General features: G+C 34.2%; 9 protein-coding genes and 2 long non-coding RNA genes across 14 annotated transcripts; 3 read left to right on the plus strand and 8 right to left on the minus strand.

Moving 5' to 3' along the window:
* The first annotated feature begins 961 nt into the window (after positions 1–961).
* LOC135844645 (uncharacterized) lies at positions 962–33,298 on the plus strand. Its single transcript, XR_010558592.1, has 3 exons — positions 962–1,251; positions 31,179–31,336; positions 31,417–33,298. It is a non-coding gene; the product is annotated as an uncharacterized LOC135844645 (long non-coding RNA).
* A 3,216-nt stretch (positions 33,299–36,514) lies between these two features.
* Positions 36,515–39,413, minus strand: LOC135843843 (uncharacterized). Its single transcript, XM_065361874.1, has 7 exons — positions 39,067–39,413; positions 38,708–38,960; positions 38,349–38,638; positions 38,054–38,277; positions 37,730–37,965; positions 37,504–37,656; positions 36,515–37,418 (listed from the first exon to the last, which is right to left on the minus strand). The coding sequence occupies exons 1-3, from the start codon at positions 39,109–39,111 to the stop codon at positions 38,634–38,636; spliced, it is 303 nt and encodes a 100-aa protein (XP_065217946.1). The 5' UTR covers positions 39,112–39,413; the 3' UTR covers positions 36,515–37,418; positions 37,504–37,656; positions 37,730–37,965; positions 38,054–38,277; positions 38,349–38,633.
* Positions 39,414–41,611: 2,198 nt separating this feature from the next.
* LOC135842850 (neprilysin-11-like) lies at positions 41,612–48,077 on the minus strand. 3 transcript variants are annotated; one of them, XM_065360510.1, is made up of 13 exons: positions 47,853–48,077; positions 46,860–47,345; positions 46,555–46,767; positions 45,242–45,429; positions 44,947–45,111; positions 44,663–44,871; positions 44,427–44,579; positions 43,810–43,956; positions 43,493–43,589; positions 43,191–43,359; positions 42,852–42,970; positions 42,589–42,717; positions 41,612–42,245 (listed from the first exon to the last, which is right to left on the minus strand). In XM_065360510.1, exons 1-13 carry the CDS (start codon positions 47,938–47,940, stop codon positions 41,898–41,900), a joined length of 2,511 nt encoding a protein of 836 aa, XP_065216582.1. In that variant the 5' UTR covers positions 47,941–48,077; the 3' UTR covers positions 41,612–41,897. The 3 variants fall into 3 exon arrangements, with proteins under 3 accessions (XP_065216582.1, XP_065216583.1, XP_065216584.1); XM_065360511.1 differs by lacking the exon at positions 47,853–48,077 and adding an exon at positions 47,749–47,846; XM_065360512.1 differs by lacking the exon at positions 44,947–45,111.
* Positions 48,078–49,496: 1,419 nt separating this feature from the next.
* On the minus strand, positions 49,497–56,374 carry LOC135842849 (neprilysin-11-like). 2 transcript variants are annotated; one of them, XM_065360508.1, is made up of 13 exons: positions 56,175–56,374; positions 55,153–55,668; positions 54,848–55,060; positions 54,429–54,616; positions 54,112–54,276; positions 53,812–54,020; positions 53,583–53,735; positions 53,083–53,229; positions 52,783–52,879; positions 50,922–51,087; positions 50,405–50,523; positions 50,175–50,303; positions 49,497–50,060 (listed from the first exon to the last, which is right to left on the minus strand). In XM_065360508.1, the coding sequence occupies exons 1-13, from the start codon at positions 56,260–56,262 to the stop codon at positions 49,713–49,715; spliced, it is 2,538 nt and encodes an 845-aa protein (XP_065216580.1). In that variant the 5' UTR covers positions 56,263–56,374; the 3' UTR covers positions 49,497–49,712. The 2 variants fall into 2 exon arrangements, with proteins under 2 accessions (XP_065216580.1, XP_065216581.1); XM_065360509.1 differs by lacking the exon at positions 53,583–53,735.
* Positions 56,375–58,404: 2,030 nt separating this feature from the next.
* Positions 58,405–68,999, minus strand: LOC135845543 (neprilysin-1-like). Its single transcript, XM_065364165.1, has 13 exons — positions 68,708–68,999; positions 67,907–68,248; positions 67,555–67,809; positions 64,826–65,007; positions 64,501–64,671; positions 64,230–64,429; positions 63,998–64,150; positions 63,147–63,293; positions 60,093–60,189; positions 59,779–59,953; positions 59,446–59,564; positions 59,171–59,299; positions 58,405–59,088 (listed from the first exon to the last, which is right to left on the minus strand). Exons 1-13 carry the CDS (start codon positions 68,793–68,795, stop codon positions 58,702–58,704), a joined length of 2,445 nt encoding a protein of 814 aa, XP_065220237.1. The 5' UTR covers positions 68,796–68,999; the 3' UTR covers positions 58,405–58,701.
* Positions 69,000–74,518: 5,519 nt separating this feature from the next.
* Positions 74,519–81,841, minus strand: LOC135845544 (uncharacterized). Its single transcript, XM_065364166.1, has 13 exons — positions 81,511–81,841; positions 80,713–81,048; positions 80,381–80,617; positions 79,117–79,301; positions 78,796–78,966; positions 78,528–78,724; positions 78,292–78,444; positions 78,061–78,204; positions 76,262–76,358; positions 75,939–76,113; positions 75,574–75,692; positions 75,309–75,437; positions 74,519–75,213 (listed from the first exon to the last, which is right to left on the minus strand). The coding sequence occupies exons 1-13, from the start codon at positions 81,596–81,598 to the stop codon at positions 74,821–74,823; spliced, it is 2,424 nt and encodes an 807-aa protein (XP_065220238.1). The 5' UTR covers positions 81,599–81,841; the 3' UTR covers positions 74,519–74,820.
* A 49-nt stretch (positions 81,842–81,890) lies between these two features.
* On the plus strand, positions 81,891–91,445 carry LOC135845545 (uncharacterized). Its single transcript, XR_010558772.1, has 2 exons — positions 81,891–82,145; positions 90,946–91,445. It is a non-coding gene; the product is annotated as an uncharacterized LOC135845545 (long non-coding RNA).
* A 1,104-nt stretch (positions 91,446–92,549) lies between these two features.
* Positions 92,550–99,922, minus strand: LOC135842676 (neprilysin-11-like). Its single transcript, XM_065360245.1, has 13 exons — positions 99,668–99,922; positions 98,836–99,207; positions 98,506–98,739; positions 96,909–97,090; positions 96,597–96,761; positions 96,317–96,522; positions 96,083–96,235; positions 94,583–94,729; positions 94,365–94,464; positions 94,065–94,233; positions 93,734–93,852; positions 93,466–93,594; positions 92,550–93,342 (listed from the first exon to the last, which is right to left on the minus strand). Exons 1-13 carry the CDS (start codon positions 99,753–99,755, stop codon positions 92,947–92,949), a joined length of 2,460 nt encoding a protein of 819 aa, XP_065216317.1. The 5' UTR covers positions 99,756–99,922; the 3' UTR covers positions 92,550–92,946.
* A 1,900-nt stretch (positions 99,923–101,822) lies between these two features.
* Positions 101,823–105,340, minus strand: LOC135842675 (uncharacterized). Its single transcript, XM_065360244.1, has 3 exons — positions 102,753–105,340; positions 102,315–102,669; positions 101,823–102,210 (listed from the first exon to the last, which is right to left on the minus strand). Exons 1-3 carry the CDS (start codon positions 104,954–104,956, stop codon positions 101,890–101,892), a joined length of 2,880 nt encoding a protein of 959 aa, XP_065216316.1. The 5' UTR covers positions 104,957–105,340; the 3' UTR covers positions 101,823–101,889.
* Positions 105,341–105,381: 41 nt separating this feature from the next.
* On the minus strand, positions 105,382–109,159 carry LOC135842677 (venom serine carboxypeptidase-like). Its single transcript, XM_065360246.1, has 2 exons — positions 107,895–109,159; positions 105,382–105,784 (listed from the first exon to the last, which is right to left on the minus strand). Exons 1-2 carry the CDS (start codon positions 108,975–108,977, stop codon positions 105,479–105,481), a joined length of 1,389 nt encoding a protein of 462 aa, XP_065216318.1. The 5' UTR covers positions 108,978–109,159; the 3' UTR covers positions 105,382–105,478.
* A 20,028-nt stretch (positions 109,160–129,187) lies between these two features.
* Positions 129,188–130,666, plus strand: LOC135845176 (venom serine carboxypeptidase-like). Its single transcript, XM_065363641.1, has one exon. The coding sequence runs from the start codon at positions 129,188–129,190 to the stop codon at positions 130,664–130,666; it is 1,479 nt and encodes a 492-aa protein (XP_065219713.1).
* Positions 130,667–144,179: the final 13,513 nt, after the last annotated feature.

Consider the following 144,179-nt stretch of genomic DNA (forward strand, 5'->3'; position numbering starts at 1 on the left):
ATCTTCGTGTTTTTTTGGAAGGGAAGAAAAGAAAGAAGAAAAGAATGGGGTTCTTGAAAATTTGCCTACCTATAACTGTTCTAAGTTCGCTTTAAAAATGCTCAATGTATTATTCTTTTTAAAATAATGACGATAAGTAGGTACCTACCAATAATCTTCAAATAAATATTGAAGTACTCGATTAAGGATCACGAGATCCCTACATTTACTTCGTTTTTTAATTTTCTCATTTTTAAAGAGTTTCGGAAAAGGGAGTTTGAAAAAATGTTCATTCAAAAAAAAAAATTCAACCTATGCAGATTTTGCACAATTTTAAAATTCTAGATGATTAGGTAGAATGACATTTGAAAACAATAGGTTTTGAATTTTTTGATTCATAAATATTGGCAATGTTTCACCTTTAAATATAAAACTCGATTTGAAGGATTTTTCATGCTCTAAGAGATCCAAATCTAATGCAATGGTTAGCATAAGAGAATGAGAAATTCGAATTTTAAAAATTTAGAATGATTTTATCATTGTCGAGTGAAGGTGACTCACGAGGCAAACTGTTGGTACTTTTGAGGATGTCTTCATGTGTAGCATAATGCACATTATTGTGATCAGTATAATCTTTTCCACTTTCCCTTTTTCTTGCTCCTTGCCGTAACTTTTTTCTCCTACAAAATTCGATTCCTATTTCCTTTTTCTTTTTCAGGATAAAGATACTTAAAAAACCTGTCGATAATGATAATCAGATGGATGAAAATATACACTCTATATCTTTTTCGATAAAATATTCCCCGTCGAATCTACGAGTTCGTTTAACAATTGAATACGACCGAGAACATCTTGCTTTTTCCGGTCGAATAGTGCGATTGCGACTTAAAATAATTTATGGTGTCGGATGTACTGTATTTTGTATTCATCCTATCCATAAAATAGGGTTTATACTAGGCACATAATAACTGGTGAAAAAACCCGATGTGTTGTCAGTTTTTATTCTGGTACAATATAAGAACCATGTTTGATGGTTAAAAATATGAAGTACGCTCATGTAACTTATTGTGTTCGCGAGTGAAAAGATCGAATTAGATAACAAAATTTTAAGTTAATTTTTAAACAGATAAAAGCATAATTTTTAATCTCGCGAGTGATGCTTGGTGCGATATCGATAGATGGAACTGGAAAATGCTTCTGTATTACATGTGTACCTATTTACCTACCTGTCCAGTGCCCACGACGACAGAAGAATCCAACATACAACTATAGGTAATCTATAGAGAAAGAGTGAGGAGAGGGGAGACCATACATGGCATCTTTATCACCCAAATCGAAGTACAAGAGTATTAATTTTTCACGCTGTTTGAGAATACATCTTCTTAGGTGCTGGGCTATTCTGACTTCTAAAGTGCCGCGATGAATGGACCAAAGGGAGAAAAAGATAAAAAACATTTAGAGGGTTTGAAATGCTTTGTTGTTGGCTACTGTTGAACGTTTTGTAGGTTTGCATAGGCCGGAGATGGTTTAAACAGATGCCAGCCAAGATCCAGATCTGGGGTAAAATAATGTGTTTTTAAGGCTTTGACGCGTATACAAACGGCACAAAGGCGAATAAACGGTGTGTCGAATCGACCTTTTACATAACGATTGGTAAAATTAATTGACTTCTAGTTGTCGAGTAATAAGGGTCTGTGCCTCTGTGATAAAAAGTACCTACACGTACTCGTAATAGTGATCGTATATGACCTTTACATAGTATGTATAAGATTTTTTCCGCATTTACTCGTAGTGTACTTATTTTTAGCCCGCAACCCCGCTTATATTCGCGATATATAACTTAATCGCAGCGCAACGATCACAGATGTGTATTTGGGTTCGCGTAATATTACATACACAGCAGCCGCCGTGCTTCCCACGAAACTAATAAGCAGGTAATTTAGTAAATTATGTAATACGAGATTTATACCTCGTATATTCGATATTTTTGGAAATACTTCACCTTGCTGTATTCGTTCATCGTTTCAAAGAGAGAGAGAGAAGCCCACCTGTTTGAATGAATTCCCAAATACGAGACGATTCGGCGCGAACAATAGCTGAATTTTGATCTGTTTGTGTCAACCTTATACAGGGTTAGGCTAATACTTTCTTCCGCGCTCGATACATAGCATAGGTAGATGGTACAAGGTGCACGGGTCGTGTTCGTCATGTTGCGAAATTTTCAACCGTGAAGAAAAAAGGTAGGAGCTGTTCTTCTTTAAACGTGTCCGAAACTTGAACGAGATCAATGATCAATGAACATTGAACAGAGTAAAAAAGGATGCGGGATTAGTCTAGCTTGAAGATCGTCTATGTTTTCGAAGCATTTTTCGCTGATCTGATAGACTGATGGTGATGGGAATGTGAAAAAAAAATGTATCCTTGAAAGAACTACGAACTACGTGTCTACAGATTTTTATGAATGAGATTATCAAAATGTATGTTTTGTGTTGGGTGCGATGTTGTTTGAGATGGATTTTCAAATCGAGTAGGTACAACGGATGGAATGAAGGATCACTTCAACAGTCAAGAGAAAAGTCTCTCAAGAATAATTTATTGAGTTTTCGCAAGTAATTAATGGAGTATTTGGCAAATGTTGCATAATAAGTTCGAGAGTTTTTTTGTTTTTTTGTTTTTTTACAAAGGGATGAGATTTAAAAGGCAATATTTTGACTTTAGAATTATTCTTTTTCTAGTTTTATTTTATTTTTTTAAATATTTGAACGATTTTAAAAAACAAGGCTTTTATATTTTTTCAAATTTCTACACTTTTTTTTTTAAAAACGTGATTTTCAAAAATTTGTTATAAAATTTTGAACAGAAGTAAGTATCTAAATGTGCGATGAGTCAATGAATAATTTGGACCATCACAAAAAAACATGATTCATGCTTGATCATTAAGTACCTTTCAATGATAAGTACGTAATGTTCGTTCCATTTGAAATAAAAATAGGGATGGTAAATTTTTAGTCAAGTTTAGATAATAGATTATTTCAAAAATTTAACTATCTATCTGTTAAAAATATTTCAAATTTAAGTACCTACCTATTCGAATAAACGATGATGATTGATGAAATATTCAGGTAAATACTATGAAGGTATATTCGTATTCTAACTGATGGAAAAATTTTAGAACAGGCTGATGAAAAATTGAAACATAATTGTAAAAATACATCACCAGACTAATAATTTTAGATGCTATGAGTACCTATTTCATGTTTCAATTTTTGGGGTTGGGGAATTTTCCAGTTTTGAAAATTTGCTTATTTTTCATGAAAAAAAAAACAATATTTTGATCGAATGGACTTGCTTAGTTAGAGGCAGAAAGCTGCAAATTTGTCAATGCCCTATTTTTGATTTCCCCAATCATTTAGTGATAGTTTCGAGTCAATCCGTTAATCTTCCAATAGGTTCTTGGATTATCCAGTATTTTTTTTTTTTTTTTTTTTTTTCAGAAAATCTCAAAAAAGTATCCAAATAAAGTCATGGTGGCTTCTAAGTCTTTTAAAATCTGCACATTTTAAAATTTTTTCATCTTAAAAATACCTACAATCGAAATTGAGATTGAAACAGATTACAGGAATTGTGCCTGTATGAATCTAAGGGTAGAAAGAGTGACTAGAACTAAGCTTAAATCCAAAATTTTCTTCATGCGATTATATTTGAAAAAAATAAAATAAATTAAAAATTGGTCGTTGATCAGAACTTGGGACTCATCAGCGTGAAAAATTAAACAGGGATCCATACCCCAGTCCTCATCTTCGTCCTCTTGAATCGATTAGTGTTGGTTTCGAGCTACTATGAAATAATTCTGTCTATTTTTGAATTTTCTGGTTTTGAAAGAACTCTCATATTAAAAAAAGTCAAAATTAACTGAGAGCAACTGTTACTGGACCTTTTTCGATCAACTTAGTTGGGCTGTAAAAAATCTTCATTCAAATCCACATTTTGATAGTTTTTTTTTTTTTGAATTATCTTTATTTAATTTTTTTTAAAGATTCCAGAACTGCTCAAAAAGACCACCAATTGATTTAGTGGCTGAAAATTTGAACTGACAGAAATGAGTAGATAAGTATACTTATCTCGTACCTATAGGTACGAGTATCTGGTATATAAGGTGAAAAAATCCGAAGAATTAACTATTTCTTGTTCCTGGAGGAATTTTTGAAACTTGCGCAAATTATCGTATTATCATTCCTAAAACTAGGGCATTCTGGAGGCTTCATCGTAATTTTCGATTTTTCCAAGATTTTTGAGTTCTTTTATAGAAGCCAGAGAAACTAACTTAGGCAGCTAAAAATCGAGTTCTGGTTTGTTCTCGACTAGTTTAACGAGTTCATTCAGAATTCAGAATTGAGGCAAACCTTGAGTGTCTTTTATTGAACAGCAATATCTACATAGAAGTTTCTCGATTCTCGCACGTACATTTAAAGAAGATAAAAGATAATTTTAGAAAGTCAACATTTTGAATATTCAAGAACTTAAAAATTATTCTGGGCAGCTCAGATTTCGGTGGAGGGAGGGGGAATGTTTCAGGCCATTCCATTTTCAAAAATTGAATTCCCGTTTAAATCAGTGACAGAGCTCAACATTATCCTCCTGTCACCAAATTTCATTTTGGCTCAGATTTTTGTGAGAATTTTGAACTTGAAAATCCAAAAATTTTCAGAGGGCTCAGAAATGTCTCAAAATGACTTTAAAACGTCGAAAATAGGATATAAGCTAAGTACAAGTTTTCTGACTAACTTTATCAAAATTTTGATTTTTATCATGAGCCTTTGAATAACGAAATTGCACAAAAATCACCCCTTAGGTAAAGGCAAATAATTCAGTGATAGATTTCAAAAATTTTCAAACGAGAAGTTTGACTAAAATTAGGATTTGATTTAGTCATCTCGCACTATGAAAATAATTTAGAATTTCTATCAATTTCTACAGAACAATGAGTAGGTATACTTATGTTAATTTTCAAAGTCAAATGTAAAGATGCAAATGGAAACAAAAGGCCTATAATTTTCTATTGAACAATATTCTTCTCAATTTTTTTGAAGCCACAAAAGAAAAATTTAAACAAAGCATTTCATTTGATCGTTTTTTGTTTTTTTACAATTTTGATTATCGTACCTAGCTCCTAGCTCACAACGAGAAATTTTCACATTTTGTCAAAATCAAAATTGGCTTTCAATTTCAAAAAACAAAAAATCATTTTGGAATTTTGAGATTCAGATTGGTAAAAAACCAAAATTTTTAGCAATCAAAAGAAAATAAAATTCAATCTTCCTGAATTCAAAAAAATTCCTGTTTTGGAAAACTAAATAGGTAAGTATTTGAGTAGAGAGCAAAAGTGCAAACATTTTGAAAATTTGTGATGCGTATTTCATTTTGGAATTTGAAGTGGAAAATGAGATTTAAGGATCTCATTTTAGTGTAAAAACCTGCCAAATCAAAATGGAATCCCAAAATGAATCATGAAAACGATCAAAAATTTAAATTCATCTTACTTATTATAGGTAGGTACTGAGTTATTCCCCAGATAATTCCAGTTGTATTCCAAAATAATAATTTTTCTTGTTAGGAAATTTTTATGCTGTATGAGTACCTATAAGTGTAAGTTTTTATAGCTCGTACTTCAATTGAAATGCCAGAAATTCCAAAATTATTATTTTTTTACAATGAGAACTTTCGCGACATTTGACCCGGTTTCATTTCAATTTTGTCATTACCTCTAAGAAAAATTTTTTAAAATTCAATTTATTTATTTTCGTCGTTGGCGCAGTCATCGTTTTTTTAATGAAAATAAAAATGAGCAATAGTTATGCTGATCGATTACCTATAATTTGCTCGTGCAGATACCCGCAAAGTTTACATTTCATATGCAAAACCAAAGCGTGACTCGGACAGGTAAAAATTTCCTCACGTTATATCTATAGGATCTTACATAAAGCAGGCGCGACAATGTCGTGTACTTTGTATTATTCATCGCACCGAAAGGGAAACTCGATTTGTCAATTAAACACGAACCGTATCACGTGTATTCGAATTGTAAATCAAACGGTAAGAATTTTAAAATACACGTCTAACGGATATGTTACGTAAAAGTAACAATATCCGGAATCAGACTATTTCATCAGTGCGAATATTTCTCATAGAGCACCTGCCAATCGGGTCATTTTATGACTCGTCGACGCGAGTAGGTACCTACATATAACCTCACGTAGGTATATAGGTAAATCAATCAACTACCTATATTGGATATGCTTAAAGGTAGCTTAAACAAATAAATAATATAAAATAAAAATATCTAAAGGTAAGGTACCTATACTACATACAAATATAAACTACCTATACCAGATATATATCTACTACATAAAGTTGTGCAATTGATATAACGATAACGCGTGTCGAAACGATGAAATATCGATTTCGATGACAAATGGAAGAAATTTGTTTATAACAGCTTTCTCTAGGCGACAACCCTCTCAAATCCCCTACACGTTCATTGTTTCAATAGGCAATTACCCGCAGTTAGTTTGTATTAGGATTATACCGGCAATGGGCCTAAGTCGGTCACGAACTGCATCCGAGTCCAGGATGTTGCAAATTAGCCTCTCTTTGTTATTCATGATACATTACATTCGGTCACTGCGTTTGTCAACTATTCAAGATCGTTGAAAAGGAAACGATCTTCTGAAAACTCTCTGTACGCTCTCGTACCCATTGAAATCCATTAAACCGCTCTTGTTCATCTCGTCGAAGGGGTTTCGCGGTTATTTCAATTCCAGTGGTGGCTAATACGAGCACCTAATACCTACATAGAGAGCCTTTAGCCTTATACCAATTCACTAACCCGGACGAATAAGCTCGAAACTCGTCTCCCTATTTTTACGTGAAAAGAGAAAAAGTTTTTCTATTGCGAAACTTTATATAGTATATTACGTTTAACTACGCGTTTACAAAGATTAAATCGTGTTTAGGGTAGCAATTTAATCCCGAGTTGTAAATTTTGGCGCGATATTTTATTCTTCGTGTTCTAGGGTTGTGATATACCATTACATACTAAAGAAAAAAAAATATAGAAAAAAAAAACGCATCGAGCATTGCGAAACGATAATGTTTAAAAATTCATAAATTTCAACTTCGCGTGTACATCTACGACCTGCCTTCCTTGACTTACCTATATCTACTGTGTGGTGTGTACCCTTGTTTCATCTACCCCCCTCCTCTTCCATCTTCTGACTCTATGCAAGTATATGCAATAAATCTACAAAATATGAATCTAATAAACAGCGTATAAAACGTCCGTCAATAGTTTACCACCCGAATGTTTTGCTAGCAAGATTAATGAGCTTTTTACGTATACGAGTATGTGTAAATGTATACCACATACAAAGCAACGCACATCGTATTATTTTTTTATGGGGGGCTTGTTTACATTTTACGAGATTTTATTGGATTTGATTTTTTGATGAATGGTTCTATTGGTGTGATTTATTGGTTGAAAAAATCACCAATATTGGCATAAATGACTCATTTTGATAGAAAAATTGCAATAAAATATTTTAAGAGTACATAGTAGGTAACTATTTCCAAGTTTTTCTTTCAATTCGACTAAAAATGAGTTTTCTTGGATGAATAAAATTATTCATTTTCACCTTGAGGTAGTGACCCCTAACAAAGCTACCCTACAAACTGATGCTTTGGTAATGGGCTGGGTTCGTTCAAAAAATAACCACAAGCCAAAAATTAAATTTTACAGAAGAATGAAATAACACACTTAAATTATTTTTGAGGGAGTTGGAGAAGGGGAAAATGAAAATTTGATTCGAATTTCAAAGAATGTTGTTTGTTCACCAAATTTTCTCAAAATTTTTTCAAAAATATTTTTTGAAAAAATGTGATTTATTATTGTTAAAAAAAAAGATAAAAACAAGAACAAAAAAAACTCTGAAATCTTCAATTATGTATGGTACTGAATAACAACAGAAGTGACCAAATTTTAACTACATTTGAAAATCTCGTAGGTAAATGATCAAACTCGTGTTCCTCAGTTCTTGACTTACAAAAATACGAGGGCTTGAAAGTATCAAAATCGTTCGAGAATTTTTATTTCGGTTTCAGTTCTCGGTATTTTGGCATTCGGGGAATTTTCATCCGAGGAACTGGATTCGGGGGAATCTCCATGTTACTTACCCCTTTTCTAAATGGAGCATAATAAGTATAGAATGATCCTCCGTCAAATTATCTTACAAATTCAAATATTAAGGGTTTCTAACACGTTTAAATTTTCGAAAATTTATTTTGAAAAATTGTGCATACAAACTTGAATGGTCGAAAAAATCAAACGATCATCAAATTCTCTCAAGAAAAATCTTATTTTTTTTTACCAACAATATTACATTTCGTGACATGATTTTGTTACTAATGGTGGGAAACTGACATTTTTTGAGCCACAAATTTTCCAAAATAAAAAAAGCGTGACGAAGAGTTAAAAAATGTAATTGGGCAGCTGCAGATCTGAGAATCTTCTATTTTGGTTATATTTTCACTATCGAGGCGTTTTCAATTTCAGGTACTCCAAGAATTTTTATAGCCAGGAATTTGTTTTTTTTATAAGGTCATGAAAGCTCTAAATCTAACATTAGGATTCTTCTATTTTGGTCATACCTATTATAAACTTATCTATCATCGAGTTTTGAGGTTCGCTTCTGACATGAGTAGGTAATGGAAATGTTTCTATTTGACTTACCTATTTTTTCTTCTAAAAAAATACACCTTTTCTCTCTCAGGTCAAAACTGTCAAAAGTACCTAGACCTAAAAAACACATTGGTAGTTAGAGCATGACCAAAACAGAAATGTCTTTCTTCTTCCCCCTTCCACTCCACTGAACTCTTAATTCTTATTCTCAGTGGATGAGCTCTTGATTACGAGTCATGATGATGGTATTTCATAAGAGTGAACAATCCTCAATGTTTTGAACTTATATTTTTATAGTTCTGCACAAATTTTCCGTTTTTTCAAAAATTCCGTCCTTAATAACTTTGTTAATGAATCACTTTTTTTTGAAAAAAACTTTCATCAACATTTTTAAAGGAAACGTATTTTGGTTGAAAATTTTTCAATATGAGTCAGCAGTGGAAAAGAGAAATTAATTTTGAATCGAAGTCTAATCAAAGAATTCCTCGAATGAGAGCATTTTTGCAAAAAGATGTTAAACTATGGAAAAGCGAAGCTCAAATTTTTCTAAAATTGTCTCAATGAATGTAGAAAAATATTTTTACAAGTTCTCGAGGATTCATTTCTAAAAGTTGAATCAGTTTTTGAAATGGATTGTTGACAGATGAATGGCAAAACTCTCAAATTTTTCAAACCTCACGTAATTCAACTGAGGACACTATTTTCATGCTCATTTCATTTTATAAATTCAACTGAATTCTGTTCAGATGGGAATATATGTGGGTGAGGGAGGGGGGTTATAAATGAATGAAAAAACTCAACATTTCTTATCTCGTGAAGATGTGCAGTCTTTGTCCCCTAGAACTTATGGCAAAGTTATATTCAAATGTACCCAATCATGTTTGAAAAATAGGTAGTATGTACCTACATTTTACTCGTAAATCTTTGTATTTTTCAATTTTTTCTTAAAAGGTAAAATTTCCTAAATTTTTCAGAGATTTTTTGATTTTTAAACTTTTCAACGATTCTGCTGAAATTATACAATTTAAAATGTTTTTTCTTAATTTTTCAATTTTAATGATTTTCAACAAAAGAAAAATGTACCTAGCTGGGTAATTTTTGAGAATTTTGCAATGATTTTGTTTATATTTAAAATAGGAGTGTATTTAAGAGATTCAGAGGGAAAGGAGCACTTGCTTGGTGAAAAATTATTTCCCATAAGTTAAGTTGATTTTGAAAGCACTTCTCAAATGAGCCTGAAGATCAAAAAAGAAAAGAATAATCATTTTTTGATGTAAATCTGCATCCAAAATTATCAATAAAATTAAGGTAGGTAATCAAAATTCTGACAAATATAAAAATTAAATGCAATATGAAACGTTCCACCAAGATCGGCCACTCTTGACAGCCTACATTCCAATCAACCAATTTTCTCAGTTTTTTGTTAGGAAGCCTCTTTCATCAACCAAAGGTTTCTACATCACTGTAAAATTGTTCGATTACAAATCACAGTACGTAATTTTTTGCCATACTCATCCACATGTGACTGATCCAAACAATCCTCTTCCTCTCACCCCACCTTACCTCATGACATTTGTAGCAAAATAAACACACAGAAAAAAGTCAAACAAAAATCTAATAAAAAATTTAATATCGTGATGATGTTTTCAACTTACCTACCCATTTATTTTTATTCCTTGTGCACATTTTATTCGTTAAAAAAATTACAAGGAGGAATGTACGATTGTACGTACTTATACGTTGGACGTTCGTTTACTGAGAATTCGAGCGTAAACTTTGAACAAGTAATTTGCAGTAGGTAGGATAGTAAATAATTTTCACTCGTCCAACTTTTCTACACGCTATTTACATTTTTTCGAGTATCTGCGTCATAAATTTGGCGAAATAAATTAACAAAACTTTGGCAAATATGCCTACAAAATCACCTCTAATATCGTGCCAACGCTTTGGTTTTCTTTTCCTCACATTATGTTCTAATTAATAATTCAACGTTGATCGGAAACCTTAAAATTTGGTTATTGACAAAAAAAAAAAAAAAAAAAAAAAAATGCCAGCAATGACAAACCACGATAGTCAAAATATTCCTGCCTACTTTTGTAATTTATGTAGGTATAGGTAGTTGAGAAAAGCCATGTGACATTATACTTATTAGTTGGATCACCGAGTAAGTATACCTAGAAGTGCATTCAACTTAGATGAGGAAAATTTCCCTGAAATGGTAAAAAGTAGGTAATGATATGGTTACACCTATTTATAATTTACATGTCAAGGTACCTCATGCAATTTTCATTTCGGTAAATTATTTACTTACTCGCGTTGAAGATCTACAAAATTTTCACATATCTCTTTCTCACCCTCTCTAAAAAAAAAAAAGTACAAGGTACCTGCAGAATTAAGAAGTAGGCACGATAATAATTGTAAGTCGGATCGATGTAAATACATTAGGCTACGGGCTGCTTGAAAGTTGAAAAATTACTCGATATAATTGCGATTTAAAATTTTCAACTGTATTGTTTATTTATAATGGCCGGTTTGACTCGGCGGTCGGCAGCGTGCAGTTTTCCAAGTTCTCGACTGCCTATATAGGTAGGTAATTGTTATTTCTCACGTGATACTGAAACATTGACGAAGTTGCAAGCCTTTTTGAATATTAATAAAGGCAACGAGTTGGAGTTTTTAATCCAATTCCAAGTCGAAGACTTTTGATTGGTTTACAGTCGCGGTGTATAGTTTGAGAACGCTTTAATTTTACACCGCCAGCGTGAACTCGTTGATATTTTCAAAGCAGACGTTACCCTAAGGGGGTATATTTCATAAGCCACGTGACCTGGCATGATTTCGACACCGTTTCGGTGCGCTTTTTCAATTCGAAACCAGAAAACGGGCGTTTTATTGATAGTAATTTAATTTTCTCGAATTCGCTAACCCCTTAGGTTTTGGTCATCGACGTCGTCATTGTCACAAATCGCATCGGTGCCCAAATTCAAAACTATATAGAATTCATAAAGCTCTCTAATTGCGCTTAATCCGCGAATTCAAACCGAACGTAGGTTTTTCTAATCGTAAATAAAAGCCCAGTCGAGATATGTGATGGTCAAATGGACCACTATGATTAAAAGATTTTTGAATGCAGGATGGATAAAAAAATTGTATGAGATAGGAGGTGATTAAAGTTACCTATTATCAAATAAAATGAGATGATGTTAGTACGCATTATCTAGGTATAAGAATACCTAATATTGAAATGTAAATTACTGATCGGTATACCTCGGTATAGAAACCGAATTTTAAAAAAATGGTGAGTAATCGGTCAAGTAGGTCACTAACAAGCATCAACTCTGTTTACAAGAGCTAAAGCCACCAAATTTGGACGGTTTTTATGAAACATTTTGAGAGTATTAAATTTCCAAATTTTGACTGCAGACTCCAGAAAAGTTAGAAACTACCTCCAGTCGACTCAGCGTGTCGAAATTGGGGTGAATCTGAGCTTTCAAACTTCAATGGGTAAAATTTTCTGAAAAATTCAACTTTCATAAATCAGCTGGAAGCTTCAGAACTACTCAAAATTGTTCGAAACCGTTACCAATTGATTGATTTCAGTTTTCTTTATTCAATTGGTTAAATTTTGATGTTTTCGAATTCTTGGCCAGAAAATTTTCAAAAATAGAGAATCAAGAAAAATTGTTGAATCGAAATAGGTGATTCCAATGTTGAGAATTGAAAATATGGCATTCAATTCAGCTTTTCTTCATTCAGATATATTCGGAGAAAATTCTTAAAAATACTGCAGAAAGTGTCAAAAAAAAAAAAATGAAAAATTGTAATTTTTGAAAGATTGGGAAATAAAACTACCTACTTGACATCGCAATCCTTTTTACTGAATATTGATCTTTGATTTTTTTTGTTTTGTTTACCTATTTGATAAAAAAAAAAACAAGTAAGTAAAGTACTCTCTAAATTTGATGATTTTTTTTTTACAGACCAAGTCAGTAAATTGTTTACTGCTTTGCAGTAAAAAAACTACTGCTTTTAAGAAGGCAAAATGTCGTGACTGCTAAGCAGTGACATTTGACTGTTTCAAATTTAGAGAGTAGGTAAGCACCTAACCTAAGAAAAACAAAAAATACTTCAAAAATATGTGAAGACTGGACACAATACTTAATGAAAGAAGTTGCAGCATTTTCGTAAATTTTCCGCGAGAAATTTAAAATTAGCTAAGTATGCAATTCTTAATATTTTGGTAATATGAGAGTAAAATGTCGCTGTCGAAGAAATTTAAGTTTTTAATGGCATTTGTTCCCTTGAAAGCCCAGGTGAATCCTGAAATGCGATATAAAAATGCTTTTGATTTCTTGAATTAGTTCAATACAAGTTCCAATGTCACTCTCAGTTCGCCCTTCAGCCTCTTGAAACCACTTCGGAAATGATGGGCTTATTAATTTGATTATACCCTAAATCCGAAAAGACAAAAAATCCTATTGGGTCAAATTTGAAACTATATGATAGATATGGTTTCACTCGATGTAATGATGAATGAGTGAAAGCATTTTGGATAAACACTTCACCCCTTTTTGGGGAACATTTTTTGACAAAAGTTGGGATAAAATACGGGGACTACAAATGCCCACACTTGGATGAACATATTGGTTGTTGAGCTTTCATGAAATTAAATCAGGAAAGGAGTGGTCAGGGCGGACCAGAGCGTTTTTTCATAAATTTGATAAATTCGTCTCGGAAAAATGTCGAAAAACAGAATGTCCAGTTAGTAATGTGTGAATATTCCAAAGTGGACCTCAAATGACGGAAACAAAAATTGAAAAATGCATAAATGCTCTAAAATATTAAATTGCTCTGAAGAGTGTGATAGGGTGCCTTGCCCAATTGGCCGAATCATAAAAAAGTCGAGCTTTCGAAAAAGAATCTTATTGGAAGATGAAAGTTTCAAAATAACTCAAAATGTGACATTTTCGACAAAAAATACGAATATTATGAGGATTTTTCTTTAATGGATCAGAAAGATTTATCAAAAGTACTTTTTCAAAAAAATAAAAAATGAATTTGAAAAAGCAATTTCAATTTTGTTTTTTAAATTCAAATGCCACATTTGAGTTTTTTTTGAAACTTTCATTTCACAATAAGATTTTTTTTCGAAGGAGCAGTCACCCATAAATATATTTATCCTCATTCACACTTTAAAATTGGTTCGACTCAAAACAAAATGCCTAAAGGTAAACATTTTTCCTAAAAATCGCTGTTTTTTGAAATATTTCCAGAAAAAATTAAAAATTCCAAATTTTATCAACAGTTTCCAATAAATTATGCCCCTAAAATTTGTCCTTTTCTCCTATCTTCGGTTGCCCAATCCCACATTTTGCGACATAGGACTGCAGTTTTGAATAAATTTTGGAGCTAAACTACTTACATTTTATTCTCACTTTTGGCAAAAATGACCCTTAAAATGCAATGGTACTGGGAATACGATTGTTATTGTTGGTGTTGTTGTTATTTCTTCAAATTCGAACTTTGAATAGATACATTTTTTCTCTTCTTCTTAGAAAGAATATTTCCTCAATTCTAGCTGCCCAATCGTACATTTTAAAATTTTAGAGCATTTTTTTGAGAAAAATTTGGGCTCAAAAATATACTTCTTCTCCACAAAACTGTCGAAATTGATCTTCGAAAGGTCGAAATGTTAGAATATTACAAAAAAGATGTCCTGTGATTCAAAAGCTCAGTCACACATTTCAAAATTACTTATATAAGGCATTTAATAAAAGGCTTCCAAAAATATGCACTTACCTATTAAGATACTTTAGTAAAAAAAAAAAAAGCAATAGGTAAGCAAAATTGGTGAGAAGGAGACTAAAAGGTTGCCCTCAGAAGATACCTGAGTATTATCTACTCTATTTATTTTGTTTTATTTTTTCCCCCGAAAATCAAAACATTTTGAAAGTTACTTCTTTAAAACTATGTATCAGATTTCCTCAACTTGACAAAATGGATTCAAGTATTATTCAAACAAAAAAATTATAAAATGAGGTTGAGGGATTCATTTTAATTTAATTTTGATCCATTTTCTACAGCATGATGGCATCACAATGAAACATAAAACTTTATTTCGACCACTATGACCTCCTCTTATTCGTCTAATCTGCCCTGAAAATCGCTGTTAATACCTTCTGTATGGTAGAAAATACGTATAATTGCGGTAGATTGAAGATTATTAACAAATGAAAACGTGTTACAAGACCGAATAAAAAACTAAAAAAAAACACCAACTTGGGAAAAAATAATCCATTATGTAAATGGAGTCATAAAAAGTAACGCCATAACAGCCATATTAATGTTATAAACGTAGGTACCTAAACAGCATATCGTACTTTGTACCTACGCAACACCCCTTAATAAATTTATTCGAGAAAAATTTTTCCCTCTCACGAATACTCACAGCTACCTATTAGGTACCAACACAGTATAGTATACACACACGCTCGAATTAAGTAGGTATTCCATGACCCTTGTCCAATGAAGGCCCTCTAAAAGTCATGTCGATGAGTCAATAAAACGTTCATTGACATAAGGTTCGAATTAAGATGTAATTACATTCGTGTGCTCATTATTTCGATGTTAATTAATTTACTGCTCTCCTCGAGTCGAGTGTATGTGTATTTGAATTCGACGACGTAAGCGTCGTCGCGCTTTTTTCGGTTAAAGTTGATTCGACGGTGTTAATATTTATTAGGTGGCCATATTTACACGAACCGGATTGGTCCGATTTGTGTACGCCTTGTTTTTTTTATTTTAATCAAAGTCACGAAAATACTGGTCAGGTTTGTATGTACTGCTCGTACCTACCTGGTTACATAGCATAGTCAGCAAGAGGGTATCGAAGAGAAGGCAAATTATAAATGCAATGCAGCATGGAGTTTTTTAAAAACTCGATAAACAGGTAATTCGATATTTTATAGAAGGAAATTCAAGTGTACGATGTACGTAGTATACGTACCTGGTGTTCAATGTACCGAGGAGCTTGCGCATTTAAGTAGGTGTTTCATTTATGTAATGAAAACTGGTACCTAGGTACGAGTAGATGCGAAAATTATTGAACTGGTTAAAATGGAGTTCTATACGGTTTGTCTGTAGTCTGAAGTTGGCTTCGATGATGTAATTTTGCATTTAGAAAAATTACCTAGGTACCAATTATTTATTTCTCGTTTCATGGATAAAAATTCTAGATTCGGATAATTGGTCATCCAATTAGATACGTAGGCCTACAGGATTTTCCCGGTGTTAAAAACAATTTCCCTATAATTATATTTTGACGATGTTAATGAAGCATATGACGTTGGAAATTCATTTTTTATTTTAAAAATTACCTAGTTCAAAATTTTTGCATTTTGACATTTTTTTTGAACTTTCTTTATTCAATTTTATTTTATTTTTTCTATACTTTTTTCTTTTCAAGGCTGCAAAAAGAGTTGAACTTGAATATTCAGAATGCAGAAAAAATGTTTAAAGTTTTAAAAAATACAATGAAAGAACTAAAAAGTGCATTCCTATGTTGCTGAGTAAATCGGTAAAAGTTTAGTAAATATTGACTGAAAAAAGTATACATACCCTCTATCACCTTGTGTATGATTTCGGGAAATCAAACCTACGTAAAAAGGTGGGGATGGGCCTCATTCGGGCATGCTTTTCTTTTATTTCAAAATTGAAAATTTCAACTATTCAATATTCGAGTTCTAAAGTTGTGGTGACAAAAAAATAGACTCATAAAAAAACACTAATTTTTATTTCTCAAAATATGAATTTTTGAAAGCTTTCGCCCTCCCTTCGTTTAGGCTCCTATATGTGTTTTTTTTTCAAATTAAACTTTTTAAAAAATATACAGGTAGGTACATATATTATCCAAATTTTAAGAAATGTTAAGCCAAAAAAGTCACAATTTTCTCCTGAAAAAACATTGTTTTTTTACTTTTCGAAACAAGTGTTTGACTCTCACTTCAGTTTTGTGTCCGTTTTTTTTTCATTTTCAAAATTAAAATTTTTAAAAACTCATCATTCAAATTGTAAAGTTTTGGATCAAAAGAAATAGGTAAACAAATTCTCAAAACATTGTTTTCACCTTTCGAAACCCCAATTTTTGGGTCAATTCTTATCTCTAAACTAAAAAAAATCCCAGTTTGAAACTTCCATAAATTCAAAAATAAAAATAACAATTTTTTTAATGAACCCAACTTGATGTGAGTTTTATAACTTACCTCTGAATTGGCAAAATTGTTATTTTCTATCTTTTGTTTTTATTTCATCATAAAAACTCGTCAATTTATTCGTCAAAATTTATATTTTTTCTCATACCTATACAAGTCGGAAAATTTTCAGTCACCCCCCCCCCACCCACTACCCTCCCAAAAAACTCCAGTTTTCTTATTGTCAGGCTACTTATTTTCGCAAAATCGAATAGAAAATTCAAAAAAAGCAATTGTACCTACAACTCGCATTCAAGTATCGGAACTTCAGGAAGAGGAAAAAATAGTAGCAGAAAGATTCGATGGAGGGGGGGGGGGTAACATTTCAAGGGCTTCATTTGGTGCATCCCTACAACAAATTTTAATTTAAAAAAATTGCAATAAAACGTCAAAAAATGAACTTTTGTTATGATCATTTTTTTTCTTACTCTAAAATTTAAGAAGCTTTTGAAGCTTAAAAATTGTAAATTTAATGAAATTTTGAAAATTTTTCAGCTTCAAAATTTTTTTAAATTTTAGAGTAAAAAAAATGATTAGAACAAAATTTGTTCATTTTTTGACCTATAGTAGGTAATAGGTATTCATTTCTGCATTTATTTTTTTCATCGCGATTTATTGAAATTAAAAATCATTTGTAGCCCCTTCAATTTACAAGATAGCTTAAAAGCCATAATATGCAGCTAATTTCGTTCATTTTTCAAAGTACATACTACCGACCCCCATGGTCAAAATTGTATTTTGCCTCTTGGATTTGAATACGTATTTTGTCCCTTCAATTTTGAAGATAAGCCACACCTTCACATAGGTAACATTCCCGGACACCCTGTATGCGGTATAGTGAACTAATCTACTGTTGAATTTGACTATGTTTTGAGGTGAAAAATACTAAAAACTAAGTATGTGAGGGAGGAGGGCAACTTTACCATGTTTTTTTTTTTAGTACTCTTTACAACAGAAATTTCTCTCTTCGAATAAAATTTCTGGCGAAATCATACGTGGTTAGGTATGTAGTTGTGGGTGTAGGTTTCTCATAATACGAGTATGATGGATATAATATGGACAGTCGAATAGCCGGGTCGGAGTGTTTGTTTACCGTTTAGTTCTTCGTGTTCTGTCGGAAATCGAGGACAACAAAATAAATGGGAAAGTCGTAATGTGAATGCAATTTTCTTTTCTTTTTTTTTTGTTAATTAAAATAAAACAAACAAAAAAGTTATAAAAAGATAGGAATTTCTGAGCTCTTTATGTAGTTATATTTTTTTATTTATATTCTGATATAGTTTTTTCTTGTAGGTATAATTAGTTTTTACGAGCATTTCGCAGGCCTCAATGGTACATTGTGATGTTAGCAAAGAAGGTACTTTGTATGTGTTGTAATTTGTATCAAGATACAGCGCCATTTTTCTTTTTATTTAGCTTAAGTAGGCTTACTTAACTATGTCATTATTGTCATAAATACCATGTGCCCTACAATCGATAGAAGTCTAGCTCCGAGAAAAAAAATTCTTTGCAAAACTGTATATTTCCTTGAAACGTAGGTACCGTAGGTACCTGATGTTGGAAAGAAAAATAATTCAGGGTCAGATTCGACCGTATAACATAATTTCTACGAATCGATTAAGTCAAGTTGAATGCATTCGATCTTTCGACTAGTTGATCATGACTTCATGACTCATGAATGATTGATCAACTTCCTGGATTTGAGATTTTCAAACATGTTTTGTGTTTAGAGACCGTTTCAAGTGATTTCGATATCGGACAAATTATTGTCCCCATTTCTAACATTTCCTGCCTAAATTATTCACGTAGTTAGGTACACTAGTAAGTACCTTGAATTTAGAATTCATTTTTGATTGTTTTTCTGAACCTATTTGTGAACAGTTGCAGTTATAGGTACCTATACATACTAAATGATGTGTACTTAGCTATACCAACTTAATTACTTATTAAAAAATTATAGTTACGTGTCCGCCATTAAGAACCAACTTAATGCATAATTTCAAGGTTTCAGGATATACTTCGTCAATTTGCTTTTTTTTTAAATTGAATAATTTGCAAATTTGAAATACCTATATGTAGGTACGTATACTTTAAGCTGGATCGTACGAAAAAAAGTGAAAAGATGTTGATAAAATTCAGCAAAGATCTTTATTTTTAGTTGAAAGTTACTCAAAGAAAATTTCAGTTCTGAAGGTGCGCCTGGAGAGGAGATATGGACCCTCAAAGAGGGCGTATTTTCGAGAAAATCATCGTTTTTTCGCTTCTATCGCTACTCAACCTGTTTTGGGAAAAATAGCTCAAATGAAGTGTTTGAGATTCTGCGTCGATCTACTCGTATTCTGTTACTATCAAAATTCAAAACACTCTTTAAGGGCTCCACGACTGAGCGATCAAAAAATTGCAAATTGTTTTACAAATCCAATGCAACGTAGTAGGTAGGTACATTTTTTCTGGTACCTGATTTACAAATCAAAAAATTTCAAAATTGCTTACTTATTTTTGTAGTGTACTTTGCTATAGGTATGTATAGTGTATACTTACCTAAGGTAGGGAAAGTTGTGAACAACGTTGCACAAAAAAGTATTAGGTATCTATGTACATATCTGATATGTATTGGATTTTTTTCTCAATTTAAGATTTTCAATTTTTTTTTAAAAATACCTACATTTTTCAACTTGTCATCTTAATGCGCGATTCACCTGCCCTACCCCATCCAAAATGAACAGGATTGAACTTTTACCTCTCAAATATGTAGTAAATTTTTGCTGGAGACCAGGCACAACCTGAGAGGAGGAAGAGGAGGAATTCCTCCCTGCTCACCTTGTTTCAAAGATCAGCATAATATTTGGTCCACTAAGAGAAAATTACAAACCCTCAATAAAAATAACAAAAAAAAAAAAAAAGAAAAGAAAAAAAATGAAATAAAATGGTGACTAAAAATTGGTGGGGCCTCTCTATATTTTCCGAAAGGTTAGATTTTCCGTGCACGGTCCCGTTGGCTCAAAACTGGTCACTTTAGCACACTTACAAACAAATTCTCATCCCCCTCAAGATTAACTACTTTTGTAGAAAATTAAATCATCTACATATTATGTACTTACCCACTACCCACGGGTTTCATCTCTTTTTCTTTTGCTCAAAAATTTGTCTAAAATTGAAAAATAAACTTCAATAACTCAAAATTTGGTTCGGAGGGGAAGATGACATGCTCTTTCTATGAGTTTTTCAGCTCAATAGGAGCTGACTTGTTAAAAAGGTTCCCCTATAATAACGTAGCTTATGCATTTCAAATTCGGGACATCAAGTACATTGTTGATAGAAAATGATTCCTTATAAGGATGAAAATATTTCATTGGGCACTGGGCAGTAAATTTTTGGACCTGTTGACGCTCAGAGAGAATACAGGCTAAATTTCAAGTAATCAATTTATATCGTTCAGAAGTTCAATTTTTGGTGAATTTTCATAAATAAAAATTTGACTGATTTTATGTTAAAAAACCATTGAACAAAAATTGAGATACCTATACCTAGACAGTTGAAATTGGAAGAGTGCCTTACTCTTAACATCTCAAATTAATCTGTGGTAGTTTAAACTGTTTTGGGCCCTTGAGCAGATTTTTTGGATTTTATTGTTTTTAAGAAGTCTTTATAAAGAAGCAAAATGAATTTCAGCATCCAATGAACTTGTAGCTACTTTCCGTCTTGGCGATCCTTTCGATTGATTTAGGCACAAATCTTTAAAATCCACTTGTGCCAGTTCTAATCCAAAAATTTTTCCAAAAATTTTCCTGAATATTTTGTGACTAAATCGATCAGGAAATCCAAATTTCATGACAGTTTCTCCACAATTGAATAACCCAAAAGGCTCCCAGACGTGCCGGAAAGGCTCAAAATTATTTCTGAATCAGTTTTTTTGGTCGAAAAATCCCAATTCAGGAAATCCCAGGAGTCTAGAGGGTCATCCATTCGTTAGATTGTACAAACAGATATCAAAATGTAGGTTAAATTTTAGCGAAAATTTTGTTTCCAGGCACGCGTTCGTCAAGCTATTACCCAGAGGGGGGCGGTTGAGGTGGCACTCCGCATGCGACAAAACAGTTAACTGTCAACATAACTCGGTAAAAACCACACCTACTTATCAAATCAGCACGAGACCGAGATTTGTCTGAATTAGGACCCGAAGAAAAACTCTTTGAAAATTATCGACGCTTGGAAATTACAAGCCCCTCCCACATGTCTATAATGATCACCTTGCGTACAACTGGCCTTTGGTGTTTTCTACTTCCATCCTAAAAACCCCCTCGATGCTGGGTCTAAGTAGAGCGTTATGGACTCGGGGGTACGACTTTTTCATCTCGTATACGTATAAAAAAAATCGCAGTCCGGCCCCCGGAAATGGGCACAAAAAAGGGTTTCGACAGCCGGAAGTTCTTTGAGGTAACTAAGCAAAGGCTTACATATATGTATGTTAACCGATTGCAACGTTTGCTCTGATGTGCGATGGCAAAGGTGCTGTACATACTTTTTTCATATTTTTTTTTTGTACTCGAGAGGTTTTAAATTACTGTTAGTTTCAAATTACTATCTATTGATACCGAGTAATGTGACAGGTTAGGGTTGGCCGAGCATTGTGCGACGAATTTAATAAGTTGTTTTTTACGGTAACCTCCTACTTCCTCTACAATTGCAGTGCAATGATACGAGCTGCTTCTCGTTGGGACAACGCGGACCCAGATTTTAAACCAATGGTGAATTCGGCCACAAAACGCACAACTCACGGTATGGTTTAATTAACCGACGACGAGCATAGCGAAATCATTTCCATAAAATATCCATGAAAAGTAACAAGAGCGCCGTGTTTCCTTCGATACAAATACCTACTCACAAAAGTATAATACATTCCTCTCTGTTCCTCTAATTGCCTATCTTATCACCACAGCGAGAACTTATTCTAAGTAAAACTTAGATGAAATAAAACAAACAAAAATTTACGTAAGGAGTAAGAGATATCTACAAAGCATGTAAATGTGCGAGTACACCTCCCAAACAAAGAATACTACAAGATAGACTTATTAAAAAAAAGAAAAATTCTCCGCATCTTTTGACCGCCGTTCTCGAATTAATTTACTTATTCATTGCCGGATATAACCGCCATTAACTATTTCAGATATTCATCACACCATCTTCTAGCATCCGTACGATGTTCTCGCCGCAGCACGGAGGACGCTCAGTTCGTTCTCTCAGTGGTTATTTTTCCGGAATCTGCATCAAAACTCGGCGCATAGTAAATTGCTAGGGTAATTATTCCCCAACATGACCGCCACGTACACCAATTATACATCGCCGGTGAGGTTGTGTAATTAATTATATTGACCGTGACTTTCGTGCGTATACGGCTGTGGATTAAAGCTACGACTATGATTCGGTGGCACTGCAGGCTGCTCCGTTTGATATTTGAATTTGGTTTGGGCGATGAAAATGTCTATCTGATGTGGTTTTTAAACGAGTCGATTTTTTTCAAATTTTGTTGAGAAATTTCAAGCAGATTTTGAAATCGTGAATTCATTGTTATCGATTTTATTTTTGATTATTTCTGATTCTGAATTAATAATGAGACTTCAGAACTTGAAAAATCACTGCAGTTTTTGAAGAAAAGTGACCAAGCTTTAGAAAAACCCATCACTAAAAATCATTGCATTCGTTTCGATGAAGTAAACTGACACGAGATATTTTTATTAATAAACCAACAAGTTTAACAGCTCTGGGTTGAGAGTCAATTTCAAGTTCTTTCCAAAGAATTATTTAGGTAGATGTGACTCAAATCTAATCTAACACTATACTCTAATCAAGGTGGGCCATGAAGTGATCAAGAAAATTGAAAGAGAAGGCAGAAGGTCAAGAACAAAATTTCTGAAGAAGAATTCAAAAATCAAAATACAAATAGGTACCAAAAAAATTTCTGTTTTGCACAAAAAAATTATAAACTTTTCAACTGGTGAAAGATTATTTGCATTTTTGGAATTTTTCAAGTCAGTAGGTAAGAACCTGAAGTTATCTTAATCTTGAATTAAAAAAAAAAATTAAGAAACTCAATAGAATTGAAATTGGCTCATAAGCTCAGTTGCTCCCAGCCGAATTCCATCATTTTCTGTCATTCCATACCCTCTTGCAGCCAATGCAATTTTTGATTTCTTCGAAATTAAAATTCCGGAGAAATCGAGAATTGCATTCCTGAAGACGTGAAGATCAATTTGAGCAAAAAGTGGAATAGTGGCTTGTATTATTGGCCTGTTTTATTTCTGGGCACCCTGTTGGTCTAGAGTAGGTAAGCCACAGCTCAATTTTTAGCTAGGTATCCAAATTAATTTCCACACACTCTGGAGAAATTTCAGAATGCTGGAAAAATCAAAAATAGCGCTGAAGGCTCCAGAATATCTTAAAATGGTGAAATTCAGATTTGAGAGTTTGGTTTCAGACAAGTGTAGGTATATTTACCTACTTAGCCATTTGTGCAAATTTAAAAGATTTTTCACGATACAAAATTTTTTTGATTTTTTGAAGCCTATACCTACCATGATACATGACAGATTCTGTGATCAAAAAACGCACAACTCGATCAGATAAACGCTTTAAATATGGCAAGAATGAACCACAACTCGACTTTTAGTTGCTTAAATTGATTTTCACCTCTTCAAGAATGCAATTTTGATTTTTCTAGAGTTTTAAATCCAGAGAAATAAAAAATTGCACCGGCTGGAAGCTCCGGAGTCCAAATTTATTCTCACGTCCCTGCAGAAACTTTACAATTTTGAGAAAAATCTGAAATTGCACTAAAGAGTCGAGAGTGGCGTTAAAATGGTGAAATTTGGGTTTGGGAGGTGGTTTAGGTCAGATACAGCCAATCTTGCAAAGTTCAAAAAATTTCCCAGTGAAAATGGTTTTTTGAATTTTTTCCTCCTAAAAATACCTACTTACTGTAATCAAATTGGCTCCAAAATAAAAACATTAAAAAAAACTTTAAACAGGTGTAGAGAGAGACACAATGTGAGAGCGTGAGAGTATGCCGAGTATCACCAACTCAAAACAAAGCCATATCACAACGAAATTAAAAGCGAAGAGGCAACAAGTAAGCATGTTGAATATTTACACAACAATACACCAAAGGAAAACCATTCAATGAAAAGCGAAAACATTAAGCAGCCAGAAAGATTTTGGAAAATTAATGGATGAAATTCAAAAGAAATTTCTTAGAGTGTCCTGGATTTACGAGCTACCAAAAGAAACAATCAAGCAAATAATCAACCATTTCCCAGAAGAAGGAGAAATCTCAGATGAGGAATTGCTAGAAACCCTCGGGATTACGGACTGTATTTGGATTTGTGTTTGTTTGAATCTTTCATTACTCAGGCCTCCTGTTTTGTCTTTCTCTACAGAGGTCTAGAATGAGTCACTGCTCGATTCTTAACTGCAGCCTTTTGATTTCCACACATTTTGTAAAAATTTCAAAATTCTGGAGAAATCAAAAATTGCGCTGGAGGCTCTAGAATGTTGACCAAAAATATTGTAATTCGGCTCTAGGGAGTTGATATTAGTTTCAGAACGTCTTTTTATTTTTTTACCAAACATACTTAGGTACCCATTTTTTTGTTTTTTTTTTTGTTTTTAAGAAAAGCATACGTCAATTAAACCGCCAAAAATGGTCAATTTTCAATTTTCGAGAATTCGCCAAAAATCTTTAAATTACCTAATTTGAGTACCTAATTAAAATTTTGGTTATGAGAATTTCAGAACGAGCTCTTTCCCAAAATTGCATTTCCGTTGCAATTGGAGGTGGACATTTGGAGAGGTTCCCACGTTAGCTCAAGTAGCTAGGCCAGTATTACCAGAAATCATAATTTTTTTCACCTGTCTGCCTATGAACCTATTTATTCAGGTAATGGATTCTGAAAATTCGTGCCTGAATCGATTGAAATAAGTTCATGAGCCTAGAATTTCATTTCAGCTTTTCTCATAGATCCTGGTTATTTTCATTAAAAAAATCCTATACTCACAAAAGAAGTTCTGGGTACCTACCTACACTTTTTGTTGCATACAAAATTTTAAAATTGAAATGTTGACGATATACTTACTATCGTGCAAAGTACTGAACATGCAGAAAGCGTTATTAATCAAGAATTCAACCGCACACAAAATCTATGGCTTTTGTTTCTCAATTTTCTTCAATTTTGCTCTTAAAATAGGTAATAATTACCTGGGTACCTACCCATATAAAATATCTAAAAAACTTAATTAAAACTTATCAACCTTTATCTTCAAAAATTGAGGCTGAATTCGCAAGCTGTGTTGACATTTTCACTTTACCGTTTGGTAGGTACCTTATAAACATTTCAATCTGTTTTGAAAGTAATCATTGATCGACACTCCTCTGCTTCCATTCATTGTTCATTTTTTCTGATTATGCAGCTCACTAAAGGACTTAATTCGATCATAGACGGAAAGTCAATAACCTCGACTTGTGTATATTTTCGAGCAATAAAGTCAATCGAATGAATACCATAAAAACAACAGAATAAAATAAGGGAGCCGCACCCTTATTTTGAACGAATCCACGAATCTCGTAAAAATTTCCACATCTGCGCTACGATTTTCGTATCGTTTCGATTTAAATTCATGACCATTTAAAAACCCAACTTTTGGCGACGAATTCGAACGATATAAAACCACGAGTAAATATTCCCGAAAAAAAAAAAAAGTTCGCCGGAGTAATATTAAACCATAAGAGTACGTTTATTGCGGTAGGATGGGAGATGCTGCGAGGTGTATAAAATAAAGAAAATGCGGACGCGTAGTGTATAGTTTAAATAAGACACAATAGAATATTTCGCGTATCGTTTAAGAAATCGTTTCAAGGGGTAAGTATGGGTGAAAGATGATATAAGAGGGTCGGGTGCGATCGACGGTGGCGTTTGTTTTAACGTGTAAGGGTGTTTGCAGGACGAAGGGACACGTTGGTGTCGATGATTTAAAGGGATTTCACACTGGATTGGACATAATGGACATCCCACGGGTACTATATAAGTCATTCAGTGCGTACTAACGCCCTAACCATAACGAAAAGGCCATGATTTATTCAAAATTGGTCTCATATTGCACGCTCTCTTATACTTATTGTGTACAAATACAAGTACAAGTACTTACAAACCGCAGATTCGATATTTTTCTTCGACTTGTGCCCCGTATAGTGTATACAGAGGGAAGGGCTGCAGTCGTTTAACGGGTGGCCGTCGACCTATGCGAGGTTTTTTTTCTCTCCTGATGAGGATATGTACTTATATATTTGAGATGGTCGATTGAAATTATATTCAAATTCGAACTATACCTTGGGGGCTACGAACGCTCATAGTCTGTACCGTGTAATCGAGTCGCGTCTACAATTTTTATCATTGAAAATGGTTTATCACTTCTGGGCAAAAACGTTTTTATATAATTTTGCTGCTCTTTGATCGTGCATATTTACATCGTCTGCGTTATTATTACGTACCTACCTACCTACCTACTACGATGCGGTCGTGAAGCTGTAGAAATTTTTATCCGCGTGGATGTGGATTGGAATTAGGTACTTATACGTATTTGTATTTAAATAGCGTACGGCGCTTCGGTCGTTTGAAAAACCAACCTACTCTTTGTAATAATCATTCGAGAGCTTTATAAGGGACTCATGGCTCAGTCCGAAGGTATACGAGTTGGCGTCGAGTAATTGCCGTTCGTACGAGAGAGTATTAGATTCATCTATATAGCCGCAATTATCGGTTATCATTTCAATACCTATAACGTGGTTGAATTTTCTGACTTGGGGCAACAAACAATTTAATATCGTCGGTCACGGTTTTTTTATTCAATCGATGTATTAATACGTGTTAGGATTAGGGAGATAGGTATAAGTAAACAGGTAGGCTACTCAGATGTATGAAAGAATTTGTGTGGCTATAGGTTTGCTGATCGAGTTATAAAGGTTCAGGCTGAACTTGTAATCGAAAATAGTTGCTAAATCCAGTAGACAGCACCTAAAGAAAATGGGGGAAAATGTGAAATTCAAATTTTTTTCTGCTACGTTTGGCTTTTTTCAAAAAAATTGTCCGATGAGCAGCTAAAAATTCCTAAATTTTGAGTTATCATCATTATTACCTATGGCGAATTGATGATGAAAAAATCACCAGAATGTCCTCATGAACTTTGAAAATTCTGTGGTGAATTCTGGTGACTTGGTGACAGATTCATCAAAAGTCACCAAGTGGGTTTTTTGTCTTTTTTATGGCGAATTACTGGTGGAAAAATCACCAGAATGTCCTCGTGACCCCAAAAATTTTTTTTGAATGTCTAGTGAGTCCTTGGTGAATTGTGGTGACTTCATGGTGACAGATTCACCAGAAGTTACCAAGTGAGTTTTTGACTTTTTTTTGGGTGAGTTTATGATGAAAAAATCACCAGAATGTCCTCATGGCCCTTGAAATTTTTTTTGAAAGTCTGGTGACTCCTCGGTGAATTCTTGTACTTCTTGGTGACAGATTCGCCATAAGTCGCCAACTGTGTTTTTTCTTTTTTATGGCGAATCGTAGGTGAAAAAATCACCATAATGTCCTCATGGCCCCTGAAAATTTTTTGACGGTCTGGTGACTCCTAGGTGAATTCTGGTGACTCCTTAGGGATTGATTCACCAGAAGTCATCAAGTGGGTTTTTTGTCTTTTAACTATGGTGGAAAAATCACCAGAATTTCGTCATGGCCATTGAAATTTTTTTGAATGTCTTGTCACTTTTTGGTGAATTCTGGTGATTTCTTGGTGACAGATTCACCAGAAGTAAGTAACCAAGTGAGTTTTTGACTTTTTTTGGTGAGTTTATGATAAAAAAATCTCCAGAATGTCCTCATGACCCTAGAAAATTTTTTTGAAAGTCTGGTGACTCTTTGGTGAGTTCTGGTGATTTCTTGGTGATGACAGATTCACCTGAAGTCATCAAGTGAGTTATCATCATTATTATGGCGAATTGATGATGAAAAAATCACCGTAATGTCTTCATGAACCTTGAAAATTTTTTTGAATGTCAAGTGAATCCTTGGTGAATTCAGGTGACTTCTTGTTGATATATTCACCAGAAGTCACCAAGTGAGTTTTCATCTTTTTTATGACGAATTGATGGTAAAGTTCTGCGATACAAAAATTGTCCAAGAGTCTTGCTTATCGCCAAAAATTCTAGTCTTTTTGCAATTGAAAAACCTCACTTTTTTACTAGAAAATGCCAAAAATTACAATAAAAAGGTACCACTTTTCGAAAAAAATTGTAAAAAATTTAATTTCTTTTCCAAGAATTGTGAAAAATTGTTAACTTTTGCTACAATCATCAAATTTTTGCTTTTTAAAGTTTTGTTTTCAGAAAATTAAAAATTATTCAAAAGCCTTATTAGGTAGGTATTTTTCAGAAATAAAATTATGAAAAAGTTCTCGCTATTTAACAAAATTTATGAAAAGGGCACTCTCTTGCAAAACATTTCAACGTTTTACTTGAAAAAAAAGTACCTATATTGTCAGAAACCCATTTCCTTCGTTAAAATTGTGCGTCTCGTTTTATTTTGCTGAAAATCGTAAACATTCTTACTTTTTTTTTTACCAAAAATTGTCAAAAAGTCTCGCTTTTTCAACCTTTCAAAATTAAAAACCAGAACATTTCAATTTGTAATATCTAGAGTGCGGATTTTTATTTTTTGCATATTTTGATATGTACGAGATAATTGCGCATATCTCATTGATCTTTGTGATTCGGAACATTTTGAGTAAAATGAGCCCAATTTGATTGTGCATATTTTGCATATTTTGGCTGTAAATGCATAAAACGTCATAATTCTAGCATTAAATGTGCATAAAACGACATATTTTGGCCATTTTTAGCATATTTCAAAAATTTTGACCAAAATTTTCATTTTCCACGTTTTTTTAAAAATCAAAATGACTGCCAAAACAAAAAAAAATAAAAATAAAATTTTTTACAACTGATTTTGTGATTTTTCAATTTATGACGATTTTCAATACATGCTGTTTGTATTTTTTTCCTTTTTTTGTGTGTTTTATAGAATTTAATTGAAAAATAACAAAAAATGAGTCCTAGGCCATTGTACTCAGATAGAAAAATGCTTTCCAACAACACCCATCTCAATTGTGCATATTTTGCATTTTTCAATATTTAAATGCATAAAAATGACATATTTCAGGCTTTTACAATGCATAAATTATGTGCATAATTTGAGATTTTTCGTGCATAAAAATCCGCACTGTAGTAATATCATATTTATTTTTTTGTGATTTTTTCCAAGGTTCCGGCGTTGCTAACTTTTTTTCATTACTTTTTAGTTACTCTTTCAAAACTTGTTTGGTTACAATTTTTTCCTGAAAAAATTGAGTACGAGCCCTGAATGTTCGATTCTCAGTAGGGCATTTGTCAGGTAAAATAATTCTGAAGAGAGAAAACAATTTACTTAAGCTAAATTATGAAAAGTCCCTTCAAAAAAATTGTTGCCATAAATTGCTTTGAAACTTGTCCAAAATTCGTTAAGCAGCAAAATACTTACGAATGGATAGAAAATTAAGGTACCTACTCCTAAAAGACGTTTTTTTTGGTTGAAATTTTAAAGAAAAATTTGAAACATAATCAACTTTTTGAACACGTTTTTTAAAAGATATTTTGTCTTGCATAATTCTTTGAGACAGATAGTGATACATAAAGGGTGTCTTGTGAGTGGATGTCAAAAGTTCAGATTTAGTCCTTTGGATATAACCGGGGAACGACTTGAAAAAAACGTTATGTGGACAAGTTGCCTATTTTTGAATTTAAGGGACAACCGAGCTTCGAAAATAATTGCTAAAAACGTAAGGTATTTTTGACCTTGGGAATCGGTAGTACTTTGAAAAATGAACACATTTTGCAATTATGAATTTTTACCCAACTTTGAAATTGAAGGGGCTAGAAATATTTTAAATAAAAAAATCAAGAAAAACGTGTTTTTGACCTTGGGAATGGGTAGTATTTTGGAAAATAAACAAATTTTGTCATTATCAATTTTTGCCCAACTTTGAAATTGAAGGGGCCAGAAATATTTGTCTCTTTTAAAATATTTTCTTTCAAAATATTTCTGACCTCCTCAATTTTAAAGTTAGGCAAAAATTCATAATGACAAAATTTGTTTATTTTCCAAAATACTACTCGACGTACCCACTCTCAAGGTTAAAAATATGTTATTCGCGATTTTTTTTCAAAGCTCGATTGCCCCTTAAATTTCAAAGATAGGCAACTTGTGCATATAACGTTTTTTTTTTAATGTCGTACCTGGTTATATCCAGAGGACCAACTCAGAAGTTTTGAAATCCACTCACCAGACAACCGATGGTACAATGATCAGCCTCATAGAAAAATTTTAGATGAAATTTGTTGTTTTTTTTTAAATCAAAATTTGGCAAAGTTGGCCCCTTCAACTTCGAAACCAGGCAAACATGCACACATGAACGCAGGAAGGTTTGTCAAGGTTACTGGTGAAAGAGAGTTATTTTTGTGGTGGGGCATTTTGTAGATATATTATATGTATGTATACTGTATACAGTAGGTATTTCACTTTTTTTTAAATGTAGGTAGGTGAGTATCCATTTCAACTCAAGCAACGTTCAAAGATAATGTTCTTTCGAAATATATGAGTAGGTACCTATATTGAAATTTATTTCAAAAAATTTCATCAAATAGTAACCAGAAGTTTGAAATTTGTGAAATGATTCGTTTCGGCTTTGGTACCTCTGGAATTTCCAGACATTTTTCCAGAACTTCTTTTTTTCTGATGATAAGTAAAATATTTCTGGCAACGAATAAATTTTTTTCACATGGCAATTTGCTCTTCTTCACTATATTCTCGTAGATACTTTGGGTTTTTCAAAAAAGTATATTTTTGGAAAAATTTAGTAATTATTGTATCCTACGAAAAAAATTGAAATGGATCAAAGTCGTGTAGAACTGTAAAGCATACCTATAGCAGTAAAATGTGATTCAATTTTTCTCTAGAAAAACTTTTCAAGCCTGCTTAGTGCTTCTAAATGGGGACCATCTTCCTGATGCAGAAAATAAAACAAAAAATTACCTACTTGATTCTTATTGATACCTATTATTGCAAAAAATGTTTCAGGTACCTACCTATGAAACATCATCTTGATTCGTAAAATGTTGGCACATACATATGAATTGATATAAGAAGAGAAGTTACAATCTCTCAATCCAGGAAAAAGTGGATCTCATCATGGAATCAAAACATCATGCCAAGTACGGATAGGTTGGTATACTTAGGTAGGTACATAATTATCGCGCAACTGTACAAATGAATATTTTTCAATTTTATCAGCAGATTTATCAGAATGATTTTCCAGGTCCCTCGCTGACATAAACTTCAGGTACCTATTCATGCATCAAAGAGGAAATAAATTTCTGGAAGTGAGGCTGCATTGCATTACTTTGCAGATCTAATACCTTCGATCCTTTCCTTTCTAAAACGTTACGATAATGTTACACCTAAAAAGCATATACGTACAAATGTAGTTTATCTTTCGAGATAGGAAAAAAAGATATCAAAATTCAAACGTCGTCTAGCCGGTTATTCACGTCGCTATATATAGGTAAATACCCGACGACAATGCGGAAATACATCACACGACACATAAGGTACCCAGCAGCATCCTCTCAGACAACACAGAAGGACATCGACAGGTACAAGAAGTAGTAGCCGCGACCGACAACAACAACGAACACACAAAATAGAATGCAGAAGAAGACTTGGAAAAAACCGCAAATTGTTAAAATTTACATGAAAGAGCAGCATCCCCGATAAAAGGTCGTCTTTCTTTGATCTGTTCTGTAGGTAAAGGTATGGTCTATATAGCAAAATTGTCCGCAACATCGTTACGATTATGTAACATCTTACTCAGCTAACACGGTAATCGTATTGTCACATTGTAAAAGCTGGGTGACATAAATGGTTCGAAAAATGCTAAAGGCCGGAAGTTGATTTGTCAAAATACAATGGACGTTCGAACGTACGTGTGTGATCGGTTTTTACGTAAAATAAAACCAGAGAAAAGTACCGCGAACAAGAACATTGTTAGCTTTGGGTCGCCGCCTACATTGTTAATACGTATAGGCCTTTTTACAAAAACCCCAGCCTAAGGGGCGGAAGTACGCTAAAAGGCACGTGGTGCATGTATGTATTTTTTTTCCAAAACATATGCCGCCTTATATTGTAAACCCCCTTTCTCATCTCGCGCCCCCCACGCACACCTTCCCATATAATTTATCCAAATTTTCATTCGTTAACGAATTTATTAAATTATTATCGTTTAAATATGGATACTTAATAGCTGACCACGCGTTTGTAGTGTGTACCCCCTTTTGTTTTCTTCCTCTTGTTGTTGGCGACTGCCGCTTACAGGTTAGGTTATCCCCTATCGACGACGATATTTTAATTTCACTTCATTTATTTCTTATTGGTTGGACTATCAGCCGTAATGAATACGTTAGTAACGTTCATAAGTACCACCTCTGTGTTTATGTTTACACGCGATCATATAATACCAGATTTTATACATTTATTAAGGCGTATACCGAAGTACCTACTTTTGTATATTTTTTTTCTTCACTATTTTTCTTATACTTATATATTGTAAATCGCCAACCAACTCACGATAATTATCGTAATGCAATTTTTTTCATGAATTTTTTAAAACTTTTTATATTGCTACATAAGACCACTCATTTACTCACCTTTTATTATTCCATTTTGTAAAATACCTAATCTAACTCTTTTTAATGATACCGAACGAAAACGAAATTTAAAATGGTAATGTAATGGATGTATTATTATCGTAGACGGTCAGCTATAAAATGCGATACATTTCAACTCGTACTTACGTATTTAAACATTTTTTTATCGGTACGAGATTTTCATCTTTGCTATGTAATCGTACTGCACGCCACACGAGTACCTACCTACACACATAGTATAGGTAGACTAGATGGATTTCACCTCTTGGGGGTTATTTTTTTCACATCTAAGGGAAGGGTAGGTACCTGTATGCATCATGAAAATATTATTATGGCGATGTAGACATTTTTTATTTCTTCGAAATCACGTATACCAACCTCTCAATAGTCAGCGAGTGACTGAGTATTTCTATACCTAATGAGCACCTATTTAAAATGTAAATTTTTCACGAAAAAAATGTTATTTAATGTAGAAAAATATACACTCGTTGAATTCTTGAGTACCTATAATTGTTGCAAACATGTACTTATCATCCAACTTATCTTTGCATACTTATTCTATAATATGTGTTTGTGTGCAGTGAGCTGTGGATATGTAGCGAAAAATTTGTATCCACAGGTGGTTCAAGTGTTTTTTTATTATTGGTCTGATGAAAATTGGGAGGGGACAGGGATGAAACTAAAGTTTTGTTTAAGGGGGGGGGGGGTGCAACCGAACATTTGCCAATTGATACTGGGAAAAAATACAAGCCGAGAAAGATGAGAAAAAAATAATTCTGCCACTTGTCTTCTTATAGCCTTTCACGACTATAAAACATTTTCGTTTTTCCTGTTCAATTTTTAGAAGCCTCAGACATGGAATTTTTTATTTTGTAAAAGAGAAATCGAATTAGCCCGAGCGTAGTGAGGGCAAAAGCTTTCAAAAATTCGTATTTCGATAGTGAAAGCACAATGTATTTCAAATGAAGAGTTTGATTTTCTCGGTTTCAAAATTTTAGAATTTGAATGATGATTTTTTAGAAATTCCAAATTTGAAAAAAGAAACAAACAGACCTGAACGAACTGAGGGCAAAAGTTTTTCAAAAATTTGTATTTTGATAGGTGAAAGAACTTCGTTTTTTCATGTGAGGAGTTTTTTTTTTTTGGTTTCAAATTTTTGGAATTTGAATGATGGTTTTTAGAAATTTCGACTTTGAAAAAGGAAAACAAATAGATTTCGAAAATTTTAGTTTTGAGAAGTAGAAAAATGTTTATTTTTTATGCGAGGAGTTTATTTTTTGAGAGTGAATAATATATTTTTTAGAAAGTTTGATTTTGAAAAAGAAAAACTTGCAGGTCTGAGCAAAGCGAGGGCCGAAGTTTTTAAAAATGTATTATTCGAGAAGTTGGATATTTTTTTACAAGAAGTCAATTTATGTGCAGAAATTTAGAAACAGACTGGCACAAACATTTTTGAACTGGACAGAGAGGAATACTCCAAAAAAATCACCAGTGAAAATTTCAGATTCTGAAATTGACTTCTTTGATTTTTGGAGAATTTTTAAAAATTCAAATTTATTGGTCCATTTCTTATGAAAAAAAGTACCTGATGAAAGGCTGGTTGCTTGGTTTGTTCTCTATTTTTGATCGCTGAGGTGATTGATGATGATTTCGAACCGTTTTGAAGTCTTCAGCAGAATTTTGAATGCTTCAGTTTTCGGGAAAAATCTCTATAAAGAGGATGGAAATGATATTCAGCACGTTTAAATTCCGATTTACCATCTTTGCGACACTTTTGATTGCTTAAAGAAGATATTTTCAAAATATTTTTAAGCGGGTCCAAGTCCAAAAATTTTCTTTGCCGATTATTTTGGAAAAAATTTTAATTCATGGTATCTCCAATCTACTTTGACGTTCAAAAGACGTAGTAGGTACAAACTAAAGTCTATTACGTCAATTGAATCAAATTTTGTTTTCATCTTTTGTTGTGCCTTTTATCAATAAAAGAGTGCCAAAAAAATATACCTACTAAGCCTTATTTCAAGTGTTGAATTTTTTAGTTTGTCAGGAAAGAAAATTTACCAGAGACTCTCTCATAAACGGCTCAAAACTATTTTCGGTCGATTTGGAGGGTCGAAAATGATGTAGATATAGTAAATATGAACCTTTCGATGTTCTATCTTGTTTACATCACATTTCAATTTTTCCATGAAAATTTGGATCGTATGTATTGTTAGGAGCGTACTTTTTCAAAGAAAATATCACTACGTCGGTCAAAAAATTTAAGGAGGCTTCGAAAAATACTGTTCTTCCGATTGAAGTTTTCCCAGCTCATCATTCGATTTTTTTACCGTCATTTTATGCATTTTTGGACTGATTTGAAACATTTTAAATCTCTATCGTCAATTTTACATTTGGGCAGCTGACATCTATCGTTAGTTTGGGAACTAAACATCAATGGGTCCCCAAACTCCATTAAAAAAATAATCCCAATTCCCAAATCGGTGACTAAGTAATTGAGGAAATTCTGTTTCATAGGTTTGCTTTTTTTCAGGTTTTTGCTCAAATTTCTTTTTTCCCCAATTTTTAGCAAATTTTTGATATTTTACACTAAAATGTCTTCCAAAAGTGGTAAAAAGCTCAAATCTGGTTTGAACTACACTTTCAAACTTTTAAACTTAATCCATTGGAAGTGGTTTTGAGCATTTCAGGAGCCTCCGGTGGATCTCATAACAAAGTCGGAAAAATAAATTCAGCTCTCATGAACTTGGGTTAAGCAATTATCTCTTCGAGCTGAAATTCGGTTTAGCACAACTTTCGACAAATTAATGACGTGCTGATTTTAAAACTTCAAACGAATTTTTGAATAATTTCTTTCGAAAATAACCGCTGGAGAAAAATTTTAATTTGAACTGACAGAAACGGATTTTGTAAATTCGGGCCCAAATCTGTCGCAAAGATCTCATAGAAACCGAATTTCATTTCGAACCTTTCAACAACTCATCTTTTTTCTTCCCTGATTTATATTAAAATTTATTATTCCATAAATATGTAAAATGACAAAAAAAAACAAGATCTACTTTGTTGCAGAAGAAAACTCTTCATCGACCTAGATTCTGAAGAAGTTTCTCAAAAGAAATAAATATGAAATCTTTACAACTCAATATAATATCGCTCCTTCAACATGAAAACTATGCAAACGTTTACACTTGAGTTCAAATCAAATACATGGGTTGCCTATGTTATTGCTGATGGAAGAAGGTAAACCCACGAGACTCATGACATATTTTCACAGGCAATTCCCAAACTATTTTGCCAAAAATTCACAAATTTCGTTCCCTAAAATCAAATGCAAACTTTAAGTGATTCATACGTTTGGAAATTCATTTGAAACTGCGATTCATCTCTTCCTCTCAACACGAATTTCAAGTAAGTACATTTTATGACCTCATAAAAATACCTAGTCCAGTTTTACCATAATTACAACGCTCAATAAGTATCGATCAATTACGAAACAAAATTACAATTTTTTAACAGTACTTGATCCGAGTATCAATCAAGGTAATCACTAATCAACAACGAGTTTACAATCCACAGGTCAAATCAAATTTTTAAACAAAAAAAGTGAATTTTACTAAAAATTCGTTACACTACCAAAGAATTTTTATTTTTTAAATTCGTCGTTCAACTGTCATCATTTTGATTCTTTCACGGTAAAAAAAAAAACAAAAAAACTGTAGGTATCGTACTTATTCATGCATTAAATGAAAAAAGTTTATTCTAAAGAATATTCTTAATCAAATTATACTAATCCATAATATGTATGCTTAAAAATACACATACACAAATAAACAAGCTACTCTAATCACCCTTACGTCCAATAATATAAAACATGATGAAAAATATTACTCGAAAACACAAATTAACCATTCGAATGAGGCGTTTTTTGATCTCTGACCATTCCAAAACATTGTAAATTACATCAAAATCGCGTTATCAACAAGTTTCAAGGGAAACAAATTATTTTTCACCCACCTCAAATCCCCCTCCCCTTTCCCAAGAAAAATAGAAACAAAACGTAATGGAATGTGGGATGAGTTAAGTAATAAAAAAAAGTGAATATTGAAATATTCATAAAAGAGGAGAAAATCAAGCGATCAGCTTTTGTACAAACGTGATACAATCAAAATAAAAATCTACCATTCGGTACTTCTCCTTATTTGATAAAACGAAGAAAGACGAGTTGAAGATGAATAAACATTAACTACGAGCGTAGTTGAAAGAAATTCACGATATTTAAAAATTCATCTTACCAAAAAAAAAACAAAACAGAGAATTTCCTACAAATCTGAAATAAAATTATATGACCTTTTTTCAGCATCTCAAACTCGCCCAGTACAGGACACATTTTCCATTTCTCAACTTTTTTACAACGTAAAAAATCCCTTACAAGATACATTTAATCATTAATGTGAAAATTAACTCGTAGTTCAGGAACTACATAATATTAACATTTGTGTCAGTTTTTCATCTCTTAGCTTGACACTCGCCTTCTTCTGTCGAGTCGGCGCATCTTTTTAAACGTGTCGATGAATCACTCCGTTCTACTGATTTAGGTACAGGTATAGCTTCAGAGCTACGGAACGAAATTTGAAATTAAATAAAGCTAATGCGAAAAAAATACATAAGGTTATATGAAAGTTTAATTAGTAAGAACATACACTAGTTGGCTAGGAACAGCTTCGTTATTTTCATCGTCTTTTCTGTTTTGAGAACTATCAGCTGTCTGAGAGAGCTCAGCTGGAGTGGAGTCGACTTCGATGTTCTCAGAAACATTAGCTTCTTTGTTGGATAATTTGGTATTTTATTTGTAACTATGATCACCGAGATTCAAACAAATATTAAAATCAAGGTATTTTCAAAGAGGAAAATGAGAGTTGAAATTACCTAAGGATCTTGATAAATTCAGTCTTCCGTTGATTCTATCATCACCGGTTACTTTTCTATGGATTTCTCTATACATGCTCTTTCTGGTTCATCTTCAGGTTTGTGATCTTCGGAAATATCAACTAATTTGCTATCTTTACAAATTACACAACGAGAATCCCCGGTATTGGCAACGTACAGAGTGTCATTTTTCATCAAGGCGACTACCGCTATGCATCTATACTTTCAGCTGCAAGCTAGATTAAGGGGAAAAACACCAAAGATTATTATGAAATATATACAACGATAAATGTGTAAGCATGAATTTGTATGTAGATCGTTTACATGGGCAGAACCATCGCTGAATAAATCAATATAATATTTTTCAGCGTCTTCTTTATCTTCATTGTCTTGCTTTTCTTAGCCCTCAATTTCAATTGGTAAGCGAACAATCATTTTTTTCATCGTCACCGTCATCTTTCATGGCGACCTGACACAATCATATTTTCAGCTTGGTGAGTAAACTCTTCTTGCATTTAAAATCGTCATCGTCAAAATCACTATCAGCACTGAAAAATTGTATGAAAAGTTATAAAATTGAACGGGGAAAACCGGTCGGCTGAATTAAAGCCAAGCTTACCCATTTTCAACTTCAAAGATTTCGTCTTCGGAATCATTCTCATCATCATCATTTATGTATTTCTCGTAGGTGATGAAATTTTTCTCTACGTTGCTGTCGTCTAGATCGGTCAAATGTTTTTTCTTTTTAAAGGGTGTACGGAGTTTCCTGTGTTGAGGTCACTACTTCGTCGGTTATGTCACCGTTAACGTTAGCTGAGCCGTTGACTAACGATTCGTCTTTAGAACTTTTCACGAGAACATTGGGCGACTTCTGAAAACAACAGGGTACCAGACTGGATTCTTCTCATTCTATAATAAATTCAAATAGAATTACAATATTGAACTAGAGTAAAGAGGAAAAATCGATTGAAAAATTACCATCACTGTCGTCCTCCTTGTTACTCTGAATGATCTCGTTCAGTCGAGCTGTAGTTGTTTTCAACGTGAAGGTGTCGTCGAATTTGAAAAACGCCGAGATTAATGCTTTCTCATGATCACCATTTTTGTACTGATGATTTTCCTTTATGAACCCTGGTAGCTTTTCCGATGTGTATATGACCACTATTGCACCACCGTGTTCGTCGTACATGCCGAAAAGAGATGTTTCTTCGTCTAAATCCATATGAGAATCCTGCAAAGTAATCATATAATGAGCATTCATTAAGTTACAATCGTTTTCAACAGAAAGGAGATGTTAAAAACACGAAAAGACTAAATAAAGGTAACGTATAACGTACTTCTTGCTTAAGACGCCAGCCCAGCATCGATCTCGCACCGTACATGATTTTCTTATTCTGTTTGATCTAAGTTCCGATTCCTTGTCTTTTTTGGACGTGATAGGTAAGTAAAGTTATATTATTTCCAATCTTCCAAAAAATTTAAATTTTCACGGATGATTTTTAAAATTTCTCTTATCTCTCTTATCAATTTGACCAGATTCGAACGATATTGCGCGAACTAGCGCGAACGAAAAAAATGTAAACAAGAAAAGCATGTTGTTTACTTTTCTGGTTTCCAGTGCTGAATGAAACAACGTTAAGCAAACGCAATTCTCATGAGCTTAATGTTGTCATTTTTTGAAATGATTTTTTTTCATTTTAAAATGGCAAAATGTAAAATAAAATTGCAAAGTACGTGTCGTACAATATTAAAATTTGCGATAAGTCGAATTACTCTTACTTTTGAGTTTATTCATGATCACTTCACACTAATTTGCGCATAAACATCGAGGTATTAAGAAACACACCAGACATTGCATCAATCGAAACATTTTTATCACCTGAACTGATTTTTATTCTTAAAATTTGTTTAGGTAATACGATTGTACTAGAGCCCTGCGCCGCCGCGCCGCGCCGCCGCCGCCACCGATTTTTCAAACATTTTTCAAGCCGCCGCCGCCGTTTCAAAAATTACTTCAGCCGCCGCAGCCGCCGCCGAGTAATCTGCTCGGCTGAGCCGGCTCAACTCACTCAATCAGCAAATTTCAGGAGGATTTTTCGAATATTTTGACTTTTTCAAAAATAAAAATCAAAACTTTTCGTCATTAAAAACAGCCAATCTTTTCAGCTCGGAAAAAATTGGTATTTTCATTTGAGAAGTTGAATTTGATTTTGCTTTCCAATTTTTATTTTGGGGTAATTTTAAAATTTACGAAAAATTACCCCAAAATTTCAACTTTGTAGCCGGCTGAGCCGCCGCCGAGCAAAATTTTGGCAGCCGCCAAGACTTTCGGCTGGAATCGGCTCCGCCGCCAGCCACAGTGCTGTGCGTACTGTAGCCGCCGCCGATCATTTTGCTGTCGGCGCAGGGCTCTAGATTGTACATATTTAATGTTCGGTAATGTTTGTGTTGCTTTGGGATTTGGTCGTTGAACCGTGGAAATATTTACTAGTGAAGCGAAGAATAGTTTTCGAAACAGATACTTACCTATAGAGAAAACAGTAATCAGAATTGATGAAATATGACGACAGCACTTTCGTACGTATTATTTTCATTCAAGTGAATCCGGGTTCACATTCCAACTGATGGTCATTTTGACGAAATATCGAGTCCTTTGCATTCATTTTATAACATAGGTATTATTCTTTTTTTTGATTATTCCGCTTCCAGCTTCCTCTTCCTAGAAAAGATTCCTTTTTTTTTTTTTTTTTTTTTTTTTTTTTTACAGGAGATTATTAATTTTAATGAAATAAAATTGCAATTTCATCATGTTGACTGACAAATATAAGTACTTATAGATTATATTATTTAGCATCTATTAAATTTTTTAATTTGAAAACGCTATTTTCATAAATACATATAATATTGAACATTTGAAAATTTTCGTCTTTTTTGCCGTCACGCATAATTTAAATTGATGAAATATTATCATTTAACAATTCTACATATTAATTTTATAAATGTTGAAGAAATATTAATATTTTTTACGCTATTTTCATCTTATTTGAGATTAGTTAAGTATGTAAGTACTTCAATTTCGATGTTGGATTATTGTCTAATTATTTGATAGTAACGATTCGAATAGAGCGAAGAGGAGGAAAAATTTCGACCACACGTTTCTGCTTCAAAAATTTTATTCTACTTACCTGGATATTTTTTGAATTGAATTTTATGACTTTAGGAATTAGGATATTAAAGAACGTGAAGCTTCAACACGACATAAAAAAAATCCTGAAAATAACTTCCACTTTTTCCTTTCGCAGAATGATTAAAATACTGCTTGAATTTTTGAGTTTTGTTCAAAATTTTTACCTTAAAACATAATGTTAGTAATCTATCGTACTTATCTAAGATATATTTTTTCAAATTTTTTACGTTTTCGCCTTTTCAGTTTTGAAAAAAGTAATAATTTTACCGTTGAGCGTAAAAATTTATTCATTTCCGTCAATAGATGCAATTTTGTATACGTAGGTACTTACCTATATTCATTGATACATTGCTTTATTCTCGTTTGTTTATATCTTATTAATTATAGTAATTACCTATCGATTAGATGCGGAAAAATTTTAATGTAATTATTAAGTATTAATTACCACTTATTTTTCTTTCCATTAGTCAATTTTCATTTCCTACTCGAGTTATCACGACATCGAATGAAAATGATACAGATTAATATGCCTACATTGGGATATTTGTGTGATTGATTTCACATCATAAAACTGCCTGCAAGGGGGTATAAGTTAAGCGTTTTCTTCGCAGCAGTTTTTTTTTTTTTTTTTTTTCTTGGAAATAAGGATAAGAGATTTGGATTTAACAGGACTCAAATATACATAAAAAATCATCTCTGAGTAGCACCTTTTTTATTGTCGTTTCATAGTTCGTACACTTTCTCCATCTTTATATTTTTTTAACGTGTGCATGTTCTCTTACTGAGTGATCTTACATGATTACATCGAATATACGAGTAGAATAGACGCGACTCAATAGGTTTACTTGAAAATGTCGAAAAACGCACTTAATTTCTCCACTTTGTTAGGCAGTTCTAACCAAGGGTTACATTTCGCCATTGGAATCGTTTCGCAGAATAGACGACTCAATAGGTTTAATTGAAAAGGTCGTAAAATGCAGTTCATTTTTCCACTTTGCCTGGCACTTCTAACCAAAGGTTACATTTCGCCATCGGAATCGTTTCGCATTTGAATTCACGATCAAAATCCATGCTAGTTTTGGCCACTTCGTTTACTTTAGTATATGGTGGAATGTAATCTTCTTTTTCGGTTGGTTTTGCATCCCTCGAGCATGCCATACTTGCGTAACTCATATAAAACATTTCACTATCAGTGTAATTTTGAAATGAAGGTAAAAGTAGATCTTGTTGATCTTTCAAGCCGGCCCGAGCACTTAAGTACGCGTAATACGCGATTTGCACACCGTCATTTTCGAATACAATTGCATGTTCTTTAATTTCATTGGTTGTCTGTAAAGTGAACGGTATAGTAGGTAATCAAAATTATAATGAGGTACCTACCATTTTCAACTACAGGGTACAGGGTGCCCAGAAATATCGAGTACCCCTAAAAAAGTTTTGTAGGTACTAAAATACTTTGGTTGGTCACAGTGAATGATAATAATGATAGCACATGATTGGTTGTTGGACTGGGGAGATGACATTCCACCAATCATAATGCATCTATGTATTTCACGTTGCCAACCTATATTTTTAATGAAAAACTTTCTTAGGGGTACTCGATATTTCTGGGCACCCTGTATCTATTATCGACGTAAAGTTAGGTAGGTACCTACGTATGTGAATAATTTACCGTATTGCTGTTTTTCTTAAAAGAATCTATAAAACATTGTCTTCTTTCATCTTCTTGCTTTTCATCACCAATAGTACCAATCATAGAAACTGAATCTACGAACTGATATTCCTTTGCCCATGAACCACCCTGTGACAGAATCAACCAAGCATTATTCATCAGTTAGTAATAAGTGTAGGTAGGTACTCTAGATAAGAGGATATGGTTCGTATAACAAAATAAATTCAGCATTCAGCTATAGGTAGATATCTATAGGTACCTACTTCACTACCAACAGATTGAGAAAGCCCATATCCGATGATCGATCCCAAAGCTCCAAAATTCAAAAACTCTGATCTGTCCGTTGAGAAAATAAGATCATGTAAAGCACCAACGGATACGTCTGTGAAAAAATTGAAAATTCTGAATTTGGAGCAATATCTACACAGTGGCATCCTATTTTATTCCCAGATGCATCAGAATTCAGAATATTGAACCTCAGCTGACTTCAGATTGGATAGATACCTATCCGTTACGAGTATCCGAGTGAAAATACGTTGATAGGGACTATGTACTCAATTGATGGTTGTATTTTGACATATAATATTAATAAAATGACTTACAAATGGAATTCACATCTCCATCATAGTGCACGAATCTCTCTCCAAATATATACTTGGGTGCCGATATTGGTACAGAGCTGTTTTTGAATAATTCTCTGGCGGTTTGTTCGATCACGTGTCTTCTAACTTTTTTCACTGGCGGGGGGTAACGTTCAACTTCCAGTAGTATCTGTAACGTAAAAATCAAAATTATCATACTTGGAGATCAAAAATATCGAAGAAATTGATTCAATAATGTAAAATAATTGCGGCGTGAACCATACATAAGAAAGGAGGTGTGAAGTTAATAGGTACCTACTTACGTCAGCATAGTACTCATTTACAGCATTTTGATCATTCATGACTTCGTCAAGAGGCGTATAGAATCTCAAGGACTCTAATTTTTTCAGGTACTTTCCCCTAAAATTAATCACACTTCGTGAATTTTGCATATACTCAAGCAGATGTTCAAGTTGGGATATAAGTACAACTTTAGAGAACATATTGTTTGTAGGTTTCTATTTGTACATACATGAAGAGAGAGGAAGTCTGACTGTAGGTTAATAAAACATTTGAAGGTATGTCCCGCTTGTCTCTGCTAATAAAATAAAAATCTAGTGCATAGTAACAAATTACTTACTTTACCGTCTCATCCAAATGTTTTGCTCCCATCACAAGATTATTAAATGAAGTTTTTAGCTGAACGATTATTTCTTTTAAAGGATCTTTCTTTTTTCCATCAAGATATTTTTTATTGTATTCGTAATCCATCGCTTTTTCGAATAACCTGTGAAATAAAACGAAAACGTTTCAGAAACGACGACATTCAAGGGGTAAAAATTGATTACCTACCCATAATTTATAATTTTAAAAACTTGTCAAATTAGTTGTTCATTAGGGTAGATTGCAAGAAAACGTGTTTGGAAGATTTGACCAATTTCAGTGAAGACCTTCATTTTGATCGAATTGAAAGTCACCGAGAAATTTATAGGTCTTCAAAGGGAGAGGGAATTTTTAAAAATTGCATTTTTTCGCTTTAGTTCCCACCCAACCTGTTTTAGAAAAAATATAGCATGGTTCCAAAAGATTGTTTTAGATTCTGTTTCGGCCTGAGCTATTGCCATCAAAATCCAAGACTACTTTTAGAGCTCTACACGCCAGTTTGAAGCTACCAGTATACTGGTATCAATCAAGGTACATACATCACTATAAGTTTAGGAAGCAGGGGCTGGTTTTACAGATATTTATGCGAATCACCTGACTATTTTTGAAGTACAAAACAACTTTTTGAAACGTTCATTGAGTCCAGTTTTTTCAGCTTGGTCTTTAAACCAATACTCAGTTCCCTTTTCTGAAGTATCCAATATATGATCTGCAAACCCGTGCCGAACCAAGTACGCTGCAAGTGACCTGTAAACCACATTAGCAATAAATCTAATACCTACGAGGAGAAATCTCTGTAGGCCTATTGCATATCCAACGTATCAACTCACGCTGTATTGGACAAAACTTTCGATGCCGATACCTTGAGCAAGCATGAGAGACATTCTACTACAACTGGTAAATCAGAAGGAATAGCCGTCGGCTTGAAAACTGCACGTATAATATCTTCCCAAGGAATTCGATTTGCAGCAGATGCTAATATTCCAAGCGGTATTTCAATTGGTTCCTCATCAACATCTCCTACTTTCTTAGTGTAAGCCTGTCAAACAAAAATTTGATTGAAATTCAAAATCATTAGATAATAGTTAGGTAGGTAAGTTATTGCTTAAGGTACTTCTTCAATTTCTTTTTCTTGTGATTCGGATTCGTCAGCGTAAATGTATTCCTCAAACGTGGTTAATTTGTACTTTTTCACCCACTCTATTAAATATTTTATATCCATAGATGTAGTATCCAATGGCCATGCGTAGAAACGTCTCGAACTTGACGGTTTTCCTATCTAGATTGAATGCATTGGAAAAACTGTTCAGAATTTTACAAGGGGGGGGGGGACAATACTGACTAAATTCATATGAGATACTTACGCATAATAAGTAGCTAGGTCTAAGTACCTACCTACGTATACTCACAAATATAATTTTCGCATCTCTTTTCCGAGGGTGCTGAACCACATCGATTATGAACAAAGATCTCGGAAGATATCCAAAATCAAGCGCTTTTTCATAAAACTGTTTCAATAAGGAACTACTGTCTGTTATCTTACTTAATGCTTGAAAAATTGATAGCATATTTCTGATTTCATAGAAGTTAACGAGTCCTGTCAAACATAATTTCAAGTACCTATTAGAATTTATTTTCAAAAAAATTTTTTGTAGTTCTTGAAAAACAATTGATTTTCCTGCTCAGTATTTTTTTTTTTTTTTCATATTACTTACTCAACAAACAAAATATTGAAAAAAATGCTTTCAATAAGTAATCTAAGTAAAGAATTGTTTGACAAGAATTTTCAACCCCCTCCCTTCATATTTACCCCTAAAAATTGCGTTTTTCAACACTTATTTTTTTTTTTTACCAACAATGAAAATTGCGAAGTACAATGTGTAGTTTCCTCATGATTCGATACCGCTGAGCACGAATATGACGTCTTGTTTTCTGATGATCTAGCAGAAATACATCCGAAAAACGTATTTAAAATATTGTATGTAGCGCACAATTTTCATTTTTAGTAAAAAGCAAAAAATAAGTGTTGAAAAACGCAATTTTGAGGGGTAGGTAAATATGAAGGGAGGGGGGGTTGAAAATTCTTGTAGGTATACCTACCTCTGTTGTTCACCACACCACCTTAGAAAATATTTACCAAAAAACCTTCGATGGCAATTATGGTATTTCAGAAGGGTTCTAAAAAATCCAAGTTTAAGAGCGCACAACAGGTGCAGTTTTCTCACGGTGGTGCCGTGGAACAGTGTTGACAAAACGCGCGGTAGTACTGGAGATATGTTTTTTTTTTCAAACTTTCTTTTTTTGACCATGTTGCACCCCCCTTTGGGACCCAGAGAAAATTATGTGTTATACCTAAAGGTGTAACTAAATTTCTGAAAAAATGTCGCAGAGGCCCCCCTCCCCGTTTTTTCTACAAATTTTTGAAATTTTGAACCCCCCCCCCAACCCCACAAATATGAAAATTAAAAAATTTCACACACGCACCTACCTAGTGACTACTTTTTGTGAAAGTTTCAAAATTTTTGGACCACCCCTCCGGAGAACGAGAATTTTGAATTTTCAACACATATGGGGGCATTTCTCGGGTTGGGGTGGGGGGAGGTCGGCTCAAAAATTTATTTGGTATGGTTTTACATCCATACTAACATTTTGGGTGAGTTTCGTCAAAATTGGAGTAAGGGCGGATTTCACTGTGTTATCATTTCTTAGCCCAATCTCTTACCTTCGTCAACGCAATTCTGATACAGTTTTTCGGCTAGCTGCACCGACTCAATATCATCTGGTTGTGATTTCTCAAGTAATTTATTGTATCTTTCATCAATAATCATTTTTGTCAAAGCTATATCATTCTCTGATTCCATTCTTCCGCATGAAAATTGGTAAAAATCATTGCAGGGATCCAAACTTGGCAAGACTTTACGTTTGAATTCTTCATCTGAAGATGAATGCGAAAATTTGACCAATACAATGATTTGAGAAGGAATGGAGTAAGTGGGTTAGTAGGTACCTACGAGGTGCTACACTTACCAGCCATAAGGCAGGCTTCAGTGTAACATACTTGTCGACGTTTTGGTTCTTTTGTAGGGTCCGTAGGAGGCGTTGTTGTAATGCTTGGTGGCGCTGTACTGGGTGTTGTAGACCCTGGCGGTGTCGAAGGCTTTGGCGGTGTTGTAGGCCATGGTGGTGTCGTTGGCCCTGGCGGTGTCATTGGTCCTGGCGGTGTAGTGGGCCTTGGTGGTGTCGTAGGCCCAGGAGGTGTTGTAGGACCTGGCGGTGTCGTTGGCCCAGGAGGTGTTGTAGGACCTGGCGGTGTTGTAGGCCCTGGTGGTGTCGTGGGCCCTGGCGGTGTTGAAGGCCCTGGCGGGGTCGAAAAACTCGTTTTCGGTCCTGTCGTTGTCAGAGGGATCAATGTTGGCCCTGGCGATGTTGAGGGACTCATTGTCGGCCATGTCGGTTTCCTAGTACTGGTTGTTGTAGGGCGGACTGTAGTGATATCATGAGAATGTTTGTTTTCTAAATACAACATATGAAAGTCCGTATACACACATTTTAAAATCCAGTTTTTTATGCAAACAACTGACTCGAGCTAGTCTGAATATTGAACAGTTGATAACTCGTGTCACCAAAACATTCATTAGGCAATTCTAATTCGACTTAAACAAAAATTGCACCATAGATCATACATTTTTCGAAATAATTAATATGTGTTTTGGTGAAGCAATGAGGAATAATATGTCACTGAGAGGTCTTGATGACTTTTTTTTTTGTACTAGAGATGCATTTGAAATTTTACAAAATATAGCACCGGTGTCTTAAAAACAAAATAAAATACCCACCTAATAATTGCATAAAATGTACCCAATTGTTCTACAACAATTTAAATAAGTTTGGCATAGAAAAAATAATACATGCTTACCCACAGTAGGTATCTGTCCAGGGATACAAGTCTAGTTCAACGGTTCCATATTCAAAATTCTAAATAAGCAACAATGGAAAAATACTTAATCACATTAATCTTACCTCGCCACAACAATAATGCACTGAATGAAACTATTGTAAAAAACAATGTTACGACCGCCAAATTCAGCAAAAAAGCAGGAATCAGCATGATGCGATTTCATAAGTTGGTTCCACTTGAAAAACACATCAGCTCCGCTTATTTTCCATCGCCTTAGGTACGATCTCTAATGAAAATATGCGAAGAAAATGACTAATCACCCAACTATTTACTTAGGTAATGGCAAAAATAAACCAATGAAAGTTGCACGATAAGTTACGGTTATTACGTATGAAAATTGGAATGTATTTTATATTAATTAAGTACCTGGTGTAATTCTGCGCAGTTTATACATTTTATTTTCATTTACCTATTTATAGACCTATCTTAATACGTACTTAGGTATAGAATGCAGAAAAATTTGTCATCAAAATCCGTAGATAGGTAACTAATTACTTCAGGTAAGTATACATATCGCATTGCCTCCAAATTAAGCTTAGTAAATTAGAAATCATTTTTGAGAATTCACTGGGCCTCCAAACAATGAGAAAGCAAATTAAATTAGGGAGGTTGCATGCCCTTCAAATAACAAAATTTAAGATCAATTTATGGCCTTGGAATTACAAAATTTAAAATTGATTTTTGGAGCCTGTATGGTCTCCATATTACGAAAGCCCTCTACCAAGCGCTTGAAGATTGAGCGGATATTAAAAATTTACCTTATTTCATAAAAAAACAACGCTGGATTCGTGTTCAGCAAGTTATTAAATTTTTTTCGGATTGTTGTGCTCGAATTTTCACCAATTTTCCCAATAGGTACGTAAACAAAATGATGGCAGCATTAAACTAGAATTCAAAGTGATGGGGGGATAGGCTCACCGCTCTGAGATTTTTACACAATATGTTCGGTGCCAGCGCTACTCTCTAAATTTGAAACAGTCAATTTCACTGCTTAGCAGTCACGACATTTTGCCTTATTAAAGCAGTAGTTTTTTTTTACTGCAAAACAGTGAAAAATTACTGAGTTGGTCAGTAAAAAATCATTTTGACTGACCAATTCAGTAATTTTTCACTGTTTTGCAGTAAAAAAAACTACTGCTTTAAAAAGGCAAAATGTCGTGACTGCTAAGCAGTGAAATTTGACTGCTTTAAATTTAGAGAGTAATTATGCTATTATAGAATTGGGTGTAGATTCCAACAGGGAAGGACGAGTTTTCTGAATATTGCCTTCTAATAGGTACTATAGAATTAGCAGCTATCACAGAAGCGGAAAAAGCTCTGCTGTTACCCAACGATGGTACCTATAAAAGTCGGTAGAAAGGACAACAGCCCGTTCATGATAGCAGAAACAACGTTGTATGGAACTTTACTTGTAGGTACCAAAAGAAAAGATTTGACGGTGGATTGAAAATTTTGTTGACAAACGTTGTACCTACTGGTGTTTTAAACCACATATCTACTTACTATAGATGCGCATTTATGAGAAATTAATCAAATAAAAAAGAATGAAGTAAGTATTCCGATTGAATTCTGCCTGAATTTACTTACCTGCTTTTTCTTTTCTAATTTGAATCTTTCAAACAAAATTCAATCAGTCGAAATATTTTCATTGGCTGAATCTAAGCTTTCACAATTATTTCTTTCACTTTCTTGTTACCTACCAATAATTATCGTCTCTGGACTAGAGCATTTATTTTACATTAAAGAGAGGATTAAATGGTGTTAAACATAAAAACAAATCAAATAATTATAATTCTTAGGATCAACTGGCAGTGAGGCAAGAATGAGTAATAGCATTTCTCATCAGAATCCTCTTTCATCGCATATAAGTACGTAGAATAGACGACTCAATAGGTTTAATATAAAAGGTCGTAAAATGCAGTTCATTTTTCCACATTGTTTGGCACTTCTAACCAAAGGTTACATTTCGCCATCGGAATCGTTTCGCATTTGAATTCACGATCAAAATCCATACTAGTTTTGGCCACTTCGTTTACTTTAGTATATGGTGGAATGTAATCTTCTTCTTCGGTTGGTTTTGCATCCCTCGAGCATGCCATACTTGCATAACTCATATAAAACATTTCACCATCAGTGTAATTTTGAAATGAAGGTAAAAGTAGATCTTGATGATCTTTCAAGCCGGCCAGAGCACTCAAATACGCATTATACGCGATTTGCACACCGTCATTTTCGAATACAATTGCATTTTCCTTAATTTCATTGGTTGTCTGTAAAATGAACCGTATAGTAGGAAATCAAAATTATAATGAAGTATTATTTTCAACTATCTATGATTAACTTCAAAGTTCAAGTTAGGGACATGTGAATTGTGAATAATTTACCATATTGCTGTTTTTCTTAAAGGAATCTATGAAACATTGTCTTCTTTCGTCTTCTTGCTTTTTATCACCAATAGCAGTATTCATAGAAACTGGATCTATGAGCTGGTATTCCTTTGCCCATGAACCACCCTTTGACAAAATCAACCAAGCATTATTCATCTTAGTTATAAAGAAGGTATGTGTTGTAGGATTCAGCATTCAGCTATAGGCACCTATATACCTTTGCCTACCTTACTACTAACAGATTGAGACAGCCCATATCCGATGATAGATCCCAAAGCTCCAAAATTCAAAAACTCTGATCTGTCCGTTGAGAAAATAAGATCATGCAAAGCACCAACGGATACGTCTGTGAAAAATTTGAAAATTCTGAATTTGGAGCAATATCTAAACAATGGCATCCTATTTTTATACGCAGATTAGGGTGACAATGAAATGAAAATTTTGGATTTTCGAATACAGCACACCTAAAAAATGTGCTATTAGGTATCAAAAAATGATCCCCAAAGTTTCATCCCTCCAAGTTGATTTTAACCCGTGCCTCAAGGGCCCCAAAGTTTGGAACGTAACGCCCGAGCGCGACCTTCCAAGTATCACGGCGACGCGTGGTGGAGAAATCGTTGAGTACGGTCGCAGATGCATCAGAATTTTAAATCTTGGCTGATTTTTAGACTTCATATAAATGTTGGTATTCTTTACTAGTATCCAAGTGAAAATATTTATACAGGCACCAATGAAATGACTTACAAATGAAATTCAAATTTCCATCGTAGTGCATAAATCTCTCTCCAAATATATACTGGGGCGCCGATATTGTTATAGGGATGTTTTGGAATAATTCTTTGGCGGTATTTTCGATCACATGTTTCCTAACTTTTTTCAGTGACTGGGGATAAGTCTCATCCAGTTGTAACTGCAATATGAAAATAAAAATTGATAAAGTGATATATGGAATTATTAGGTAATAGGAGGAATTCTGAGATAGTTTGATTTAGAGAATAATAGCATGAAATACTTTCCTAAGGGGTGAGAAATCTCCTACACCTGATTACATATTACTATGCAACCATGATTACCTTTGGTTCACTCTACATACTTGATTTTTTCTGAACTCCATAACCAATTAAATTAGTTACGAGACAACAATACTATAGAGATTTATTGATGAAATAAATATCAATGCACTGTATAATACGTCGTGAATGTCATAAGATATTAATTCTAAATACACAAAGTGAATTAATATAGCATCATAAAATAGATGATTAGCTCTAGATTACGTTAAGCGAGGGACGAATTTACTCAGGGTGTTTAATCCTGGCATACATGAGAATTACGTTCAATATTCAGGTCAGATTAACTTTATCTAATCATAAATATTAATCCTTACTCTGCTCGTAAGTAGGTGATATATCTAAAATATATGAAATGGGTATCTCTACTTACAAGACGCTTCTACATTGTTAGCAATAAAAGCATCGACAATGTGATTGGTGGAGAGTGTTCCAACTCATACCCAACTATTCGCGTTAATCGTCTCCAATTAAGGGGTCCGTTACCTACGACGATTCTGTATCCATCATCTCGTAATACACATTGAGACTGGGTACATACTCTCATGGTCGACGAATGAGAGATGATCCAAAATACCATAAAACGCACTAATTCATTGAATCTCAAACGTTTTATGTTAATTGACACAAATTCACACCGAACAAGCGGGTAATACTTAGGGTTGAAATGCAAAGAGGCCATAAGCCTAATAAAGTCTAGACAGTTGACCACTGTACCGAGAGCTCGAGATCTTGCACAGGTAGTGAAGATGATATTTTTCGCCATCCTGGTCCAGACCCAGGATCGCGGTAATTTACGTACGTAACCTTTCCCCGCTACCTCTAAACCAGTTATTATATGAAGTACCACTATAGGAATAGTTACAATAGTGACCACCTACGGCAGTCAGGGCATATCTGCTCATCACAAAATTATTAAGGTTACACTAGGAGGTCAAATACAGTAAAAGCCGCTTAATGTTATAACGTTTGTACCAGCCCAATTTAATAACATTAAGCGACTTATAACACAAACCGATTGGGAAAAAAATGCATTTTTTTTCAAAAGTTTGTACATGATCAATTTTTTACTAAATATACAGTCATTGAACTAGAATTTTGCGGAAATTGCGAGTAAAAGTGTTAAAAATAGGTTCAAACTTGGAAAAGTTATGAAAAAAGTATTAAAAATGATCTTAATAAAAAAAAAGTCTGAAATTTCAGAAAAATTAGATGAAAACTGGTTGAAAAAGTGTTGAAAACATTGTAAAATTATATAAAAATGTGAAAAAATGCATTAAAATCAGTTAAAAATTATAACATTATCCGATGCTCTTATTACAATAACTGATGGAATTTGAATGTAATGAGGTATAAAAGATCGGGACCGGACCATTTTAATAACATTAAGCGATTTATAACATTACCCGTTATAATAATAAGCGGCTTTTACTGTACTTATCTATAGGTATCAAAGAAATCGATTCAATAATGTAAAATACCATAGGTACCTACGTACATGTGAAAGCAAGATAACTTGATACCTAGGTACTTACGCCAGAGTAGTATTTTTCTATGATATTTTTGTCTGTAATGGCTTCGTTAAGAGGCGTATAGAATCTCAAGGAATCCAATTTTTTGAGGTAATTTCTCCTAAAATCAATCACACATCGTGAATTTTGCATAGGTGCTCGAGAAAATGCTAAAATTTGCATACAGGTACCTACTACCTACATACAACTAAACAGAACAAATTGTAGGTTTTTATTTGCACGTAAATGGAGAGAAAGTCTGACTGTGGGTTAATATTACACCATTCGAAGGTATGCTCCAGTCCATAGTAACTAATTACTTACTTTACCGTCACATCCAAATGTTTTGCTCCTGTTATAAGATTTTTTAAAGAAGTTCTTAGCTGAATGATCATTTCATTTAAGGGGGCTTTCTTTCTTCCATCAAGATATTTTTTAGCGTATTCGTGATCCATTGCTTTTTTGAATAAACTGTGAAATAAAACGAAAATGTTTCAGAAAGTGTTGGAAGATTTTGACCAAATTCAGTGAAGACCTTCATTTTGAATTGAAAGTCACCCAGAGATTTTTTGTTGTCGGAGGTGACCCTGGAGGGGTGATATAGGTCTTCAAGAGCGGATTTATTAAAAATTGAATTTTTTTCACTGTAACCCCCACCCAATCTGTTTTGGCAAAAATAGCATAGTTCCAGAAGATGATTTGGATTCTGCTTCATCCTCAGCCATTGTCATCAAAATCCAAGACTACTTTTAAAGCTCTACTTGGAAGTTCATACACAACTTTATGAAGCAGGGGCTGGTTTTGCAGATATTTATGCAAATCACCTGACTATTTTTGAAGTACAAAACAATTTTTTGAAACGTTCATTGAGTCCAGTTTTTTCAGCTTGGTCTCTAAACCAATAATCAGTTCCCTTTTCTGAACTATCCAATATATGATCGGCAAACCCGTGCCGTACCAAGTACGCTTGAAGTGACCTGTAAACCACATTAGCAATAAATCTAACACGAGGAAAAATCTCTCCATCCCATATCCAACGTATTAATAACTCACCATGCATTGGACAAAACTTTCGATGTCGATACTTTGAGCAAACATGAGAGACATTCTACCACGACTGGTAAATCAGGAGGAATAAACGTCGGCTTGAAAACTGTACGAATAATATCTTCCCAAGGAATTTGTTCTGCCGCAGATGCTAACATTCTAAGCGTTATTACAATTGGTTTCTCTTCAACATCTCCTACTTTCTTAGCATAAGCCTGTTGTACAAAAATTTGTTCGGAATTGAAAATCATTGCCCATTGTACGTGAGTACAAGATAGGTACCTAGATATTTATTGCTCAAAGTACTTCTTCAATTTCTTTTTCTTGCGATTCGGATTCGTTGGAGTAAATGAATTGCTCATAGGAGGCTAATTCGTACTTTTTCACCCACTCTGTTAAATATTTTATATCCATTGATGTAGTATCCAATGGCCATGCGTAGAAACGTCTCGAAGGTGATGGTTTTCTTATCTAGATTGAATGCAAATTAATTAGACCTGAATTGGGATGATTGGAAAAACTGTTCAGCATTTTACACACAAGGGGGGACAATACTGACTAAATTCATATGAGACACGCATAATAAGTAGCTAGGTCTAAGTACCTACCTACATTATACTCACAAATATAATTTTTGCATCTCTTTTGCGAGGGTACTGAATCACATCGATTATGAATAAAGATCTCGGAAGATATCCTAAATCAAACGCTATTTCATAATAACGATTCAATAAGGAACTAGTGTCTGTTATCTTACTTAATGCTCTGACAATTGCTAGCACATCTTTAATTCCAAAGGGGTGAGCGGGTCCTGCCAAACATAGTTTCAAATATTAGAATTGATGTTTTTTTTTCTGTGGTTCTTGAAAAACAACTTATTTTTCTGCTCAGCACTTATTTTATATATAACTCAACAAACGAGAAAAAATTTACAAATCTAATTTTTGCACCTTTATAAACACCTCAAAAGTCAAGACCAGTTACACCTCCAGCACAAATTTACTATTACCTGGTGTTATCATTACTTGGCTCAATCTCTTACCTCCGTCAACGCAATTCTGATACAGTTGTTTGGCCATCTTCACTGGTTCGATATCGTCTGGTTGCGATTTCTCAAGTATTTTATTGTATCTTTCATCAATAATCATTTTTGTCAAAGCTATATCATTCTCTGATTCCATTCTTCCGCATGAAAATTGGTAAAAATCATTGCAGGGATCCAAAATTGGCAAGACTTTTCGTTTCAATTCTTCATCTGAAGATGAATGCGAAAATTTGACCAATACAATAATTCGGGAAGGAATGAAGTAAGTGGGTGAGTAGGTACCTACGAGGTGCTACACTTACCAGCCATGAGGCAAGCTTCAGTGTAACATACTTGTCTACGTTTTGGTTCTTCTGTAGGGTCCGTAGGAGGCGTCGTTGTAATGTTTGGTGGCGCTGTACTGGGTGTTGTAGGCCCTGGTGGTGTGGTAGGTCCTGGCGGTGTTGTGGGCCCTGGCGGTGTTGTGGGCCCTGGCGGTGTAGTAGGCCCAGGTGGAGTTGTAGGCCCTGGAGGTGTCGTAGGCCCAGGAGGTGTTGTAGGACCTGGCGGTGTAGTTGGCCCTGGTGGAGTTGTAGGACCTGGTAGTGTCGTAGGCCCAGGAGGTGTTGTAGGACCTGGCGGTGTAGTAGGCCCTGGTGGTGTCGAAGCAGTCGTTGTAGTCCCCGGCGGTGTTGAAGCACTCATTGTCGGTCCTGGCGTTGTCGGAGGGATCACTGTCGGCCCTGGTGATGTTGAGGCACTCATTGTAGGCCCTGTCGGTTTCGTAGTACTGGTTGTTGTAGGGCGGACTGTAGTGATATCATGAGAATGTTTGTTCTCTAAACATACATATGAAAGTCCGTATACACACATTTTAAAATCAAGTTTTTCATGCAAACAACTGACTTGAGCCAGTCTGAATATCGCACAGTTGATAACTGTGTCGCCAAAACATTCATTAGGCGATTCGAATTCGACTTAAACAAAAATTGCACCATAGATCATCAATTTTTCGAAATAATTAACATGTGTTTTGGTGAAGCAATGAAGAATGATGTCACTGAGAGGTCTTGATGACACTTTTTTTTTTACTAGAGCTAGATGCATTTGAAATTTCACGGAACGGCGTTGGTGTTGTAAAAATAAAATAAAGTACCCACTGCATAGAATATGTACATTCATAATCGCTTTACAACAATTATAAATAAGTGTGGTCTGGAAAAAATATACTTCCCTATCCCTACCACAGTTCTTCTAGCGATGCAAGTCGAGTTCAACTGTTCCACATTCAAAATTCTAAATAATCAACAATAGAAAAATATGTACCTAATCACGTTAATCTTACCTCGCCATATAATTAATGCACCAAATGAAACTATTGTAAAAAACAACGTGACGACCGCCAGATTCAGTAAAAATGCAGGAATCAGCATGGTGCGATTTTATAAATTTCACTGGTAGATCTAGATACCTAAAACACATCTGCTCCGCTTATTTTCTAACACGTTTCTGTAGTAGATTAGCAATGATACAATCTCCAATGAAAATGTGCGGAGAAAAAGACTATTTATTTTTGTATTAATTTATAGGCAAAATAAGTAAACCAATGAAAATTGCACAATACGGTTATATGTTTGAAAATTGGAATTTATTTTTTACCTGATGCAATTCTGCGCAGCTTATATTTATGTTCATTTATTTATAGACCTTTCTTAATACGTGGGTATAGAATGCAGAAAAATTTGTCGTCAAACTCCGTATGTATACTTCGTGTTGGTATAAATAGTCGTTGTAGAGAGATTATTTGATTTTTACGTAAATATACTAGGTATAATATTGTAGGTACACATAACTTGTGAAACATTCCGGAATTCATTTATCATTTATTAATTACCCACTACAATTCTGCATAGTTTAGGTATATATTTTCATTTATTTATAGACCTTCCGTATCTCAGTAGGTATGAAATGCAGAAAAATTTGTCATCAAACTCTCTACTTCGGATAGGTATATACTTATATAGATATTTATTTGAGTACCTGTAACGTCTACTCCTTTTTTGAATATTCCAGATGAGGAGTTTTTAGATTTTATGAATGTTTGAGATTCATGATTTGAATGAATCAATAGCCTATTTTGTGAAGGGGAAATTTCAGAAAACCAAGTGGGTATTTCTGCTTTGAACATTGTGCTCATTTTCGTTTTTGAAATTTAATTTTATCAATTTATAGAAAACTCTGAAACAAAATTTTTTTTGAGAATGGATGCTGGCATTGTTCCTTGATTTTGACTTTCTTCTCTCACAAAATGATAACAATATGGCTCACATTCTTATTGTTTAAAATTTTCATCTTTTATCATTTTCCTAAGTTTTTTTTTGTCATTTTTAGAGAAATTTTTTATTCTAGTGTTTTCTGCTGAGAAAACGCGCCAATTTTTTATATTCGAACCAACTCTCGTTAAATAAATTAAAACTCATCATCAACTTTTTTTTCAATTAAAAAAAAAGTTTCTCAACTTTTTAAAACAGTCATTTATGTAAGTACCTATTTTCAATTTTCTGTGTTCTTTTCCACTTTTGGCGAACAAGAGAGGGAAGATGAAAAAAAAGTACATTTTTCCTGACCATTTCTTTTTCAAATTTTACTTTTTTGGAAATTTTGAAGTAGGATTTCTTTCTGATGACCCTACTCATACAGATGATGTCATTAAATTTCTGCTTTCCATAAAATTAGATTAAAAAAATTTTAAATCCAGATAGCCCATTTCACTATATTGATTATACATAACTTCATTTACATAATGTAGGTATCCTAATTTTATGTTTATCATAAGATGGATCTTCTAGCCTGAGTCTCTGAATATGGCTCATGAAATAAAATAGATAATAATAACAATATAAAAAAAATTACCAACTGAACACTACCTAGGTACCTACCTGAAAAAATGCATTTCAATTTTTTAAGAATTTTAGAGTTCAAATTACAATATGGTCTTTAATTTCCACTCTTCCTTTCCACCAAATATTTGTATGTAGTTTTAGCAAACCCAAATGAGCAGCAAAGACTGCTTGACGTTGAGTATTCAGTAAAAATATATCCGAGTTTTGTGTAATAAGTACCTATGTAAGAAGAGTTGCATTCTAGATCCATATCTGCAATAATCAAACTGAAAATTTGGTGGATGCGAAGATGAAACCCAAATTTGATTTTTAAAGCTTTTTTGTCAATTGGTTGGACTGCAGTTAACCTGTAAGCCTACATGCTCTCAAAATTCCAATTAGGTATTTATTGGCTGTGGCTCTTGAAGTTTTAAAGATACGTAGGAAATTTAATCACGTAATATCAAGAAGTCATTTAATTTTGTCCATAGGTTATTACTTATGTAAAAAGCACATTTTCTGTCCATCTGAAAAAGTTATTCCAAGAGATTAGAACAGAAATGTCGAATTTTTGAAACTTGTGCCCTTTCTCTGTCAATTTCCAGTTCCAGTCTATACATAGGAACATTTCAGAAAAGTTGAGTTTCATCTCCCAATAAGAAACATTAAAATTACATACTTACAACACACAGATACTCGAAAACAGTTTATTCAAAGAAGATGAAAAAACACATAGAAAAGAGTGAAGAACACATTTCAAAAAAACCTCAATGCATTTACATATGTAGTTCCAATATTACTCACAAATAAAACAAGAAGAAAGATGGAACGTTGAAAAACACAAGCAGAATACCTTATGTAATCCATATCACATATCTAATGGCGGTGGTGTTTAACATGAAACTAAATCTACAAGATTTCTTAGTATCAGCTGGCCATTAATCGAGAGGAAATAAGTAGGTATAGCATTTCTTATTACAGAATCATCTTTTATCGCATAAAAAGGTCGAAATGTTCTCTTAATTTAGCCTTTTTTGAACTCCCTTTTAACCAAACATTACATTTATCGATCGCAATGCCGTCACATTTAAATTCACGATCAAATTCCTTGCTGGTTTTAGCCATTACGTTTACTTTAGCATATGCTCGGATGTAATCTTCTTCTTTGATTAGTAGTGGATCTCTAGCGCGTGCCATATTTGCATAACTAATATAAAACATGGCGCCATCCGTAAAATTTACAAACGAAGGTAAAACTGTGTCATTTTTGGCTCCAAGAAAGTCCTTGTACGCAAAATACGCGACTTGTACGCCGTCACTTTCGTATACGATTGCTTTTTCCTGCTTTTTATTCAGCATATCGGTTTCATTCGCGGACTGTAAAGTGAACCATAGTAGGTAAGCAAATTTATAATGACGTAACATTTTCAAGAATCTATTTCGAACATATGTGATTTACCGGATAGCTGTGTTTCTTGTAGGCGTTTACGTAACATTCTGTAAAATTATCTTTATTCCCAGCCGCATCCGCAGGAATACCCAAATAAACTGATTGTACGAGATTCTTCTTATCTGCCTCTTTGATAACCTGTGACAGAATCAACCAAGCATTACAATTATAAGTAGGTACCCATCTTACGTTAGGTAGTTACAAGCACCTATGATACCTACTCAAATGAAATGACGTGCTACTTAAAACAAAATAGTTGTAGTTCTGCATTTAGTTATACCTACCTTGCTAATGACAGATTGAGATAATGCATATCCAATGATTGATCCAAAACCTCCAAAATTCAAAAACGCTGATCTGTCCGGTGATAAAAACATATCTTGCAAAGCATTCACCGACAAGTCTGTAAAAATGAAAAGTAAATAAAGGAGTATAGGTACTTGGACATGCTCTGGTCGTTTTGTTTCACACACAGGTGCATCAGCATTTTAAACTCCCCCGACGTTAGAGATTAGATAGGCATCTTTTACAAGTACCTATCTAAGAGTAGGTAAAAATACATGTATAGGTACTCAAGTGGCCGTATTTTGACATACAATATCAATGAAACGACTTACAAGCGGAATTTACGTCTCTATCATAGCGCATAAATTTTTCTCCAAACATAAATTTGTATGCCTGTATTGGTACATTGAAGCCATCTATTAACCGGAATCTTTTTGCGGCACGATCCATCACAAATTTCCTAACGATTTCTAATGATTTGCAGTAAGACGCTGCATCCAGCTGTAACTGTAATGTGAAAATCAAAACAATTACATATTAATAGCAGGTCGAAAATTTGAAAAAAAAAACGGTTCAATAATGTAAATTAATAGTGGCATGAATCATTCATTCATGTGAAAACAAAGATAACATAATATCTACTTACGCCAGAATAGTAATCTGTTACGTCTTTTGAAATGTTTAGGTCTCCGTGAAGAGGTGTATAGACTTTGAAGGTCTCTATGATTTTATTGAATTTTTCCCTAAAATTAATCATAGGTACTTTATGAATCTTTTCATGTGCAAATGCACAAGTTTATACGTATGTAATTACTAGGGGGCCGCTCGCGGCTCAACCCCCGTACTCGTTCCTCGGGCATCACCCTCAGGACTCGCTCTTGGGGGCTGCGCCCCCAAACCCCCCTTTCGCTCTCCCTTTTCTCCCTCAGAGCTCGCTTTTTCAAGGTTGCCTCCAAGACCCTCTCCTTACAACTATTACTAAGCAAAATGAATAATTAAAAAGAGAAATACTTGACTGAGAAGTATAAGTTGGATTTTTTGTTTACCTACTATTATAAAATGCTTAGCAAATTGGAAATATTCAGCTGAGAAATTAAAGTTCAAAGTTATGATTGTTCAAAATAATGCTTTTTTAATTTTTCATGCTTAAGTATATAAACTAAAAATTTTTGAATTCAAAATGTTTCACTGAGTACGAAAAGGAGCTGCTGAAGATTATAAATGAGATATACGATGAAGGCACGCTGCCTAAGGACTTCAAAGCAGTAAATTTTGTACCAATACCAAAGAAAAACAACTCGCAAAAATGCTCTGAATATAGAACCATTGCATTAATGAGCCATGCTCTAAAGCTACTACTATCCATCATAAATGCCAGAATTGAAAAGAAGATAGATGAAAATCTAAGCGAAACACAATATGGCTTTGTAGCAAAAAAAGGGACGAGAGATGCAATCGCCCTGCTGAAAGTGATCATCCAAAGAGCATTGAATGCAAACAGGGAAATTATTGCTTGCTTCGTCGATTATAAAAAAGCATTTGATCGTGTCAACCATGAGAGGATGCTGGAGATCCTGAAGAAATACAATATTGATGACAAAGACCTGCGGATAATCAAGAACTTGTACTGGGAGCAGAGCGCAAACATCAAGTTTGGAACTGAGTACTCGGAGAATGGATGTGGTATAAAGAGAGGTGTGAGACAAGGATGCCCCCTCTCACCTAGGCTGTTCAACGTGTACACAGAAGAAATAATGAGAGAAGCGCGAATAAAACAAATGGGATTCAAGATCAACGGCAAGAGAATAAATGAAATAAGTTACACAGAAGACAAAGTGATCCTTGCTGAAACAGAGGCGCAGAATCGCAAATGCAGAAAATGATCAACCAAATCAACAGTGCTGGATTAAAATATGGAATGAAAATAAATGCAGGCAAGACCAAGGTGATGAGATTTACAAAAGGAGACTTCAAGGAGGTCAAAATCAACATTGGAACTCAAGAAATTGAAAATGTAAATCAATTCAGATACCTTGGAGCGCTGATAAATAATGATGGTAGAGATCATAAAGAAATTAAATCACGGATTGGAATGGCAAAAAGCGCCTTTAACAACCTAGCCAATGTGCTGGGAAATTGAACGATGAGTCTAGCTCTGAGGAAGAGAATTATGCGATGCTACGTATGGACCGTTCTGAAGTACTCCTGTGAAACATGGACCATGAGTGCAGAATGCAAGAAGAAAATATCAGCTTTTGAGATGTGGTGCTATCGAAGGCTACTAGGGATCTCATGGAAGGACTTCATTACCAACCAGGAAGTATTAGCAAGAATAGGAGAGGAGCGGAAAGTCGTAGTAGAAGATATAAGAATAGGAAGCTAAAGTATCTAGCTCATAAAATACGAGAAAACGTTATTTTCATGCTAGAGGTACAGGGGAAAATTCAAGGAAGAACTACAAGAGGGAGGAAACGATCGGAGATGCTAACAACAAACTCACCAGCCAACTCTCCCTGTAAGACCCTGAAAGAAACTATCAGATATGCTAGAAACCGGCTGATATACAGTGAAACCGCGATAAGTGCAAACTCAAGGGACTGGAAAAATTAGTGCACTTATTGAGTTTTTCACTTAAAAGGGTTTGCACTAAGCAAGGTTATTTTTTCGCAATTTGCACTTATTAAGGTGAATAAATTACGCAACATGTAGGTACCTCCTCATTAGGTACCTTACCTACATCCATTTTATGCCAATTTTACCCATTTTTCAATTTTACACAATTTTTTTTGGACATTGTTTAATTTTAGTGATAATGTTGGAGAATTTTTTGAATATTTTCTACATTTTTTACTATATTTTTCAAATTTTTACTTTAGTTTGGATGATTTTCACAAAAAAATTCGCCAAATTCATTGCACTTATGGAGGTACTGTTGCAGTTATGGAGGTAAATTTACATGGTAAATCGACTGTAGGGACTGGGGATTAATTTTGGTTGCACTTAACGTGAATTTTCACTTATTGAGGTTGCACTTATTGTGGTTCCACTGTAGATGGAAGTATAGTATACGCTATCTCCTGTAAAGGAGCGCGACTACACGACGACGACGACAACAGGTCATAAGGAAGATTTTAAAACAAAAATGAGCAAAATCGGTCCAGTTTTCATAAATTTAGAGGAGGGGGCCCAAAAATTGGTTTTTGGGGCATATCATCCTCCTGTATGGGACCAAACCGGTTCAAATTTTGGGATTCAGTTCAAAATGCAATTTGGAAGAAAACGTATTTCCAAAATTTTTTATGTTGATTTTACCCCTCTTTCTCCCAAATTTGGGCTTCGCTATATTTTTTGCATCAAGGACTCGTCGAGGGCTTTCTATTAAAAAAAAAAAACGTCCTAGATATAATTGTGGCCGAATGAGAGCCTGGTGAACTTTTTTTGCTTGTAGCTGTATAAGTACCTATACCTACTATAGATATCTAGCTTATTGAAAAAACAGATAATTTTTTTTCATTTTAATTAGGTACCCATTTTGTGACTTGAAAAATGGCACAATTAAACAGGATCAATTGTATAGGTGTAAGTATCTAATCTGAGTGTAACCGTAGGTTAATAAGCCATTCTACGGTAAGACCCCAGTGTCTGCTAGGTACAAAAAAAAAAGTAACCCTGTAGTTATACATTGCCTATACCTACTTACTTTTTCGGCTCTTCCAGGCCTGATGATGTCTGTACGAGATTTTTCAATGAAGTTTTTGAGAATTGGACAATTTCATCTATGAGAGCGTTCTTTTTTGGATCGACATAGTTTTTAATGTATGCATAATCCATCGCTTTTTTGAATAAGCTGAAATAAAATGAAAACGTTTCAGAAATAACGACATTTAAAGTAAAAAAGTTGAATATTAATTTTCAAAACTTATCAACTTAGTTATTTATCATGTGGATCACGAAAAAAAAAAATGGAGAAGATTTTAGACCAAATTCAGTGGAGACCTTCATACTATGTATAAAGTCACCAAGAGAATTTCTCAGTTTTGTAGGTGCCCCTTGCGAAAAGATAACGATGGGTCGTCAAAGAAAGAGATTTAGGTACTACAAATGGTGGGTTTTTGACCAACCTGTAAATATTTTTTAGATAGGTAAGTATACCCACCCAATATTCATTACAGGATGGTATAAAATTGTTTCTCACTGATAAAGAGGAAATTAAGTTGGTACCTACGTACATACTTATGAATTGAAGGTACATAGTTGGTAATAAATAAATTTATCAACAATGAAATCTTTTCAACATTTCACAGAGTGTTGATATTACTTTTGGATATGGGACAGTGTAGCACTATTGAACGTAAGCAGTGCAGGTAGTTTCAGCCTCTTTGAGGAAAAGAATGAAAACATGAGAGCGTGTTTTCTCATAGAAACATACAAGTTTTAAGAATTTGCTTCAAATCGTTATGATGATGATGATGATGATGATGATGATAGGTATTTACACATCATCAACTATAGGAATCAGAGGCTGGTTTTATAGATATATATGCGAATCACCTGACTGTTTTTGAAGAACAAAACAAAGCCTTATAACGTTTAATGGGTTCAGTTGTACCAAATCGTTCTTTAATCCAATCCTCAACTGCCTGTTCTGAAGTATCCAATAAATTATCTGCCAACGCGTGCCGTATCAAGTACGTCAGAAGTGATCTGTAAGCCATAATAGCAATAAACCTGATTTGTGGAAAAATCTCTTCATCGTATCATAGTTATGAGCGTATAAACTCACTCTTTATTATTTACAACGCTCATGGCCAGTACATTCCTCAGGCATGCCAAACATTCCACCCTGATTATTTGATCATCATTAATCAACGACGGTGAAAAAGTTTTGCGAATTATGTCTACCAATGGAAAACCATCCACCGTAATTCCAAATGTTTGAATCGTAGCTTCATATGGTTCCGGTTCAAATTCACTGCTGTAAACCTGATGAATGGAAATCAGTTTAGAATTTAAAATTATCACCGATTGTGAGTAAGTGAGTGAGTATTACGTACGTTTGCAATATCTTTTTCTTCTGTTTCGTATCCGGGTTGAATGTATTTTTCATAATTTGCTGCATTTTTTTCTTTTTTCAACGCGTTTTCTAATTCTTTCGTATCTACGCGTAATGATGTAGTATCCAAAGGCCAACCGTAAAAATTGCTCTCAGGTGACGGTTTTCTTATCTAGGTCAAATGAAAATACTCGTAGATCTAAATTTGTTTCATTGAAAAATACTTGTAATGTTCAGTACCCATTTTTAAGGGGAACAATATTGACTAAATATGTACTACTATGAGACCAGTTACAAGTAGGTTAGGTATAGGACTAGATGCTTACATATACATATCTGTTAGATTCCTTGTCTGTGACCATATCGATTATGAACAAAGATTTCGGAAGATATCCATTATCGAGTGCAGTTTCATAAAAACTTTTCAGTACAGCTTTACTATCTGCTAAGATGCGAAGTCTTTCAAATTTTGTAATCAGTTCTTGAAGTTCATTGGAGTCGCCGGGCTCTGTCAAATACAGTTTCAAACATTGGAATTGTACGATTAAGTGTAAAACATATAAGTACAGGAGTTCCAAAATACATGATATAGGTATGTACCTACATGTAGATTATTTTGGCCTGTGTAACCACTAAGACCAACGTGAAGCTCAAACTGTCTCGAGTCGAACAAGATATATGTATTATTTTAAAAATCAACTTAATTTCCTCATTCTACATCACCTACTTACTCTCATTGTGGAAAATTGAGATAACAATTACATAGTTAGACCATTTCCGCCATTTAGGTAAGTGCAGGTAATTATGCCACGCTAAGGTTTGACGTCATTTAGTAGGGTTAAAATGCATCTTTGGTAAAAATGTGAATGAACCACCTCAAAGTACATCTTATTGGCTACCTTTCACAAAAAAAATTTCTTACCCCTCCCCCAATACCGCCCATCTCCTTTTGAAAATAATTCACAAAAGTGGTGTAATTATCAACACATGCAACTCATGCAAGTAATTATGCCACCACCCCAAAAAACCATTATAATCGATGAAAACATTGGTAAAAATCATTTGGCATTTTGGGCATCTCATTGGCTACCTTTCCCTTAAAAAAATTTTCCCCATTACCCCTCCCCCTATCCTGCCCCACCATTTCTGAAAATTATTCACCAAAGTGGCATAATCATCAACATATGCAGGTAATTCCGCCACTCTCCCCCCACCCCACCAAAAAAATATTTAAAATTAATAAAAACATCGCTAAAAATTATTTCTTAGCATTTTAAACAAATATGTGAAAGTCCTGAAGGAGTTTTGTTAAAGTGGCCCGATTTTCAACATCAGTACTTTTGTATATTTTCCAACATTTCGACACTTACATTGAGAAATAACAAAACAATGCTTATTGCATTGAAATCGGCATTAAATTTACTACAGGAAACATCGTTGTTGTTGTCGTGGTTCCATGTCCTTTACAGGACATTGGAAATCACATTTCAGTGGTACCCTAACAGGGTGAGGCGAATGTGCCTATGCCACAGTGAATATTCTGGGGAATCGACGTTTCTTTTGAGCTTTCACGTTGTAGTTTCCCATTGTTTTCTACACTATCTACAAAGTAGCTGATACCTACATTGCTAGCCAGGTTTTTACAACCCTGAATTCAGTAATCACTGCTACCTATAGGTGCTCAAACCAGTTATAGCTTTAGAATACTGCCAACTGATTGCGCGCATTTCTGTTGCCTCTGCTGTTCTGGTGCTCGGAGCAGCGGAGCTTAATGTGTAATAGATGTTAAATGCACGACAATGGATACATTACACATTAATGCTTGCGTCTCTAGCGAGATTCAAACCCACGACTTCTTGTTCAAAAAGCCGTGTCTCATCCCACTACGCCACCGTTGTTTCACCCTTATTACAAATTACAGTACTTATCCAAACAGTGGTTAATTTAACATGACAATTTTTTTGGCATCAAATTTTATGAAAAAGCGAGTCACAGATCAGAAAATTACCCAGTCCGGTGAAATTTTTGGTTCTTCTACCTTGGCTTTAACAGTACAATCACCTAAAAATCATCGCACAGTGCCATGTACCCATTTACCATGAGAACTGTGCTAGTGGTGTAATTTCCAACGTGGCGCAATTACCTGCACTTACCTTACAAAAATTTGCTAAAAATTTGTAGGTAAATTAACTTCGACAGTGGAAAATTTGATTCTGAAATCTTGAATAACTTAGCTAGCCCCTTCAGTGAGCCAAATTTCAGCTCGGTTAGAATGAGTTGTAAGAAAGGTTTCATTGTGAGGAAAAGTAAGTATACTAGCTTTTTCATCATTTTCTTTATAAGCTAGCATATCTTCTTCAATGATGAATAGGTACGCAGAAAATGTACAAATGATCTTATTCTTGAGGTAGTAAAAATTCAAATTCCTATAAAAAATTTTTCTTCACACATTTTTTCGGGTCTTCAAAACTGGAGAAGGTACATACATCAGTTTTTAAAAAAAGTTTTGCATCTTTGTTTCAAAATATTCAAATCAATTGAGGAGCTCATTGAAAAATTGCTTTAGAGAGTTTACATTCAGGATACTGGGTATGCTCAAGGGAGAGCTTGGGAATTGCACAGGTTCTAAGAGGTCATGAGTCATGTGACAAGGGCTATTTTTGCAATGAACTCCTCAATTCAACTGTATCAGTTTTGAGGTTACCGAAAATGTACAAAAAAACTTTTTTCATAAGGAATACAATTTCCTACAAGAAGGTCCTCTGCTAATTTTCGGTATCTTCAAAATTTAAGGCAGCAATATTCTAGCTCAAATAGAAAAAGGGAGGAAAGTGCACTTTTCCTACATTTTTTTATTGTAGAAAGGTACGTTTCTTGCAAGATGGTAAGTTGGTAATATCATTTTTATATGATCTTCAAATTTGAATTTAAATGACGTCAACTTGAAAAATTAAATTTTAGGTCCAGTAGGATACCAAAAAAAAAAAAGTTCATTTGAAGTGCAATACGAAGAAAGTAGGTATATGCGAATGAGCATGATAAAATTATCGCTTACTTTTTTCATCACATTGGTTATACAGTTGTTTGGCCAACTTCAGTGGTGCAATGTCCTCGGCTGTTTCGGGTTTACCGAGTATATCATTATATTTTTTTTCAATCATTGTTTTCGTCAATACTATATTATCATCGGTTTCCATGCTTGGAGTTGACTCCTTTTCTGGAGTTGACACCTTTTCTTCACCACATGCGAAAAAGTAAAAATCGTTGCAGGGGTTCAACGCTCTTCTGACTGTTCGATTCAATATTTTTTCTGAAGGTAAATGCGGAAAGTTAACCAATGAAATCATTATAGTAAAAGAAATGAAGTACCTTTTGGTAGGTATATATGTACAAGGTGCTTTTCTTACCAGGATCTATTTTCTCCTGCGGGTCTGGAAACCACGGTTTATAGTGTGGAGACGGTGTTGGAAACGGTGGACTCGTTGTAGGACCTGGAGGTGGAGGACTTACTGTAGGCCCTGGCGGTGGTGTAGGACCTGGAGGCCGTGTCGGAGGATATATTGTAGGCCCTGGCGGTGGTGTAGGACCTGGCGGCCGTGTCGGAGGATATATTGTAGGCCCTGGCGGTGGCGTAGGACCTGGCGGCCGTGTCGGAGGATATATTGTAGGCCCTGGCGGTGGCGTAGGACCTGGCCGTGTCGGTTTAGTTGTGGGGCGGACTGTGGTTGTATTTTGAGGATTCTTGCTCTCTAAATAAACATATGAAATTGTGTAAGTACTTACATATGTTTTAAAATCGAGTTTTTCCTGAAAACAATTGAGCCAGTCTGAGTATTGAACAGTTAATAAACTCGGCGTTGCGATCGCAAAAAAATCATTGGGTGATTTGGCAACTCTGTGTCGAATTAAACAAAAATTGCGCGATGGATCATTGATTTTTCAAAATTTACACATGCGACGACTAGTATCAACCGGAGCTCTGGGTGATTCTTTTGCTAGAGGTGAGGTAGGTTTGAAATTTTACAAATTGGCGTCGATGTCGTAAAAATAAAAATAAATTACCTACCCATTGCATTAAATTTGAAACCTAGAAAAAGTAGGTATACCGCACCTATTTTACTACGGATGCAAGTTGATTTCGACTGTTCGATAATCATCTAGTTCTAACTAAACAAGCAATAGTAGAAAAATAATTACGTAAATCTTACCACGCCATATCATTAATCCACTAAATGAAACTGTCGTAAGAAACAACGCAACGACGGCTAAATTCAACAATACAGCAGGAATCAACATGATGCGATTTTACATATAAATTTCACTTAAAAACACACCAGATCCGCTTATTTTCTAACACCGCTTTGGCCTATTGAGAGTAAGGTGCGATCTCGAATGAAAATGCGCGAAGGAAATAACTATTCTCTCATTTACTTATAGGAAAAATAAACCAATGAAAATTGTACGATACGGTTATTACATTTGGAAATTGGAATTTACTTTTTATTAATTACCTACTAACCTAATGCAATTCTGTGCAGTTTATATTTATTTTCATTTATTTATAGACCTACCTGAATAGGTATAGAATACAAGAAAATCTAAGCGTATTTATGATGTATAATTAGGTAAGCATAGGAAACCTCGGGTATTTCTTCATTTTTCATTTTACATACCTGTAACTTGTGAAATTTCATCGAAGCATTTCTTCCACTCCAGTCAATGGCATTGAATGCGAGTGGCATATTGTTCATTATATGAAGTTAATACAGGTCTACCTACGCTTGAAGGTATAATAATTTTTTTCATCGTGGAAATCAGAATGGAAGAGTACAACTCAATAAGTATACGTACCTATCTATCTGATAATACCTACGTATTGTTTTTTCAACTCTTCAAAATGATTTATTTCATATTTTTGATAGATGTGAAAATTCAAATACCTCGGAGAGTAAATTGAAATGGGATAATCACTCTGTAATACCTGACGTGCCTCGATAAAATTAGTTATACCAACCAGTTAAAAAATTATCAAAACAAATCTCCCCTGCGTGTGTTCAGAGGTCATCAAACAATGACGAATTACGCCAGCCGGAGGTCATTGTGACTTTTTTTGCCAAAAATATATGAACCTACATATTTGACATTTTACAAAATGACTTCAGTATCGCTATATGATTGTGAAAATGAAATAAAATATGCATTGCATAAAATAATCACTTTAAAACAATTTAAATGATCAAACCCCAGAAAATAATACCTAGACCTACAGTCTGAGTCTGCTTATGGATGCAAGTCGAGTTCAACTGTGCCATATTCAGAATTCCAACTGTACAATCACAATTGAAAAATAATCATTCATCGAAATCTTACCACGCCATGTCATTAGTCCATTGAAGGAAACTGCAGTAAAAAACAAGGTAACGGCCGCTAAATTCAGCAATAAAGCAGGAATCAGCATGAAGAAATTTTATGAAGTCAACATGAAAACACATCTGATCCACATATTTTCTAACACCTGTTTAGCTTATTAGGAGTAGGTAGGTAAGTAGGTACAGGGTGCTTAGAAATATCGAGCACCCCTAAAAAGGTTTTCTACTAAAATACTTTGGTTGGTCACAGTGAATGATAATAATGATAGCACATGATTGGTTGTTGGACTGGAGAGATAACATTCCACCAATAATATGCACCTATTTCACGTTGCCAACCTATATTTTTAATGAAAAACTTTCTTGGGGGTGCTTGATATTTCTGGGCACCCTGTACATTTTCGAATGATAATGTGCGGAAAAATAATCATACCTATTGATTTAACTATTTATGTAGGTAAGTATGGGAAAAATATATTTTCATTCATTTATAGACTTTCCGTATCTCAGTAAGTATGAAATGCAGAAAAATTTGTCATCAAACTCTGTAGGTAGTTCGGATATATACCTACTTGAGTAGGTATTGTAGATATTTATTTGAGCACCTGTAACGTCTACTCCTTTTTTGAATATTCTAGATGAACAGTTTTTAGATTTTATAAATGTTTGACCCAGTTGACCAAATGCTAGCAAATTTTGTGCTAGCGTAAATGGTGCCGGAATTTGAGACACTTTTTTAAAAAAATGCTAGCAAATCAGTTGCGATTAGGTCGCATTAGAGTAGCAGAATTGCGCACAAATAGCTAGCACGTAGCTGGCACAAAGCTAGCAAAAAGCTAGCATTTTGTTGGCACTTTGCTCTGCATTCTGCTACGTACATGCAACTAAATCGCGACTGATTTGCTAGCAATTTTTGCAAAAAGTGTCTCATATTCCGGCACCATTTACGCTAGCGCAAATTATGCTAGCAAGAAGCTAGCATTTTGCTAGCGTAGAAAACCTTTGATCAGTAAAGTAATTACTATTAATTAATTTTTAAAAATTCTGGGTGTTTACCTTTAACAGGTGGTAGTTTTCCAGGAAATTCCAAAAATTAGGCGACTGTCCCAGCTCAGAGGTAGCATAACGCTAGCATCTTGGGATAGTATAAGAAGAGTGATGTCACTCTTCTTACTTTTCAACAAGATACCACCTTGAGCTTATATTCAACTTGATGACACACTTTATCTAAGAGTAGCAAACTATACCATGAGAGAGATCGACGCTAGCAATTCGCTAGCATTATGCTAGCGCTTATGTTGAAAAATCTCTTTATTAAATAAAAAATGAAGTTTTTTTTTTAAATAGAAAAATTGTCAAAATTTAAAATTTGAAAATGAAGTATCAAACAAACCATGAAAAGGAAAAATTTCAAAATTTTTGAACAACATTTTAGTCCACGGCAATGGGAGTAATTGCACCCCCTGCCGATCCTCCGGGACAACTTTTTCCTCAAAGGGGACATCCTAAGGAACATTTTAAAGCAAACTTGCTGAAAAAAAAATTGGCCTTACTTACAAAATGGCGGCAATTTTGATTGAAAGGTCAGCCGAAATCGCAGAATTCGCGTTTCAACATAGGACGTGCACGAAATTTTTCAAACCTTACAAACGTAGATCGAAAGATCATGCAAAAATTCATCACCTGTCAAAATTTCAAGTGGTAAAGTACCTTTTTCGATTTTCGGTGAATTTTCAAAAATCAAATTTTGGCCAAAATGTGAGAAAAAATCAAAATTTTACCAAATTGACCAAGAAACCTGACATTTGGGATATACCCTATTTTCGACATGCCAAATCGATGGGAAACGGTTTCAACTTGTTTTGAGCAGTTCTGTATCCTCCAGCAGATTTTTGAAACTCAAATTGAAGTTGTAAAGCTCAAATTTATTCTGAAAACTAATTTCAATACGCTACGAAGTACTGCAGGTGAATTTCAAGTCGTTTTGGAGCCTCCAGCAGATTTTTGAAACTTTAAATTTTCACAAAATTTCATCAAACTGAGATGGAGAGTCGAAATTCATTCTGCAAACTAATTTTAATACGCTACGAAGTCGACTGCTTGTGGATTTCAAGTCGTTTTGGAGCCTCCAGCGAATTTTCGAAGGTTGTATGGCGTTTTTTGGAAAATTGGAATTTCCTAAAAGTAGCTGGAAGCTTCAAAACCATTTGAAACCTGCGAAGTAAATTTCAGCTTGCCAACTCCAATTGATTAATTAATATTGTGGGAATTTCAAGTTTCAAAAGCCTACTGGAGGCTCTAAAATGACTTGAACCCACCTGAAGTCGTCTTCAGAGGGTGTTAAAATTGGAGTGTAGAGTAAACTACAGCTTTCCATGTCCATTTGATGAAATTTTGTTGTCCCCTTTAAGAAAAAAGTTGCCCCGGAAGATCGGCGGGGGGGGGTGCAATTACTCCTATTGTCATATGCAGGAATATTTTTAATGATTTTTGTATGCGCGCTGAGGGATGGAAAAGATACTTGCTCGCATTTGCTACAATAAATAACGCAGAAAAAGGTTTATTGGTGAGAAATGCGTAAGATCTGGTAGCACGTTCCTATCATTTGACTATAAAGAAAACGCCAAGTCACCAGATGCAGAAACTAGAGATATGCTTACATTTTTCTAGAGCCAGATGGCTAAGTAAATGCTAGCTCAGAGATGCAAGAATATTACCTGAAGTTTCCTATCATAAAACTGTGAGCAGGTACATATTAGTCAGTGATACGCTGGCATTAAGCGAGCAGGTATAGATTGAGGCAAAAGCTAGCTGAGATATGCGAGAATATTGCTTGAACTTTCTTGGCATAGAATTGCAAGCAAGTATCCATCAGTGATACGCTAGCATCAGGCAAGCATGTATGAAGTGAAGTAAAAGCTAGCTGAGATATGCGAGAATATTGTTTGAACTGTCCTAGCATAGAATTGCGAGCAAGTATCCGCTAGTAATACGCTAGCATAAGGCGAGCAAGTTAAAGTGAAGTAAAAGCTAGCTGAGAGTCGCTGGAAAACAGCTCGAAAATTGCTAGAATTGAATTTGCTAGCGAAAAACTGCAAGAAAATCGCTTACTTTTAGCGAGATAATTATTGCTGGCCACAAAAAGCGAGTAAATTGCTAGCAACTTATCAAAACGCGAATAAAACGCTAGCTTTTTGCTAGCATGTGGTCAACTGGGGAGATTCATGATTTTTGTGAAAGGGAAATTTCAGAAAACCAAGTGGATATGTCTGCTTTGAACATTGTGTTCATTTTCGTTTTTGAAATTTAATTTTATAAATTTAGAAAACTCGGAGACAACAAATTTTTTTGAGAATGGATGCTGGCATTGTTCCTTGATTTTGACTTTCTTCTGTCACAAAATGATGACAATAAGCGCTCACATTCTTAGTGTTTAAAATTTTCATCTCTTTCCCAAGTTTTTTTTGTCATTTTTAGAAAAACATTTTATTCTGTCCTCAAATAAATAAAAATTCATCATCAACTTTTTTTTCAACTAAAAAAAAAAGTTTCTCAACTTTTTAAAACTGTCATTTATGCAAGTATTTTCAATTTTCTGTGTTTTTTTTCAACTTTTTGGAATGTTTTAATTTTTGTATTTCATTTACATGTACCTATACCTATATATTTTTGAATTTTAGATTGGAGTGTTTAATTTCCCAAACACCTGTGTGAAAGTTATGAATGACTTGGATAAGGCAAACAAGAGGGGGAAGTTGAAAAAAAATACATTTTTCCCGACCATTTCTTTTTCAAAATTTACTTTTTTGAAAATTTTGAAGTAGGTAGGATTTCTTTCTGATGACCCTACTCATACAGATGATGTCATTAAATTTCTACATTCCACAAAATTATGCAAAAAAAATTTAAAACCCAGATAGCCCATTTCACTATATTGATTAATTATTACGTATGTACCATAGTCTTCTGTTTTTCATAAGATCGAGCCTCGAGCCAAAGTCTCTGAATATGGCTCATGAAATAAAATAGATAATAATAATTAAGTTATAAAAAAAAGGTACCTTTTGAAAACTACCTAGGCACCTACTTACCTGAAAAAATGAATTTCAATTTTTTAAGAATTTTAGAGTTGAAATTACAATATTAGTCTTTAATTTTCAACTCTTTTTTCCACCAAATAGGTATTTGTAGTTTTAGCATACCCAAATGAGTAGCAAATACTCACATTGAGTATTCAGTACAAATATATCCGATTCATGTGTAATAAGTACCTACCTATGTAAAAAAAAGTTGAATTCTAGATCCATATCTGCAATAACCAAACTGAAAATTTGGCGGATGCGAAGATCAGATCCAAATTTGATTTTTAAAGCTTTTTTGTCAATTGGTTGGACTGTAGTTAACCTATACCTAAGCCTACATGCTCTCAAAATTCCAATTAGGTATTTATTAGCTCTGGCTCTTGATCACATAGGTATTATCAAGAAGTCATATTTTCTGTCCATCTCAAAAAGTTATTCCAAGAGATTAGAACAGAAATGTCGATTTTTTGTTTGTGCACTTTCTCTGTCAATTTCCAGTCTATAGGAACATTTCAGAAAAGTTGAGTTTCATCTCTCAGTAACAAACTTTAAAATTACATAAAACGGATACTCGAAAACAGTTTATTCAAAGAAGATGAAAAAATATACGTAGAAAAGAGTGAAGAACACATTTTAAAAAAAGAACTCAAAGCATTTACATAGTTCCAATATTACTCACAAAATAAAACAAGAAGAAAGATGGAACGTTGAAAAACACAAGCAGAATACCTTATGTAATCCATATCACATACCTAATGGCGGTGGTGTTTAACATGAAACTAAATCTACAAGATTTCTTAGTATCAGCTGGCCATTAATCGAGAGGAAATAAGTAGGTAGGTATAGCATTTCTTATCACAGAATCATCTTTTATCGCATAAAAAGGTCGAAATGTTCTCTTAATTTAGCCTTTTTTGAACTCCCTTTTAACCAAACATTACATTTCTCGATCGTCCGGACTTCACATAAAAATTCATGATCAAAATTCACGCTAGTTTTAGCCATTACGTTTACTTTAGCATATGCTCGAATGTAATCTTCTTCTTTGATTATTAGTGGATCTCTAAAGCGTGCCATATTTGCATAACTAATATAAAACATTGCGCCATCCGAGTAATTTACAAACGAAGGAAAAGCTTGGTCTCTTTTGCCTGTCTTGTTAATAAAGTCCTTGTACGCAAGATACGTAACTTGTACACCATCACTTTCGTATACGATTGCTTTTTCCTTCTTTTCATTCAGCATATCGGTTGCATTCTTGGTCTGTAAAGTGAACCATAGTAGGTAAGCAAATTTATAATGACTACCATTTTCAAGAATCTATTTCAATGTTAAGAACATTTATATAAATAATTTACCGGATAGCCGTGTTTCTTGTAAGAGTTTACAAAACATTCTGTAAAATTATCTTTATTCCCAGTCGCGTCCATAGGAATACCCAAATAAACTGATTTTACGAGCTGCTTGTTCTCTGCATCTTTGTTAAGCTATGACAGAATCAACCAAGCATTACAATTATCAGTACACATCTTACGTTAGTTACAAGCACCTATGGTACCTACTCAAATGAAATGGAGCGCAACTTAAAACAAAATAGTTATGTATTTAATTACTTATACCTACCTTGCTAACGACAGATTGAGATAATGCAGATCCGATGTTTGATCCGAAACCTCCAAAATTCAAAAACGCTGATCTGTCCGTTGATAAAAACATGTCTTGCAAAGCATTCACCGACAAGTCTGTAAAACAAGAAAAGTAAAAATGAGTATACTTGGACATGCTTTTCTGAAATATCGTCACGAATAATACAGGTCGTCTTGTTTCATACCCAGGTGCATTAGCATTTTAAACTCCCCCTGACGTTAGATTAGATAGACATCTTTTACAAGTATGTAAGTACCTATCTTAGAGTAGGTATGTAAGTAAAAATGCATATGTACTCAAGTGGCCGTATTTTGATATACAAAATCAATGAAACGACTTACAAACGGAATTTACATCTCTGTCATAGTGCATAAATTGTTCTCCAAACATAAACTTGTACGCTTGTATTGGTATATCAAAGCCATCTGTTAAGCGGAATCTTTTTGCGGCACGATCCATCACAAATTTCCTAACGATTTCTAATGATTTGCGGTAAGACGCTGCATCCAGCTGCAACTGTAATGTGAAAATCAAAATAATTATCAATGGCAGGTCAAAAATTTGAAAGAAAAGAAACCAATTAAATAATGTAAATTAACATTAATAGCGACGTGAATCGTTCATGTGAAATTGTGAAAGAAAAGATAATATAACATCTACTTACGCCAGAATAGAAATCTGTTATGTCTTTTTCAATGCTTAGATCTCCGTGAAGAGGTGTATAGTATTTGAAGGTCTCTATGATTGTATAGAGTTTATCCCTAAAATTAATCATAGGTACTTTATGAATATTTTCATGTGCAAATGCACAAGTTTATATGTATGTAAATTACTAGTCGCGAAGCGGCTCCACCTCCGTACTCGTTCCTAGGGCATCGCCCTCAGAACTCGCTTCTGGGGGCTGCGCCCCCAAACCCCCCTTTCGCTCTCCCTTTTCTCTCTCAAGAGAAATTGATATTTTGGAATAGTAGTTACAATAGCAGGACTGTCTTGTCATGGTGCTCCTACATGACGAACAAAAAAGTTCTGAGTTGAGCAGAACTACCTTGAATTTTTGGTCTGTAAAAATTTTTGTCAAAACTAAATTTTTGTAATTTTTTGATTTTTGTGTTGTGAGGAGAATTTTAAAAAAAAAATCGGTGTTGCGCTAAAATGCAAGTATGAACAATGTACTTCCATAATAATTATGATGAGTGATGACATTTCTAAAAAATCTCATGTTCAAAAATTTTCATATCGCCTTGAAAATTTTTACTACCTTGGTACACAGTGAGACACCTATTTATAATGGTTTGGACGGTTCAAAAAAAAAGATCGAAAAATCGGCACTATTTCGGCAAAAGTCATGTCAGAAACGGTAGATAAGGTAATAAAAGGTGAACGAGTCTCCGGAAAGCAGCTCATATGGTATACTCGTATACAGAGCTTCATTCGATTTCCCTTCAGTTTTGACGATACAGATATACATTATACAATCATTTTTTTTATGTACTAATTATGTACCTAAGGGTACAATAAATATTTTTCAAATGTATTTAATCATTTTACGTTGAGAAAAGAAAAAAAAATCGCCTCTCAGTGTGTACCACGTCTAGTACATAGTGAGACATTTTTGAAAATTTTTATTTTGGCAATGGAAAAAAATTTTCAAGTCAAATTTAAAAAAAAAATACTCTTTAATGTAGAACAAAAATCTCTTTCAAATGATATACTTATGAAAAAAATTGGTCCACAATTGTCCATTATGAAGCCAAAACAATTTTAACTGTCTCACTGTGTACCACCCTCCCCTATATAAACTGAAAAATTTTGAATTAAAAATGTTTTATAACATAACTACACGTCATAAGGAAGATTTTAAAACAAAAATGAGAAAAATCGGTCCAGTTTTCATAAATTTAGAGAAGAGGGCCCAAAAATTGGTTTTTGGGGCACATCTCCTCCTGTATGGGACCACATTGGTTCAAATTTTGGGATTCGGTTCAAAATGAAATTTGAAAGAAAACGTAAGTATTTCCAAAATTTTTTATGTTGATTTTACCCCCCTTTTTCCCAAATTTGGGACCCTTAAATTGTAAATTTGGGCTTCGCTATATTTTTCGCATCAAGTACCTCGTTGAGGACTTTCTATTAAAATAAAATAAAATAAAATTTTTAGGTATAATTGGGGCCGAATGAGAGCCTGGTGAATTTTTCTTGCTTGTAGCTGTATACTATAGAAAATATCTAGCATATTGAAGAAACAGATAATTTTTTTCATTATAATTAGGTACCCATTTTGTGACTGAAAAATGGCACAATTAAAAAGGATCAATTGTAGGCGTAGGTATCTAGTCTGAGTGTAACTGTAGGTTAATAAGCTATTCTACGGTAAGGCCTCAGTGTCTGCTATTAGTACAAAAAAAAACAAAAAACAAAAACAAAACGTAATCCTGTAGTTGTACATTGCCTATACCCACTCACTTTTTCGGCTCTTCCACGCCTGATTTCTTTACGAGATATCTCATTGAAGTTTTTGAAAATTCGACAATTTGATTTATAAGATCGATCTTTTTTGGATCGACATAGTTTTTAATGTATGCATAATCCATCGCTTTTTTGAATAAGCTGAAATAAAATGAAAACGTTTCAGAAATAACGACATTTAAGGTAAAAAAGTTGAATATAGTTTTCAAAACTTATCAACTTAGTTACCTGACTGTTTTTGAAGAACAAAACAAAGCCTTATAACGTTCAATGGGTTCAGTTGTACCAAATCGTTCTTTAATCCATCCCTCAAGTGCTTGTTCTGAAATATCCAATAAATTATCTGCCAACGCGTGCCGTATCAAGTACGTCAGAAAAGATCTGTAAGCCATAATAGCAATAAACCTGATTTGTGGGAAAATCTCTCCATCGCTTTATAGTTAAGTATGGGCGTTTAAACTCACTCTTTATTATTGGTTACAATGTGCGAGTTCAATGCAGCCCTCAGGCATGGCACACATTCCACCCTGACTCTTTGATCATCATGAATCATCGACGGTGAAAAAGTTTTGCGAATTATCTCTACCAATGGATAATTATCCACCAGCATTGCTAATGATTGAATCGTAGTTTCTTGTGGCTCGTATATATATTTGTAAGCCTGATGAATGGAAATCTGTTTAGAATTTAAAATGATCATCCATTGTGAGTAGATGAGTGGATATTACGTACTTCAGCAATCTGTCCTTCTTCTTCTTCCCATCTGGGTCGAATGTATTTTTCATAATTGGCTGCATTTTTCTCTTTTTTCAACGCGTTTTCTAATTCTTTCTTGTCTGCGCGTAATGATGTTGTATCCAATGGCCATCCGTAGAAATTGTCCTCATGTGACGGTTTTCTTATCTAGGTCAAATGAAAATTTAAATACTCGTAGATCTAAATTTATTTCATTGGAAAATAATGTTCAGTGCCCATTTTTAAGGGGAACAATATATTGACTAAATATGGTACTACTATGAGACCAGTTACCAGGAGGTAGGACTAGATGCTTACATATACATATCTTTGAGATTCTTTCTTTGTAACCATATCGATTACGAACAAAGATTTCGGAAGATATCCATTATCGAGTGCAGTTTCATAAAAACTTTTCAGTACAGCTTTACTATCTGGTAAGTTATTGCGAAGTGCTTCAAATTTTGAAATCAGTTCTTGAATTTCATTGGAATCGCCGGGCTCTGTCAAATACAGTTTCAAACATTGGAATTGTATGATTAAGTGTAAAACATACAAGTAGGTACAGGAGTTTCAAAATAATATGAAATACCTAGATACATGTACCTACTTATGTTAGATTATTTTGGCCCATGTAACCACTAAGACCAACGTGACGCTCAAATGTCAAGGGTCGAACTCAATACATTATTTTAGAAATTGACTTTATTCCCTTATTCTACATCACTTTACTTACTCTTTTTGTGGAAAATTGAGATAAGAATTAGTCAGACCATTTCCGCCATTTACAAAAAATTCCAAAAAAATTTGTAGGTAAACTAACTTTGGCGCGGAGGAAAATTTGATTCTGAAATCTTGAGTAACGCAGCTAGCCCTTTCAGTGAGCCAAATTTCAGCTCGGTTAGAGTTACTGATGTGTTATAAGAAAGGTTCCCTTCTGAGGAAAAGTACACTAGCTTTTTTATCATTTTCTTTAACAAGCTATGTAGTTAGCATATCTCCTTCAATTATTACGCTAAAAATGTACAAATAATCATTTTTTTTTTTTTTTTTTTTGGTAAAAATTCAAATTCCTATAAAAAATTTTCTTTACACATTTTTTCGGGTCTTCAAAACTGGAGAAGGTACATAGCCATAGGTACATCAGTTTTTTTTTAAAGTTTTACATCTTCGTTTCAAATATGTATTCAAATCAATTCAACTCTATCAGTTTTGAGGTTACTAAAAATGTGCAAAAATAACTTTTTTCATAAGGAATTCAATTTCTCACAAGAAGGTTCTCAGCAAAAATTCGGTTCCTTCAAAATTTAAGGCAGCAATATTCCAGCTCAAATAGAAAAAGAGAGGAAATTGCACTTTTCCTACTTTTTTTACTGTAGAAAGTTACGTTTCTTGCAGGATAGATGGCAAGTTGGTAATATGTACCATTTTTATACATATGATCTTCAAATTTGTATTTAAATGACGTCAACTTGAAAAATTAAATTTTAGGTCCACTAGGATACCAGAAAAAAAAGTTCATTTGAAGTGCAATACGAAGAAAGTGTAACATGCGAATGAGCATGAAAAAATTATCACTTACTTTTTTCATTACATTGGTTATACAGTTGTTTGGCCAACTTCAGTGGTGCAATGTCCTCTGCTGTTTCGGGTTTGCCGAGTATATCATTATACTTTTTTTCAATCATTGTTTTCGTCAATACTATATTATCATCGGTTTCCATGCTTGGAGTTGACTCGTTTTCTTCACCACATGCGAAAAAGTAAAAATCGTTGCAGGGTTTCAACGCTCTTCTGACTGTTCGATTCAATATTTTTTCTGAAGGTGAATGCGGAAAGTTAACCAATGAAATCATTATAGTAAAAGAAATGAAGTACCTTTTGGTAGGTATATACACAAGGTGCTTTTCTTACCAGGATCTATTTTCACCTGCGGGTCTGGAAACCATGGTTTATAGTGTGGAGGTGGTGTTGGAAACGGTGGACTCGTTGTAGGCCCTGGTGGTGGCGTAGGACCTGGAGGTGGAGGACTTATTGTAGGCCCTGGCGGTGGCTTAGGACCTGGCGGCCGTGTCGGAGGACTTATTGTAGGCCCTGGCGGTGGCTTAGGACCTGGCGGCCGTGTCGGAGGACTTATTGTAGGCCCTGGCGGTGGCGTAGGACCTGGCGGCCGTGTCGGAGGACTTATTGTCGGCCTTGTCGGTTTAGTGGTGGGGCGGACTGTGGTTGTATTTTGAGAATGCTTGCTCTCTAAATAAACATATGAAATTGTGTAAGTACTTACATATATTTTAAAATCGAGTTTTTCCTGCAAACAATTGAGCCAGTCTGAGTATTGAACAGTTGATAAACTCGGCGTTGCGATCGCAAAAAAATTCATTGGGTGATTTGGCAACTCCGTATCGAATTGAACAAAAATTGCGTGATGGATCATTGATTTTTCAAAATTTACACAGCGATGACTAGTATCAACCGGAGCTCTGGGTGATTTTTTGCTAGAGATAAGAGAGGTTTGAAATTTTACAAATTGGCGTCGATGTCGTAAAAATAAAATAAATTACCTATACCTATCCATTGCATTAAATTTGAAATCTTGAAAAAGTGGGTATACCGCACCTATTTTACTACGGATGCAAGTTGAGTTCAACTGTTCGATAATCAGAGTTCTAAACTTAATAAGCAATAGTAGAAAAATAATCACGTAAATCTTACCACGCCATATCATTAATCCACTAAATGAAACCGTAGTGAGAAACATCGCAACGACGGCTATATTCAACAATAAAGCAGGAATCAACATGATGCGATTTTACATATAAATTTCACTTAAAAACACACCAGATCCGCTTATTTTCTAACACCGCTTTGGCCTATTGAGAGTAAGGTGCGATCTCGAATGAAAATGTGCGGAGGAAATAACTATTCCCTCATTTACTTGTAGGAAAAATAAACCAATGAAAATTGTACGATACGATTATTACATTTGGAAATTGAAATTTATTTTTTATTAATTAGGTACCTACTGACCTAATGAAATTCTGGGCAGTTTATATTTATTTTCATTTATTTATAGACCTACTTGCATAGGTATAGTATGCAGGAAAATTTAAACGTATTTATAAAGTAAAATTAGGTAAGCATAGGAAACCTCGTATATTTCTTCATTTTTCATTTTACATACCTGTAGCTTGTGAAATTTCATCGAAGCATTTCTTCCACTCCAGTCAATGGCATTGAATGCGAGTGGCATATTGTTCATTATATGAAGTTAATACAGGTCTACCTACCTTGAGAGTATAATAATTTTTTCATCGTGAAAATCAGGATGGAAGAGTACAGCTCAATAAGTACGTATACCTATCTATCTGATAATACCTCAATAATTGTTTTTTCAACTCTTCAAAATGATTTATTTCATAGTTTTGATAGATGTGAAAATTCAAATGCCTCAGAGAGTAAATTGAAATGGGATATAATCACTCTGTAATACCTGACGTGCGTTGATAAAATTAGTTGTACCTACGTATGTTTAAAAATTATCAAAATTTTTCTCTATCCTAACGCTTTGAAACATGATTTAGACCCCGAATTTTGATCTAACGAAAAAGTCATTCAATCAGCAGAAAAATTTTGGATTCGTAAACAATTTTTCGAATTACCTATTATAAAATTTGAATTAAAGTGGAACGTCTATATTTTGAAAAATTATACCTAGAGGAAGAACCGTTATCTTATTCTCATGAAGACAGAGTGTCGCCAGGAGAACAAACTAGGGTTCCATAAGGAATTTTGAGATGGAAAGTTGAAAATCGGTATACCTACTGTAGAGGGATACGTGACTACGTGAGGTTTAAATAAAAATAAGATAATAAGATATGCACGTAGTTTAGATATACCACCTAATATTTATATGAGCTAGCCATGATAATTGTACAGTTGAATTAATAAAACAATTGCCGAAACGTATTCGAGTCGTTTTTTTGTTATTACATATGTGGCGCCTAGCTACGGGCTTGAAAGAAAATCAAGTATTCGCGTTTGTAGATATGTACGTTTAAATTTCGCGTAGTAAAGAAAAAGTTACACGTAATTATCGTTGGCATAGTACCTAAACATGTTAAAAATGCGCGATTAAGCGAAAAAAAAAAATAATAATAACTGTACGAAATCGAAAGTGTATAATTGTGACCTGCATTCGCGACAGCCAGTAACGAGTTCAAAACCAAAGCAACATGTCGAGAATTTAAACAGCAATTGACCAAAGACAACCTATCCAATGAAAAGCGAAACCGAAAAAGAAGCCAGAAAAATTTTCCGAAGATTAATGGGTGAAATTCAAACCAAATCCGTCAGAGTGTCCAAAGAAAACCTATCCAATGAAAAGCCAAACCAATAAAAAGCCAGAAAAATTCTCCGAAGATTAATGGATGAAATTCAAACCAAATTCGTCAGAGTGTCCTGGATTTACGACCTACCAAAAGAAACTATCTCGCAGTTAATCAACCAAAATTTCCCAGAAGAAGAAGTATCCGATGATGATTTATTAGAAACCCTCAGGAAGAAATTGGTATCGTTAGTGCGGTTAGAAGTAAATTTAGAATTAGCACTAAAACTACAAAATAAGTATAGTGTAGAACATAAGCCACTAGCATTGGAAGGGCTTGACGAGATAAAATTGAGGAGGTTAGAAAGAGGTAAAGAGGAGTTTAAAAAGAGTGAAGAGGAAAAGAAAAAAAAAGAAGGGGAAGAGAGAAAAATAATTGAAGAACAGAAAAGAATAGCAGAGCAGAAAAAAATTGAACAAGAAGCTGAAAAGAAACGAAAAGAAGAGGAGGAAAAACTGAAAAGAGAAAATCAAGAAAGTGAAGAAAGTGACGACGAAATGGGTGAAACGAAAATTGAGATTGCTAAGTTCTCAGGAAAAAGTGGAGAATTTGATGGGTTTATGAAAAAATTTGAAATTGTGAGCAAAGTAAGAAAATGGTTAGATGCAGAAATGGTATTGAGATTTCCGTTATACCTAGAAGGATATGCCTTTCAGTACTATATTACAGAGTGTGAAAAAGAAACAGAATTTGAGGCTATCAAGACGAAAATGGAGAACAGATTTAAAGTATCAAAATTAATCAGGGAAGACCAGTTATTTTCGAGAGAACAAGGAGAGAATGAAGAAGCCATGAAATTCTTAACGGAGATAGCAAGTGAAGGTAAAGAGTTGAAAATGGAGGACAGTGCAATCTGTAGAATCGTATTGAGAGGACTGAAGAAAGAAATAATTGAGAAGATAGGTATGTTTGATAATACGTCAATAGAGAAATTGGAAGAGAACATACGACGATACGAATATGAGAGTAAAATAATTAGCAAGAAAAAGGATGATTTGTCAGAAAAAGTGAAGCTCCTTGAGGCTGAAATTAAGAAAATGAAAGCAGCAAAGGAAGACGAAGAACTAATCAAAGAGCTAGGATTGGCTGTTCATGAAAAGAAAGTGTGTGAATGTAGGTGTAATAAGAATGATAAAGGAAATTACTCAGGTGGAAGACAAGATAACCGTAATTACCAAAGGAATAATAAATATTGCAAGATCTGTAGAAGAAATGGTCACCACACCAACGACTGTTGGTATAATGACAAAAATAAAACCCCTATTAACGAAAAAAGAAATGATAATAGGTATTGTGATAATTGTAAAAAACCAGGGCATGAAACTGACAAGTGTTGGTATAAACCAAAAAACTAGGTGAGGGGGAGTCTCGGCTCCCCGACCCCAAAAGTGTAGAAAAACCAGAGCAAATCTTTCTCGTGAAAATTGCAAATTTAAAACTACCAGTACGTATAAAAATAAACAATAAAGCTATCGAAGGAATTCTTGATACTGGGAGTAATCACACTTTGATCAAATCATCTCTGGTAAATAAAAATGCAGGTCTACAAGAATCAAATTTGGGGTTAGTAGGAGCAGGAGAAGAAACGTTAGAGGTAGAGGGAGTAACTAAAATGCAGATTAAAATAGAAGGGAAAGAGTTCGAGGTCAACGCTCAAGTCATCTCCAATTTATGTGCTGATCTCATCTTAGGAGTGGACTTTATGGAAAAATATGGGACATGTATTGATTTTAAAACTCGTACCATTTCAATAAACGGAGAATTAATATTTAATATTGACGAGAAATGGTTAAATCAAATAAATCACGAACATGTATGTATTGTGAAAAATCAGCACATAGTTTGCAAGGATGACGTGACCATTCCGCCTAATGAAAAAATTGCACTATTAGTAAATACAACTGATGAACAGATAGGGAAAATAACACCACACCAGTACTTTGTAAATAATTCGGGAATCAAGGTTTCAAGTTCGCATAAAATGAATGACCAGACACACGTAATTTGCTTGAAAAATTATACAAACGTTGCAAAGAAAATCCGAAAAAACCAAAAAATAGCAACAGTCAGCGAAACAAGCAATAAGAAAGTGAAACCTAGTGTATACAAGAGTGTGTATGATAATGAGGGAAATGAGATATGTATTTCTGACAAATTAACACCACAACAAAGACAACGAGCTGAAGAGCTAATTAAACGTTACAAACATATATTCACGACAAATCCTCTCAAGTTGAGGAAAGCAAAGGCTGATCCATACAAATTGAAGTTGAAAGATGACGAACCAGTCGTGTTAAAAAGCTATAGATTAGCACCAGTAGAAAGAAAGGCGATTAAGAAAATTATCAACGAATATATAGAAGCAGGTGTATTGAGACGAAGTACGTCAAATTATGCAACTCCTGCATTTGTGAAAAGGAAAAGTAATGGAGAATATAGACTGATTTGCAACTACAAAAAAGTGAACAAAAAATTGATAAAAGATCATAACTCTGTACCTAGGACTGATGATTTATTCATGTGTCTGGGAGGATGCCAATATTTCAACATCATGGATTGCTTTCAGGGCTTTTTTCAAATACCATTGGACCCTGAAAGCTGGCACATAACTGCTATCATAGTGGAGAACCAATTATATGAGTTCACTTGTTTGCCACAGGGACTAGCTAACTCTCCTGCGGCATTTTGCAAAGAAATGAACAGCAAAATGGCTGATATTTTATACGAAGGAACAATCATTTACATGGATGATATATGTAGTTATGGTATAGATTTTGAAACTGCTTATGCGAACCTTGAAAAAACTTTACAAAGACTAGAGAAAATGAACATGAAACTTAAAACTACAAAATGTCGATTTTTTATGGAAGAAGTAGAAATGCTAGGTCATAAAATTTCTCGTAAAGGGATTGAGCCATTAAAAAAGAATGTGGAGGCGGTATTAAACTACCCAAAGCCAAAAACGGTAAGACAAGTAAGAGGATTCAACCAATTGTGCTCATATTATCGAAAATTTGTAAAGAACTTTTCAAAAATAGCCTTACCATTGACAAATTTGACGAGAGGTGATCCAAAAGGGAATGAAAAAGTCGAATGGGGGCCTGATCAGGAAGAGGCATTTCAAGCATTAAAAAAGGCTATCACATCAAAACCAGTGTTGGAAATTTACCATGAGGACAGAGAAACTATCTTGGAGATAGATGCTTCAAAAGTAGCTATTGGAGCAGTGTTATGTCAGGTGAATGAAAGTGGTCAGAAAAAACCGATAGCCTATTTTAGTAAAAAGATGCCTGAAAAGAAGAGAGTGGATTGTGCGTACGACCTGGAATTAACAGCGTTAACGGAGTCAGTTACACACTTTCGAGAGTATCTGTATGGGAAGAAATTTACGGTACTAACGGATCATGATGCCCTAACACATACGTCAAAAATACAAGAACCATCAAAAAGACTTGCAAGGATGATCCTCAAACTATCAGAGTATGACTATGAAATCAAACACATTAGTGGTGTAAAAAATAGCGTACCAGACAGCCTATCGAGAGTAGAAATTGAAGAACATGTAAACAGTGTGAGTGTAGCAAAGAATGTATTGAAAAACCCAGATGTAAAAAATATTATCGAAGAGCAAAAAAATGACAGATTTTGTGTAGGAATAAAAAATGCTCTAGAAAAGAAGCCAGATAGAAATAAATACTCAAAAGAAGAAATAAAAAAGTTCGATAGGTGGAGTCGAAGGTATGAAATAGAGGATGGGTGTCTAAAGTACCGAATTTTTAACCGACAAGAAAAGAAAAAACTAATTGTAATCCCAGAGAATGTGAAGGAAAAGGTTATGCAAGAGGCACACGACAGCCTATTAGGAGGTATACACCAGGGAATACAAAAAGCGTATGGGCGAATCAAGAATCTGTACTACTGGAAGAACATGTATACAAACCTAGAAAAATACATAAAAACGTGTGTATCATGTCAGATGAGAAAAGAGGAGAAAAAGAAAAACGGATTGATGCAACATGTGAAGATTGAAAAATGCAGAGTGATGGGACATTTGATGATTGACTTTATAGGCCCAGTTACAAAAAGTGAAGGTAGGGAGTATATTTTGGTAGGTACAGACGTATGCACAAAATTTGGAATAGCGAAACCAGTGCCAAGGGCAACTGCTGAAAATGTCATCACATTTTTGATGGAAATTGTCACAAGATACGGTTTACCTGAGAAAATTTCAACAGACCGGGGAACACATTTCAAAAACAAGGACTTAAGCGAAGTATGCGAAAAGTTGGGAATAGAACTTGTGCACAGCACAGCATATAGCCCACAATCACAAGGGTCAGTTGAACGTTTCAATGGCACGCTATGTAGAGCACTTGGCCACTACGTAAACGATGACCAAAATAATTGGGCTAGATACGTACCATACGTAACTTATTCGTATAATACAACGCCTATGAGTCAACTAAATGGACTTAGTCCATATTATGTGATGTTTGGGCAAGAACCCAACACCCCATTAAAAAATGGTCTGAAAATTAACAACATTCAAAGAGAAAACAGAAGAATGAAGGAAATTGAAAAATTACAAAAAATTAGGAACGAAATACCTAAATTAATCTACGAAAGTCAAGAAAAGAATAAAATGTATTACGATAGAAAGCATAAATTCGTAGAATTTGAAAAAGGTGATAAAGTATTGATTGAAAATCCATTTAGAGACAAAAAAAAATTCAGTCCAAAATACACAGGTCCGTATGAAGTCATTCAAAAACTCAGTGACGTAAATTATGTGGTGAAAATTCCTCATAGAGGGGGAGAAAAAGAAGAGATCATACACATTAGGAGGATGAAGGAGTTTAGGTCAAGATAAAGACAGTCAGGTCAAATAGACAGGAGAGGTAAAAATCCGAGATTGAGAATTGAAAAATTTCAGTTCAATTAGAATAGGTAAGTTCAATGCCATGGGTGACGGCCGCACCTTAGCTGAGAATTAGATAGGAAAGGTACATGATCGAAATACAAAACAATATAGCAAAGTAAACAAATTGAAGGTAGAAATGTGTATGGTTATGAAAAAGACACGTAAATCAAAACAATAACAAAAACTGAGAGTAGGAAAATATGTACTACAATATCTATGGAAAACGAATACATAAACCATTAATGGTGATAGAGAGCTACGATTAGCAACTCGAAAAGTAATCAATTGTGAAAATTTAATCGTCATAAATTTGTGATTTTAATCGCCATAAATTCGTGATAATTATTTGACAAACGAAAAGTGACAAAGTGCTGTGAGTAGCAACTCATATAGTAGTCAAATTGTGAACATTTAATCGTTATAAAGTCGTGAAATTAATTGTCAAACGAAGAAAAACGTAAAAAAAAATAATGTTCGGGAAAATTATTTTGTGTGCTGGGATCCTACAAGCAGTCCAAGCAATCACTACAGAGATACATAGTGGATTAGTATTCAAAAAACTCGAAAATGCTGTTCTATATGAATCATCAATTCCAATACTCTATGAGATAGACTACCCAATTCCCAGAAAAATAACTGTTCAAACATATCGAAAAAGAACATGCGAGGATCTCACTGGCAATGAAACAGACCTAGGAATGTGTGAAATAATGAAGAAAAACGATGAAATTATCAAAGAAATGGACCACTACTTGAACACTGAATTAGCCAGTCAGCAATTTCGACATGAGAGTGGACACCAGCATGAGCGGAGGAAGCGAGGGGTGCAGTTCTTAGGAGATGCACTAGCATGGTGCTGCAATATAATCACTGAAAAGCAGACGAAACCAATATACCACAATGAAAAAACTTTAACAAAAGGATTTTATCGTCTCAAAAGCCAAGTCATAGAAGAACATGCAGCTCTATTCAATGTAACAACCCAGATAAACCAGTTTATGATGACCACTGAGCAAAGGACAAAACAGTCAGGTGAAGTTATGGAATTATTAAAAAATGTTATGGTGAAAGAAAAGGACAAGACTGATAGGGAAATAATTGATTTAATAAGCATTTTAGGGTCTCTATACAGTATGCTGGAAAATCAGTTTAGCATTAATTTTTTCAAAGAAACAGTAAATCACTGCAAAAAGAACCTAATTCCTCCTGAAATTATCAATAGAAAAACTTTAAAAAAAGATTTGATCAAATTAAATGAAGAATTGAATAAACTAAATAAAGTAACTGCAATAGAAACACATAATATACTCGAATACTATTCATTACCTATAGCACAATGTCAATTCTCGGAAAACCACCTAGCCATCCAAATAAAAATCCCAATTAAAAATAATAATCAAATTTGGAACCTATATAATTTTAAAACTATTCCTTTTACCTATGAAAATAAAGTATGTAAGGTAAATGTAGACGAATTTCTCATAGCTCATGAGGTAAATGAAAATGAGGTAACTAAGGTGAGAAAAGATAACTGTGAAAACAATGACTACTGTTATATGAATAGATACGAAATCACAAGTGGGAATGAGGAGTGTGTCAAAGCCATGTTTAAAAAAGTTGAGAAAGGAAAACTGAACAAAGTATGCGAGTTTGAATGTGTTGAGAAGGAAGAGACAGTCGTTGCAAAGATAGGACCAAGTGAATATGTGTTATCAAACTATAAGGGGGAGATCAAGTTATATAATCCGAGTACGAGAAATCATAAGACTATTATTGGAACGAATGAAGGCAGTTTACGATTGAAAGTTCCGTGCGGATACCAGGTGAGAGAACAACTTGAAGGGAGAGAAAGGACGATCATAAGTGAAGAGATACCATGCAACAAAGAGGTATTGGAAGAAGAGAAGATGGTAGTGCCAGTGCAATGGACAAAATTAGAGGGAGCGAGTGTGGCTATTGAAGGGAGAATAGAATTTGCGAAAATGAATGACATACTAGATAAAAAGTGGAACGAGAGTGTGCCCATTAAATTTAACAAAGAGATCGAGAGAAGGCTAGGGGATGTAAAAATCGAAGAATACCGGGGAAAAGGGGATTTTCTAGTAATTATACTACTTATATGGAACATCCTCTTAACCTTGGGTCTACTAGCTACTACAATCATAGGATTTAAATATGTTATGTACATTAAAAATACGCGAATAAAATTAGATACTGCAATTGAAACCCACAATAATTTATAAGAATGTATATAAAATTACTAAAATAGATAGGTTAAGTATACGTAATGCTGTGAGGACACAGCCTAAAAAAGTACAGGGAATATGTAGAGGGATACGTGACTACGTGAGGTTTAAATAAAAATAAGATAATAAGATATGCACGTAGTTTAGATATACCACCTAATATTTATATGAGCTAGCCATGATAATTGTACAGTTGAATTAATAAAACAATTGCCGAAACGTATTCGAGTCGTTTTTTTGTTATTACACTACTTTACATCTCTTCCAGATTACCACCACCGATTAGGTACGTGGAAACTATACGAGCTCGCTGCAAGTCTTGATTTTTTGGCTACAAACAGGTATTTGAACAATTTTCTGATGAGACGGCGCACAAAACTCAAAATCGATATTTTTGTCCAAATGTTCGTTTTCCCTCCCTCCTTGAAAATTATCGTTTTCAACTGAGGGCATGCCTTTTCCTAAATCGCATTTCATATAATACATATATACGTGGGTACTCGTACACCTAGAAACTTATCAAGTATGTAACATCTACTCGTTTTTTAAATATTCCAGATGTGCAAGATTTTAAATTTTACTATGAATGTTTTAGATTCATGATTCGAAATTCGAATGGATCGAGGTTTTGTGAAGTGTAAATTTTTGAAAACCAAGTAGGTATTTCTGCTTTAAACATTGTGTTCTTTTCGTTTTTGAAATTGAATTTTATGAATTTATCGAAAGGCCCGGGACGAAAATTTTTTTTGAAAATGGATGCTGGCATTGTTCCAAGATTTTGACCTTCTCCTCTCGTCTTGCTTAAAATTATTGTTTTATCACTGTTGAAAGCTATTTTTGTCATTTAAAAAATGGTATTTTATCATACTAGTAAAATGACATATTTTATGCAAACGTGGGAAGAAAACGCGCATTTGATCACTCGAGCGACCAGCGAGAGTGAAAAAAGTAGTGTTTTATTCTACTAGTAGGATAAATAAGTATATTTGTTGAAAAAGTTCAGATTTTTGATATTTCAACCAAGTGTCGTCAAATACCTAGGTAAATAAAAATTGATTGTAAACATATTTTTTCAAATAAAAAAATTTTATTCAATTTTTTCGAACTGTCACTTTCAATTAGGCTACATATTTTCAAGTTTCATGTGTTTTTCTTCAACTCTTTGGAATGTTTTGATTTTTGTATTTCGCTTTATACTTAGGTAAGTAGGTACCTATACTTTTAATGCCAAGGAGATGCATTTTTTGTATTTTATATTGGAGTGTTCAATTTTCCAAACAATTGTGTGAAAGTTATGAATGACTTGAATACGGCGGACAAAAGAGGAAAAATGAGAAAAAAAGTACCCACCCAACTATGTACATTTTTTCAACTATTTTTTTTCAAAATTCAATTTTTTGATTTTTTTTGAAAATTTTGAATCTTTAAGTGCTAAAAACTAAGGGTAGAAGCACCTATTATGGACCACTTTTTTTTTGGAGGATTGCCATTTGAAAACTATAGGGTGTAGAAACCTCCACAAAGGCTTAAATTAAAAATGTGCGAAAAAGGTGAAAACTACACGCGCCTTACCTACCTATCAAAAATACATTTCAGTTTTTTGAAAATTTCAGAGATTAAATTATTACTTAATAGGCATATCACCCTTTCATTCAGACCTCTCCTTTCCACAAATACCTACTTTAAGGATACTGAATTAATTGACGCTGAATATTCCGTAACAATATGTCTGAGTTTTTATAAGAAAATTCGCATTCTAGATCCATATCTATAATAACCAAACTGAAAATTTTCTGAATGCTAAAATGCTTGTCAGATTCGATTCTTGAAGTACTTCTTGTCAATTGGTCGGACTGCAGTTTACCTCTCCAAGTCAAGATGCTCTCAAAATTCCAATTGGGTTTTCATCGCCCCTGGCTCTTGAAGTCTTATATAGCATCACATAGGTAACAAGAAGTACCTCACACATTCAATTCATCTTGAAATTCAATAAAATTCAAATCTCATTTAATTTTGTTCATACACATAGGCAGGCATTTTGAAAAAACACGTTTTTCTGTCCTTCTCAAAAAGTTATTCCAAGAGATTATACGGCAGAAATTGTCAAATGTTTCAAATTTGGGCATTAGGAACATTTTAGAAAAACTGAGTTTCATCCCTCCAAGTATATCAAACGATGAAATTATAACATACAACATATACCTACTCGAAAACAGTTTATTCAAAGAAGACGAAAAAACACGTAAAGAAGAGTGAAAAACACATTTTAAAAAATAACACAAAATAACCATTCAGTTTCAACATTGCAAACTAAGTAAACAGGAACACAGATCGAACATTGAAAACACCAGCGGAACATCTACCTAAGTATACGTATAGGTAATCCATATTTCACAATGGCGGTTGTGATTAACATAAAACCAAATCAAATAAATATGTCTTAGTAGTCATCAGCTGGCCGTTAATCGAGAGGAAATTAGTACTTACAGCATTTTTCATCACAGAAGCTTTTTTAATCTACGAGTTTTCTTAGTATCAGCTGGCTATTAATCGAGGAAATAAGTAGGTATGGCATTTCTTATCACAGAATCAGCTTTTATCGCATAAAAAGGTCGTGAATTTCATTTAATTTATCCTTTTTTGAACTCCCTTCTAACCAAAGATTACATTTCTCGTTCTGAAGGACTTCACATCCAAATTCTCGATCAAAATCCACGCTAGTTTTGGCCACTACGTTTACTTTACCATAAGCTCGAATGTTGTCTTTTTCGTTGGTTAGTAGTGCATCCGTAGAGCATGCCATACTTGCATAACTCAAAAAAAACATGGCACCATCGCTGTAATTTACAAACGAAGGCAAAACTTGGTCTTGATGATCTTTCAAGTCGGCCCGAACGTTCATGTACGCATGATATGCGATTTGAACACCATCACTTTCGTATACGATTGCTTTTTGCTTCTTTTTATTCAATTGATTAATTTCATCGGCCGTCTGTTAAAGTTAAAGTGAACCATAGGTAGTAAAGTAATCAAATTTATGATGTGGTGCCATTTACATATAAGGGTTCATGGGTGGGTATATCAACGTTAAGTATTATGTATGTAAATAATTTACCAGATTGCCATGTTTCTTTAATGAGTTTACGAAACATTCAGTTGCATTATCTCCATTCTTATCCGTGTCCATAGGAATACCCAAATAAACTGATTGTATGAGACTCATTTGCTCTGCCTGTTTGCTACCCTGTGACAGAATCAACCAAGCAATACGTTATTAAGCATTATACCCATCTTAATTTAGACAAGTACCTACTCTAAATGAAATGACGCGCTACTTGAAACAAAGTACCTAGTTCAGCAATTAGCTACGTATACCTACCTACCTTACTATCAACCGATTGAGATAATGCATGTCCGATTATCGATCCAAATCCTCCAAAATTCAAAAACTCTGATCTGTCCATCGATAAAAAAATATCTTGTAAAGCAGCGACTGACAAGTCTGTAAAAAAGAAATGTGATTGTACTTACTTATAGATAAATTACATAATAAGTTACCTATGCTTTTCTGTACAATATCTTCACACAGTCAGCAGCATCTCAAACATCGGCTGACGTTAGATTAGATATAGGCATCTTTTACAAAGGTATCTAAATGAAAATATGTACCTAAGTGCTCATATTTTGACATGCAATATCAATGAAACAACTTACAAACAGAATTTAGATCTGCATCATAGTGCATATATTTCTCTCCAAACATAAACTTGTATGCCTGTATTGGTATAGCGTGGGGTTTGAATAATCGGATGGTAGTGCCTCCGATCGCCAGTCTTTTAACATTTTTCAATGACACGCCGTAAGACACTGGATCTACATAGAACTGTAGGGTGAAAATCAAATTTATCAATAGCAGGTCTAAAATCTTCAAGAAACCGATCCAATAATGTAAATTAATAGCGGCGTGAACCATTCATGCGATAGCAAGATAACTTAATACCTATATGTACTTACGCCAATATAGAAGTTTATTATGTCATCAGCACTGTCAGTAATGGCTCTGTCCAGAGGTGTGTAATATTTTAAGGAATCTATGGTTCTGAAGTATGTATCCCTAAAATTAATCATACTTTGTGAATCTTGCTTGTACAAATGTGCCTATTTCTATGGTAAGGCCATACCTAGTCTCTGCTATAAAATAAAATGTAATCTTTTAGTCGCAGATTACTTACTTTGCCGACTCATCCAAATGTTTTGCTTCCTTTACGAGAGTTTTCAGTGAAGTTTTTGACTGGTCGATTATTTTTGCTATAAGATCCTTCTTTCTTGGATCGACATAGTTCCTAATGTATTCATAATCCATTGCTTTTTTGAATAAGCTGAAATAAAATGAAAACGTTTCAGAAATAACGACAGTTATAAGGTATATAAAAATAGTCGAGTTGTTTAGTGTGGATCGCAAAAAAGAATGTTGAAGAATTTTGATCAAATTCAGCGGAGACCTTCATTTTGAGTTGAAAGTCACCACGAAATTGTTTTAGCATTGTAGGTGCGTCTTGCGGAGAGATAACAATTGGTTTTCAAAGAGAGGACATTTACGAAAAAAATTGTGTTTTTTTTCACTCTACCCCTTACTCAAAAAATAATATAATTCCGGTACCTAGCTCGGGAAATATTTTGGAATGCAGTGGTGTCCATTTTGTGGCCATTATTGCCATTTCTGAGAATTTAGAAAAATCGCCAAAAACTTGACTAGTGTGGAAATTAATTTGGGAAGCTGTTTACAGGATTTATTCACATTTGTGCCTATTTTCATGTGGATGCCACACATTTTGTTCTCGATTTCTAGCTGCACAAATAAGTTTCAATGTTTCCAGGAGGAATTGAAAATCGCGCTGGAGGTTCTAAAATGGCAAGAAATAATGAACTCCGGTTCCAGAGAGTTACCTAATCTAAATATGTATAGGTAGTTAGGTACATTTAAAAAAAAACAACAAAAAAACAAAAAAAAAACGTTAATCGCCGAAATAGTCAGTTTTGAATTTTTAGAAATTCGCCAAAAATCTAAAAATCCATTAGGGATGTGGAAATTTTGGCTATTGGGAGTTCAACACCGTTCTTTTCCCAAAAGTTGCGGTCCCATTCAAATCCCATGAGATGTTCCCTCCTTAGTTGAAAAAGAAAACAGTCTTGAATGAAAATTTGACCAGCATGTAAATTTTTTTAGATACCTGTACCTAGGTAGAATAAATAAAATCAATCAGCGAAATCTTTTCGACATTTCACAGACTACTCTTTGAATCTGAAACAGTCAAATTTCACTGTAAAAAAGGCAACATGTCGTGACTGGGATAAACAGTGAAAAAAGTACTGCTAAAATCAGTTATTTGAAATTTTTACAGCAGACCACAGTAGTTTTTGACTGATCGATACAGTAAATTCTTCATTTTCGACTGATTCATTCAGTAAATAATTCACATTTGAGTGATAAGCAGTAAATTATTTACTGAAAATCCAATCAAAAACTACTGCTTTTAGGAAGGCAAAATGTCATCAGATCGTACTGTTAAGCAGTGAAATTTGACTGTTTCAAATTTAGAGAGATTGAAATAACTATAAGGTAGATACCGGACATGGGAAGAAATATAGGCAGCACTATTGAACTTGAAAGGTGCAGATAATTTTAGTTTCTTGGAGCAGGGGCTTTACAGATACATATTTACACGAATCACCTGACTATTTTTGAAGCACAAAACTTATTCTTGAAATACTCAATGAGTTCAGGACTTCCAGCTTGTTCTTTAAACCATTCTTCAACCCCCTTTTCTGGAGTATCCAATATATTATCTGCCAACGCGTGCCGTATCAAGTGCCTCAGAAGTAATCTGTAAACCAAACCACAATAGCAAAAAACCTAATTTGTGAATAATTAATCTCTCCATCGCATTACAAGCGTTTAAACTCACGTTTTATTATTTTCAAAGTTCATTGCCCATACGTAATGCAAGCATCCGATACATTCCACCCTGACTTTTAAATCCGAAGGAAAAATAAATGGAGCAAGCATTTTATGAATTATATCTGCCAACGTAGAACCTAGTGGAGGGCCTATTTCAGATGCTAATGCTGTAAACATAAATTCACGGAAATCCGGTTTATATCCACTGTAAGCCTGATGAATGAAAATCCGTTAAGAAATTGAAAATGATTATCCATTGTGAGTGAGTATAGGTAGGTATTACGGACTTCTGCAATCTTTTTTTCTTCAGATATGGATCCGTTGACATCTTCATATAGAAATGCAAATTCTCCTTTTTTCACTACGTTTCCTAATTCTTCGGTGTCTGCGCGTAATGATGTATTATCCAATGGCCACACGTAGAAACCGCTCGGAGGTGATGGGTTTCTTATCTACACCAAATGAAACTTTAAGTATTTTGTAGATCTGAATTTAATTGATTGAAAAAGAATATGCGCTAGGTATCTATTTTACATTGGGTACAATACTGACTAAATTCTTATGAGACCCGCTATAAAGAGGTAGGACTAGATGCTTACAAGTAAAATTGTTTGAGATTCGTTGTTTGTAGCCGCATCGATTATAAACAAAGATCTCGGAAGATATCCATGTTTAAGCGCTATATCATAAAAACTTTTTAGTAAGGAACCACTATCTGCTGACTCGTGAAGACCTCTCATTGTTAAAATCATTTTCCCCAATTGATCGGTGTCAGCGGAATCTGTCAAATATAGTTTCAAACATTACAATATGATTACCCAAGTGTTGGAACAAGGACACCTAAATGTAGATTGTTCAAGTTTACGTTTAAATCGTCGATGCAAATTTTAAGGTAGGTACTTGAGTAACTAAAAAATAATATCACTAGGGGTGAAGAAGCCTCCAAGGCTGGGGCACTTCCCTGGACCAAGAGGGTAGAAGTGCCCGCCCCAACGATTCTCCTGAAGTTCTGGAAAGGTGAGTATTGGTAGGGCGTATATATATTTAACTATAGAATTACTATATTTTGTAAGATGTGTAGTATAACTACATAATAAGATATGCATTTAGTTCTAAGTTTTATTTAGTGTTAGTTCTAATGTTTATTTGCTTAAGGTTCAGTTTATTATTATTTTTGTGTGCATCTGATTTTAAAAACCAACGTGTAAAAAATTATGATGTAATATTCCTCTAATAAACTTGCCCCACACTGCCAGCAGGTTGAGGACTGGGGAACCCAGGGGCAAAAAAGGTACAGCTTGTAGGAAACTTGATTTTCAGCAAAGAAACTATCACCACCCTTTGTCTATGTATTTTCAATTACATGGGCGCTATTCAAAGAATTTAAGAAATTAATGACAAAGGAAACCTTTAGGTGCAACTCGTCAACTCATTGAAATTTGACTTACTGAAAGAGCATGTCATCCAGGCCTTAGAGCCAAATTGTCAACTACTGAAGTTGAAAAATTGGAGAATGTGATCAACTGATTTTATATTTGGCCGAACTATTTCGACATCCTAGTCATGCATGCACATTGGCACACTTTCACAGCATCAAAACAATTAACGTCGAGTGGATTGAATTACCCAGCTGTATTGTGAGCGATATGATATTGCTGGAGAAAAGTTGACTTTTGCTGAAGGCTCCAGATCTACTGGAAAACGGTGGCAATCAGTTTGAGGATTCTTCTTCAGAAGGTAAACGAAATTTCAAGCAATTTCTTGCAAAATTGACGATTTTGATTTTTTTTTCAAGTCTGAGATTTAGGTACACTCGAATGCAAAAAGAGAAGAAAAGGTACTTCTTTTTTTTTTGTATAAAGTTACATTTCCTGCAGGATGCCAAGTTAGTAGGTAGGTAATTAAATTTCTCAACCATTTTGAAAGGTAAAAAGTAACATTTTATCTTCTTCTCATAAATGACAGAGATATGTAGGTAGTAGGTACTTATAGCTGGGTGTACTTGTGAGTGCTTAATTCATGGCGGTCCGAGCTACAGTTCGTTTCATATCCTAGGGTAAGTTTACATGTCACCCACAGTAAGATATGTACCTACTAATATAATCAGTTTCCTCGAAGTATAAAGGAATGCCTACGACGAAAATATGCGAATAAGCATGAAACAATTATCATTGGGTACTTGGCCCAATCTCTTACTATTTCCATTGCATTTCCTATACATTTGTTTCGCCAACTTCACTGGTTCAATGTCCTCTGCTGTTTCGGGTTTTCTGAGAATATCATGGTATTTTTCTTCAATGATTGCTTTCGTCAATACTGTATCAGCTTCTAATTTATCGCTTTCAGTTGATTCCATTTTGCCACATGCGAAATAGTAAAAATCATTGCAGGGCATCAACGCTCTTCTGACTTTTCGATTCAATACTGAATCTGAAGATAAATACGGAAAATTGACCAATTAAATCATTATAGAAGCAATTAAGTAAGTATGGTAGGTAAGTACTAGGTACAAGGTGCTTTACTTACCAGCATATTTGCAGGCTTCAGTTTCACATACATTTTCTGGTCCTGGTTTTGGCGACGACGGCGTAGGAAACAGTGTTGTAGAGTTTGGTGGCGGTGTTGGAGGCGGAGGACTTATTGTAGGTCCTGGTGGTGGCGTAGGACCTGGCCGTGTCGGAGGATTCGTTGTAGGACCTGGAGGTGGAGGACTTATTGTAGGCCCTGGCCGTGTCGGAGGACTTGTTGTAGGCCCTGGCCGTGTCGGAGGACTTATTGTAGGCCCTGGCCGTGTCGGAGGACTTATTGTAGGCCCTGGCCGTGTTGGAGTACTCATTGTTGGCCGTGTCGGTTTAGTTGTGGGACGGTCTGTGATTGTATTATGAGAATCTTTACTCTCTACAAACATACGAAAATGTAAACACATATTTTAAAATCCAGTTTTTCATTCAAACAATTGAGCCTGTCAGAATATTGAACTGTTAATAAACTCGGCGTTGCGATAGCAAAAATATTCATTGGGTGATCGGGCAACTATATGTAGAATTTAACAAAAATTGCAGTTTGCACGATGGATCATTGATTTTTCAAAATTTACACAGCGACCGATAGTATCAACCGGAGCTCTGGGTGATTTTTTTTGGTCAAAGATACGAGATTTGTTTCAAATTTTACAAATTGGCGTTTGGGTCGTAAAAATAAAATAAATCACCCATAGCATTAAATAATCGACGTGAAACTTGGAAAAAAGTATACCGCACCTACATATTTGCCTACAGATGCAAGTTGAGTTTAACTGTTCGATAATCAGAGTTCTAAATAAACAATAATAGAAAAATTACTATCACGTAAATCTTACCACGCCATATTATTAATCCACTGTATGAAATCGTAGTAAGAAACATCGTAACGACGGCTAAATTCAACAATAAAGCAGGAATCAACATGATGCGATTTTACTTATAAATTTCACTTAAAAACACATCAGATCCGCTTATTTTCTAACACCTTTTTAGCTTATTATTAAGTGTACCATATGATCTCGACAGAAAATGTGCGGAAAACAGAACTATTCTTTTGTATACTTGCAGGCAAAATAAACCATTAAAATTGTTTTTTTAATTATATACCCAATGCAATTCTGTGCAGTTTATAATGAACCTATATATTTTTTAATTTATTTCCTTATAGACTCATCTGAACAGGTATAGAATGCAGCCAAATTTAAACGTATAGGTAGGTAATTACGATGTACGATTAGGTGAGTGTAGTAAACCTCGGGTGTTCCTTCATTTTTCATTTCGCGTATAGCTTGTGAAATTTCCTCGAAGCATTTCTTCTGCTCCAGTCAATGGCATTGAATAAGGGTGATGACACTGATCAGTGTTCATCATGAGTTCATATTATAGATGGTGAAGTGGGGTGATTGCAATATCGCGATTTCGCTATAGTACCCCAGCTTTGTAATTATTACCTCTTTTCACCCTCTGCCTTGAGAGTGCATTCATTTTTTAATTTTAAAAATGATTCTACAGTCTACACAGATGCAGGCTGGAAGAGTATACCTAGTTAAGTAAGTACGTATGTACCTACCTATATCTATCTGTTAATATGTACCCTCCTAATTGTTTTTTCAACTTTTCAAAATGATTTATTTCAAATTTTTGATAGATGTGGAAATTCAAATGCTTCAGAAAGTAAATTGAAATTGGATAATCAGGTATTACATACCTGATGTGCCAAAAAATATCAGTTATCTACGTTTAAAAATTACCTATTAAAATCAATCTCGATCATAATGCTTTGAAAACATGATTTAGGCCGCGAAATATGAATTTTGGCCCAACAAAGAAGTTATTCGATCGGCAGAAAAATTTTGCTTTCGCAAAAAATCCCCACACGAGCCAAGTTGATCAATTGAAGACACTTTTTTGCAGGGTTGAGTAGTCGGGTATGCACCAGGAAATTTTTTACAAATTACATTATTCGCACTGAATTTCACTAACTTACCGTTAAAAAGCTGAAATTTCATTTTTTTAAAATTTCAACTGTAAAGGTGCTCCTATAGGAGCGATATGAGTCCTCAAAAAGGACCTAAGGATGATAGGTATTTCAGATTCTGAGTCGATAGGAGCCATTACCGTCAAAATCTAAGACAACTTTTAGGATTCTACTGACCAGTAGAAAATGCGCGAATCGCCTATTTTTGGGCGAATTCGTGCTTCGAAGATATTACGTTCTAAAATGATTAACGCATCAATAATGGGAAATATATTATTTCAGAAACCGGTGGAATATTTTGGAAATCAGTTGAAATTTTGGTAACATAAAAAAAATGGAAAATTCAAAATCTTGCATCAGTTGTAGGGCATTACAAAAAATGTTTTGAATAGGTCTGCTGCTGCTTCTGCAATCAAAAAGTTGAAGAAAACCAATCAGTAGACAATGTTTAAAATCAGACGGAACTAATCGGAAGAGCATGCAAGAATGCACCATCTGCCAAAATTTCTTGTAGGTACTAAAGGGATTTTTTTTTTAATTTTTGGCGATTTTTTTACAATCCAAATTATGCACCAAGAATAAATGAAAATTTTCATTTTTTTACATTTTCGTTACAAATTTGATTTTTAAGAATTCACCAAAAATCTAAAAATGCATTCCAGCACCTGAAATTTTGGCTGGTGATGTATTTTTGCATGCTTTTCAGATTCAGTTCAAAAATTTTTGTTGTTGGTTGAAACACCTCTCTCGTCAGTTTGAGCTGTATAGGTGGTCAAATTTTGTGAAGTTGTATCCTTAATTCAACCTTGCTTAACTTAATTTCATTAGTTCATTAATAAATTCAAGTTTTTGCAGATATACAAGTATCAACAATAGGTAATAAAAATGTACAAAATGGAAGACATTTTTTACTAAAACTACCAACTACACAAAACATGAAAAACAAAATTATAGTTCATTAAATGCAAATTTCTTAACATAATTTGATGATCAATTTATAATATCCTGTACACTGATTCAAAAAAAAAAAAAAAAAAAAAAAAAAAAAAAAAAAAAAAAACTCAATATCTGTGTGTTAAGCTACAAGTTTTCATGCCACTCATCATCGTTATCACCGTATCTTTGAAATTTACCTTCAACGAACCACTTCAATAAATAGAATAAATCTTCCGAATTCGTTGCTCCCACAGAATGTCCTGCATTTCTTACCATTACATGAGTTAAATTTTGATAATTTCTATAATATCCTTTTGGGCACGAATTTCTGTCTTTTGTGGGACACCACTTCACCATTCCAGTCATGAAAAATTCATCAACCGACTCCCATTCCAATTCGGATAATGCCTTTGATGTCAGCATGTAGGGTGCCATCAAATCAAACTGACCATTGTAATACAGTATCTGGACACAAATAAATGAGATACAGGATTATTGATTAATTTTTTTCAAGCTTGAGGAAGCAACATTTATGTATAAGTATGTAGGATGAGTGAATAGGTATTTACTTTGTAGTGAGATAATAATCCAGGTATGAGTAGGTTATCCATTGGAGGCATAATTTCTTCGGTTAGCACATCAGACTTTATTTCAAAATTCATTTTATCGAGGCAAATCATCTTCTTAAATTGTGCAGATCTTACTACATTTTGCATATCACTATATGGATCGTCCCTCAAGAACCTCACGTCTTTGTAGATTTCATATCCAGCTTCAGAAATAAGACAATACACATGAAAATTCAAAAAGTCAATGGCATCACGGTATTTGCCAGCTCGTATAAGTTCTTGGGCATGGTACTGGTTTGGTATCATATTTTTGTGGTTTACTTCATCAATGATGCCATTTGCTAGAAGAAAATCACTGTGGAAAAAATGCAAGTGGGTAATTAATCACTTCAAAATTGAGACATGTCAGATATTTTATTGATTAAAATTTCACTTTACTTGTAATTAACCATTGTAGTAGAATCCATATAAGGCCCACCAATTATTAAACCCTTGAGATTCATTCGTCTAGTGCAGAAACCAATTTCATTTCTGGTATGGATAGTATGAGCAATCACAGGTATAAACTTGGCACCAGCGTAAGATCCAGCCAAATATAAATCATTGGGTAGCATCTCATACCATATTCTGAAGAACTGGGATAATGCTTCATAAATGTTGTTGGCTATGTTGACATAGCTATGTGTAGAAGCTGAATTTTCATTAGCTGAGCTGAAACCACATCCAACGCAATGATCTAAATACAACACACTGTACTCTTTGGTCCATGAAAATTGTCTCAACTTCATATTGACACCCTCCATTGTATGTTCTAGGTAATACGGTCCATGTTCTTGGAATAATCCGTGCAGAGAACTATGACCTGGTTCTCCTTGAAGCCAAACAATCAAAGGGATATTCTTCCATTTACGATTGCAAAAGAACCAGAAGAACAATCTCACATTATTTCGCTGATCAGTCTTGAAAAACCCTGCATAGCTGTGAAGATTTCCTAAAGATGAAAGGATCTTTGTGCGACGGCGACTGGCTCTTGGCAGTTTTGGATCAACAATTAATTTGAGAGGGTTACAAGATGGTCTTGTTGAGGAATTTGGGTAGGTAGTGCTATGTATGGATGGGTATGAATGTGATTTAGGTGATCCACAGACATGGATCTGGGATTTGGTGACACTGAGTGGGTCATATGTTGTGGTTACAGATGATCTCAAGAAATACTGGCGTGAGGATTTGACAGTAGGAAATGCTGAACCAAGTGAGAAATCATTAGTAATTGAAGATGGTGTGTTGTAGGTGATTTCAGAACTTTCAGATGTGTTGGATCCTCTTAAGGCAAAATCATGAAGTGATTCAAGTTCACTGGATAAAGAAGGACTGGGTGTTAGTTGAAGTGGCTTGTAACTGGACGAGGGTTTACTCTTGGAATATGTTGCTGAAGTGCTGGATTTTGGGAAGGCATCCTTTATGTTTGGAGGAAGTACATGAATTTCTTGAAGGAAACCTCTGATTGTTTCTTTAGCTTTAATTGTATCATTCACCCGGAAGTTATTTTCAAGAGATGTAAGATGATTTCCATCTTTGATTGTGTCATTAAGATGATTTATATCTGTGATTGTGTAATTCATCCCAAGAATAGTTTCATCCAATGTCAGATTATTTTTTCCAACAGAATCAGAGTTAGACTGGAATTCTGATGAAAATTCGTCAATCATTTGAATCTGTGAATGAGGCACGCTGATGAGAGAAGAGCTTGAATTCTGAGTGGTCTCATCATTTTTTCTAAATGAGCATTTTACACAGGGACGATTGAAAATGACTTTGGTTGCCATTATAGGAGACATAATGTCATAATCACTGCCAAAGTTAGGACTTACTACTTCAGTGCCTTCATTTCCATCATTACTTCCATCTATCCCAGATGTCTCTAAGGAATCCAATGCATTTAATTCCAGATCACCATAATTAAGATCAGGTCCCATGGGAGTATTTGAATTCATAATGAATCCTTTTGTATTCAAAACTGATGGCAGTTCAGTTGAACTTTGGTCTGTCCAATTTGAAGATATCATGCTTAGTTCTGTTGCTGATGATGCAATCAATTCTGTGGTTTGTGCCTCAAGAAAGAACATAGATGATGATGTGATGTTTTCATCTAGAAAACTGACATTCTCTAGATCAGTTGTAGGACTTGCCACTTTAGAAGGCGGGATATCATTTTCCATTGTGGTGCACAAAGCTGAAGAACATTCTTGATCCGAGTTTGATTGATCAGGTAAAGTAGTATCTATTGGTAGAATTTCTGTAATTGAAGATGAAGGTGTTGTGGATTCAGGTGCAGGTTCCTGACGGACACTGATAGATGTTGATGACCTTTCATCATCCATCAGCAATAGGTTCTGTTCTACTTCTGGTCTATTAAGAGATTCCAAATGGTCACAGAAGTCTCGCTTTATTTGAACTTGATCCTGTGAAGTCAACTGTGCACTCGTGTTAGATTCTTTGATTATATTGCAAATTTCCAGCTGCATTTCTTTGTCTAGCAAGTAAAAGTCACCAATAATCGAATTATTATCTTTTTTCATATTAATCGCACTGCTACGCGAACACAACATGCTTATTATTAACGACACCCACAACACTTCCATTTTCACTCAATGTTCCTCTAAAGAGAGATAAACACTGAATGGATGATTTGCCAGAGTTCTTTTTTATTTATAAATGAAAATTTTGTAAAGTATCCCCCCTTTTCTATTAGGTAAGCTTTCACCATATGGAAACAAATTCACTAAATAAATAGGCTTGTGACGAAATGTAATGTTTTGTTAACCTAGAAAAAGGTGATAGGCATGGAAAAATAAAGCAGGTGCTGTGTGCATAACAACCTTGCTTTTCCTTACAAGGTAAGGTACCTAATTATGCAACTAAAAAATTTTGGTACATGGGTTTCAATGACTGCAAAAGTGAGAAGGTAGTGACTATTCATAATTTAGGTTGAAATTTGGTAAGTACATATAATATAAAAAATGATAAGATAAGTATTTTTCATTTTCAAACTTTGAAATCAGCTTACTAAAAATGGCTCGTAAAAAATACTTACAAATAAAACAATGTCAGTCTATTTACACTTATTATTTTACAGCATGATTTTTTAGAATATAAATTCAAGTTCACACATCCTTATCTGCTCTTTTAAAACGTTTAGGGTCACTACCATCATCATTAACAAACCTCTTCACCATCTCGAATAAATATTCCGGCTGTGAAGCACCAACCATATGTCCTGCATTTCGAATTAAAACATGAGTCAAACTGCGATATGTTTTCCAATACCCGACCAAGGTCCCATTCATCATCCAAGCATTGTGTCTGGATGAATAAAATCCAGTAACGCCTTTCCATCCCAAATAATCCAAAAAATTTGCTGTATGTATGTAAGGCACAAGCATATCAAACTGACCAGTGTAGAAGAGCACCTGAAACAGAAATCGATACCTTTATTTAATGGCCATGATTTCAGCTTTGCAAAGTGGTATCTTTAAGGTTGTTCAAATTAAATTTCAAGTAGTTGAATTTGTAACATCAAAGATGCTGGAATTTTACTTGTGGTCTTTAATTAAAAGCATTAACCTTCGCAGGTATCTTCTCGTCTTCTCAAATATCGCCGTTTGCGAGTGATTTAATTTGTTTGTCCACAGTTTTAAATTTCTTGCTTGATACCATCATAAATATCTAGGTATGTACCTACCTTTTTCTTTTTTTTTTGAAAAAATGGTAGCTTTACCTATTAAGTAAAATGATCTCTCTTTGTTGGAGATTTTTCACTGTGTTTGTGCTGTTTGCTCTATTTGTAGTTGTTCACAGATCTCTTTTTAGGAGTTGAAATAGGTAACGAGACACGCGTTGTAAAGAGGGCGATAAACTCTTAAAACTGAAACGAAGCTTCTCGTTGTGATTCCTGGTGTAGTTTAGAGATAGCGTTAGAGTGTTGGAGAAGAGTTGATAGATGGGAATTGGATTGGAGGGTGGAAACAGAATTTGTAAACATTTTTCAATTATTGTATCTAGGTAGGTAGTTAGGAACCTATCTTTTTTTTGAGAAAATCTTTCAATGAAAACAATTTTGTGATTTTTGACTGAAAATCTCTTTGAAAAAACAATCCTTAATGTTTGTTTCTCTTTGCCCTTTTCGTAAAGTTTTTAGTTTTTTTTGATGAATTTTTTTTTTGATTTTTGATGAAAAAATTAGATCAGTAAAAATTTTTAAGTGTCACAAAAATTTAAAAAAAAAGAAAAAAAGAGAACTGCAAAGACACAGGATTGTTAAAGCGTTAAATTTAGGACGTTTCATTTTTGAGATATTTTGAGATGACGAAGTAGAAATGTTCCATTTACATTAGATCGATTGTTCGTCATGAAGGAATTGATTTTTATTCAATTACTTTTCATCATGAAATACGAGTATCAATTTTTGATAAAAACCAAGAGCCTGACGAAAAAAATAAAATTAAGGGAGAACTTTATCTCCTAGATAATGATTTGTATGATATAATGGAAATTTTATGCATTGGAATAAGTCATAATTCGAATATTTATACCTAGGTATTTTTTTCATTCTCCTACTTTTTGATCACAATTGATGTTTTATAATTCAAACTTGTCTGTTATCTTTTTGTTTCACCTGTCTATTAATAAAATTCTCATGGGCCTTCTTTTCGTCCAATTTTTCGTACTTTGCCCCTTTACTTTTCAATTGCGAAATTTTGATCAGGTTTGCAAGGTTTTAAAACTTGACTCGTCGATTCTTTTCAATTTTTCCAAAATATTTTCCTCATATCCCTCCCCCATCTGTATTCATCCATCAACCAATACAGTTTGAGGTACATTTCCCTTCGTGTGAAAACCGCTTAATTTTCTGAAAAACCACAGGCCACGTTTTTGAGTACACTTTAAATGCGACATATAATCAAACCAAAAACACGTTCGTATCAAATAAACGTACAAATGGTAAAATGGGGGAAAAAAGCGGGTTAATCGTTTTCGCGAGTAATTCTTTTTTTTTTTCATAAAAAGTCAATCAAATGCCGGCGTTTAACGGTCATTATTGTTTGAAACTATTCGCAAAGACGCCGAAAAAGGCCAAAAATAGGCGGCTTTTACGATTTCGAATGTTTTTACGACACGATACTGTAGGATGAAATTTTAGTATAATTTTAACACCCTTTTTCGCGTGCAGCTTGCGAGTATATAGATAACTTATATAAATGTAGATGGAAATTTTCTAACAGGGGGTGAATTTTATTTCGAGTGAGAATGGCGTGTTTTAATTCAAATTTGAACAAATTCTGAGTTGTAAATTTTTTTATAGCCAAGGTTGATGAAAAATAAATCACCTTGAGTTGGTTGTTTTAGAATTATGCAAAATGTACAATCATCTCGATTTTTAATGTATTTTATGATGACATTATACTGCCAAGTGCATAGGCAAAGAATGAAGGTTTCCAGGCTATAGGTATGCGTCAATTGTTCAAGGTCATTAGAACGATAAATAAATAAGCAGTTATAATTACTCGAGTATAAAATTACCTTGTATTGATTCAAGACCTCTGCCAAGATCGAGATCGTCGGTTTGAAAACTTCGCCTATGAAGTACGCGCAGTTATGAGGAACGTTGAAAGTTCGATTGCCAACTTGAAGAAGTTGTCGTATTTGCTTAGAAGTGGCCACCTGAGGGACGAGGCTGTTCCAAAATGCGTTTGTATCACGTACATCGTACATACTATTGTAACCAGCTTCTCTGATAGCGGAGTAGTAATGTTTATTCCATAGCGATATGGCTCGATTATAGTCACCAGTCAAGATACTCGATTCGATGGATGGTAATTTGGTGTACATGTCGTCGTATACTTTTAAAGGAAGTATTCCTATTCGGAATAGATTCTCTCGGTATTCGGCAAGTTGCCTAGAGTCCATGAAACCATTACCGATAAGTAATCCTTTGAAGTTGAGCTGTACAGGTGTCATAGGATTGGAATTATGAATACCGTGAGCGACGACGAACATGTACTGGCCACTCATTGATTCTCCACTCAGATACAGATCATTTTTGACTAAATTTCGATACGTGGAGAAGAACATGTGTAAAGCTCTTACGAGATTTTTGGCTACAGCTTCTAAGCTTAAAGAGTATCCTTTCGGGTGACCAGAATAACTGTATCCGCAACTGGTGCATAAATCCAAATACAACACGTTGAATTCCTTAGTCCAGCGATGTTCCCTTTTCACGATTGCCTTGCTGAGTGGATCGATGGCATAAGGACCATGCTCATCGAATAATCCGTGTAAACAGGACGTGTTGGGTTGTCCTTGTAGCCAAACTATTACAGGATCCGAGCTCGAATTTCGTTCGCTTGGGAAAAACCACCAAAATAAATTAGATCCGTAACGTTTATTAACGAGGAATTTTCCTGTACTGCTGTTAATATCGAGATATTTGACTGAGTACTTGGTTACTCCTGGAGGTGCATTGGGATCTGGACCAGTTGTAAATCTGGAAAAATCTCCTGAGGTGTCATTTCGTACATATTTCACGATTACTATAGGATTTATACGTATTACGATACTCGAACATGATTGAATACCGAGTAATATCACGAGCCAGAGCATCATTGTTACGGAAAATGTGAAAGAACGACATCACACGCGGATAATACGATACATCGATCGATCAATCACAATACTCGTTTAGTTTTGTATAAAATAATAAAGTGGCTTGACTTTAATGCCATGTGCCTAGAAATCACGAATGACGGGAGAAGACGGCTGCATGGATCAATTGTCATATGGAATGAGCGGACGAAATTTACAAATATGCAATAAAAATTGTACCTATTTTTTTTTTGTTTACTGGAGCTGGGAAAATATCCAAACATGTTCTCGTTTCGGTTGGCAGAGTGCTTGATGCTTGTTTTTTTCCTCGATTGTTTTTATTCCAAATGATTGGATTTTTGGGATTGGTAAGTTCAAAGTGACCTAAATTGATCGATCTTTAACGATTCTAATTTCCGATTATGAACGACTGGGAAAAGACTCTCTAGGTAATGTCTTGTTCACTCAGTTATTCATTTCTCTTATTTTTTTCTACAAAAGCACAGAATACCATGAGGTATGTACCTACCTCAGAAATAATTTCAGCAGCCCAATCGAAAAATTGAGGGCTCTACAAGGGGTTGATTTTCATAAAAACTTTTAAAATTGCATCAGTTACTAATGAGAAAATCCAGAGCTGTCGAGAACCAAAAACAAAAGGCTCAAAGGGGCAATTATTTCTGGCGCCAAATTTTTTGGTGGCCTCTGCAATGGAAGAAGAGCTTTTGATAAAATGAATTAATATCCATAGGTACATAGATAGGCATGTAAAACTTTCAATGCTCACTAAGAAATTGTTACCTTTGTCCATTTTTGAAAAAATGAATACCTAGGTAGGATTTTATTTTTAAATCCAGAAACTAACAATAAAAAAAAGAATTGATTGGAAAAATTTGGGAATTTTCAACAATTTTGTGACAACGTCTTTTTAAAATTATTTTTCAAGAACGTGCAGGTATCTATTTCTTGAAAGATCAGTTGATTGAACATAAATGTATAGCCTACGATTAAGAGACTTGGCTCTGATGTGAAAAATCACCCAAGCATCTGCATTTTTAATCAAGTTTTCATTGGAGCATTGAAATTTATATTTTTGACACGAGTTTTCTTTCATCACAAAAAAGTGAAAAAATGAAAATCCGAAAGTTTCATATTTGGTAGGAACGTAACATTTTTCGAAACTTAATTTTATTTTTGAGCAATAATCTCGCAAAAGTTGTGAACAAATTTTCATATTTTTCTTAAAAATTGGTAGAAATTCAATTCTTCAAAAAAAATGTTGGAAAACTCGACCAAAAAATTCATGATTTTAAAATTATTTTTCTAAGGAGAGGAAGAGGAGAAAGAAAAGGAGAGGAAAACTGATTAGGTTATTCGGCATGGATTCACTTTATTGCTGGCTCTGAAAATGTTGTTTCTGGTTATATTTTTCAAGTTTATCACATTTTGAGGTTCTATTCCAATACATAGGTATTGTTTGAGGGGGGGGGGAATACCTATTTTTTGAGGTTTCAAACTTTTCAAAAAAATTACGTACCTACTCAAAATTCCAAAAAAACGTTATTGAACGACTTGGTCTTGTGCCCTGGGAAACTTTTAGCTTGGCAATACTGATTTTCTAACGATCGACACATTTGATGGGTGATAGAGAGAGAGAGAAAGTGCACTTTTGATGCGTCAGTTTTTCAACAAAAAAAAAAGACTTAAAATCAACCTCTAATTTTTTATTTTTTGGGGTGAAATTTTGTAGAACTTTCAATTTTAAAAAAATTTGCAAAAAACTTCAGAATCGGTAGATAAAATATGTTTTAAAATCGTTTTCAATCAATGGTAGGGCGGGGGAATCTCAAATAAAGTACATGCCTTTCAGCTTTGTGGATAAATTTCGAAAAATTTTAATTTTTCAACATTTTTGGACAAAATTTAAGATTTTTAAAAGAATTGACAAAAAATTGAAAATGCACTTTGGCTCGTGAAATTTTGAATGGTGTATTTTTTCAAACTCTTTTGATTTAGCTTGTATGAGTTGAAAATTTTTCTGTCAATTGGGATGCCTTTACTTTTTATCAGACTATATTAATAATAAGTGCCAATGTGCCATAAATGGCCAAGTGGAAAAAAAGTAATGAAGTTCAAAATTTATTGAAACAAATAAAAGTTAAGTAGGTATTTTTATAATCACGCGATCATTCTTCTGATCGTCATCGATTTCCGCTGTTGCATTCTTTTGCTCCGATTATGTTTCATAAGTAAAATTTAATACACCAAGTCGATGATAAAATGGGTACTTGACTAATCAAAAACCAAACCCACATAGGTACCATATTTTTTCCTATTTACTCACACAATGGCAATGACAACAGAATATGCTTATTAAAATACCTAAGCATATCATTTCGAATAAACGAGCCTTGTAGATTTTATTGGACACATGGAAAAAATAAGCTGAAACGTACATACATATATTCGAGGCTTCATTCATGGGTATTCTTTCAAGCAGGCGGATGGAAAACGAGATACCTACCTACAAGTAAAATTAATTTAAAGTACCTAAAAGTAAGCATGCAGCATTGCAAAGGTTCTTGTCTTCTTGTTGACATGAAAAAAAGAACTTCTGGTGTAAATTGTGTCAAGAATTCTGTAAAGGTAGGGTAGAGGTATGGTATTCAACATTATTTGTCTCGTTGAGATTCGCATTGTTGTATCTTCGAAACAGACGAATCGAGACAGTTGGCAAAGTTGTGTTTAAAATTCAAAGTACCTACCTATTTTCAAATTCTCTCTCCCTCTTTTTTCTTGCCAAATTGTAACTTTTTTTTTATATCTTGACACCTGCTCTCAAATTATTTTTTGTATGAAAAAAAAAAGTCAATGAAACTTTCGTCAGATGAACATGCTTATTGTCTGTTTTGCCAAATAAAATACTCATTTTTTTAAAAGTCCCTCTTTGGATTTCCAAAATCCTACCAAACATTTCCCCCCAGTTCACTCTCCAATTGCTAATTTCAAAAACACATCATCTAGTCATTTCATAAATCCGATGGAGTTCCAAAAAAAAAAAAAAGGCCAATTGTTCATTTTCAAATGTTTGTTCTCTTTTTCCTCACAAATTTTAAACACAGTTAAAAAATCCTACTAGAGGTGATTGGCTTAAATTTAATGTTGATGAGCATCGTAGAAATAAAATGAACAGTAAATTTTCAAGAGACTGCCTATTTTGATCGAAATATCGAGCGGGTGGGGTTAAGAAAATTCCCATTTCTATAAAAATTAGCGATACTTACCTAAGTATAATTTTTGGTTTTCGAAAATTTGCCAAAAATCCATTCGAGTGGCTGATTTTTGAAACAACTACAATAAATGGAAGAATGTGATGCGTTTTTATGCAACATTTTCGAATTTTTGAAAAGCTTTATCACAGTTGAAATCATTTTGTAAATCAAATCTGTTTTTCCATAGTGAAAAGCTTTTGTTCCAAAATACGAAGGTCTTTTTGACGAAAGCCTTTTGATCAAAGCCATTCACGAGACACATAGGTACCTACCATATACATTTTGAGGGGTTTATTTTGTTAAAGGTTGTATATGCGGTTGAAAAGGTCGTACGAGGTTAAGCTTCAATGGTACCTACTACACATAATTTCAATAAATATCTATCCAAAATAACTGCATCGTATTCATGCGTTAATCGTTACGTAATTTACGAATATATGAAAACGATTTTATTCTTCAACTACGATATTATAGTATTTCGCGCGCTTCACAATGAATTACTTTTCATATAGCTCGTACCAAGTTTTTGATTGCGTTTTGCCCTCAACCTCGCCCTTGTCGCTGTTGATGCCGCGCCACGTCGCCGTCATTTAATGGCGTTTAAGCGTGAGAGAGAGAAAGAAAGCCCTATATCGTGTAAAATTACACAATTCAACGTAGTTGCTATACAATATACAAGTATACACCAATTGCAAAATACCATACAGCTCTGCCGTTTTAACACACAGTCATTAAATCATTAAACACACCGAGTTATGATTATGACTTCACTTATAAGGCGATTTTTCGCTGTGTGTACTTGATTTGCACGCTGAGTGTAATGTGCATAGTTTGTACAGAAAATACTCATCGTACAAGAGGGCAGTAAGCATTAAAAATATAAATTAGTAGGTAGGTAGAGCTTCGATGAACGATGATTTTTCGAACTAATATAATTTTGAAAAAATTGCCCAAAAAAATCTAAACACGTACGAGTAAATCTCAATATTTATCAAATGCGGAAAATTCGACTAAAAATTCCATTCTCGTTTCGTTTCGCACAAAATCGAGCTAATAAAATGTTAATTTCCTATCCTTTTTACGATATTTATCTCGAAGATGGGGACAGGAAGGAAACAAAAGAGACCCCGAGGAAACAGTAAGATGCGTTGGAGAAATATATATGTATATCGAGGGCGTCAGAAATTCATCAATGATGTATTTACAACGAGCAGTAGCTGTAACGCTGTCGTCGATTAAAATATTTCAAAATTATTCGAACCTTCGAGCGCCGAGCCCAGTTGGCACAATTTAAAATTCAAATTCTGAGAAACATTGAATTAAACGGATAATTTGCGCTGGCAACATTCCTAATTAAGGATGCGAAAAGACGAGAGAGGGAAAGAGAAAGAACGAGAAGGAAAACTTGGGACGAATTGAAATTTGTTATTCATAAAGCTATAGGTACTATGTATACCAGTATAGTGTATTTTTTGGTGTTTCTTGCACGATGAAATAAGCCGTCTGATTAAAATGTTTGAAGTAAAAATTATACGGGGGTGTGTTGTGCATAATTTTTTCACGCAATAACGTATCTCATTTACTGGGCTTATATTTTTATAAAGTGGAATGGGCGATACGAGCTTTAGATATTATTGTTTTCTTTACTCAGTTCGAGATTTTTTTATATTTATTTTTTCACGTCCAGATTATTTTGTGTTTAGATTCTTTCATATTTGTAATCCAGATTACTTCATGTTTAAACTTTCCAACCTTATTCAGTTTTGTGTTCAGGTTTTTTTGTCTGAATATTATCAGTCTCCAGATTTTTCTGATTATTGGTGTCCAATTTTTCCCATATCCAAGATTTTCTGCCCATGGATTTTTTTTGGTTGGTCTCTAGCTTTTTTCATCCTAAGATTTTTTTTGTATCCGGACTTCTTTGTAATCATTTGTTTTGGTATCTTTTCTTGCAAATTTTTCTGTTTCTAGATTTTTCTGCCTAATGATTCAGTTGCTCAAATTTTTTCTCTTCGAGATTGTTCTTTTTGTAGATATTTCTGACTGGAGATTTTTCTGTTCTGAAATTTCTCCATCTCCAGATTTCTTGATCTAAAGAACGTTTCATCTTGGATTTTTTGGAACCCAAATTTTTCGATGTTCAGTTTTTTTCCATCACACAGGATTGTTATTTTTTTAGAGATTTTTGTGTAGAGATTTTGAGATTTGTCTATCTTTACATTTTTTGTCTCAATGTTTTTTTATTCTTAGATTATTTTTCTCCACAGTTCTTGGATTTTTGAAACCCAGATTTTTCGATGTTTAGTTTTTTCTCCATCACATGTAATTGTTATTTGTTTTTTTTTTCATGTAGATATTTTTGTGTAGAGGTTCTGAGATTTCCCTGTCTTTAAACTTTTTAACTTTTTGTCTCAATGTGTTTTCATTTCTAGATTTTTTTTCTCTCAAGAATTTTTTCACTCCCAAATTTTTCCACGTAATATTTTTCATCTCAAGATGATCTTGTGATTTTTCGGTCTCAAGATTTTTTCCTCAGAGTTTTCGTTGTGTAGTTTTTTCTTCAATGGATCAACTTTTTTTGTGCTTATCCAGTTTTTTCATCTCGATTGTTTTTCTTTGCAATTTTTTTCTGGAGATTTTTTCATCTTCAGATCTTTTTGAATCCAGATTTCTTTACCCTAAAGTTTTTCATCTCACATCAGATATTTTGAGATTCAGATTTTCTGGTTTTTAAATTTTTTCATCTCAATATTTTTCAGCAAGGTATCCAGATTTTTTGTCTCTATAGAATTTTTCATCCTGTAATTATTTTTTGGAATCTAGAATGTTTGGTAGGTGCAGATTATTTCTAATATTTTCATATTAAAATTTTTCCATGTGTGATTTTTCTGTCTCTAGATTTTCTGGTGATTTTTTCATCTCCAGATTTTTTGCCCCAAGATTTTGCATTTCCAAAATGTTTCATCTTGGAATTTTTTTGGGATGCAAGTTTTTCGATGCCTAGATTTCTTCACATCCCTTTTTCTGTGTCTTATCCAGATTTTTTCATTTTAAGATGTTCTCGTTTTAGATACTTTTTTGTAAACATTTTTTGTCACCAGATTTTTCTTCTTCAATTATGGTACATATTTAGATCTTTTCAAATCCAAATTTCTTCAAAATATCAGATTTTTTCGTCTCAAGATCGTCCAAAAATTTTTCCATCTCCAGATTTATTGCCTCAAGATTTTTTCATGCCCAGATTTTTCATCTGCAGATCTTGGATCTCCAGATGTTTTCGTTTTCATTTTTTTTTCAATCCATTGTTCTTGCATTTACCTCCATATAGTTCTTTTTGTATCAATTTTTCTCCATTTCAGAATTTTCTGTTTCCGGATGAGTTGTTTCCAAGATTTTTCATCTTCAGATCTATTGTCTCCAGAATGTTTTGTCTTGAATTTCTGGGATTCGGAATTTTCGATGTCCAGATGTTTTCATTTCAAAATTATTTTTTTTCCAAGATACACTTTGTGTAGATTTTTTTCACCTCCACATTTTTTTAAATTACATTTTGAAGCTCAGCTTCAAGATTAATATTGATGTTTGAGGGATAATTTTTTTCTAAAAATTGTCCCAAAATCTCGAAAATACTCAATTGGGTTGCCACAACTCCAAACATTTTATTTTAAAGGAACTTGAGCCGATATAGCGTTTCAATACGAGCAAAAAAAAAATGTAATTTTTCACATTTTACAGACGAATAAAACATAATTTGCATTTTTTCAAAAGTTCAATCTTGGAGTTCTAACCTGTGTTGTCAAATGCAGGCGTTAATTCGTGACCTACAATTGAAAATATTCCTCTGTAATCCAGGGCTCTAAATTGAAATTCCAAAAAATCTAAAATTAATTACCTATTATTAAAAAGTTCCTCATTGCGGTTTCAGAAAATTTTGGGTCCTTCTGTGATGAGCAGTAGTACCTTTACCACCATAGGTGGTTCATGATGTAATTCCTCTGTGGGAAATATTAGTGTAATTCTTCCATAAGAGTGGGAAAAACAGGTATACGTGTTAAATTCTTTACATCTTCAGTCCGATGGGAAGATGCAAAACCAACAAGAACCACTTCTGGTTCAGAGATCGAGTAAGCTAATGCTTTTTGTCAATCAGTGTAAATACAAAGGCTGGCGAGGACCACCCACTTGTTCCCTAATAGTGATGTTTCCATTTATTGGTTAAAATGTGATTGTTATTAACATAAATTAATGTGATGTCGATTTAATTTCTGCTCTCTCTGATCTCTCTCTATCATCCGGACATGGGGAGATGTACCCAATTTCTACATGTCGTCTTTCTACCAATGGCTGCCGCCGCACCTAGTATTAGGGGATGCAAGGGAGAGGCAGTCAACGTGCACAGTGTTCGGGAGAGGTTGAAATACCTTTCTCATGGGTTGTGTTCACCCATCTTCAATTAATCGTAAAAATAATGAAATGATGAGTGTTTAACAGTCATTAATTCATTACTCTTAGGTGAGAGATATGACTTTAATGTATCTCTGATTGATCTGCCTTATCATTTTGTGCAATTGCCAGGTTTTCCTGTGAACATTTTCATTTGTCTATAGTCAGATTGGCATCTGACCATAGAGGCAAGGTAGTATTTGCCTTGTCCACACACAAGATAAATAGTTTATATTTATTTAGTTTAATTTTGCTGAACTGTTTAATCATAATAATAACACCATTAACTGTGTTTAAACTGTTGTGTCAAGGTGTTTTTATTTTATTTCATCTCAAGATCAAACAAGGTGTTCCCCAAGGAACGATATTAGGTCCATTCTTTTTCATAACATACATAATAAAATGATCTACCCAATTGTATCTGTTACTCTTCAATGCTATTTGCAGATGATTCCACTGTTCTCCTGAAAGTAGATAAAAATAACCATATCTCTATCCTTAAAGAGGCACTAACTGATCTCACCTCATAGTTTGAAATGAATAAAATGGCTCTGAACCTAAAGAAAACTGTAGTAGTCCCCTTTACCTCTGGCATACAGCACACTTTGGACAATTCTAGAAATTCCTTTTTACCAGAATTCAGGGAAACTACAAAATTTTTGGGCATTACTGTAGAAACTAACTTGAAGTGGACTAACCTTGTAAATAAGCTTTCAAACAAACTATCATCTTGCAACTACCTTCTATACCAATTGAAGAAAACAGCATCCATTCACACACTAAAAGTAGCCTACTATGGATTGTTTTACTCTAATATGTCATATGGACTTGCATTCTGGGGAGGAAACAAAGCCCTTCTAGATAGGATATTCCTTATCCAAAAAAGAATTATTAGGACAATGTTTAATTTAGCCTCTATCCAATCCTATAGACAAACCTTTATTGATGAAAAAATTGTTACAACACCATCCCTATATATACCTACTACAGGTATCAATAATGGTAAAAAAGAATATTATTCAGCCTTCAGTACTGACCCATACTTATAATACTAGAGGGGTATAAACTCGATCTTTGCTGATCAAATGAGTATTAAAGTGAATAGGGAAGGAATAGACACATATGGCAGTAAAAATCTTTAATAGTCTCCCTCCACAGATCAGAGATGTTCATAACGCTAAGCTATTTAAAAGAGCTCTTCATACATGGCTATTAAAAAAGGCATTTTATGATGTAGATGAGTTCCTAAACTCTAACCCTATTTAGTTATTTATACATGTATCGGGTATCCATTACTTTATTTCATTTTGTTTTGTTTCAATAAATTTAATTTTATTGTGTATTTTTATTGTTGTAAAGTGGCTTAGTAGTCAGAGGCATTACCATGTAATAATATGTAATATGACTTATAAATGCCGCTTGCAGTCCCTTACAGCAATAAATTATTATTATTAATATTTCTGATGTAGTGGAGACTGTCAAGGATCTAAAAGCCTACTCTCGGAGCTAGTCAGGTAGAAGAGAAATATTCCCTCCATAGGGAATAATTCTTGGAAAATCCATACCCAGTGCTTATAATAATTTTGACCATCTCTGATCTTTCTCACTCTCCTCTTTACACTTCGATCCTTTTATGGAAAAAATCGTGCTTTAAGTATTTAAACGTGACATCTTTTCTTCAGTCTGTACAATTTTTGTGCAATTTTGAAAAACAACAAATCCTACAGAGCTCTCAATTTTTGAATTTGAGCAGCTGGAATTTTTTTGAGAACAACCTCAATGGTGCATTTTTTAAGGGAAAAATGTGCAAAAAATTGGCATCTGCTGAGTATCCAAAAAGTTCTCCCATCAGTAATTTGAAATCGATTTCAAACTGATCTCGAATCTATAACTTCAAGTTTTGGTATTAGGTATGAAATGGAATTTTATAGTTATAGAACTGAGATTTTACCCCTGTTTGCCCCATCAATCGTTCTAATATAGTCAGCTGAGCACATCACAACTTTTAGCATCAGCCAACTAAATTAGGCCACATCTACCTGAACTGGAAAAATAAACCCGGAACCAGAACAAGAACAACAATGAAGACATCGCGATTCGAATAAATAGCCCCTAAAATACGCATTCAAGGGCCATAAATACGATTTATCTTGTTTTCTGGTCTGTAGAATATCGGACACCAAGTGCGAGAATTAAATGAGCCGGTTATCGTCGTCGACTTTCACGCTGTCGGCAATTAAAAATTTCGGGTAATTCTTACCACACGAAGCAGCAAGGCGCTACCTAATCGAGGCGACTATCACGCTCGTGTTTTTCCCCATCCCTATCTTCTCTTCTCCTCCTTCGGACGCGACGTCAAAAAATCGGAAAATTTTCAACGTAGTTTTTACTTTAACGATATTCTTAAAGTTAAATTTCTTTTTACAAGTTTTTATAGCCGGTTTTGCGAGTAGAAAATTTGCGTAGTGTTGCGGAAAGCTTGATATGATTTTTTTTCTCATTCTCTCTGTCTCTGTTTCCTCGTCCCAAACCGCACGAATTTATTAGCTCCCTTTTCGGTACATTTAACGAAAACAAGGAACAGCAAAGATTACTTATTACTTGACGAAGATTTAAAATCTTTTGTCGCAATGGGTTTAGAACAGAACGGCGTTCTGTAATGAGAAAAACTTTTTCCATACTATTTCAGATACAGAAACGTAGAAAAAAATCTCCACCGTACTGGAATTCATGAAGAGAAGATGGGCATTGGCGATAATACTCGTCGCTTAATTAATGTGTCAGTTTTGCACGAGGTGAAATCTTTAGGTAAGTGTTTTGTGTCACAATGCACGGTTATGTGGTTTTGACTTTTTCTTCTTTTTCCACGTTTATAGTTTTTTTCCCTCTTGGATTCTTTCTTAAACTCGTCCAAGCTAAAGAGATCGAGTGTCAGTGATTTTCACTCAACATGAAATTTTCAAATTAACAACTCCACAAATTCTATTTTAATACACTAAGGTTTACCATTATGGTAGGTACAGGTACCCTACCTCTGGCTTATATTGGAAGTACATTGTACGTAAAATTTGAAACACACAAAATGTAGCTATAAACAAACATTTGCTTGTTTCAAAATCTAATGCTACCAACCTTGGTCGTATAATTTAGATAAATATTCGTGTAATTCCTCAAGCGTCAAAGCTGTACGAAAGTAATTAACAAACCGCAACTTATTAAACAGGTACAATTTGCAATTTAAGTCCCAACGCATGGAATTCATTTGCCTGCTTTGTTTGTTTTACTAATTTATTAATGATTACGTGCGGATTTTAAAAGAGTCTGCTCGAGTATAAGCCTCTTTATCTCTCTCACTTTGTCTCAACTTCAAATGTAGTTTGCCAATTTCGGTTATTTTTTTTACCTCTTTGTGTCAGTAAAAGGGTATACTTTTTTGGATCAAGTTTACATGGTATTCTGGTATAAACGAGTTATACGAGTACGCAGGTTGGTGGTGCACGATGAGTGAATAATGTGATCCAGTTGTTGTATAATTAGCCCTTGATAATACCCAGTGTGTTTGGGATATAAGTAGATCTCTCTCGCTTCTCTCGAGGTTGAGGTGACAACAAAAGAGATCTCCACAACTCGAGTACATGGGTACCTACCTACTTTCTGTGGCAAAAGTTTATCTCGCAAGCTATAGGTATGTAGATGCTGGTGAACTTAATTGTATAAGATTATTGAATGAATAACAACATGCATTCGTTATAGAGATGTTGTTGAGGTTGCCTTCGTCCACCTAATTGTACGTATATGTAGCACAATAAGTACGACGACGACGTGTACGGTAATTACCAGAGCAGAGCGTGTTCTCAAGTGGCACAGCCGAGCTCGTATATATATGCCAGCTTCTGTACCCGAATTAAATTTGAAATGTGTGAAGTTCTAGGTAGATTGTACTACAAATATAAGAGCAGATTCGAGAAACAGAGAAAGACAGAGAGAGAGAATTCGACCAACGAAATTTTATAATTATTTTTTGCGCGCCACCGGCCAGTAAAAGTTTTACGAGTTTGGAGTGCTATACCTATTTTAGATGCGTAATTTTATTACGATTTGCGTTAGGTAGCTAGGTACACAGCAGAAGTGTTAGATACGAGATGTAGGTATAATGCGCTGGTAGGGGTTTTTCGTACAGCGAGTTAGTTCGAGTTTTGTTTCGAGAGTAGTTTCAAAGAGTCCATTGATCATTTCTTGTTGTACAAGTTTTCGCGGGGTTGCGTTAATTTAGCCATATATTTTTTTTCTCGTTTACCAAATCTACGAGTAGGTAATTCGAACTGTAGGTAAATTACTGTTTTGCCGCAAATTGTGGTAAATTACCTTCGGGTGCGTTGAAGAAGAATTTACCGAAGGGGAGGACAATTTTTTAATAAAATGGTAGGTACAATTTGTAAGATGACCATTAGTTTCGAAAGTTCAAATTTTATCTCTCTTGATAACTAAATCGGTTCATTTCGACTAAGAAATCAGATCCTGAAAATTTCAGCTCGAAAGACTGATTTGAACCTGTACTCTAAGTCCCCCTCCTCTTACGCTGAAAATAAATATTTTCCTTTTTCAGCATTGTAACGACAGAGAATGATTTTGAACTAATCGAAGTCATTTGAGAAAGGTAGTGGTTTATGTGTCCCCCCCTCCAAAAAATTGTCAATGGCGAAGATTTGATTTGCCCATAACATAAGATTTGTTTGAGTGAAAAGTGAAAGTAAATATTCAATTGTACTGGTGACATGAAAGACCTGAAGTGAACTAAAGGGGGGGGGGGGATAGAAAAGTTAGAGGCCCTTTCAAATTTTGAAAATTAATATTTTTTTATACATTTATTCGCTGTACCTTTTTACTGACTTTTTTGGTGAAAATACCAGAAAATTAATTTGAAAAAAAACGTGTTTTTAGGGAGTAGTTTTAATCTTTTTAGGGACTTATTGAGAGAAGAAGGGGGGCATGTGCCCTAGAATTTTTGAAAACTGTAAAAATCCTTTAAATTAAAAATTTTTTAGAATTAGAACTTGATTCATTCAAATTTATTTCATTGTCAAAAATATCAATAAACGCAGTTTAAAGCAGGCGAATTTTTAAATTTTCTCAGTTTTCAAAATTCTCCCCTCCTTCATTTTTTTGGATCACACGAAAACATCGAAACAGCATTCATTAGATAATACATCAATAGACCTAACAGGAGCTGAATTTCATTTTTAAATTTAACGAGACCAATTCAAAAATCTATTTTACTCGTAATTCAAACATTTTTGAATAGGTTTTGTTTGATTGTATAAAAGGGTATTCGTACAAAGTGAAAAATACTCTTTGTATTCATTTTTGAATTTCTTTTGAATTTCAGAAAATTGAAATTTAGCCAAACTTCTACTGAAGAATCAACATTTTATAAAATTAGGAGGGGAAGCTGCAGAAATTTAGTTTATGGTTTAAAACCTTTTCAGAGCCTATACTTGGTAGATTTTTGGATTTTCATATGTTGAAAAATAAAAAATGTTGAATTTTACATTTTGGTGCATTTTTAGACAATTTGTTCCAAACTGAAAAATGTAAAAACCTTTTGAAGGCTCCAAATGGGCTCAAAACCATCACCAATCGATCCAGAAGATCAAAAAGGCACATAAAAACCCAATTCCAGCTTTCTACTTCAATTTTAACAACTTTTGGTATGGGGTATTCATTATTTTTTGAATCGGAAAATAAATCACACACATTTTCAAAAATTTTCCAGCAAAATTTAAGAAATGAAGTTCAATTTTAAGAATTTGATTTGATAGTGTACTTTTTGGTGCTACCTACCTATTTTGATTTTTCTGATAGATCAACTGTTCCAAAAAATTTTCCAAGTTCCAAATAAGAAAAGCCACAATACTGACCATCCATTGCATGTGATTAAACAGAGCAACAGATCCCTGTATGCAAAATAAATAAATGACGCAGCAAAAATTACGAGTAAAAGCTTTCAGTTTCTTTATATTAGGTATAAATTTTCCCATTTTCAAAACGTAAATCTGAAACCCATGATTTTTTCTCACTGAGAAGCAAAAAACTAGAACGTCGTCTTTCTTTCATTTCAAGGATTTCATCTAGTTTCAGAGCTGAAAATAACCCCAACTTGACAACAGAATGCTTGAAAATAAATAAAAATGGGTACCTACTTGCTGATTCTCAGAATTTTGAGGGATTTCAACCGCAATTCGAACATTACCCCTACTCACTATACAACTACCTCATGTCGTCAACTGTCTCCATGTATAGCTCATTTCATCTTTGAATTAAAAACAATTTCAATAAGACTGATTTTCACGGGTTTAAAAAAAATTGGGGCACATGAACCTCTCACCCTTTTTCCCAAAATAAGTCTCTGTTAAATCATGCCTATTGTTATCTGACGCTTGTTTTTTATTTTTTTCCCTGGAATTACTATTATAAAAGTCAGTGCGAGGAAAAAATGAACCAAAATGACTAAAATACCTTTTCTCTAGTTCACCAAAGGTTATTCACCCCCAAAATTTAATTAAAATAAATACCTACCTACTTCAATTTGTCAGTCGAAAATATTCCTAATTTTCCCAAATTTTTGTCATTAAAAGAAGTAAAGTAAGTAGGTATATCAATCCCCCTCCTTTCCTCCTCCCTTCTCCTAAATTGAGTTCAACGGGGGTCAAAATATTTTCTATAGATGTTCTAAGAATTTTTCAAGTTTTATGCTAAAAAAAGCGTGAATACTTTTTTTAAAATTTTGATTCCAAGTTTGAGGCTTTAGGTACCTAATTTCTCGATAATCTTGATTTGGCCTATTTCAGTTTGCAACTTTCTCCAGCAGTTTTTCTAGTCTCTTAGGTCATTTGAAAGGAGCGCTTATGACTTTTTGTAATGGATATAGATTCATAAGAATCTTATCTCACAGATCAGCAGTTTAGAGGTAGGTAAAGGTATTCCTTTTACTTGGGTACACTCGGGCTATGATCTGACTTCACTGTACAGTGTACAACATATGCATCAAGTATGACCGCATGACTGGAGCTTTTAATAATTATGGAAAAAATCGTCACTTTTCCGCTAGGTACTGAGCAAAGTGTAAACGGTTTAATTAACCGTGAAAAGAATAAAATATAATCGCGTTTTCAACAGATGTTCCTAATAAGAGAGGAAGAAAACAACAACTTGCGCTTAAAGGAACACGCTCAGGTACATGGTGGTAGTCGCTGGAAAAAACATCGTAATGATATAGTTTATGTACACTCGTTTTGTACAAAATATTCCATTATTTCTTTGTAGGAGATATTCTGTTCCTGGTGCTTTTTATGGTAGGTTAGGTACATACAAGAAACAACTCCGAATATGCACCCTCGTATAATGAAGGCTTCCCACCTCCTGCTTCGTTATTGCTGGAGACTTTGTTGGCCCTGCTGCGCGACGTTCGATATCGATAAAATTTAAACTGGCATGGCTCACTCAACACGTCGTATATTTTCAGCAACATTTCTGGCCCCTTTGTCGAGACGAACGACGTTTATAACTTAAGACTTCAAAGGATGGGTTTGTTTGATGTGACGTACTCGTCCTACCCACACACATACGTATACTTGTATGGAAAAAAAAGAAGGAAAAAAACTGCCAAGGTATATAGAAACTTTACTATGATGAAAACACTCCCGAGAAGAAAATAAATAACGCCAAATAAAATCAAAAGAAATACGCAAAATCGAGCATTTTTCAGGTTAGGTAATTTCTTTGTCCTTTTTTTTTTATTTTTTTCATCGCGTAACGATTGGAACCAATGCGAAGATTTCTTTTTTATGGAAATCAACGCACTTGCATACTCTGTTCTCGTCGAGACTTGAATCTACATATTTGCCCACGTAAGATTTCCATAATGGTAGACTTTTTACTCACGAGGTTAAAATTTTCATAAAAGTTTTCGTAAGTGTGGGTGCAAGTGAGTGTACAGGTGTCATGAAAATTAATTGTTTCGAGAGAACTTATCGTCTTTTGATTTTTAAAAGGGGAAGGGGTGACAAACCACCACCTTATACGTTGGGTAAATTGTTATGAAAATCTGCGGTTGAATATTTTAATCGAACTGAGAGAAAGGAAATTGCGATTTAAGGTTCGCTCGGCACATATTTCGTTGTTGCGGTATTCGTTCTCTTTATACGATGAATGGGAATCGAGAATATAAGGGATGAATTTTCATCAATATTTCCACTCATGCTGCTTTACACGAAGATGGTTACGGTTCTTATGTTTTGCTAATGGTAAGTTGTGGTGTCAACGTTGAAATGAAATGATGATGAAGTGTTGAAATGACAAAATCGAAGGTTCACCCTATACGATACACGTATCATATCCATTCAAGGGTGTAACTATAGTGCCAGGGGTGAACGTTCCGCACTTTTTGCCTGAATTTTGAACAGAACGTGATATTATAGAAGTTGTGTCTAGACCCTTGACCCACCTAGGACAATTTCATTCTCTTGACTTGGGCTTTCTTCATACTTTCCTTTCATGCATTCTATTCAACAACAAAAATGAAGTAGACAAAATCTTCCAAGTTCGATTAGAAATTTTGTACCAGTTCCCTTAAACCATCTAGAAAGATGACCATCAGCATTTCCATCCTGACTGAGATGGTTGGGAGAAAATCTTGTAGATTACATGTCAATTTGGTCCCAGCTCTCTCAGGGGACGAGTGGGGGGCTTCAATTATTTTCACATTGTCTCGAGATACTCAACTTCTGCAGCGTATGCCTCTAAAGTAATGAAACTTTTATCAAAACTGATTTCACAGTTAAAGAGCATTGCATTTTAAACTTTTTAAGCATTTTGAAATTTTTAAAAATTGGAAGTTGAATAGCACTGTAAGTGGGAGCCGCCATTTAAAATTTTGAAAAAATTTCCGCAGATGAAATTTTTTATGTTTTCTTGAAATATTCAATTTTCGTGATGGGATCTTCTAATGGAGAGGGAGTACACCCTCTTCCAAATTTGGACAAAAATTTCAAAAAAATCTGGGGCATGTGATATATTGAATTGCATGTTTTTGGTGACGCATGAACACTAATATGACGTCAGATTTTTGATTGGACCCCATATGGAAATCATTACCTATTTGTTGGACTTTTACCCATTTGGGGTGGTTCTGGAGGCCATGGGTGAGGTAAATTTTAAAAACTAAGGCTATATTCGTGTTCAGCGATATCGAAAACATATACTCATATTTCATGTGTCACACAAATGAAACCCTTTCTTGACTTTTACCCTCTTTGGGGAGGTGTTGGGGGCCGTAGATGGGATCCAATCGAAAATATGACGTCATATTCGTGTTCAACGTCACCAAAAACATACAATTCAATATATCACATGCCCCAGATTTTTTTGAAATTTTTGTCCAAATTTGGAAGAGGGGGTACTCCCCCTTCATTAGAAGATCCCATCTCGAAAATTGAATACTTCAAAAAAGCATCAAAAGGTACATCTATGGAAATTTTTTCAGAATTTTAAATGGTAGCTCCCATTTACACCGTCATTTTGAAATTTTAACTTTCAATTTGAAAGTTCAACTTCCAATTTTTGAAAATTTCAAAATGCTTAAAAAGTTTAAAATGCAATGCTCTGTTTCATAATTTTAGAGGCATACGTTGCTGAAGTTGAGTATCTCGAGACAATGTGAAAATAATTGAAGCCCCTCCCCTACCCAGCCCTGAGGGTGCTGGGAACAACTGATTGCGGGTTTCTTACTTGTTGAGGTGGGTAGACACTGTAAAAAAAAATTGGGCGAAATCGAAGGACGTGACTCAAAAACGTTGGTCGAATTGAGGTGGAATAGTGATTTTTGTTTAAATTTGATAGGTAAACTTTGAAAGCTCGTACCTCAATCCTCAAACCTGACTGAACTAGGGGAAAATATCTTGACAAGATTTCGAATGAAAAGAAGACGATCAAGTTCATGGATATTTTTAGTAAATAATCTCCTACTTTCTGATTTTTCTTCATGTTCAAAAACGTGGCACTGAGAGTCTTCCAAAGCTAAAAAAAAAAAAAAAAAAATGTAGAGAATAAACTGGCGATGATTTTTTTTTTCGTTGAAAATTTTCCATTTTATTACCGAAGAATTCGTCCAAATTACGATCCAGTAAAAAAGGACAAATATTCCTTTAAGAGCCAGTAGAAGTTACTGTTCTGGGAGTTGGATCAAAAAAATCTCGAAAAAATCGTTCACAAGTATGAAGTATGAACAAGGACAACCCCCGCAAATGGTTCAAAATTAGCAATCAAGAATTGGAAAGCTCAAATTGAACTTTCATGGTGAAAGCTCAACTTGTCATAACGAGTAAAACAGTAAAAAGAGACGATTAAAAATTTAAACAAAATGATACTGAGACGCCATTTTTACTTTTTTTTTAATAACGAATTTTTAAATGGGATCTGAACTCGTTTGTAATAAGGCACAAAAAACCTTAATTTTAATAAAAATTTAAAAAAAATCAAACGACGTAGCACACATTGAACATGTACTTAATTGAGAAAAATTACACTGTCGATCTTCCATCAGATGTTCGAATGGTTTAAATTTCTGAATACATCTAGTTGGTATGCTTAGTTGATTAAATTACGTAGGTAGTATTATAGGTACATATCCATAGGTAGGTATCTACCCACTTTTATTGGTCACGATGAATCGATGCTTGAAAAAAAAAGTGATTACCTTTTTATCAAGTTTCTCGACGGGTGTAGTTAACGAGACCATTTCGAAATTTTTTTTGTGAGCGAGAAAAAGGAATGGCACGAATGGTAATTGCACTCCCAAATATAGGCACTTTTTTTTTTTTTGAAAAAATCCAACTAGTCGTCTCGTCGACACCAAATTCATAATTAGACATTTTATCCGCGTATATAAAAGTAACAGCCTGGTACGCGTGTACCTGATGGCAGGATGGTATTAAAGGAATATATCGAATTTAAAGCCCACGAGCATTGGGAATATTGAATGGAAATAATGCGCTTCGACTGTTCAATTGTGTATTTGAAGTGTGTTTCTGGTCGTATAGAGTAAAGCCGAAAGGCGTAACTACGTACCTAGAACCAACTGCAAAAAGTAACTGCGGAATTATTAAAAAGTTTCTGCCGGCGCCCGAGCATTTGTATCGTTCCAAAAAAGCAGCCGAAGTCGTCTAACCGTGAATTGCGAGCTTTCAATCAACCAAATCTTTTGATGGTGATGTTTACTTAAATGTTTATTTCCTCGATATTGCCCTTATTTTTAGACTACTGTATGTACCTTATGATCTTTTAATTTGTTTCATTGTTTTCGTTTAATACATATTTTTTTACGTCGGTTGTTTACCTACTTTTTGTGTGGTATTGGTTCAGTTTTTTTTTCGGTGGGGGAAGAGGGTGCCTGGAGTACATTTGTGGTAATAGTTACTGAAATTGAAGTAGGTACCCACTTGATATAACGTAACATTTTACTCGAAATGCAGCATGCCTTCCGTATAGGTGCACTGAAAAACACTTCCTAATGATTTCTGATAAGCAACATTATGGACAGAAAAGCGCATTAAATTGCATTTTTTTAAACGTAAACGAAAAAACCATTCATTTTAATAGGTACGAGACTTAATAAATTTATGAAAATTAGGGAATCCTAAAGTTTACAATTGGGCACCTTTTGTCAACCTTATGAGTCCCCTAACATGAAAAACCAAAAAAAAACCGATTTAATTCAAATATGAGCCCACGTGAATTTTCCTCGTTAGATAAGCCTTTAGCCCTGCTTCATAATTCGCCTCCTCCTTAAACATAGTGACCATATGCGACTTGAACGAATAACAGGCTATGAAAACACACTCGTATTTTTATAGAAATTCTCTATCCTTTTGTAACTCAATAAAGAGCTTCTCGGGCAAAAAAAATCCTACCTGCACGAGGAAACCTCTTGAACAACCCTTCAGTAATTAGAAAAACACCAAATTCGAAGTTACCTTAAAAACCAAACAAAGCCAAAGTCCTTTTCACTCTTGACGGAATAAAAAATCATCACTAACGAATCCGGCCGCGTCAGAACGCCCTCTCTACTGTATATGATGCTGCTTTTCAAGTCCAGCACATTTAAAAAACACTCGCGTAATCAAACGATAATTTGAATTCGTTGAGAGAGGAAAAAAACTAGGTACTCTCTTTAATAAACTTTCAAATAAAAACAAAGCCTCCAGTTCGTCGCGAATCGCTCCATTTATTTTTCAAAATAAAAATACATCGGTACGAGTCAACTGTGATAATTAGGCGAAAAAATATAGTGGAAAAAAAATTCCTTTTGTCATACTTGATTCGGATTCACTCGTCCATATACGTGATATATTGAAACGTGAAAAAAGTTGGGCTTCATTTGTTCGGTGACCGTTGAAAATGTGTAAACTTTTAGTTGTATTTTTTGTTATGTTTTTTCAAAAGGGTGTAACCTTTGACGATATGTTTTACGACGATTACCTGGACTATTACCAGTCGGATCTTGATGAATTGATTCATTCATACGGCAAGATGAAGCTGGATTACTTGCATGAATCATCTGGTTACTCGGATAAGCTTTGGTTTCGACTGATGAACAACATGGAATCTCGTAATTTGACAATCGATTCAGGTCTGGCAAAAGAAAATAGCTCAATTACCAAAGAGAGAAAGGAATGTGACCAAAATGATCCACGAATCATGCAACCAATCGTTGATGACAAAGAATCAGTCATACTAAACAGTTGTTATCCGGAAAAAAGCAGAGAATTGTTATTTGTATCCGACGAACGAAATAGATTCGAAACGTATTCGGGATTTTTCTCCATTCGTGAACTCAATAATGAGTTAATCGTCAGATCGAACCATTTTTGGCTTTTTATGAGCGAATCAAACTGGACGCAGGTTCCCTTGATTGTATTTCTTCACCAATCGCCACATACATCGATGTTGGCGCATTTCTTAATGCAGGAAAATTCCACTTTACAGAGGGTAAAGTACAACTTTTTATTTATCGAATATAAGATAGAATATGGATTCAGTTTCACAAGCTCCCTGAACGAAACTAACCACCCTAAACTGATCAACAAAGCTAGACAAGTGCAAATAATGCTGGAGGATTTTTTCATAATTTTTCCAGAATTCAGAGAAGTCGAAGTGTACATTGCTGGCAGCTACGAAGCTGGTAAATTGGCAGAACTTTTGTTATTCTTTCTGAATTCGAATAATCCAAATGTTGCAAAAATACCGAAATTAAAAGGAGCGATTATAACACACGGTGCCCTTGATATTAATCTGATCATAAACTATTCGCCAATTTGGTCACAAAATGGTATAACAGATCTGTACACAGCTCGGTACATGGATGCTCATGAAACCTTAGGCAGGGCAGTTCTACAATCTAGAGAATATCAGCAATTGGAATACTTCGTGTTGAATTTTCTGCAGAATAAAGTATCCGAAATACAATACGCCACAAATCAAGAAAAACTGATATCTGAACTGATGGAAAATATTATTTTGAAATTTTTCGATGACGAGGAATTTAAAAGAAAGCATAATATCGGCGATAGAAGTTATAAGAAAAAGGTTTCTTTTTTTGAAGACACGTCGATTCAAGAGTGTTATCACAATTTTGCCAAATTATTCAGTAAATATAAGATTTTGTATTGCAATGGACAACTTGATAATATTTATACGCACAGCATGACGACGGAGTACCTGAAGCAGATGGAGTGGCCATGTAATGATAAATGGTACCATGCACCAAGAAAACTATGGTATAAAGGTAACAGCTTGGTAGGATACTGGAAAAAATACTCCAATTTGCATCAAGTTCTGATTAGAAATTCTGGATTTTCTGTAGATTTAACTAGACCCAAGTTATACCTTCGAATGATAGAATTGTTCATTGAAGATCGAAATTCGAGTTATGATTGTTAGTAAATAGGTTAGATTTTATCAGGTACCTAGGTATTGTACATATTTTTATTTTCAAATCCAAATACATGTTTTTTTGTTCATGCACGTCTGTAACTATTCCTCAACCTTCAAATGAGTTTTGGGAGATCTTCATTTTGAGTTGAAAGTTACCCACAAAAAATTTCAGCTCCGGAGGTGCCTCTCGAGGAGAGAATAGGGCCCCCAAAAAGGAGACATTTTCGAGAAAATCGTGGGATTTTCCCTTCCAGTCTCTACACAGCTTGTTTTAGGGAAAATGGTCCCGTCTCAAATAAAAGTAAGTGTTTGAAATTCTGCGTCGATTTATGCTATTGCCATCAAAATCCCAAGACCATCTTTAGCGTTCTACTGAGCGGTTGAAAATTTGCAAATCGCTCATTTTTGGGTAAATTAGTTTTTTGAAAATTTTCTTTCGGCAAATAGTTCGTATTAATTATGTCAAAATATTAAAAGATGTAAATTGTAATTCCTGAAACTAAGGAAATATTTTGGAACGCAATAAAAAATCAAAAAAATTTCAAAACTAGCAACTAGCTATTTGGCTTTTTTTTGAGAAAATAAATTAAATTTGCAGTATAAAAATTGCAATTAATATCACTATTGATGTTTTGACTGAGGCCACGTCTCGTCTTACCTCAGAAATGAGTAAAAAACCATGAATATTTAAAAACTGATTAAAATGATTCTGAAAAAAAGTGTTTACCAAAATATTTTTATCTGCTGAGAACGAATAAGTCACGGCAGTATTATCAAAATGAGATTTTTAATGATAGAAAAGAGCCATAAAATTGATAAGAATTATGTAATACTTTTGCGATCTTTGGAGGAAATTAAGTTTACTTTTTGGAATTTGCGGCAAACTGGTTATGCAATTCTATCAACGTCTTTAAAATACCATCTATGAGTAGCATATTATTGAAATTTGAAGGCAAAACAACACACCACTCTTGATATCTTCAACATGTTCCTACCTACAGTGGGTAACTTTTTCCAAATTTTAAAATACATAAAAATGGGAACCCGCAAGAAAAAAAATTGAAGATTTCTCATGTTGCTGAAATTTTGGTATGCGATGAATTTCCAGTGGATAAATGAATTTATACATAAATTTTAGCCCGACGAGTCGCCTGACGAATGAGAGTCGCAGGAGTCCCCAGAATAACGCAATTCAATATTTTTCATGATGAAACATGAGCCTTGAGTACCAAAATCTGACTCACCAACTGTCTAATCTGTATTTTCTTACTTTTTTTTCCTTTACGTTTTTCATGCTGGGCTTGTATAATTGCCATGCTGGGCTTGTATAATTGCCAGGATTTTTACGCCCAATTTCGAGGGGTTATAGTTTAGATTTGGTTTGACAAGTTGATTTCTTTGATGAATCTAAGAATTTTTCCCATCTGTTTGATGTTCTCAGGAATTGTAGGGCCAAGGTCTGAAATGTTTGAGGATCGGCGTTTCATTTTGAGGGAGAAGCAGTAAAATAGAAGGTGTTGAGTGGAGAATATTTCAGTTACAGAACTGACAGGTGGGTTTACGTGCTTTGATGTACCTTTTTTTTTGGTTGCAAGTTCCCCAGTCCCGACGTCTTCTGAATGGGGCTAGTTTATTGTGGAATATGGGGGTACAATAACTTACCTGGAGGTTCCTCATTATGTACTATACACCCTTAACATTACACGCTGACTCATGACTCACTACTAGGACGCTCAGTGTACTTTAAACCATTTGTATACAAATGGTTACAGGTTAATTTGGTGTGACCAATTTTGAGGTGGGTGATTATAATTTCTTCTGATTGATTTAGGAGATGGAGGTCCTTCAAACTTATCAAGTTTTGCTCTTCTCTTGTAAATTCTGCCACACAAGTGGGCAGCTGGATAAAACTAAGGGAAGGAGGGTAGGGAGTGGTCCACTTTCTGAAACTGTCAAACTTCGACAAAGTTGACAAATTTTTTAATGTTTTAGACATTTTTAAAGCTCATGTAGTTTTTCTGTTTCTGAATTTCTGCACATGGAAAATGCCTGTTCTAGGTAAGTATACTTACCAACTTGACTTTCAAAAATGCTGAATGTAAATTTTTGAAAACTTCGACTCTTGCTTTGCTCAGGCCTGTTGATTTTTCTTTTTCAAAATCAAACTTTTTAAAAATGTATTATTCACACTCAAAAAATGTTTAAATCAAAAAATGAACTCCTCACATAAAGAATTAATGTTTTTTCAACTTCTTGAAACTTCAAATTTTTGAATGCTTTTGCCCTCACTTCGTTCTGACCGGTTTGATCTTTTATTAGAATTTGAAATTTCTGAAAACCCATTATGTATGTATTCAAATTTTAAAATTTTGAAACCAAAAAAATCCAACTTCTCAGATAAAAAAACAAATCTGTTTGTTCACCTAGTTTCACCTATCAGAATACAAATTTTCGAAAGCTTTTGCCCTCGCTACGCTCAAGCTAATTTGTTTTTCTTTTTTACGAGATAAAAAATTCCATGTTCGGGGCTTCTAGAAATTGAACAATGAAAATACAAATTTTTTACAAGTCATGATAGACTGCAAGAATACCTATCTACCTATAATGTCAACTGGCAGAATTGTTTATTCATCCTTCGTTTCATTCGGCAAAATTGATATTTTTTTCTCACACCAGTCGGCAAAGTTTTGGTTGCACCCCCCCCCCGCAAAACTTTTAATTTGGACCCTGCGTCTGGGTCATTTCTACCTACATTCCTGAGATTTCTCACCCCATTTTTTTCAATACAACAATGGTTGCCTGACACTATATATAGATACACCTTTAAATACAATTTAAGAAACTTGAAACCTCATCAAACTATAATTTCAATTGAAACATCCGACTAGATTTCAATATCACGCATCATCTCGTAGGTACATGTGAATGATACGAGTAGCAAGCCGTTCGGTGTTTATTGGTCGTCGATGACACTACTGTTGGCCCGGTTGGTGCCCTGAAATCGTCACCGAAACACCGCACGTTTTCACGATAACAAACGCGCGCCGTCACGTCGGTGAATTATGTTTCATATCAGTATTCATCCTACTTGCTATAAAAAATCTATATACGATTGAATATAGGCGCACAAAGTATGACACAAGCTTGGCTTTGGCTTACTATACTATATATGTATGTACATTAATAGGGTTATGTCAGTGCTACGATATAGGCCAGTTATAACGATTTGAAGCCCGGAAAGACGAAGAAGGGCTTGGTCGGGCGATACATTAATCAGGCAAAAACTAAACGCACCTGCGACTGAACATTTTCACATATAATGTATCGGTAATATTTTACTCCTGCGGGCTTTAAATTGTCTATAATATGTACATAGTACAACTGTATGTACAGCATTTTTTTTTTTTTTTTGCTAGCCAACCCTCTTATGCTGTACCTACCTACCTACCTTGCATTCAAAAAAAAAAAAGTTTTATTGATACTAATATACCTACCTATAGATGTGTGTATTTTGTCCTACCTATCTATGTATACCTAGAATACAGGCAGTTTCATCATGAAAAATTCTATTAGCTGGTCTGGGGATGAAGCAGGTAGGCTGTTCTGTAATCCCATCTGGTTCGGTGGTGATGTGTGGAACGCATCGTAATTAGAATCGATCTTGCGTGTACGAGGTCTTTTACTAGAAAAAGATCCCTTTGTAAAAGTTTATAGGGCTGGCTTTTAGCCTGGTTCCGTTTCCGTGTTTGTACATATGTTAATAGGACGTATGCGGGGATGAGATGAGGAGGCGGTGGCAGTGGCAGTGGCACTTGTTGATTACATACGTATATATGTATCATTTAGTAGAAGCAGAGTTAAATGAGGATATAGGTATTAAACTCGATCTTGTACTCAATGAACGACCTGGAAGACGAGTGGAATTTGAATTGCAGTCTTAGAACATGGCTCACGTATCAACAATTTACCTCTTTGATGCTATCGATACGGTCATTACGGTAATTTACATTTTGCGAGTAGATGTTTTATAGTGTCGCGCGCTTATCTGGTTATTTAGTTTATTTCGTCGAAAGTAAAGTCGGGTAGCTTTGGATAGTTTAATGGTGTTCAGAATTCACCTAGCGACGTCTTCTCCGCAGTAGATATTTCTTCTTCGTCTAACCTCATTTTCGCTGTAAAATTCTGGCTGAACTTAAACGATTCGCTCGTCCCAACAATATGGCCTTTTTTTTCGGCATCGAAAATGACGACGCTTGTTTATGATCTTAATCTTATTTCATTTTTCTTTACAATCCGCCGCGTACTTAATAAGATGACGAAGTAGTAGGTATGGCACTTGAGAAAGTCGGGGTGTAAAATTATATGAAACGATGTCGAGTGCCACCGTGGTATTAAACCTCTCGTAGTCAATTTTTTTTTGAATTGTCCTCGAGTACTACACGTATAAAAGGCACAGAGTACGTACTAGGAGAAGGGGGGAAAAATCTGAAATATTCGTCGCTCTTTTCGACACAACAACGACCAAAGAAGCAACGCTCTTTATTAACTGTTTCGACGCAGTTAATGTATTTTTTTCCCTGCCGGTAACCGCTGCACCCATTACACACCTTGTTTATCCTGCGGATACCTTTTAACGTGTTTGTTTTTGTCTTTGCAACCGCAGTCTCCGCCTTTCTTCGGCCCCTTGTTCATTAGGTTGTAGATGTTTGCTTGCCTTTTTGTGTAAAGCGTTAACGTTTAACTGTGGAAATTGCCACTTTAACGGTACTTTTCTTTGATGAAATTTTCCATCAGTACTCGAGAAGCAGAAAACGCCACCTTTGAGTACGTCTAACGAAGTGCATGTGTCCGCCTCTTGTTTGAGTTCTCTTCTCCGACACACAGACGATACCCGCGTTTTAGGTGTGATGTGGTTTGTAATGGCCAAGGTGCTATGGTCAACTAAGTGCGAGTTTTATATACTCGTAGCTGTGTAGATAAGTACATACCTACCTATAATCGCGACACGTTTTGGTGAAATTTCACATTAAAAAGCAGTTGTAAGAGGAACTATAGGTAGGTATTTGCGGTGGTATGTTAATCAAATAGTTTCGATTGCTTCGATCGGGGTGAATAATCTTTCGAGAGTTGGATTAGGTCAAGTGATAATTGTTTGAGCAGCAGCAACATGCTTTTAGAAATTGCAGAGCGTTATTCTCGATAATCAAGATTCCAATGACGTAAAAACAAATTAGCTTTCAAATACCTGGAAAGTGTACCGAACTCATTCTTCGAGTCCAATTACATTTTTTTACTTTTAGTTTTCGTATGATAAATTGATCAATTCATTACAAAGTGGACAACTTTTTCAAGAAACATTTTGATAATTCGTGTAAAAATAATGGAGAAATTATTACCACCCACCTAAAGTACTGCTGAAAGTTGTTTTTACCAAAAACCTGAAAAAATCGGTAGGGGGAAGGGAGCATCTGGCTGAATGAATAAGTAGGTTAAATCTGACCTCGACTCGATTTTTTTCCAAATCGCCTCAGATCATGTTCCTTGATGAGAAAAAATTCCCCAGAAATTTGTTGGTGGATTGCAAATTCAAGGTCATGAGTAGAAAAGTGTGTTTTTTCTTACAAGTTGGAAATGCTCAAATTTTAAAAATATTCCAGAATTTTCAATTTTTACATCAAATGTAAAAATGTGCTGGCGAGTCATGCGATGATTGTTGAGTGGGGGGCTGGGAGAGTTATTTTTGGATGATAAAAAAATCTAATAAATTTGACGATTTTTTTTTCAATTTAAGATTTTCAACTTGTAAAAAAATATAATTTTCAAGTCGTCATCTTGGATTTACTATTCACCTGCTTTAATCCACAAAGAATACCGAACTTACGTATATGATAAGATTAAATTTTCAGCAGGTGACGTTGATTTCAACGCTTTCAGGAGCTGTTGGAAATTTCTGAACAAAAGTGAAATTTTGCTAGAGGCTCCAGATCCGCCTAAAAATGCTGATAATTGATTCGAGGGGTTGGAATTTGAGGGGTAGAAGAAGTTTAAAGCAATTATTTGTTGCAAAAATTAATTTAAAAAAATTTTTTTTTTAATTTAAAATTTTTTAACTTGTAAAAAAATGTATCTACTTTTCAATTTGTCCCCTTTCATTTGTATTTGACCTGCTTTATGGATTCGAAATGTTGAACTTATTATGAGATTAAATTTTCAACTGCCAAAGTTGATTAACAAGGGAACTTTCACAACTCGTCGCTTCCCATCGAGCTTAAATTTGGCTCAATGAAAGAATATGTACCCAGACCTCAGAACCAAATTTTCAGCTGCCGAAGTTGAGTTTTCGATTTTTGGTGAATTTTTGAAAATGGCCAAAATAGCATGTTGGTGTATTACTTTTCTATCTACTAGAAGAGCAAACACAGAAGTAGAAATCTGAAACTCGTTTAGTATACTAAAATCGACCCCCACCCCTTCCCAATTGATTGGAAACATTTGGTATCTGGAGCATCTAGCAGAAGTTGATTTTTCTCAAGCAATTTAGAATCGCTCCAGAATGCCTTGTAATAAACTTCGGCACCTGAACATTTAATCGAATCATAAGTTTAATTTTCCAAATCGATTAGGGTCGGTAAATCAAAAATCCGAGGTGGCGAATTGAAAAAAGTATTTTTTTTTTATTTCATTTAATGAGCCATATTACAGCAACTTATCGGCTAGAGGCTCGTATTTACGAGTGAAAAGCTTAAAATTAGGTTATACAGGAAATAAAGTTAAGTATGTACATACAATTTTAAATTTTTCTATCTAATTTTGTTGAGATTAGAAATTTAATAACTTTATCTGTGTGAGAAGGGTTGTCAGAAAGGAGGACCTGGAGTTCGTTAGAACTTAGGTGTCTAGAGCGTTCATTCTGGTAGGAAGGGCAGTCTATCAACTAGCTAAAAAAATCTCAAATTTTCTAAAAATTTCCAAAATTATCAATTTTTGCAAAAAAAATTCCAAAATCATAACCCTTAAGTTGAAACAAGAATAAACAGTACCTATGAAAAAATTCAATTATTTTTGCGAAAAAAATCCAAGATCATCAATTTTTGCAAAAACATTCCTAAGATCAACAATTTTTGCCAAAAAATTTCGAAACTTGTTCACTCCGCCCTCCGAATTGATTGCCACAATTTTATCATTGAAAATTCATACTCGATACTTCCAACCACATTTCATTAGGTACAGTTTTTAAAAATTTACGACTTTCATACAAGAAATTTCTCACCCAACACAACAAATTTCAAACTGATCAAAAGGAAATACATAGAATACCTCAAAGTATATCACTAGCCAAAACTTCAGGTGTTAAAATACATTCTTCGATTTCCAGTGAATTTTAAAAAATTTAAATTTATTGGGTCTCAAGGGGGAAAAAAATCGAAATCCCATATCAAATTGTCTAGAAAACTGGAATTTGATTTACCACATTTTTGACTTCTCGAGTCTATTCGTGATGTTTTCAAACTATTCTGGAGCCTCTAACTGATTTTGATTTTTTTTCAAAAATAATCACCGGAGAAAATTTTTGGATTTGAATCGGCACAAAAAGATTTTGAAAATATTTGCCTGAATAGATCGAATGGCTCGCAAAGATGATAAATCCAAGTTTATAGGCGCTGAATTTCCTTTTAATATCCTACTGGAGAATCCAATAATCCTCTGAAGGCTCCAGAACGAATCGAAACCATCACCAATCGACTTAGCAGGTTGAAAATATGATGCAAACCTTTCAGATTTGTAGGTCAATTCCGTGAAATTTAAATTTCCCCCCTATTTTTAGCCCTTTAAATTTTCTAAGATCCGCCAAAAATTGAAAATGAAATTTCAGCCACTGAAATTTTGATTGGTGGTCTACTTTGGGGTTCCCTATAGATTTATTATTGTCTCGTTCAACAATTGTTGTGCCAGTTGAGATACATTCCTTGCCAGTTTATTGTAATTTTCAATAATTTTTTGAAAAGTGGTATACAAAAATACAAGAAGGGTTGAGGGTATGCAGTCAAAAATTGCTAGAAAATATCCTCTCATAAAGAAACCTCATTTGAGGTGATTCGATAAAAAATTGAATAGGAACCCGATTCCACCTATATTGTTTTTCTAATTTTTGAAAAATATATCTCGGAGGTAGACAATAAGTACCTACCTATACGTAAGTTTCGCCTTGAAAAAATGTTTTGAAAATAACCGTGTCAAAATAAATACCTATCATATTGATTGTTGCAATCGACGCGATTTTACACACAAGTTGAGAACCATGACATATAGGTATGACATTCGATGACAGATTTTTATCTCCCGTAGACGAACTATACTCGTACACATGAGAAGGGAGGGTGGATTTCGTCAAGCAAATTTAGCACGTTAACAGTTCCTACGTAAGCTTATTTAGAATAATAATATATAGCAAAAGTTTATCTGATTTAATTTTAAATTTGCATACAAGTGAAGTCTGTGAACTCATACACGGTTTACGTTCAAATTTATAATATCCTAAGTTTTAAACTTGCCCCTGGGAAAATATTAGCATATTTATGTTGAGAAGAAGAATATATTGACAAAACCGAGTACTTCATTATGGAAATAAAGGGTAAAAGCTGACGCTTTACTAGAACGTCGGCGTATATACCGAACAAATGTTGCGGGCTATTTGGAAATTCTTCAAGATGGTATCCCTTTTTACGGTACAGCTGAAAATTTTAATATTGTCCGAGGCTCTAGTCGTTTTAATTCGCTTCCTTTTACGTGTACCTCTCCCTCGGGTGCCCTACAAACACCCAAACAGCGTGCCCGAATTTTTACGAATTAAAACCGCAACTGTAATGTTATATGTGTGAAAGTGACCGCGTTTACGTAATTATTAACGCTGCAATCTCCTAACTGCCACGCTCCCCTTCACCTCTCATCTTGGAAGAGGCATTTTTCTTCGCTTTACGGAGCATTATGCAGTTCATGCATCGAAATTCAAGCAACCTAACCAGATTTTCTCCGAATTGGAGAGCATTCCAATTTCAAAATTACAAAGTTATGCGGGCAATTCCTTCAAAATCATTTTGAATTGAGAAAATCCTTCCGAAGAGCCTTCAGAACAGGTTATAAAACCACCTCCAATTGACTCAACGTGTTGAAATTATTGCGTGAAGTGCAATCGACTTCCCAACAACATTGGGTGAAATTTTGTGGAAATTTCAACTTTCAAAATCTGCTGGAGGCTCTCGAACTGCTCAAAACAGTTTACTATCGATTCAGAGTGCAAAAATAAAATACTTATAGGTACCTATCAAATTTCAGCTTTCTTGATTGATTTGGTGGAATTCTGATTTTTTCCCATTTTTGGCTCAAATTTGATTTTTAAAAATTTACCAAAAATCTAAAATTGCATTTTAGCACCTGAAATTTTTACTGGTGATGTATTTTTGCAAAATAATCACCTTTCGCAATCACAATAAAATAGGCACCTATCTACCTGTTTCAAAGGCTTAAATTTCCATTATTTTTTCTCCCTTTCAATGCCATTCTAAACTGAATGAATTTTAATAAGAACTTGATTGAGAAATAATAACGAAAAGTGACTACGAGTTTAAAATTAATTTCACAAAATTTCTCATCTACTTGGAGTGATAATTTTCAAAAATTAATTGTACTTTTCTAAATTAATTTCCAGTCCGCTATGTAATTGCTTCGTTAAGGTTTCAAATTGCGTTCTCACCAATTTATAGTAAATTAGTACACTGATATCTACCAAGCAGCATAAAATCAAAATTGGTAATTTATTGTTCGAGGAAATTAAGACAGTTATTACAGAAACGATAAAATATAATGAAAATATTAACACAAATCGTTGCTCTCTTTTTTCCATTACCTACCTACTTTGTGTAGGTACTTTAAAATATAAAATACACCGAGAATGTCGAGCCTTTCTTTTACAAAGCGTAATAATTATTCCTTTGAAAGAAAAATTCTTTTGATTTTTTTTAAAAATAAATTGGAAGCATTCTTCGAAATGCTCTGATTACCTGACAACGTTCAGGAATTCTTCGATATCATTACTGAGAAAATATTCTCTTTATAGAGATAATTTTTCGTCAGTTAAAGAAAGAAAAATGTGAAAATATTGTAATTAAAATACCAACGATGTTCTAGAATATTTATTTAGATGCAGCATATAATTTACTTGTACCAGTGACGGTGGTTCAAAAAATTAAATACATATTTGCTTACTTGCCCTGTACTGTCTATTTATTCGTTCTGAAACGAAACAAGTTGGTAGCAATGTGTTGAGTAAAAGTACTGCAAACGAAGCTTGTACCTATTTGTCTCCCTCATCTTCTAATTCAATTCCTCTTCTGATCCTTTTCCACTGTACACCTGCTGTTTTACTTTTTTTTTCTTCGCGAATTTTATGAACATTGGTTCGCATTTGCAAAAAGATCTTGCAGCTTTTTATATACTTATACTTTAAACAAGGTCGTAAATTTGTTTCAAATCGATAAAACACGCAATACATTATCTGGGCATCGTGTATCGTTGCTTTTTACAATCATTACAATCGATCTGTGCTTTTCTAATCCTTCACAAAAGTTACTCGGAACCTGTAAAATAAACAGACTTAAATAAATTACCGTATTTGTAAAAAAAAAAAAAAAAATACAAAAAATACAAAAACTTTTCCAATCAAGCTTCCGTCTCGCGCCTATTGTAATTAAAACGTAATCCAATTTCAAATTCATTCTCCATTAAGCATTATCAAGCTGCGGAAAAAATAAACTTTCGATTGAACGATTTTAGAAATTTATCATTTAAATTTGCCACCTTTTTTTCAAGAGTGGAACCCCCCTTGAAAAAAAAAGACTCGACTGGAATTTTACGCCAATTTACATAACCGACAAAAAAACAATAAAAAGATTCTAAACGGTCTTTTGTGAAACGATAAAGAAAACTGTTATCATAATGAAATCGTTTTATGCAAAATAAGAATAGCTCGAGAAAAAACCCTTACTCTAGAAAGGTACCAAAGAAAAGCAATGAATTTCCAAAATCAATACCCGGCGAATAATGACGAATAAAAAAAAAAAAAAAGTAAAGGAAGGATAATTGTTCGGGCTGTGTAAAGTAAACAAAGAATATAAAAAAGACCTTTTACACGCGAATCGTTTCACCAAAGATGAAAACTTTTTTTTCACTGCTTAATAAGGTACACGGTGTTTTTTCATTGCATTCCCTGCACTCGTCTTCTTCTCTCGTAGCGTGTTTTAACATCTCATTTCGTAAATATGCTCCATGAATATCTACCTACTACTGTAGAACTCCACTGTATACATATTGAATTCATTAAATACATAATTCTACGCGAAGGGCTACGCGATTTTACTTTACGCGTTTCTTTTATCTTTTTCAACGACTGAATGTATTTTAAACTATTTTCATCTTTCGTGCTGAACAGGCCAATACAAAGAACTTTTGAAAAAGAGCCTATTTAGCTAATATTAAAACTCACAACGAGATGACGATCGCTTCATTTCGTTCGTGTGAATTGCTGCGATTCCTTTTGAAATGTTCGTCATTGATCTACAGATAATTAGTTTGACGGTGTTTGTAAGTCGTGCATGTCGAGAACCCTGCCTTGCTCGAACTTATTTTAATGAAATTTGCTTAAGTAGGTATATTTTTGTGGAAAATTTTTCGGGTTATAAAAATATAGATTTGGAATTCACTTCATGAATGATGATTGTCTGACTTGTTATGCAGTTTTTCAATAAAACTTTGTGTGAAATTCTGTATTGTCAGTATTTCTCTCCTAGAAGATCGTTAGGTAATGTTTCTTTTACGATGAACTCTACATAAGTAGAAAAAACGCGAATGCATTCAAAAAAAAAAAAAAAAAAAAAAAATTGGTTAGTAGGTACATATAAAAAGATATCTACCTACAAAATACAAACTCTCTAAATTTGAAACAGTCAATTTCACTGCTTAGCAGTCACGACATTTTGCCTTTTTAAAGCAGTAGTTTTTTTTACTGCAAAACAGTGAAAAATTACTGAATTGGTCAGTAAAAAATCATTTTGACTGACCAATTCAGTAATTTTTCACTGTTTTGCAGTAAAAAAAACTACTGCTTTAAAAAGGCAAAATGTCGTCACTGCTAAGCAGTGAAATTTGACTGCTTTAAATTTAGAGAGAATGTACCTACTTAGAAATTGAGAATGTAACTAATTATTCAACCGGAAAAGAAAATAATGCATTTTACGTCATAATATGCATATAACTAAAGGTTTGTGATGACAATTTTTACTGGGGAGGTAGGCAAATTCTGCGCCAGGAGGGGAAAATTCCAAGTGTAATAATTGTCTCAGAACAAACAGAAAAGGAGACGGGCCGTTCAATGTTCATTCATGTTTTCTTTTCTGCATGAAAAAGTAATCTTCAAGTTGAAATTGTAATGTTTGAAATTCCTAGCTATTCTCCCCCCTCGTTGTATTTTTTTGACATTCATGGAGGTAAAAAGGTAACTATAGCGAGGAAATTCGTTTAGAAATCAAGAATCATATCATCAAACGTACCTAATATTTAGTCCAATTTAACTGATGGCTGTATGAGTTGTGATTAGACATTTCGACCAAAAAGGTAAGCGGGTTCTGCGCCAGGAGTGCAGAATTGGACATTTAATTTTCCATACAAGAGAATATTTAGAATAAACATTCTCCGACTCGATAATGATAAACCCCCATACCTGAAATTTTCAAAGCTAGTTTTTTTACAGTAACTTTCTTGAGGAAATATATATTTTCTAATATTTTGTCATTTTAAAACGGAATGAATCAGCGTGAATAATTTTCTCATTCAAGCCCCCCTCCCACTCCCACTTATACTTTGATAGCTGTATACCAATTGGACTATTCTGGAGCCTTTATAGTTGGGGGGGGGGCACTTAAGGATCTATTGCATCCCCCCGCCGTTCCTCCGAGACAACTTTTTTCTGAAAGGGGGATAGTCCTAAGGAACTTTCTAAATTTGAAACAGTCAATTTCACTGCTTAGCAGTCACGACATTTTGCCTTTTTAAAGCAGTAGTTTTTTTTTTACTGCAAAACAGTGAAAAATTACTGAATTGGTCAGTCGAAATGATTTTTTACTGACCAATTCAGTAATTTTTCACTGTTTTGCAGTAAAAAAAAACTACTGCTTTAAAAAGGCAAAATGTCGTGACTGCTAAGCAGTGAAATTGACTGTTTCAAATTTAGAGAGAACATTTCTAGCCCTTGTCTTGAAAAAAAAAGAAGTGGCCCTAGGTACTTACAAAATGGCGGCCATTTCGATTGACAGGTCAGCCGAAATCGCAGATTTAGCGTTCCAACATACTCTCTAAATTTAAAGCAGTCAAATTTCACTGCTTAGTAGTCACGACATTTTGCCTTTTTAAACCAGTAGTTTTTTTTACTGCAAAACAGTGAAAAATTACTGAATTGGTCAGTCAAAAT

Source organism: Planococcus citri, chromosome 4 (genome assembly GCF_950023065.1).
Source record: "Planococcus citri chromosome 4, ihPlaCitr1.1, whole genome shotgun sequence".
NCBI classification, from domain to species: domain Eukaryota; kingdom Metazoa; phylum Arthropoda; class Insecta; order Hemiptera; family Pseudococcidae; genus Planococcus; species Planococcus citri.

Coding starts and splice junctions, on each gene's coding strand:
- LOC135843843 (XM_065361874.1), bottom strand. CDS start 39,111: ATGTACGGTGCGAGATCGATGCTGGGCTGGCGTCTTAAGCAAGAA. Junction 38,961..39,066: donor GCTGGCGTCTTAAGCAAGAA/GTACGTTATACG, acceptor ATTACTTTGCAG/GATTCTCATATGGATTTAGA.
- LOC135842850 (XM_065360510.1), bottom strand. CDS start 47,940: ATGCTGATTCCTGCTTTTTTGCTGAATTTGGCGGTCGTAACATTGTTT. Junction 45,112..45,241: donor GAGATGCGAAAATTATATTT/GTGAGTATACGT, acceptor CATTCAATCTAG/ATAGGAAAACCGTCAAGTTC. Junction 44,872..44,946: donor AAGAAAAAGAAATTGAAGAA/GTACCTTAAGCA, acceptor TTTGTTTGACAG/GCTTACACTAAGAAAGTAGG.
- LOC135842849 (XM_065360508.1), bottom strand. CDS start 56,262: ATGCTGATTCCTGCATTTTTACTGAATCTGGCGGTCGTCACGTTGTTT. Junction 53,736..53,811: donor AAAGTTTTGTCCAATGCATG/GTGAGTTATTAA, acceptor TGTGGTTTACAG/GTCACTTCAAGCGTACTTGG. Junction 52,880..53,082: donor CATTTGGATGTGACGGTAAA/GTAAGTAATTAG, acceptor GATTGATTTTAG/GAGAAATTACCTCAAAAAAT.
- LOC135845543 (XM_065364165.1), bottom strand. CDS start 68,795: ATGTTGATTCCTGCTGTATTGTTGAATTTAGCCGTCGTTGCGTTGTTT. Junction 64,151..64,229: donor AGCGTTGTAAATAATAAAGA/GTGAGTTTATAC, acceptor TATGGCTTACAG/ATCACTTCTGACGTACTTGA. Junction 63,294..63,997: donor TGTTCTTCAAAAACAGTCAG/GTGATTCGCATA, acceptor ATTTTATTTCAG/CTTATTCAAAAAAGCGATGG.
- LOC135845544 (XM_065364166.1), bottom strand. CDS start 81,598: ATGTTGATTCCTGCTTTATTGTTGAATATAGCCGTCGTTGCGATGTTT. Junction 81,049..81,510: donor TGGATTAATGATATGGCGTG/GTAAGATTTACG, acceptor ATGTTTATTTAG/AGAGCAAGCATTCTCAAAAT. Junction 75,693..75,938: donor CAGAGATGTAAATTCCGTTT/GTAAGTCGTTTC, acceptor CTTGTTTTACAG/ACTTGTCGGTGAATGCTTTG.
- LOC135842676 (XM_065360245.1), bottom strand. CDS start 99,755: ATGTTGATTCCTGCTTTATTGTTGAATTTAGCCGTCGTTACGATGTTT. Junction 99,208..99,667: donor TGGATTAATAATATGGCGTG/GTAAGATTTACG, acceptor GTATGTTTGTAG/AGAGTAAAGATTCTCATAAT. Junction 93,343..93,465: donor TAAAGAAACATGGCAATCTG/GTAAATTATTTA, acceptor TAACTTTAACAG/ACGGCCGATGAAATTAATCA.
- LOC135842675 (XM_065360244.1), bottom strand. CDS start 104,956: ATGGAAGTGTTGTGGGTGTCGTTAATAATAAGCATGTTGTGTTCGCGT. Junction 102,670..102,752: donor ACTACAATGGTTAATTACAA/GTAAAGTGAAAT, acceptor TTTTTTCCACAG/TGATTTTCTTCTAGCAAATG. Junction 102,211..102,314: donor GATTATTATCTCACTACAAA/GTAAATACCTAT, acceptor ATTTGTGTCCAG/ATACTGTATTACAATGGTCA.
- LOC135842677 (XM_065360246.1), bottom strand. CDS start 108,977: ATGATGCTCTGGCTCGTGATATTACTCGGTATTCAATCATGTTCGAGT. Junction 105,785..107,894: donor AGGTCTTGAATCAATACAAG/GTAATTTTATAC, acceptor TTTCTGTTTCAG/GTGCTCTTCTACACTGGTCA.
- LOC135845176 (XM_065363641.1), top strand. CDS start 129,188: ATGTTTTACGACGATTACCTGGACTATTACCAGTCGGATCTTGATGAA.